At 42.6% G+C, this 142,880-nt stretch overlaps 8 protein-coding genes across 31 annotated transcripts in view; 6 read left to right on the top strand and 2 right to left on the bottom strand.

Moving 5' to 3' along the window:
* Nucleotides 1–8,923: 8,923 nt before the first annotated feature.
* mybpc2a (myosin binding protein Ca) lies at nucleotides 8,924–62,825 on the bottom strand. Of its 13 annotated transcripts, XM_042085795.1 has the most exons (55): nucleotides 62,720–62,794; nucleotides 53,346–53,363; nucleotides 52,807–52,839; nucleotides 52,330–52,341; nucleotides 52,221–52,241; nucleotides 50,293–50,313; nucleotides 50,144–50,164; nucleotides 49,900–49,920; nucleotides 49,728–49,748; nucleotides 49,056–49,076; nucleotides 48,283–48,303; nucleotides 48,102–48,122; nucleotides 47,792–47,812; nucleotides 47,579–47,599; nucleotides 47,431–47,451; nucleotides 46,294–46,314; nucleotides 46,090–46,110; nucleotides 45,941–45,961; nucleotides 45,750–45,770; nucleotides 45,591–45,611; nucleotides 45,448–45,474; nucleotides 45,307–45,327; nucleotides 44,683–44,703; nucleotides 44,142–44,162; nucleotides 43,571–43,591; nucleotides 40,509–40,523; nucleotides 39,468–39,551; nucleotides 38,429–38,577; nucleotides 34,564–34,681; nucleotides 34,329–34,380; nucleotides 33,851–33,868; nucleotides 30,843–30,899; nucleotides 30,426–30,443; nucleotides 29,719–29,885; nucleotides 28,834–28,966; nucleotides 28,558–28,682; nucleotides 28,106–28,211; nucleotides 27,698–27,861; nucleotides 27,492–27,506; nucleotides 25,194–25,359; nucleotides 24,858–24,964; nucleotides 24,721–24,750; nucleotides 24,467–24,609; nucleotides 24,099–24,258; nucleotides 23,752–23,856; nucleotides 23,058–23,246; nucleotides 22,428–22,562; nucleotides 21,869–22,036; nucleotides 21,600–21,688; nucleotides 20,924–21,116; nucleotides 19,028–19,167; nucleotides 18,719–18,878; nucleotides 12,142–12,278; nucleotides 9,544–9,730; nucleotides 8,924–9,435 (listed from the first exon to the last, which is right to left on the bottom strand). In XM_042085795.1, exons 1-55 carry the CDS (start codon nucleotides 62,739–62,741, stop codon nucleotides 9,401–9,403), a joined length of 3,897 nt encoding a protein of 1,298 aa, XP_041941729.1. In that variant the 5' UTR covers nucleotides 62,742–62,794; the 3' UTR covers nucleotides 8,924–9,400. The 13 variants fall into 13 exon arrangements, with proteins under 13 accessions (XP_041941729.1, XP_041941730.1, XP_041941731.1 ...); XM_042085796.1 differs by lacking the exon at nucleotides 53,346–53,363 and having other exon boundaries at nucleotides 62,720–62,825; XM_042085797.1 differs by lacking the exons at nucleotides 52,807–52,839; nucleotides 53,346–53,363 and having other exon boundaries at nucleotides 62,720–62,756.
* A 9,485-nt stretch (nucleotides 62,826–72,310) lies between these two features.
* emc10 (ER membrane protein complex subunit 10) lies at nucleotides 72,311–77,472 on the top strand. 3 transcript variants are annotated; one of them, XM_042087153.1, is made up of 8 exons: nucleotides 72,311–72,458; nucleotides 72,855–72,912; nucleotides 73,033–73,145; nucleotides 73,274–73,387; nucleotides 73,523–73,707; nucleotides 74,046–74,139; nucleotides 75,503–75,605; nucleotides 77,154–77,472. In XM_042087153.1, the coding sequence occupies exons 1-7, from the start codon at nucleotides 72,360–72,362 to the stop codon at nucleotides 75,587–75,589; spliced, it is 750 nt and encodes a 249-aa protein (XP_041943087.1). In that variant the 5' UTR covers nucleotides 72,311–72,359; the 3' UTR covers nucleotides 75,590–75,605; nucleotides 77,154–77,472. The 3 variants fall into 3 exon arrangements, with proteins under 3 accessions (XP_041943087.1, XP_041943086.1, XP_041943088.1); XM_042087152.1 differs by lacking the exon at nucleotides 75,503–75,605; XM_042087154.1 differs by lacking the exons at nucleotides 74,046–74,139; nucleotides 75,503–75,605 and having other exon boundaries at nucleotides 77,154–77,283.
* A 6,349-nt stretch (nucleotides 77,473–83,821) lies between these two features.
* On the top strand, nucleotides 83,822–94,425 carry zgc:195001 (uncharacterized protein LOC567531 homolog). Its single transcript, XM_042087155.1, has 5 exons — nucleotides 83,822–83,921; nucleotides 91,182–91,214; nucleotides 92,301–92,363; nucleotides 92,645–92,784; nucleotides 93,246–94,425. Exons 1-5 carry the CDS (start codon nucleotides 83,861–83,863, stop codon nucleotides 93,657–93,659), a joined length of 711 nt encoding a protein of 236 aa, XP_041943089.1. The 5' UTR covers nucleotides 83,822–83,860; the 3' UTR covers nucleotides 93,660–94,425.
* Nucleotides 90,525–109,181, bottom strand: akt1s1 (AKT1 substrate 1 (proline-rich)). Of its 3 annotated transcripts, XM_042087150.1 has the most exons (7): nucleotides 109,027–109,181; nucleotides 107,336–108,244; nucleotides 106,784–107,048; nucleotides 106,576–106,659; nucleotides 105,898–106,076; nucleotides 104,722–104,895; nucleotides 90,525–90,543 (listed from the first exon to the last, which is right to left on the bottom strand). In XM_042087150.1, exons 2-6 carry the CDS (start codon nucleotides 107,729–107,731, stop codon nucleotides 104,758–104,760), a joined length of 1,062 nt encoding a protein of 353 aa, XP_041943084.1. In that variant the 5' UTR covers nucleotides 107,732–108,244; nucleotides 109,027–109,181; the 3' UTR covers nucleotides 90,525–90,543; nucleotides 104,722–104,757. The 3 variants fall into 3 exon arrangements, with proteins under 3 accessions (XP_041943084.1, XP_041943083.1, XP_041943085.1); XM_042087149.1 differs by lacking the exon at nucleotides 90,525–90,543 and having other exon boundaries at nucleotides 103,631–104,895; XM_042087151.1 differs by lacking the exon at nucleotides 90,525–90,543 and having other exon boundaries at nucleotides 103,631–104,895; nucleotides 107,336–107,792; nucleotides 109,027–109,179.
* A 527-nt stretch (nucleotides 109,182–109,708) lies between these two features.
* tbc1d17 (TBC1 domain family, member 17) lies at nucleotides 109,709–118,598 on the top strand. Of its 3 annotated transcripts, none has more exons than XM_042087144.1 (17): nucleotides 109,709–109,829; nucleotides 110,553–110,648; nucleotides 110,793–110,870; nucleotides 111,060–111,177; nucleotides 111,553–111,739; nucleotides 111,915–111,975; nucleotides 112,697–112,861; nucleotides 113,119–113,244; nucleotides 113,536–113,639; nucleotides 113,767–113,861; nucleotides 113,966–114,082; nucleotides 114,509–114,609; nucleotides 115,888–115,987; nucleotides 116,184–116,281; nucleotides 116,388–116,504; nucleotides 116,634–116,720; nucleotides 117,052–118,598. In XM_042087144.1, exons 1-17 carry the CDS (start codon nucleotides 109,803–109,805, stop codon nucleotides 117,247–117,249), a joined length of 1,875 nt encoding a protein of 624 aa, XP_041943078.1. In that variant the 5' UTR covers nucleotides 109,709–109,802; the 3' UTR covers nucleotides 117,250–118,598. The 3 variants fall into 3 exon arrangements, with proteins under 3 accessions (XP_041943078.1, XP_041943075.1, XP_041943076.1); XM_042087141.1 differs by having other exon boundaries at nucleotides 111,915–112,023; XM_042087142.1 differs by lacking the exon at nucleotides 109,709–109,829 and adding an exon at nucleotides 110,231–110,269 and having other exon boundaries at nucleotides 111,915–112,023.
* A 3,400-nt stretch (nucleotides 118,599–121,998) lies between these two features.
* ccndx (cyclin Dx) lies at nucleotides 121,999–124,008 on the top strand. Its single transcript, XM_042087156.1, has 4 exons — nucleotides 121,999–122,387; nucleotides 122,703–122,918; nucleotides 123,086–123,406; nucleotides 123,644–124,008. Exons 1-4 carry the CDS (start codon nucleotides 122,172–122,174, stop codon nucleotides 123,797–123,799), a joined length of 909 nt encoding a protein of 302 aa, XP_041943090.1. The 5' UTR covers nucleotides 121,999–122,171; the 3' UTR covers nucleotides 123,800–124,008.
* A 550-nt stretch (nucleotides 124,009–124,558) lies between these two features.
* On the top strand, nucleotides 124,559–132,176 carry nucb1 (nucleobindin 1). Its single transcript, XM_042087148.1, has 13 exons — nucleotides 124,559–124,726; nucleotides 125,675–125,804; nucleotides 125,906–126,013; nucleotides 126,208–126,340; nucleotides 126,467–126,570; nucleotides 127,233–127,418; nucleotides 127,607–127,697; nucleotides 127,809–127,867; nucleotides 128,028–128,120; nucleotides 128,277–128,366; nucleotides 128,566–128,739; nucleotides 129,267–129,390; nucleotides 130,669–132,176. The coding sequence occupies exons 2-13, from the start codon at nucleotides 125,679–125,681 to the stop codon at nucleotides 130,755–130,757; spliced, it is 1,377 nt and encodes a 458-aa protein (XP_041943082.1). The 5' UTR covers nucleotides 124,559–124,726; nucleotides 125,675–125,678; the 3' UTR covers nucleotides 130,758–132,176.
* A 7,076-nt stretch (nucleotides 132,177–139,252) lies between these two features.
* ppfia3 (PTPRF interacting protein alpha 3) overlaps nucleotides 139,253–142,880 on the top strand; it is a 38,104-nt gene continuing 34,476 nt past the window's right edge. For 2 of the 6 annotated variants that reach the window (XM_042087136.1, XM_042087135.1), the window contains exons 1-2: nucleotides 139,259–139,516; nucleotides 142,250–142,880. The exon at nucleotides 142,250–142,880 is cut by the window's right edge. The gene's annotated coding sequence lies outside the window, so the exon portion shown is untranslated. Of the gene's footprint in view, nucleotides 139,517–141,713; nucleotides 141,732–142,249 lie in introns of those variants that run through there. The other 4 variants (XM_042087140.1, XM_042087139.1, XM_042087138.1 and 1 more) reach the window with 4 other exon arrangements.

The raw sequence follows: 142,880 nt of genomic DNA, 5'->3' as shown, positions 1-142,880 counted from the left end.
CTCAGATCACACGCATCATTCCTCCGTTTATCCTTTGCTTCTCTCATTTCTTTCTCCATTCTGAAGCCAGGCCGTCGTAACTATGACGACTGAGCAGCCCAAAATAGTCGGCTTTCAACCCCTGCTCTTTGGGTTGGTGTGTTTATTCTCTTATTCACACACACACATACGCACACACACACACACACACACACACACACACACACACACACTATCGCTCTATTGGTTGCTCTTCTGTTTCTCTCTCAGAGCCAGCAACACAGTTCACTGGGCTTCAGGATGTCTGGGTCTTGAGAAGCTCTCTCTCTCTCTCTCTGTCTCTCTTTCTTTCTCTGACTTCCTCTCTAAGCCTCATCATATGTTCTGTCTCTGGCTTCCTTTCTGTCTCACTTGTCTCTCTCTTTCACTCTATCACTCTTTGTCCCCCCCCCCCCCCCTCTCTCCCTGCAAAGATTCTGTTCAAATTTATTTTATTGGCAGCTTGCGTTACCATGGAAACATCTTGAAACCATGGCAACTATTTGAACTGAGCCAAGCACTCTTTCAAAACTGCAGCATTCATGTCCCCTCGCACTCTCCCTCCTCTTTCCCCCCCTTTCTGTCTTATTAGAGGACAGTGAGTATATGTGTCTGTATACACAAGTTCAGTTGGTGAGGACACATGTGTAAGACCCTGCACATGTATCTTAACATGTGCAGTATAATGTATTCATGTGTCATTGCATGCATGTGTGTGTGTGTGTATGTGTGTGCGTGCGTGTGCATGTGTGTGTGAAGTGTTTTAATCAGATGAAGCAAACATGCATGACATATTTAGCTTGCATGTCTCTCTCTCTCTCTCTCTCTCTTTCTAATCAGTGTTGTGATTCACTGACACAGCAGCACGTCTGTCCATCACCCTCAAGGTCCCCTCACATCAACCAGCCAATCCGCCTGATTCCAAGACACTCATGTAGAACATGCAGCTATCTCTCTCTCCCTCTCTCTCTTTCCATAAGCAGGAGACTGACAGACACATTTACCAACGCTCAAGCGCTTGCTCACATGGTCACAATACAGCACAGCAGCCTCCAAAAGTATTCAGGTATCCATTAATAGATGTGTTTATGTGTTTGCATCCATGTGCTCCTATGATGAAATCACATGTTGCCATGCAACAGATAGAAAAGAAAAAAGAACAACAGCAACACCGCTAGCCAAGCTTGGGGCTGACGGCCTTTTCTCTTCAATAGCCCATGGCCCCGGGGAAGCATCGACTACAACTGAGCTGGACAGAAGGAGATGAAGTTAGGAAGAGCGTGATTAAGAGGGAGAGAGAGAGAAGCAGGTTTTCTGGTACCATTGCAATTCCCTAGCCTCGTGAGACCATCCTGATCTCGCGAGCTTCAGATTTTCACACGCAGATCAGTCTGGCATATCTCAGATAGAGAAAAATTGGAGCTGTTCGCGAAACGATCGTCTAACCAGCGTTGGTTTTGAGGCGGGCTTAGGTGTGACGCAACGAGAAGCTACTGTTCAATCTAAACAACATGGCGACTTCCACGGATGAGATGAGCATAGCTATCGCTGAAGTTTTATCCGAATATTCGAGTATTCCTGGGGAAGCTAGGAGTCTCTGCAATGTAGCTGGAAGGAATGAAGGACACAGACATCCTCCACGGCCAATTCCAGTTAGTGTTTGGTAGCACTAAATCTTAGTTACTTAACGAGAAGGAATATGCGTTCTTCAGACGTGTACTGTAGCCTGAAAACTTGGTGGGGATTGTCGTTGATGAGGTTCATGTCACATACAAATGGTAAGTTTAAAAACGTTAACGTTAGCTACTTACCTAACTTGTATGTTAAAAGATGGCATTAGAGGAACGCTTCGTTGATCTGATTGGTTGATTTGGACCGTCTATCACTAACATAGGTGGTGATAGACAGATGGTTTATCCAATCAGCTAACCAGTATTTTCGCCCCTTCTCAAATTTTCTCCAACGGAAAGTTCCCAGATGGATATGCGGAGCAAATGCGAAGCAATCCATCTGGTGGAGTCAGGTTAGTAATTCCCACCAACCCTCCAGAATGGCACAGAGCACATCCTACGTGGTTGCTGTCGATTAGGTCCTTGTTTTATTTCACTTTGTCACTTAATCAGCACGATTACAGTAGGATGGATACAGTGTGTGCTGGAAAAGAAAAGAAAATCAAGCACTGACTTTGACAAGCTAATGTACGAAATGCTGGTCACTGTCCATTTATTGACCTGTGTTTTTTTTTTTTTTTTAAAGAGGTTTAGGAGTCAAATGAGTGTCTACACTCAGGCCTGTGGAGGAATCGGATTTAGAAACACCTGCAGCACCTCTGACCTGCCTGCTCATGCTGAATTCTGAGTCCCATGCATAATATATCAGGCCCATCTGGTGCGCTTCCAGTAGGGGGCGAGGAGAGAGCGATGGAGTGAGAGCCACGCTACATGATACAATGTGCTACCTCTCAGATTGTAATGGGAGCCGTCTGGATGGCAGAGCCTGCCCAGGGGTTTGATGAGGGCCCCGGGTGGGGGTTGGAGGGGATGGAGGTGGGGTATGGGGGTAGTGGGAGAGGGTTCAGAGGTGGCTACAGCGAGCCTGATGCCGGCTGCGGCACAACTCCAGCTGTGCCGGCGAGAAGAAGGACCCAAACGAGCGTGGGGCAGCAGCACAGGGGAACCTTTCCTCAGGGTTTAGAAACAGGCTGCACGTCAAAAGTTTCCTCTTCCTTTTTCTGATTCCTTTTTTTCTCACAAGTTTGGGATTTTTGTTCATTTTTTTTCTTTTGTTATAGGATCAAAAGTTGCCTTTGACTGTGTCGTTAGCAGAGGCTCTTGCATGGTGTACCAAAGCATCTTAGAAGAAACAGAGACACATAGATACAGACAAGTTTCTGTTCAACTGGCTCTTGTCTGCTTTGAAAAACTTATAAAATACAATATAAAAGACAATGTTGCAAAGTGTGAAATTTAATCTGTCCCACTTCAGATGCATGGGGTAGTAATCAATGTCTCCCAGCCGCTAAAATGCATTAGTGCACTTTGATTTTTTATCATTACAAATCTCATTCTGATCAAGTGAGGGAATTCTACCATCACGCCAGTTCATTTATGCAGCATTTGTTTTATAAAAGAAAGAAAAGATGAAAGGCAGAAAGCCACTGGGGAGACGGAAAGAGGGAGGCTGGGGAGACAACAGGGAGAAACGGCAAACTCCCAACATTTATTTCTTATTTACACTCCCACCCCCCCCCGACCCCCTCCTCCTCCCCCTTTCTTTCCTTACGCTGGAAGCTTATGTTGTTTCCTCCCCTTTTCCTCTGTCTTTGTCTTAAAATAAAAGCCCCCCCACACCCCTCACTTATCCCGCAGCAACTAAGCTGTAATGTAATTAGCGTAATTCTTTTAATTAAAGGACCGTGAGGCATTCCCACCACAGTCTGCAATAACAGATGAGTCTGCACACCTAAAACTGAAGTGTCACCCACAAATAGCCTAATGGACCAGTCAGCAGAGGGCTCTTAAAGACGGGTGAGTACCATCCAGCTAGAGGGACATGGTCATGTGACAGTGTGACTGCTGCTACCACCTTCACTGCCCGGAATGACTGTGGCACAAAGTTTGGAGAGGTGAGGGAAGAGAAGGTGGGCTGGAACCACTTACTTCCTGATGTGGTTGTTTTGCTGTGGTTGTAGTCTGGAGGCTGAGCTTGCAAATGAAACAAGCTCCACTTGTCCTAGCCATCTGTCTTACAGAGATGTACATTTAAAACAAATATTTTTAAAAAATATCTAAATGGTCCAAGTCTATGGTTTTCATCACGGATGACTGTCAATTAGTCTCTATTTTAGTACAGTATAAAAAATGAGTCATGCCATTTGTATCCATGTCCCCATGTGTTCCCCCATGTGATGTATGGTTACATCTTTGAGTGGTTTTCATACATACATGTTTTCAGGTCATAGCCAGGCTATCCCTATGTGTGTGTCACGTGATGCTTAAAGGCAGATTGGCCTTGTGGTTTTTTGCTTGTCCATTCAAGCATCTTCAGTTTACTCATTACATGGATGGTGAGCCCAGTAAGAGCTCAACCCTTTAATCAATGAATGCAATGACAGAAACGATAAGGCACACAGCGCCACAGAAGAGACGGTGTGTGTGTGTGTGTGTGTGTGTGTGTGTGTGTGTGTGTGTGTGTGTGTGTGTGTGTGTGTGTGTGTATGACAGGGTTGTGCACAAAATTGCAATTCTGTTTCCTGTTTGCTACCTTAATTAAAATGCAAGTGAAATTCAAGAATTGAATTGTAATTTAAGAGACAGTTTCAATTCAATTCTGGAATTTTGCACAAGCCTGGTGTGTGATAGAGAGAGAAAGTGTACACTGGACATGGGAATATTGTATTAAATGTGTGTATTTGGTGTGAGAGAAAGAGCAAGTGTACACTGGACATGGGAATATTGTATTAAATGTGTGTATGTGGTGTGAGAGAGAGAGAAGAGAGGGAACGAGTGAGGGGGGTTGGGGCAGTCTGTGTGTTCTAAATGAACTGTGGTTTGGTCATGAAGGCATGATGTGCTTGTGTTTCCTTGTTCTCTGTATCTCGTTTGGTTTCTATACTGTAATTACATGGATGAGACATCTTCACAGCTCCCTCTCTCCCCTTCTCTCTCTCTCTCTCTCTCTCTCTCTCTCTCTGAGTTCATGTATAATTACTTACATAATTATAGTTCTCTCTATCCTACTGCTACATAGTTCTGTCTCTGTCTAGTTCTTCTGAGCACTCTCTCTCTCTCTGTCAGTGTGACAAAGTAGAAATGCCACAGTCTGTTTTATTTTTACTCATAGTGTTAATGTGTGTTACCTCATCCCTAGCAAAGTAAACCATCACATGCACATTTTGTGTGTGTGTATGTGTGTGCGTGTGTGTGTTGTTCAAGTATACTTGTGTGCACGTGTCGCTTTGTAGGGTGGAGGTGTAGATGTCAACTCTGACTGTAATTTTTATGGCAAAGATTTCGCAATGACATCCCAGCAGGTACAATTAGTGTGATTGCTTAGCAACAGAATGACACTTTTTGAGGGAGACTGGGAAAATCACAGACAGTGGTGTCAATGAGACGAGTGCTCCTTTTTGCACCCACTGCTGTGACAAACTTTGTTGATTTCAAAGCTGTCCGTAGATGTGATGTGCCTTGATGCTTCTCCTGAACACACCTCTAGCCTATTTTACCCATGTTTCAAGCAACAATAGCTCTCGTGAGGAAGTCTGGTCCACAACTAGGGAGCTAAAACTACATCACAGGCATGCAAAACACCAACACTGGAAAAGTGGAAATGTTAAAAGGCTTGCTAGCATGCTGACTGGCTTCTTTTGGCAATATTGTGTTATGCTGTGAAAGCTTTTATTATATTTTTACCATGTCTGACTACAGAATGACAGGACTTTGTTTCCTGAAAGCCATGAATGTGGTGACTAAGAGAGACTAATATCAGCAGCGTTGGAAATGCACTATTGGCTGGCTAGTCCTTCACATTTATGATCAACACGATTTTGGAGATATTACTGTAAACAATGATTTTATTATATTATTATTTTGTTTATTGTTATTTTATTTCATTCATCTTTCTCCATTATTCTGTCAATGTAATGGTGAACGATTAACATATTAGGATTTTAGTTCCCCATACATTTGAGTGTTTTGGGTGTTTTGGTTCCAGGGGGACTGGTTTCCCCACCCGGACGGTTTTGAGAAGAAGTTGAGTTGGAAAGGAGGCTACTGTTTGTTTGCTTGTCTGACCTGGTTGTGAATAAGTTATAACCGAAGTGTAATCTGTCTTCGTCTTGCCCACATCTGAGAGACTGGAGAGAGTGAACTCTGCAAACCCACGAATTATCAGGTTACATTACCAAAGCTTGTTCTCTTTAAAAGCATATAAGTGGTGAAGTGTTGCGTACTGCTGCTTTTAGTATATCAGAGAAGAGCAACAAGGCCTTCACTCTTTGAGGTCTTTGAGTATCAATTATTTACAGTAGTTAAGTATGACAAGTAGCCCATTATAAAACATACTTAAAGAAGCCCTATGCAGGTCTGGTTATTCCTTCGCTGTTTCTGGGTTTTTGCCAGATTTGGGCTCGCATTTTTCACGACATAGCTCCCCCTGCAGCTTCGGTAGCAAGTGTTTGCTACGCTAAACCCCCAAGAAACCAAGCTAAACACATACAGGGCTCAAAAATGGTCAAGCAAACACATTGTTCAAGAGACTATCAAACCACATTACAAAAACTAAGTTCACCCAAGGGTAGGCTACTTACAATTTCAACAGCAACAAAGCCAAGTCGGCGTCCGTTTTGCAGTCTTCTTCGAAACTACAATCTGACTACATTTTGAGGCGCGATTGGATACTTCCACTGAGTCACATCCGGATTTATCTGGTCCGGGTTCAGAAAGTTGCATATTCGTTTTTTCCGTGGAGAAGCGATAGAGGGGGACGAAGCACCCACCAAACAACCCAGAAACTGTTGTAGAACCATCAGAACGACTGTCAACCTACATAATTAAGGTAATTTTTGCTAAAATTGTTGCATAGGGCTTCTTTAAGTACTGAAAGTAGAAGTACAACGTACTAGTAAAATCTTTCGAGGCCAGGTGGGACGACAACCCCTTCCCTTCATTGTGCTTTTAATGAAAATGAAAGCAGTCAGAACTTTGGATAGGCTAGGCTACACTTCATACACAATGTATTCGAAGCCTGATAAAGGTTGGGCCGCCATTAATTTTTCACTTCTGCTTCCTTTTATACTGGTCTATAATGAAGTTTATCATGTTTAGAAAGGCAGCTACATCACACTCCATAAACACGCTTTGAAAGCCTAAACAAAAGTGCTATTAAGAGCATGCAGTTAGAATTTGAATTTACTTCAGCCCCTTACAACTGCCTACGTAGGTCTTGGTGTGCTATGTCTTAGCTATATTTATAGGCCTTAACTCTGTCACTGTGTCTTTATTCATTGCTGTGTCCCTGTGGTGACATCAGGTCAGAAAATCAAATCTTGGGGTCGCAAATATCTCATGCTGAATGGAAACTGTGGCTTTTGTTTTCATTTGCACATTATTTTGGCCTACTTTCTACATAATGCTGCTAATGAAAATGTAGTAGAGTTAAAGTATACTGTACATTTCATTTGTAAATGTAGTGAAGTAAAAGTAAAAGTAGGAGGAAAAATAAAAACTCAAGTAAAGTACTTTCATACTTTTAAGTTACTTTACATCTCTGGTAACGTGTTAGCAAATGGAAACGCCCAAAATCAGCCCTCACTGAAATTCATGCAACTAAAAATATAAGTGCATACTGTAAGTTTGAGCTCTTTCTTTTGGAAGAGGGGCACTGGACAAAATAGGCATCTTACTGAGATCAAGGTGGCTGGATTCATATCAAAGTGTGATTTTCTATTCCCATTTCAATAGGCCTTCTGTTGTAATCTGTAACTGATATTTTCACACTGTTAATTCTCGTATGGTACAATGCAGTGTCTGAAACCATGCCACTAGTGTAGTTATGCCATGTATATGCATTAATTATTTTTAATGGGCTGATGCTTTATGACTACTATATCTAAGACCATATGCAAAACATGAAATCTATTTTATTTATGTTACACAGTATAGTAAAATAATGTTTCAATGAGAAATTATTGTGCCTCCTGTTTATAAACTGTTATGGGAAGATGCTATATTTTCACTAAGGTCATTATTGGTCTGATAGGCCTTGTGAGAGAGAACACACACTGATGGAGAAATTTGTATATCTGCACTGCACTGTCCTCTTAGTTACTTGGGATAAAAGCATCTGCTGAATGAATAAGTGTAATGTAAAACTAAGTGACTGCCATAAACCACCTTTTAGGAATGACAAATGCAATGTGTGCACAAATGACAGACAATAGACACAAAAAAGACATTCTGGGCTTATATACAGTAATCCTTAGAGTGTCTCTCTAGATACTTCCTACTGTTCCACTGGTCATTAATTTTCCTCTGGAAAGGCAATACTGTCTATTGCGCTTTAAATTAGATGGGAACCAATTACTCATCAAGTTACCCAGGTCAAACTGGCATGGATGAACAGTCAGCGCCTCTGATTGGATTTTCAGTCTTTTAAACTCATTAACACATCTGCACCCTCTGCTGGTCAAAGCTTACTGGTGGGTTCTCCTTTGACATCCGTTGCTAGTCTGCAAACACCCATCTGGATATATATTTCTGTGATTCTTTCAATGTGTCACTGTCAGAAGAAGGTACAACTCTAGATTTCCAACAGGAAGTCCCTTAGCTATATTCTCTTTTTCCATTAAAAGTTCAATGTTATTGTTGATAATTCCATATTAGTATAGGCCTACTATACAGGCTTTATGTCATTTTTCCTTCTGTATAGATTTCCTAATGGCCCATATGATGCAGACATCTGCTGACTTCTAACTTGTGGGCAGGCACATGTGAGACAAAAATTGAACTGACCCCTGACGTCTCCTCGTGATGGCTCCTGCTTTGAGCATGGGCACAACGGGTTTTATAGCCTAGTGCGCAAACCTTGAGCCGGTTCCCGCTGAGGCCTCTCCCGGTGGAGACGGTGCCGTGTTTGTTTTGCGGGTGTGTAAATTAGCGGTGATTCGTTTGCTCAGTAATGACGTGGGAGAGCCTAATTAGGCCAGTGTTGATGGGTGCGTTAATTAGTCTCTAGTGTCTTATGCTAATGAGACCTTGATTTGGTGTGCCCACCAAATCTCTGTCTCGCACACACACACAACACACACACACACACACACACACACACACACACACACCAATCTCTCTCTTTCTCTCTCTCTCACTCCCCCAGGAACGCACACAAATATAAAAAGGAAAAAGTATTATATAATCCAGAACAATTATTTTAATGCTGGATGGACTCATAGCAACCTGGGTTGAAAAGCCTTATAGCAGTTCATCCTGGCACCTTCTCCCAAAGCAACATAGACCATCAAATGCCATGCAATGCTAGCAGGCACTACACAGAAAACACAGATTTATTAACATTCATAAAAATGTCTAGGGAATCGCCAACAGAGCATTTTACAAGACGTGAAGATATGAATCATGCTTTATGAGTTCCTCAACATGCAATTCGCCAGGTCTCAGTACGTATGTATGAAGAATATTTCTCTAACACTAATAGCTGTCGTGACTATTGGCCATCTTCCACCTCCTATTTTGGGTTCATATGTTCTAAATCTATTGAAGAGAATAACAATGAGAGGGAAAATGTTGAAGAAAGGCATTTATTCTACTTTTAAAAGCTATGTTGTTCTTTGTCGTCTTTCCTGTGAACAATTTCTTCTTTTTTCCTTTCATTTCTTCTTTTCTTCGTCTTTTTCTGTTACCACTACAGGACATAATAAAGCAGTCGTTAGAAACAAACATATGTCAGCAATTTTTCTTGCCCGTCACAAAACAGAGGGGAATTTGGGCACTGCTGATTCTGGGACCATACCTCGGACTTCTAGCCTGCACTCCACCTCATCTTCTCCCAGGTCATTGATAGCTTTGCAGGTGTACTTCCCTCCATCAAAAAGGCCGGGCTTGCGGATGTTCAGAGTCAGAACTCCCTGGTTATTTTGCATGAGGAACTTTGGATCCTCACCGATAATCATCTTGTTCTTCATCCAGATGATCTTTGGCTGGTGAACACACACACACACACACACACACACACACACACACACACACACACACGCACACGCACACAAACAAACATACAGAGAGAGAGTGAGTACCCATATTTGGAAACCCTTATATGTGTACCATTATGGACATACCATATGTGTCTACCCTTTGCATTGTGTTACACTACACAAACTTCTTCCTGAAGTTTTATATAGGCCTATGTATTTGACACTGGTGTTCATGGATGTGTAGAGGCCTGGACACTGGACAGTGGCATAATAATATAATCCAGGCCTTTCTCCTTTGTCTCCTCAGTAGAACCGTTTGATGCCTGATGTTGTCTGAGGTTCTTTCCCAGATAATGTAGCACCAGCTGCTCCTGTCTATAGCCCTGCACTCCAAGGATCTATTCTGGCAGAAGCGTTTGATGGGGACCACGTACGCTCACATCCCCAAACATGGGGTGAGATCTGTCCGGTGCAACTGCCATGTGGTCTAGCCTTGGTGTGCTCATTACAGAATAAAGGTATCATTGATGGAAATGTTGCAGTAGCTGGATCTGCATGTAGTAATGAGTACAGAGATAGCCATGACTCTCTATATGGATCTTTGTGGTCAGGCCAAGTAAATGTTTTTTCTTTAATTTTTGCCTTTGGATATTATCAAATAGGATCTAATGGGATAATGCCTTATACGTTTTATTTTTATGGACATATCTTTTGAATTTAGATGCATTTTGGCATATGCTGGGGAAGATTAATTAGATTATCACTATTATTAAGCACATAAGCAGTGCTTTTCACCCTGGGCTGGTGTGGAAAGACATTAAAATACACATGCATGAGTGGTGAGTCCAAAGACTCTCCAACACTCCAAAATACTTAAACACAGATAACGCTTTTGTGTGGTAAAAATATATATATTAATTAGCCTAACTATCTAGGAACCGCAACGAGCTAAGGATATAGCCATTAAACATTCATGACAAATTTCATGGATATACTGTACCTATTTCAGTAATATCAGTATGTAATTGCTCTCTCAACCTTTTTTCAGAAAGGTTTTACCAGCAAATTCACCACGAGTAACAATAGCAGTATATCAAGTAAAATTGTATAAAATATTTCAAAATAATTCTGTTTATCATTGATGAACAGTAATGCCCTCTAAAAGTATTCTTTTGATCAATGATGGAGACTATTATTCTTTACTTCAGGCTTTAAAGCTTCCATTAATTATGGACATGAGCAGAGCAACATGTTCAGACATGTGGGGGCGGATACTTGAACTTCACCCCACACAGGGGAAAGTTTTGTTTTACCTGAACTTAATTCCCTCACCCTGGGTTAGAGGGTGGTGGGAAAAAAGAAACCCTGCCAAATAAACAAAACAGAGTTCAAGCATTTACAAATACAGTTATTTGAAGTGGCTACTGTTTTGTCTGGACCGTCTGAACTGAACTCTTGACCCTGTGAGGTTATGTAGAATGCTACTCATGTGCTTGGCTCTTCAAGCCATACACAAAACAAATGGGTTAGGAGAAAACAGCTCATTTTGAATGATAAAATGATACAATGTACAGTGGATGCGACTGTCATTGATGACATTGATGAGCTAGCTAAGGATGAGATTGCAGAAAGTTGTAATGAGAGGACTTTTGTCATTTGATCATGATTATGCCCCTAGAGTATAGCACTTTTTTTTCCCTTACCAACAGTACTCGGTGACCTAGAGAAACAGAGATCTATGTGAAAAATGGCCAAAAAGTACTCAGTTTCTATTATTGTAAGGGGTAATTGTGAGTTATTTTCAGAATTGAATCTGGCTCTAACTCATTTACACCATGCACTAACGACAGCATGTGACATTTCAGCACCATGGACAGTGTCAGCAAGCAAGCTGTTGCACTTCAACCAGAGACTTTCTAATGAGGAGACACAGCACTCAAATAATCCTCCATAGAAATGCATGGGGTTCGTTTGTAACGCCAATATGGCCGTCGTCTACACATATCCTGCCTCTTCCACCGCCAATCATGTGGTGTGTTGTGAATACATCGCGCCAATCGTGTGTTGTGATCTCGCAGTTCGGCCCAAAATAGATGGCCGATAAGTGCCCAAAAAGTGTTGCAATATGGCCGCCGAGTGGAGGGACTTGCCTAAAAGGACTTTGTTTCAATCGCCAAATAACATAACACTGGCTGAGTTGAAGAGATTCGGTGTTACCTTGTTTTTCCAAATGTGTCTTTTTCAGTCACGTTCAGAGTAAGACTCTCTAGCAATTCCTCCTTTTCCAATTAAAATTCCAATTCTTCATCATGGGGGGTGGAGCCAATACAATTCAAACTCCAAGTCATGCATTGAATTGAGTCCAACTCTAAAATTCTGAATTTTGCACAACCCTGACATGCCTACAGTATACTCACCTTAGGAAACCCTCGAACAGCACAGCTAATAGCGGCACTGTAGCCTGCAATGACACTCCTGTCCACCAGAGGTGTGGTAAACTTAGGAGAACGGCTCAAGTCCATGTCCTTGTAGGAAGGTGGTTTGTGTACTAGCCCTGAGAGAGAGAGTAAGAAGAAGATAAAGAGTTTGCTGAAACATCATATTATCTGAAATTTAAAAGTAATCTATATGCATACTTTAACACATCCTAATTAATTAATTATTTAATCAATGAACTTCAATTAATCAAACGTAAAGTTTTTATTAAACGTAGAACTGCATTTTATTGTTAATTCTGCAAAGTGTCATGAGCCCTCTCACTCCACCGGGTTACCACCTTAATTGGTTTCCATTATCTTCCACTCTGCTCACCACTCTCTCTACTCAGCCTAACTAGCTCCACCTGTCCCTGCTCTGCTCTGCTCTAATTACTCTGCCAGCTGCGCTGCATTACCCACTAACCTCTCCCAGTATTTAAAGCCCTGTCTTTCAGCTCTCCTTTGTCAGATCGTCTGCAAAGCTCACACCCGGAACCTGTTTGCTCGCGCTTCTGGCTCACTCTTGTTTTGTGACCCCGGACCTGCCTGAATCTTGGATACTCTTCTGCCCCAGAAAACCAGACCTGCTTTCTGCCTTGCTACTACGATTTTGGATTTCCCTTGAACTGTACTTCTGCCTTGTTTCATCCGCCCTGTTGTGTCTGTGTTCCCCCCCCAGGACTTTTCCCTTAAGTTTAATAAACTTTCTGGTGTGACGCAATTGTGGTCCTCTGGTCGTCTGTCTGAACCGTGACAGTACGATCTGACCATCATGGACTCAGCGCACACTTCCCCCGACATGGAAACCGACGAACCTGAGCAACCCACCGCCATGCAACGCCTGGAACACACTGAGAGAGGGCTAGCCCGCATGAGCGGCGACATCACCTCCCTGCTTCAGGTCGGCCACCAACAGCATCAGCAGTTCCAGCAGCACCAGCAGCAACTCGCCATGATCATCCAACTCCTCCCCAACCTTACCCCAGCCACTCCGCCCACCGGCCCAGTTCCAGGCAGTCTGCCCACCAGCCCTGCCCCTGAGTTACCTGCCCCGGTCATTGCAGCCGCTGCTCCGGAACCCAAGATTGGAGACCCCGAGCGGTTCAACGGCGATTCAACCCAGGTCCGGCCATTCCTGACTAGCTGCCGACTTCAGTTCTCCTTGCAGCCAAGGACCTTCGCCACGGAAGGGGCTAAAGTTGGGTATGCCATCACTCACCTGACGGGCCGAGCTCGACTCTGGGGAACAGCAGAGTTCGAACGTCAAACCCCCGCATGTGCAACCTTCAACCTGTTTGCTGAGGAGATGCTGAAGGTGTTTGACCTGGATTCACCAACCGCAGAGGCGTCTCGTGAACTGTTCAGTATTCGACAAGGCAGACGTACAGTCGCAGACCATTCCATCGACTTCCGAACCCTGGCAAGACGAAGTTCTTGGAACACACCATCGTTGGTGGACGCGTTCTTCCATAGCTTGGCCGACTATATCAAGGACGAGTTGGTCTCCCATGAACTGCCTTCCACTCTTGATGAAGCCATCGCACTGACTGTCCGGATCGACAGAAGGATACAGACCCGTCGTCGTGAGAGGGGGCGCCAAGGTCCACCAACTACCGGCATTCGGAGAGATCCGACGGGGCTCCTGTCATCTACTGCCACTCACCCAAGTCAGCTTGACCAGTCTGAGCCCATGGAGATTGGGCGAGCCTCTCTCACTCCTGCAGAGCGCCAGCGCCGCTTCACCTCAAACCTCTGCCTCTATTGTGGAGGTGATGGACATCGTGTGGTAACCTGCCCTTTTAAAAGCCGAAGCTCACCGGGCATAGGGGGAGTCCGGTTGAGCTCAATGACCATCCAGTCCTCCGACCGCAAACCCCTGCTGCAAGTTCACCTCCGCCTCTCTGACTCAACTCACACCCTGGCTGCTCTGGTGGATTCTGGCGCCGAAGCCAACATAATGGACATCAAACTGGCACGCCAACTGGGACTGGAGAACCACCGTTTGACACCTCCTATTCCTGCCCGGGCACTGGACGGACACTTACTCGGATCGGTCACTCATGTCACAGCCCCGGTCTCGATGGGTCTGTCCGGAAACCATCAAGAAACTATCCAGTTTCACCTGCTCCCCTCTCCAGGCCAACCCCTCATCCTGGGTTACCCATGGCTCCGCCGGCACAACCCTCAGCTCGACTGGGTGACCGGGGTGATCAGGGAGTGGGGGGAGGACTGCCACCGAACCTGCCTGCTTGCTGCCGCACTACCCCCTCGGCCAGTACCCACTAACTCCGCTCCTGACCTCTCCAATGTCCCAGAATGCTACCATGGTCTCAGAGAAGTGTTTAACAAAGCAAGAGCCACATCTCTGCCCCCTCACCGACCGTACGACTGTGCCATCGACCTCCTCCCTGGAACAGCCCCTCCAAAGGGCCGTCTTTATTCGTTGTCTGCTCCTGAAAGAAAGTCCATGGAGGACTACATCAACGACTCTCTGTCCGCAGGATTAATCCGTCCATCTTCATCTCCTGCTGGTGCTGGCTTCTTCTTTGTGGGGAAGAAGGACGGATCTCTTCGCCCCTGCATCGACTACAGGGGACTCAACGACATCACAGTGAAAAACCGTTACCCTCTGCCTCTGCTCACCTCTGCCTTTGAGTTGCTCCAGGGAGCCACTGTTTTTACCAAGTTGGATCTCAGAAACGCTTACCACCTAGTGCGGATCCGGGAGGGAGATGAATGGAAAACCGCATTCAATACACCAACAGGCCACTACGAGTATCTGGTTATGCCTTTTGGCCTCACCAATGCTCCTGCTGTGTTCCAGGCTCTAGTGAATGATGTGCTGCGGGACATGTTAAACAAGTTTGTCTTCGTTTACCTGGATGACATCTTAATCTACTCCAGAAACCTGTCTGAACACACCCGCCATGTCCAGCAAGTCCTTCATCGTCTCCTGGAGAATTCCCTCTACGCCAAGGCAGAGAAATGTGAGTTTCACGTCAAGACAGTGGCCTTCCTGGGGTACATAGTGGCAGAGGGAAGTATCCAAATGGATCCTGCCAAAATATCAGCAGTCACTTCATGGCCAGTTCCGGAGAACAGAAAGAAGCTGCAACAGTTTCTGGGGTTTGCTAACTTCTATAGAAAGTTTATCCGGAACTACAGTACCATTGCTGCCCCTCTCACTGCTCTAACCAGCACCAAGCAACCCTTCACCTGGACCCCAGCAGCCGACAAAGCCTTCAGTACCCTCAAGGTAAGGTTCACCTCCGCTCCCATCCTCCAGATGCCTGATGTGGACCGGCAATTCATTGTGGAGGTGGACGCCTCGGATGTGGGAGTTGGTGCTGTGATTTCTCAGTGGGCTGCGGAGGATAGGAAGCTACATCCCTGTGCCTTTTTCTCACGTCGGTTGTCCCCCTCTGAGTGCAATTACGACATAGGGAACCGAGAGCTGCTGGCTGTGAAGCTTGCCTTGGAGGAGTGGCGTCACTGGCTGGAGGGGTCCACCATTCCATTTCTCGTTTGGACCGATCATAAGAACTTGGAGTACATCCGCACGGCCAAACGGTTGAACTCCAGGCAGTCCCGCTGGGCCCTGTTCTTCACCAGGTTTAATTTCACTCTGTCATACCGGCCTGGATCACGCAACACCAAGCCAGACGCCCTCTCCCGTCAATTCCAGAAGGATGACACCCCCTCCAAGGATCCTGTGTCGATTCTGCCAAGTCCCTGCATCGTAGCAGCTCTGACCTGGGCTGTTGAGGAACAGGTGCTGGAAGCTCTCCGTAACCAGCCAGGTCCCAGCGCTTGCCCAGCTGACCGCCTGTTTGTCCCCGAAAACCTGAGGTCCCAGGTCATTCAGTGGGGACATGACTCCCGCCTAGCTTGTCACCCTGGCTCCACCCGCACTTACAACCTGCTCGCCCAGAGGTTCTGGTGGCCCTCTCTGAGAAGGGATGTACGGGAATTCGTCCAAGCCTGCCCCATCTGCAACCAACACAAGTCGTCCTGCCAGCCCCCAGCCGGATTGCTGCAGCCCCTGCCTGTGCCCAGACGTCCCTGGTCTCACATCGCCCTTGACTTTGTCACGGGGCTGCCCCCTTCAAGTGGCATGACCGTCATTCTGACCATAGTTGACCGATTCAGCAAGATGGCACACTTCGTTCCCCTCCCCAAGCTCCCAACCGCCAAGGAGACCGCCCAGGTGGTCCTGGAACACGTCTTCCGGATCCACGGACTGCCAAGGGATGTAGTTTCTGACCGTGGCCCACAATTCTCCTCCGCCTTTTGGAAGGAGTTCTGTCACCTGCTGGGAGCCACAGTCAGTCTGACTTCCGGATTCCATCCCCAATCCAATGGGCAGTCAGAGCGGGCAAATCAGGAGCTCGAGAAGGCACTGCGATGCATGACCTCACGCAACCCCCACTCCTGGTCGCAGCAATTGACATGGGTGGAGTACGCACACAATTCTCTGACCTGCTCTGCCATCGGTATGTCCCCCTTCCAATGTGTTTATGGATACCAGCCTCCTCTATTTGCCAGCCAGGAAGGGGAAGTTACTTGCCCATCTGCACTTGCTTTTGCCCGTCGATGTCGCCGCACCTGGTCACAGGCCCGAGCCACACTCCTCAGATCCGTTGCCAGCTACACTACCGGGGCCAACCGTCGGAGAATTCCTGCTCCCACCTACCATGTTGGTCAAAGGGTGTGGTTGTCATCGAAGAACCTGCCACTCAGGGTGGAGTCGCAAAAGCTGGCACCTCGGTTCCTTGGCCCATTCCCTATTGTAAGAGTGATTAGCCCAACTGCTGTCCGGCTCCAACTGCCTAATTCCATGAGGGTGCACCCCACTTTCCATGTGTCTAAGATTAAGCCCATTCATGAGAGTCCGCTGGTCCCTGCTGCGCCTTCTCCTCCTCCTCCACGGCTCGTCGATGGTGGTCTGGTTTACACCGTCCGCCGCCTGCTTCGGTCCAGACGGAGGGGTAGGGGTCTCCAGTACCTCATTGACTGGGAGGGCTATGGACCTGAGGAAAGGACCTGGGTCCCGGCTAGTCGGATTGTGGATCGGACTCTCATCACCGCCTTCCACCAACGGCATCCTGATCAACCTGCAATCCGTAGGGGCCGCCCCAGAGGGGTCCCTGACCGTCCTGCCCGCTCGGCTTCCTGTCCTGTGCCTGACCCTGTCTCGGGACCTGTCCCATCTCCCGACCACGACCCTCCGGCTTCCTCCGAGGATGAGGACGTTCACTCGGACCGTTCGGAGGAGTTCTAGCCCTCCTCCGGCTCCCCTCCTCCCGCCCGGCGTGGTGTTGCTCTTGGGACTTCTGGGGCCGTCCCTTGGGGGGGGGGTTCTGTCATGAGCCCTCTCACTCCACCGGGTTACCACCTTAATTGGTTTCCATTATCTTCCACTCTGCTCACCACTCTCTCTACTCAGCCTAACTAGCTCCACCTGTCCCTGCTCTGCTCTGCTCTAATTACTCTGCCAGCTGCGCTGCATTACCCACTAACCTCTCCCAGTATTTAAAGCCCTGTCTTTCAGCTCTCCTTTGTCAGATCGTCTGCAAAGCTCACACCCGGAACCTGTTTGCTCGCGCTTCTGGCTCACTCTTGTTTTGTGACCCCGGACCTGCCTGAATCTTGGATACTCTTCTGCCCCAGAAAACCAGACCTGCTTTCTGCCTTGCTACTACGATTTTGGATTTCCCTTGAACTGTACTTCTGCCTTGTTTCATCCGCCCTGTTGTGTCTGTGTTCCCCCCCCAGGACTTTTCCCTTAAGTTTAATAAACTTTCTGGTGTGACGCAATTGTGGTCCTCTGGTCGTCTGTCTGAACCGTGACACAAAGAGCAGGCACAATAACCCCATTTATATGTTGGTATCTGCCACCACACAAGAAACATGAACATCAGTTCCCACCAGGCCAGTAGAAAACTCATTGACATCAAGATGTAAGGTCTGAGGTCCATCTAATTCGCACATGTTACCGTGAGCCTTTGAAGGCAGAGTAATTGCACTGAACTCCAAAGTCAGTTGCACTCAGACTATCTCAGACTGAAGTCGGCAAGGGTTGACTCCACTTGTCTCAAATGTTGACATTTTAAATAGCCAATTAAACAAGAAGAGCAAGACAGGTACTGAGTCGCCATTTGCTAAAATTTCACTGAACCTCTCTACATTGGGCATTGCTTAGCCACTCCATCTCGTTATAAAGTGTGCAAATGCACTGCTTCTTGTTCTGGCTTGGACATCAGTTCTGAGATCCACTAAATCTCATCAGAAAGGACATCCTGGTAACAACTGATTATACTGTATGTGTCAGGGAGAAGGCACTGAATGTGCTCTCAGTAATTCTGCTATCTAGGTGCAGGTTATCATGTATACTTCACCCCAGCCACAAAGGCATTGTTTGTGAAAATATGCAAGGGTAGAGGTGGTTGTCAAGAAATTGTCATTGTCCATGATTTGGTTGTATGCACGCAGCTTTTTTTTATGCCAATGCCTTTACCTGTTTTGGCTATGACAGCCGTGTTCTTGCACATGCCAGCGTCATCACTCATGCCACAGATGTTCTCACTGAACACACGGAAGGTGTACTCATTCCCCATCACCAGGTCCGACACAGTGCAGCTGGGCCTGCGGTTGTGTTCATATACTGTGAACCACCCCTGAGAAGAGGAAGAGGGGATAAAGGTTCATGCCATCATTGTGTTGTTGTTGTTGGTGTTGTTGGTGTTGTCATAGTTGTCATAAAGTATGAGTTTTGAGAAGATGGGTCTTTAAACAATGTATGTAAATGTATGTCATGGCAACAGACCTTGGTCTTTAGGTCAGCTTTCTGGATGGTGTATCCGAGGATTTCACAGTTGCCAGTGTCTTTTGGTGGCTTCCACTCCAACGCAGCATTAAAGCCCCACACGTCAGTTACCATCACAGCCAAAGGAGGACCAGGCTTGTCTGTGTGTGTGTGTGTGTGTGTGTGTGTGTGTGTGTGTGTGTGTGTGTGTGTGTGTGTGTGTGTGTGTGTGTGTGTGTGTGTGAGAGAGAGAGAGAGAGAGAGAGAGAGAGAGAAAGAGAGAGAGAGAGAGAGAGAACGATGACAGGTCAGTTTACAGTGTAAGAGTAAGGGAAGAGAGCGACAGAGATGGGAACACACTGACAATTCCTGTCACGTCTACACAAGGCACAAAGACCAGGAGAGGAGGGGCTGATGCTAGGTGAATCATGAATGAAGGAGAAAAAAGGGGGAGGAAAGAGAGAGAGAGAGAGAGAGCAAGTGCATTAGAGTGGCTAAGTGACTCTAAAACCAGCATGAAAGAGTTGGAGGGCACGTGTGGCACATTAGTAATATGGAACAGAAAAGAATGTTCTTAAAAAGTGACTAGTAAGGGTTAATAGACAGGGAGAATAGCAGAGAGCAAAGAAAAATGAGAGGGTGATGTTCAGAGAGAGAAGAAGAGAGGTAGACAAAGAGAGAGGAAAAGCCAAAAGAGATAAAGAACAAAAGTGACCGACCATGAAAGAGATGGAGAGATGGGGCTGGCAAAAGGAAGAAGAATAAAGAATAAGCAAGATGGAGAGAAAGAGAAAGTTGGTGGTGGTGGGGTAGTGGATCTTGAAGGCAGTGCACATTTGGCATTAATCCCTTGCTGGCAGTGAGGATTGCAGCTCCCTCGCTTTGAGGGAAAATGTGTGTGTTGAGAAAGTGGAGTGTCTGTGTCTACATGTGAGTGTACTGTGTGTGTAAGTGTGCATGCATTTGTGTGTGAGTGTGTATCAGTGTTTGTGTGTGTGTGTGTGTGTGTGAGTGTGTATGTGTGTATCTGAATTTGTGTATGTGTGTGTGTGTTTGGTGTGGAGGGGGGTATGTGTGTGTGTGTGTGTATTTGTGTGTGTATGTGTGAGTGAGAGAGAGAGCCAGCTTCCTCTGAAGGGGTGCCGCTCCCCTCATTAGCTCCCCTCTCAGCATGAGGGTCCCCTAATCCGCCTCCTAATCCCACTCCGCACCCTTGCTAATCCCCACGGGACCCCACCCGGTAATCTCTCACGTGGCATGCTGACCCACAGCTGCCGCCAGATTAAACGGCACATCAGCCACCCGTGTGCACCCCCCTGTGCCCATCATGCAGGTAACTTTTACAACTTCCAGATTAAGGCAGCTGCAAAGCATGTGGTTGTGGAAGTGGGTGAGGGGCAAATAAAAGTTGGGATCACTGTACAGATTTACGTTGCCACTTGAAGGGATTCTAGAGATCAGTGAGGTTATTTGCTTCTGTGGGGGGTCAATCTGAGGGTGGGGTTAGGGTTAGTGAATGTTAAGACTAATCTGTCTCTGATGCCTCGCTGCAAAAGGTAAACAAGAGCTTCTTTCCAGGACACAATCATGTGAGCGAACACACACAAGAGTAAGACAAATGGGTAAATGCAAACAAATATACTTTCTGAAGAAAAAAAACTGCAAACATTCTGGCACTTTCTTTTTTTTTCTCTGCAGTGGCAGAACTAGTACTACAGTAGAAGATGAAAATGGGCCACACATTTCCTACTTATACTGTATGGAAGTTTACTTTGCTTAACTATTGAAGGTTTTACACCCCGCCAGAACCCAAACAACCTCTAAGAAACCCAACAGCTGTTGATTTGTTGTAGTGTGTTTGGGCAGAGTGAATTCGGCCTGAATATTGGCTTTAGAATAGTGGTCAGTGGCACTCACCCACGATCTGGATCTCCACAGTGGCTTTGTCCTCCATGTTTTCGATCTGCACAGTTAGTGTGTACTTCCCAGAGTGCTCCCTCTCAGCTGAGCGGATGAAGAGGATGGTGTCAAAGTCGCTCGTGCGCACATTCACTGATGACTCCAGGGGCTCGCCATCTTTTGTCCAGGTCACATTGGGTCTGGGTTTGCCCTATTCAGAGAGAGGGTATGGTCAGGATGTAAGACCATCAGCTATTTCTCTATGACAAAACATTTTTTGTACTGCTCTTCTACAGATGACATGTTAGGCCGGCTGCAGACTGCCTGCGTGGCGGCCGCGTTGCGTTTTCTATGTCTTTACACACCAGAAACCTGTCTGACGCTGCGCTGTCGCGGCCCCTCTGTCTATTAAAACATCTCTTCACTTTCTCTTTTGAATGGAAACACTTCCAACACACTTGCGTGTCGCGTGAAAAATAGGCGTCAGTCCTATTTCTAGCATGCATACGTTTTTGCCACGGCTCGAGCCGCACCTGAGACGCGTGTGTCATGCACGCAACCTCTACCTCTACTTGTTAACATGGGAGCCGGAATAAAAACGGACACGCCACGCAGCTGACATGCTCACGCCACGCAGGCAGTCTGCAGGAGCCCTTAGAGTGTGGATTGAGGTGTCAGGACTTTGCTGTCTCACCTGGAAGGGAATGACGAGATTAATCTTCTCGCCAACCGTCCTAATGAATTTGGTTCTGAGTTGCCGTGGGAGACGAATCTTAGGGCTCTCTGAAAACAGGACAGAAGTGTTCAGATAGAGGCCAAAATGTGATCTAAAAGATCTAAAAGTGGCCAGACAGAAAGCAATTAGGCTGACAATTTAGTCTACAAGCCATTAGATTAGAGAGTGTATGTAAGAGTGTGTGTGTATGTGTGTGTGTGTGAGTGTCTGTTGACCTCTACACTTACCCATGATCTCTCGGATAGTAACAGCTTGTTGCAGGGTTGCTGGAGGACTGCGTCCGGCCATGTTCACTGCAAAAACTCTGAATAAAAGCTTCTCACCCATAGGAAGATTCCTGACACGGTAACTGTTCTTTTCCACTGGCTGCTCATTGGCTTGCACCCACTCGGTTCCTGAGATGAAGAACCAGTGGTAACATGAGGTAGAGACAAGGTGTACCAATGGGTTCGGTTCAGATGAAAATGTTGAAATGAAGCTTTGAGTTTAATCACGTAGGCTGACAAACATTTGAGTTTTGGCAAATTGGAATTGTGGCTCATTTAAGCTGACTTTTAACCCCATACATTATGTCTGCTTTGGGTTCAGGTTCGGTAAGAAAGTTTGCTGGGTTTGTGTCAGGCTCCCACTTTCTCAGGCTCAGATCAGGTTCAGACAGAAATATGCAGTCGAAAGCAACCTCTATCACAGCATACGCTGACTTTTTATCACAAGGACACCCATACCAATATTCAGTCTTTCTAGTCCCCTTAAGATCTACATCTGTGTATTTAATCAGAGTCTTACCTCCCTCTTTGCACCATTCGATGATGTAGCCATCGATGCCTCCAGCCCCAAGTCTCTCGGGCGGGCGCCACTTCAGGGCACAGCTGGTGTCTGTGACATCATCCACCATGAGACGAGTGGGCTCACTTGTTGGTGCTTAAGGGCCAACAAAAACAAAAACAAAAGCAAAGGCAAGTCATGAGCTCACAGAAAGTTCTGAGGCACAAATTTGAATCCGAAACGCAAGCTACCCAAGGCTACCATGCTACAGAAACCAGATAGTCAGAACAGGTGGTAAAACCACTATTTTCTCATTTATTGATGTGACGCAGCACTAATTGGAAGGAATGCATGTACTGAGAACCTCCTCATCTGTGCGTTGACGCACCGGTGTTGTGTGACATTAAATTAGCAAGATATTTTTGCCATTTTCCAATGATTAAATTAGCATTAGTTCATGCAGGACGATATTACATGCATGGTGCGTGGCGTGTCATACAAATTGAAGCCCTTCAAGATCAAATCTGAGAATCTTTACACAACATTCAAGAGCTATTCAAGGGGGGACCACAACTTTTAGATCATGAGAATGACATCATGTGCATGAGTAAAGAGGGTAGAGAAATTCACATGCGTATAACTACTACCTACCTATTGGCATAAAAGGCTTAGAAGTAGCACTGGGCTGTGAGATGCCGATGCCATTGACAGCAAAAACTCTCATCTCATACATCTGGCCCTCAATCATCTTCTTGGCCTCGTAAGTAGTGGACTCGAAGATATCAAAGTTCAGCTTGGTCCATCTTTGGGAGCCCTTCTTCTTCCTCTCCATCAGATAGCCTAGAAGTTACATCATGAGCTTGCTTTGATGTGAAACACTATCACAGCCATGGTATTGAGTTTAAACCCCTACTGCTCTCTTACCCATTGCATACATTTGTACGGTACATTCTGACCTTGTTTTTGCACTAAAACAATTCAGATACAAATGTCTGTACACTGTAGAGCAGGGGACTTCAACCTTTTTCAGAGAGACACTGAGCACCCCCCCCCCCCCCCCCTAAAAAAAACCCCAAACCCAAAATGCACTTTTTACCTTATAATATCAATAATCTATGAATGTGTTAAATGCAGTACACTGCGGGGGCCCAGAGTGCTCGTCTCAAATCAGTGGAGGATTTAACAGCGGAGCCCAAACAGGCCGGGTCTCCTGTGATTTCCACGTCGAAGCAGAACTTGTTGCCGGCGACAACGATAAGCATGTTTTTGTTGACCGTATGCCCAGTGGTGTCCAGGTGGATTTTGGGTAGGTCTGTAAATGAATGTGTTACGTGTGAGACCTCACCTTTAATGGGTACTCCACCATCAAATTTAGGGGCGTTCCAGGTGATGGTAGCTGTGTCCTCTCCAACCCCAGTGCATTTGACATGTTCAGGGGGATCAGGCACATCTGCACATGTTAGTGACAGAAAGGAATCAGAGAGGACGAGAGGTGAAAAAAAGAGTGGAGTACATTTATCAGAGCCCTAAGCAAATAAACAGAAGGAAAAAGAAAAGTACAGAGAAACTGAGAAACTTCAGTGAGATGCATAAAGGAGATTAAAGAAAGGCCCGCTAAAGAACATTCATCATTTAGTGGAGCAGAGAGGAGAAAAGAGAGACAGAGCGGGGCAGGCTGAGCCTGTCACTCACCCACAATCTTAACGGTGAGTTCGGCCTTGTCCTCTCCAGCAGGATTGGTGACAGTGATGTTGTACTTCCCCTCATCGCTCCTCTCAGCCCCCTCAATGACAAAGCTGCTCAGATTCTTCCTGGTATCCACCCGCACACGACCCTCCGCTTCGGTGATCTCCTGAAACCGGGCGGAGACAGAATCACAATGAGAACACGGCCCGGAGTGCTCGTCTCAAATCAGTGGAGGATTTAACAGCGGAGCCCAAACACCCCGACAGGCCCAAATTTGCAAATGTGCCAGAGACTGGACTGTTTTTGCTCCATTCTGCTGCTCTGGTGGCTTTCAATTTGAACATTTATTTTAATGACTTCCCACAAGCCCTTACAGTGTCCCCCTTCATCCAGCACACAGTGGGGGCCGGGTCTCCTGTGATTTCCACGTCGAAGCGGAGCTTGTTGCCGGCGACAACGATAAGCATGTTCTTGTTGACCGTACTCCCAGTGGTGTCCAGGTGGATTTTGGGTGGGTCTGTAATGAAAAATTTAATAATTGAGTGAGATGAATGATTGGATTTGTGTATTGCACCAGAAGATGATGGATGCCATGTCATGTGCCAACTAGTGTTCTGTCAGTACCCACCCTGGCGGGGAACATAATCAATCTTGATTTCTATGAAAAACAAGAGAGACAAGGGAGCATTGTGAGCCTCAGTTTATCCAGTCACTCAATAGTCATCTTTAGTGCTTATAACTGTGAGCGATGTTCTATCTCCATACCCAAGAAGTTGAGTTTGGCAGAGAGTGAGAGAGCGTATCCATCTGGCACAAAGGTGTAATCTCCCGCATCCTCCGGCTTCACATCATCGATCGTCAGCTTGTGAAACCTGCGCCACAATCATCACCCGTTACCACGGCAACCAACAAACTCACACGACCTTGCGGTCACTTGGAAAAAAGCAAATTGTGCTCTCACGGACCCGTCTCCCTGGCAACGACATACTCAATAACCTGCATCCGCGGCTCTCCGGGATTACGTAAACAAAACAGCGTCAGCCCTGTGTACTCTTTACAGGAAATGTTTGTGAAGGGCCAGTGCAGCAGAGCACACTGTACCTTCCCACATGTGTCATCTTGAAGCGCTTGCTGGGCAGGACCTCCACACCATCTTTTAACCACTTGCCAGTCACTTTATCGTCGGACACCTCGCATTTGAACACGGCCTGTTCCGCTGCCTTCACCGTCAGGTCAGCAATGCTCTGGAGAACCTCCAGCTCCTTATCTGAAAGACAGAGGGGCCAAAACATACAGGCAGGGAGGCACAGCACACAAGGGTAGAGGCAAGTGTGGGTGAGGATGACCTGTGTTGGGCAGGTTATAGTGGAGAGAAAAAAAGAGTAATGTATACCATATTCGTACTAATATGATACATTGACATATTGCTTTCTGTCAGGATTGTCCCCAGGCTCTAGTTTGAGAAGTACAGTACAGTAGAATGGCAGATGGGAACTTGCAAGCCTCTAACATCACATAAAGCAGAGATTATAGTTGGCCAGTACAATTCAAAGTTGAGGAATATGCATTTCAGGCATAACTAATACGAGAGCGGCATATTCCTTTTAAATTAAAAGCTTCAGATATTGTTCAAATGTATTTCTTATGCACTGACTTTGTGAGGTCTGATGTAATATGCTGTTAAATTGATCTAACAATTACTCTTTCCCTTTTTCTTTTATCACTGACCTGGCCTTTATGAACTGTCAATGGAATTTTTACAAGGAATTGCTTCCCTAAAAGGCTTGTGAGATAAGCTGAATTATCTGCAGTAATGTAAGTCTATCATGAGCTGACCCTGGGTAGACCCATGGCTATCACACACAGGGAGCATGATATTAACTGGCCTTTTATCTGAGGCTGAAATGGACCACGGTGACTTGTGATTGATTTTATTCAAACATCTGCTTAAGAGGTAGAACATTGTTAGCACCTCAAGCATCAAGATTGCTCAGGAAGAAATTATAATATTGCATATGTCAAACTGGGTGAAACTAGGCATGGCAAGTTCATCCATTTCTGCCCTATGCTTCCAACCATTACAAGGGCCCTTTGAGCCTAGTTTAGATATAATGGTCATGATTAAAGGGACAGTCTTTATTTTTATTTTCAACTCAATCCATACATCTGTAGCATACGCTCGATTACTGCAGACAATATTTTGTATCACATTTCTTACATTAAGAATCTTTCATGGATATTTATGAATTTTCACCAAACGATATTTGGACAATGCAAGAAAATATCATTACTATTTAATCACAGTGCTGCTACTGTGTTGAAAACAGCACAGAGCCGGACAGTAACAGAGTACATTTACTTGAGTAGAGTACTTGAGTAAAATTTTGAGGGATCTGTACTTTACTCGAGTATCATTTTTGGGGAGTACTCATGACTTTACTCAAGTACATTTGAGAGGCAAATATTGTACTCTTTACTCCACTACATTTCTATCCATAACTGTGAGTACCCGTTACTTCTTCTAAAAAAAAAAAAAGGAAAAAAGAAAAATCGCGGAAACCCTCAATTTGTTGTTTCCCTCTCAAACGTGATTGGATTGTGCAGGCGCCACTGATTGGGATAGCCTATCAGCAATCACCTTCAGCTTTCCGCCAAAGTCAACTCCATTGTCAGATTTAGATAAGAGAAGAAACCATGGACGAAACAATGGATGAAGACGCAGCAGGTTACTGAATGCCGGGAATGTGCCAACCCGTGGCCCCACCTTGCCAGACTATTTCAATTTGTTGAAGTTCATGATAGTTTTCGCTTCAAGTGTTTCAATTACAAAATAGTATTTTGTATTTTAAATACATATTTTAAATACATGTATTAGAAATACTGCCTATCCCTGGCAACATGGTAAAAAGATGAAAATGTACATAAATGTAAGCACTGTGGCAGTAGTAATGCACTCTTGTACTCTTCAGTACTTGTACTTCAGTACTTTTACTTAAGTAGACATCTGACTGTTGTACTTTTACTTGTACTTGAGTAAAAATTAGCAAGGGGTATGTGTACTTTTACTCAAGTAATGAAGCTGTGTACTCTGTCCGCCTCTGAAACAGCATAATATTGTATGAACAAATTTGTTTTTTCACAGTAATCTATCTCTTGTACTTGCTACCATGGTCCCTCCCATTTCTTTTTGGCTTCCATTATAATTGTATACAGTATTATCCATCAAGAAATATGTCAAAATGATTGTGTGTTGTAATCGATAATATGTTATAGGATCAGCATAATGAGATTGAGTTGAAAATTATATATAATATTATATCAGTTAGGTATGACAAGTAATGTCATTTATAATATAATATGTTATATTACAGGTTTTAAAAAATCACAACTTCTACTAACTTTCTACACCCAACACTGAAAATGTGAAATTAAAGTGGGAAAGGGATAGGGAAAATAAGCTTAATACTTGCTGTATCACAAGTTGACAGTAAATATGTAAAACAAAAAAAAATGATATCCAGGATTTACACTGCAAAGACTGCTTACACATCGAACATATCAGTGATTTGGACCTGAAATGCCGTCTCACAGAGGAAGTACTGTACCTTCCACCTCCAGCTCTGCCTCAGAGTGGCCCCCATTAGTGAACACGATGAATGACCCCATGTCATCCTTAGTGGCCTCGTTGATGACGAGCGTGTGCTTCTTGCCATCTTTCTTCATGCGGTACCTGGTGAGGTCACGGGTTATCTCAATGCCATCCTTCATCCTAATGCAGACAGACAAAGGCAGAGAAGTGCTGAGGTGAGAAGAAAGCTGGACGGGGATGGATTGGACGGGGGCACAGGGGTTCAGGGGAGACAGAATGAAGGACACCATGGACCGACATACAGAAGCCACAGAGTCATGTGTTGACTATGTAAGACAGAAAGAGGTCACAAAAGAAAGATATCGCAAGAGGAGAGATACTTGTCCATTATGGTGACTTCTACCTGACTGATATGTTCTCTCACCATATGACATTGGCACCCTCTTCAGACACCTCAATCTCAAACTCCACCTTGTCTCCAACCACCACATGCATGTCATCCAGAGGCTTGGTGATGGTAACAGGAGGTTCTGAAAACATATAGACATACTGTATAGTATATGAACATATAGACATACTGTATAGTATATGAACATATAGACATGCACAATCATACACAAACTCTCCACTCTCCCACAAAGAGCACATTGTTATTGAAATACATCGATGGTGATGAGCCTTGGAAGAGGAACATGAGGGATCATGTTTACATTCACAGTAATGACAGTAATGAGCAAAGCCAGCAATGAAAAGAATGAAGGTGATTGCAGTGGTCCTGGTGATGATCATCAGGACGTTAGGTTTCAGTACAATATTTGTGATTAAAGTCAAGGAAATGAGGGTAGAAAAGATGATAGATTGTGTTGCCACCAGTACCCTTAACAAAGACTTCAGTGAAAGACTTCTCCTCTCCCACGACGCACTCATAGGCTGCATCATCTGAGAGGTTACATTTGTTGATGGTCAATTTTCTCAGGCTCCCCACACACTCAAACACATACCTAAGAAACAGTGAGAAACAGCAAAGAATGAGCACACACACACACACACACACACACACACACACACACTGAGAGAGAGTAACCAACATGCACACACACACACAAACTCAGATGAGTGCATATGTCAGCCACGAAACACACAAGGTCATACTTGGCAGAGGGCTTGATCTCGACTCCATTCTTCAGCCATTTCACTTGAGCATTGGGGTCAGCCATCTCAACAACAAGTTGAATTCTCTTGCCCTTTTGCACTGAGTAGGCATCATCCAGTTTCTTCAGGAATGCTGGAGAAAAACAAACACTGTATGTAAGGTATACTAGATAGTTTTGCACAGCAGAACACACATCAGTGGAAAATGGATCACACAGCAAATAAACATTTTACTATTGCACGCATTTGTGTATATTGACAATGAACTGCACCAACTCCTTACTTAGCAGTCCCTCCAGGATTTTGTATTTTCAAGTTTTTACCTCAATATTTTGGCAAAACATTTTCTGGATTATTTGCAATTGATCTTAAACATTTGCAATACAGTATCATAAAAATAAATTGAGAAGTACTGCAACAATTTCAGTTAATTCTGCCCACAATAATGACAACAAACACCCTGACTATGTCACCCTGACTGACATATGTCAACTGAATCGAAGAGTTGGAATTGCGTTGGATGCATAGCTTGAAATAGCTCTAGCACGTAACATAACGAAGCTTAATTGGATTGTAAGTGCTTCAGAATTATATAATAGACATGTATCTTGCATGTAATACTGATATGTATTCTGAGGCGTTCTGTGGGAAGTGTGGCAATATCTTTGACTCAAACACTATGTAACAATTTTATATAATGCTCACGAGAGCTGAAATAATACTGAACAATTTGGTGTTCCAGCACTGCAGCCCTCAGACCCTTTCCTTGCTTGAACACTCCTCAAAACCACACTTCACAATGTAGAGCAACATTAGAAAATAGAATAGAAAAACATTAATAACTTTATCTGGGTCATGGACTGAGATCGGAGAGTTGTCGCTCACCGTCGCTTTTCTTGGGCTCCACCCTCTTCATTTTTTTCAGCCTCTTCAGCATGCCCCTGAGGTCAGTGATGCCATACTCAAAGGCAATCTTCTCATAGTCGCAGGGCTTAGCTGCCGTCAAGATCGCCCACACATCCACTTCCTCCTTCTCTTCCACCTTCACCTCCCTGAGAGAATCAATGAGCGCGAGGAAGAGGAAGACAGAAAAAGATCAGTTCTCTTCCTATATATATATATATATATATATATATATAGAGTATAATCTAACATAAAACATGACACAGCTAATTTGGATTTTCCCGTGCTTCACAATTACACTCAATACAGTATAATCTATATACAGTATACAGTATACCGCATATTCTATATACTGTATATTCAAGGATATACATACAGTATATTCAAAGGATATATAGTATATTCAATATTCTATATAATGGAAGTTGCTTAACAGGTTTTCTGAAATGCATGAGCTGACAGAAAACTTGTTTAGAATGGGAGGTTAGATCATGAGATCTCCACATCAGATGCCCATCAGTCCACCTTCATGAACCATTCTCTTTCTCGCTCCTCTCCATATTTCTCCATTCACCGATTAAGCTCAGGGGTTGTATACCACACCGTGGCCCACACATAACTATAACACACTTGATACGACACAGCTGGATATGTGGATATGTGGATATGGGTTGTGTCTCTTATCTTACCCTCCTTTCTTGGGCTTCCTAAGTAAAGGGATATTGGTAAGTTTCATGTACACAATCTCTGTCATAAGAGCAATTGGCTTAAAAGGCAACAAGCTCACACTTGAATAATACCAACCAGTCCTGACAAAATTACAAATTATATTGTATCCCACATAATCTGCCCGCTAAGAACCTTATATGAAGTGATCCTCTGAAAATTCCTGAACTTGAACACTTTTTGCTAAACACTGACCTCTTGCTTAAGGGAACTACTATAATTAGCAATCACATTTCCCAGCAAATTATTCTTCCAGCACATCTCCTGTGAATTCTGTCTGGATCCCCAGTGATTGCAGATAAAGACAATGTTCAAGTGTTCAGGAATATTAGAGCAATACTATGTCATGGAGTCACAAAGACCAACACTGGCTCACTGACCTTTTCTTAAGCAAGGCACTGAAGTCCAAATCACCAGCATCTTCTCCTGCATCTCCCCTTTTTGTGTATAAGAGACAAAGGAGAGAGAGAAAGAAAGAAAGAAAGAAAGAAAGAAAGAGGAAGGGAACAAGAGAATAAGAGGACATAAAGCAAAAAGAACCCCCCAAGTGCATATGAAGCAACTGCATGGACATGGACAAAGTGCAACAGACCAGGGGAACACATACTTAAACTAAACACAAATTGTCACCATTTGGTTTCCTACGTCACTCTAATCATCATTTCCATACTTCACAAAGCTTACCAATTTCTGGAGATTATTTTTCCCATTGCTTGACTAGAGGGCAAGATGATGAGTAGCTACTCACCAGTGCTATTCTCAACCCAATCATTGTTTGCTCACTTCTACAAACACAGTATATGACTACAGTCTATACTGAACTTACCACCACACACTGACCCTACCACCACACACTGACCCAGCAGCGATTTAAGACATGGTCACACAAATAGGTCTGTGATGAATGTTGCCCTCCCACATGCCAGCAGGGCTAACATACACATAGACAGTGGGATAAACATGGGACATACAGTAAACATATAGAACCCATAAATGGCTATGGGCTATCAGATGCTAGCATATTTAAAATAAAATGTTGAATACAGTATGTTGAATATGAGTGTCTTGGTCTGACTTACTGTATGCAATATGTTTGGTAGCCTAACATACACTCTTGTAAAATGTGATTAATGCTTCCAATAGCAAGTTGTTTCATTACCTAAGGGAATCTAGTGGTCAGAATTGGAATACAGAAAATGCAGATGTGGGTTGGTGAATATATTCAGAATGAAATGTTGCTGGTAACTGGTAAAAAGTATTTGAATTCATACATTTCTGTCCTACATTTTAGCCAAAATAGCACAGGGAATATTGACAAATTAACTCATTTGTAATGGACATGTCATGTAATACTACTGTAATCATAGAAAAGACAGGCTCCATAGCATCTGATTTTTTATAATTGGGAAAGCTCATGTTTCTTTATGAGGAGGTCATTCAGAGTTATCTCATAAATTGGTGTTGATCATAGTCATCACGAGCAACACAATAGAATAATCATAGTTTCTAATAAGGGTGCCTGCGACTGTACTGGACCTAACATCAAACTTTAACAAATGCCAGCCATACCATACACGCAACCAACCATAAACCCATAAAGTCTTGTTCATTCCACTCATTGAACCCGGGGGCTCCAGATGTACATTTCCAAATATAAAAAGAAAACTTGTTGAGAATGGGAAGATAGATCATGAGATCTCCACATCAGATGCCCATCAGTCCACCTTCATGAACCATTCTCTTTCTCGCTCCTCTCCATATTTCTCCATTCACCGATTAAGCTCAGGGGTCATATACCACACCGTGGCCCACACATAACTATAACACACACGACAGCTGGATGTGGACATAGGCTGTCTTATATTACCCTGCTTTCTTGGATTTCCTAAGTAAAGGGAGGAGATGGCATTTAAAACGGACACCAGACAGTCCCAGAGATGTGACATCACTTCAGACGGTAGACAAGTAACAGCATGGTATCTACACCACTAAAACTACTTAGTACAACATGTGATATTCACTCAAGCCAACTCGCACTCTGTCAGATGACGAAGGGTACCTGACAGAGGCAAAGAGTAAGACTGAAACTCGAACAGACAGGCAGGCAAAGAGCGACTGCAGGGGCAGAGGAAGACCCAGATACAGGAAGTCAAAGTGGCACTCTCCTGGGGGAACACTGAGACGAAACGCACAGGATGCCCAAACATGCAGAAATGTACCTAATGTACCTTGGACATCTACACAACTGCATCTAAAAACACTGACACATCATGAGCAGACAAGAATCATGATTTCATTCTGGGTTGACTCCGATCCCACAGGGGGCCTTCACACACCTGGTGCAGAAATGGCCATAAGTAACATGTTGTAGGAAGCATGTCCTTTATGCCCTTTCCGTGGTCCAGTGAATATGCCATTGAACGAGGAAACTACTCTTTCTATAAAATATACAAATAAAGTATGTTCTGTATTGTGCACTGCACACATTTACAATATTTCAGATGACCTACATTTGATAATGTCATTACTACTAAACAGTATAAAAGAATCACTGTCTTTATGAGATGAAATTGTTTTTTTCTAGGATGGTGTGCATTTGTTTCAGTATGTGAACATGTACTGTATCTGTCAAGATCAGGTCTTTGTCACAATTATGGTCATGGTTATGGTATTGTACTACCAAACGACTTACATAATATGAACATTACAATAGCTAAAATTAATTAAACAATTTAAAAAGGTTGGTAAACCATTATCTCATGCTATGTGTATGTATAAAAACGTGTAGATTAGTAATCCATACTCATCTGACATGTCGGGTGTAGGGCATTTTCAGTATTAGGCTCCTATCTATTATATGAGAGAAAAATGGTTGATTACCCAGGAAGGGCACAAAGAGATAGGCCTACAGTATGAGAATCTGGACTTACCAGATTTCACATACTGTAGGCTACAGAGAATGTTTATGGACAGTCAAAGGTCAGGTCATGAGATCTCCACGACAGATACCCATAAAGCAAACCTTCATAAACCATTCTCTCACTCACTCATCTCTTTTTTCTCTCTCTCTCTCCCTCTCTCTCTCTCTATCTCTCATACATTTTCTGCACTGGCCAACAGGTTTGGACCCAGAATTCCCACCGAACACAAAGAAACACTTATTGAGAAATTTGAGAATGGAAGGTCAGATCATGAGCTCCACATGAGATAGAGACCCATAAGTCTACCTTTATACACCATTCTCTCCCTCGCCCCTGTCCTCCCCTCTCTCTTCACTGATTTAGCTCACAAATCACGGAGAGCACCCCACCCCACACTTAGACTATAACACACATGACACGACACAGCTGTATATGTGGACATAGTGCTGCTGTGTCTCTTATCTTACCCCTCTTTCTTGGGCTTCCTGAGCAGAAGGAGGAGATGGAGTTAAAACAGGGAACCAAACAGACTCTCAGATATGACATTTACACACACACAGTGCACATACAGAGGTTCAACACATACTGTACGTGTGATCTTTACTAGGAAGTTTACAATACAAACAACAGTGTTCAGCCATGCTCAGCAGTCATGTGTCAGAACAGGAACAAACAGTAACAGATGGATATGACGTTTGAAATCAAAGATATGCTCCCTTAAGCCTAAGCTACTAGAATACACAGATAAAAGCAAGTAGTAATATTTGCTTAAGGACAGGAAGAAAAAGTTATATGCAATATAGCAATAAATATCCAATACACTCAACAACCAATCACAGATATATTCATAAAGGGAGAGTTTGTGTCAAGACTAACATACCATCTCTAGACAAACACACACACACACACACACACACACACACACACACACACACACACACTTACGAACGCTTAAATGCCTCCAGAATGTTGGCCTGCTGCTGTGGCTCTTCCATGGCTGAAACAGGATGAAACAACAATAGATGAAACAACAACAAAAAAAAAGTCAAATAAGACACTCTGTCACTCAACATGAGACGATCTATTCAGTGAGACACATGACTGACTGACAGACAGCCATGATGTCATGCGGAGTGAATCTCGCTGAGTGAGTGAGTGCCGTGCTGACGCGCAAACTGACCTTCCACTGTGATCTCAAATGTGCAGCTGTCACACTTGTCTTTGGCGGTGACCTCACATCTGTATCCTCCTGCATCTGCGTCAACAACCTTTCTGATATTCATCTCGTATGTGTAGACCTGTGATGGACAGTGAGAAAAAGGGAGACTTAGAAAGTGTGAGAGGGTTTTAAGTGAATTTTTGTAGCGCTACACAACACTGCTTCTCTTTACAGTTCTCTTTACAACTCCCATGCTCACCCTTGGCCTTAGAGTGCCTGCTGGTTACTGCATGTCCCTCATATATTTGTTTGTGTACACTAACAGTATTCCCACTTGTTGTAGCATTCTGACTGAGAGGGGGACATAAACCATCAACCATACCCCAACTTCCTAGTTTTGCATGCAGTTAAAGGTCTGGCCTGGCTAATAGTCAGGGGGTCAAAACTGATATTAAAACTCTGTCGGACACTTTTTGGTACAAGCATACAACCTATCCAGTATTAATATTTAACCCCTTAACATGTGTTCTAGCCAGGTTGTCAGCTTAGAAAATGTTTTTTTGTCCATTTTAACACCATATTCTTATAAGTGGTAAAAGCGGATTTTTTTTTCCAAAGTGCTTTCATTTTCTTCCATGTTACCTACTGTAATTTTGGGCAAATGTGCAATATAATCCAATTTATGTGCAAGCATGATCATTAGGGTGGTTGTCAAGCTGATGTATGACTTTAAGCAATTTCAGGCCAATTTGTTGGTGTCCTGCTCAACATGACATACCAACACTAAATGTTGAATATCTCCACAACCACAAGGACCATTTACATAGAAATGGTATCAAATGAAAGCCAACACTCATGGGCTGTCTGCAGTGTCAGAATGGACATGTATTGTACAGTGTAAGAGAACAGAACTAGAACATGAAAAAAACAATCTTCACCTAAAGAGAACCAGTTCTCAAAGTGTATATCAGCTTGGAAACATAACATAGTATCCCAAAACCTCTATCAATCAGTACCCCTATCTATTGGAATGAGTCAAGCCAAGTTTAAAGCTTGTAGGGAGAGACAGTGCAATGCTGCACAAGTTGTAATTCTAGTGCTGCCTTTAATGTCAAGGCAGCAATGTAGAACTGTAGATGGTGGTCTATGGTGTTATTTGACTTCATTAATGTACCAGGTTGTAACACAAATTATATTTAATTGACATATCACTATAGTTATTAATTCCATCCTAACATAACTGCTCTCTCACTTCTTTAGGGTAAGGGGTTAGTAACTAGTTAGAAGTAATAACTAGTCTGGCTGATCCTAGCACTGATGCACTTTTCTAATTGTACTAGAGCTTTTTAAAATGGTCCTATAAATGTTGAGAGAATTGCTTTATAAAGCTTAAACTGTTAACCATGTTGTTAGTTGCTTTGGTTAAAAATGTGTCAGCCAAATGTAATGTAATGTAATAACTAATAGTCGTATGGCAAAGGTATGTTTTTCCCTTTCCAAGCAGTGACACTCAGGAAGGCAGCCAACAGAAGGCACCCAGGGACCATGTCCATGTGCTCAGTCTGAGTCCTGGTCAGGGACACAAAAGAAGAGTTTACCGTTTTGAGAATGAATACCTTCCCAATACAAAACATGCATGCATGCATCCAAGGGCATAATATAAATCTAATCTACAAAACAAGAAAAACAATATCATGCCAAATAATATGAAACAATGTAGTTGCATATAATGTGGCAAAACTCAATAATAATGATGTGAGTACCTGAGTATTCTTGCACCGAGCTGCACAGGCACATCCACATGCACCACTACAAAATATTCCACTTTTTTGACATCGACACTGCCTGGTACTGCACTGACTTCCACTTTCCTTGCATCCACATATCGTCAGCTCCAAGCACCTGGCCTGTACAGGTTCTTTGGTTAAAAGCTGGGGGACAAGCATTCCATCCTTCATGTGCCAATCACAACTGGTTGGTAAGGGCAACCACTGCACTATCTGCTATCTGCTTCAAGGAGTTCAGGTTTGCAGACAAACTTATAGTTTATAGGCCTGACCATCCTATTCATGAAATGTCTGTTAGCTAGCAAACTGACGGTTGTATGTGTTCACTGAACAAAGATTATGAAAATAAAACACAACTTTTCCATCTCAAATTTAATTTGAACAGATATTAGTGCTGAAACCGTTCAGAATTCTTCACTTTCTGCTGACGAAAAAACGAATGTCGGCCATGTTTTTTGGGCACGCGAGCAACATGTTTTTGTTGTTATGTAACAGGGTGTGAATAGCCCAGTTGTGTGGCCAAGGCTATTCGTACCAGGGGTACGAATAGACACTCCGATTATATTATGCCCTTGGATGCATGCATGCATGTTTTGTATTGGGAAGGTATTAATTATCAAAACAGTAAACTCTTCTTTTGTGTCCCTGACCAGGACTCAGACTGAGCACATGGACATGGTCCCTGGGTGCCTTCTGTTGTCTGCCTACCTGAGAGTCACTGCTTGGAAGGGGAAAAACATACCTTTGCCATACAATTATTATATAGTTATTACTACTAACTAGTTACTTACCCCTAACCCTAAAGAAGTGAGAGAGCAGTAATGTTAGGATGGAATTAATAACTATAGTGATATGTTAATTAAATATAATTTGTGTTACAACCTGGTACATTAATGAAGTAAAATAGCACCATAGACCACCATCTACAGTTCTACATTTCCGCCTTGACATTAAAGAATTATAACTTGTGCAGTATTGCACTATCTCTCCCTACAAGCTTTAAACTTGGCTTGACTCATTCCCATAGATAGGGGTACTGATTGATAGAGGTTTTGGGATACTATGTTATGTTTCCAAGCTGATATTCACTTTGAAAACTGGTTCTCTTTAGGCGGAGATTGTTTTTTTCATGTTCTAGTTCTGTTGTCTCTTACACTGTACAATACATGTCAATTCTGACACTTCTGCACACAGCCCATGAGTGTTGGCTTTCATTTGATACCTTTTTTATGTATATGGTCATTGTGGTTGTGGAGATATTCAACATTTATTGCTGGCATGTCGTGTTGAGCAGGAAACCAACAAATTGGCCTGAAATTGCTTGTACAAGTCACACAAAAAAAATTCAACTTGACAACCACCCTAATATCTTACCTATGGGTGTCTTCTACCTAAAAAAATAGGGTGACAGCTTGTACCAAAACATGTCCGCAAAAGTCTTAACGGAAGCCCTTTTCAGAATTGGCCCCCTGACTAAAAGCGATAGGCTGAGAGTCTTTGGGCTGAATGCCTGGCTAAAGTGATGGGAAAACAAATTATCCACCCTCTGCCCATTGTTACATTGCCAAACACATAATCAATTCTGTTCACGCATTAGCATTCTTGTGACAAGAATGAGAATGCAAGAATGTGCATGCAGTAGCATTCTTATTAACTCGCTAACTAGTTCATTCTCTATGCTAGCAAAAGTCTTATTCATTCAAGTTCAAGTTTACATGCCGAAAAACTGGAAAAAGTGCTGAACCTCATATACAGCCACCTGCAATAGTCAGGTTAGTGAATGCACGAGACTCATTAACGAAAATCGAATCGCATCACTGACTCTAAAACAAAATGAGACGGCTGAAGAGCAGGCTGCTCAAAAGTCAGAACTCCCATCCTGGGTCTGGTAAATCTTTTTTTGCCATCAAATGTCTGAAAATGTGTTTCACACGCTGTTATAAAATCCACAATTTTCCCAGGCTATTTTTGTTTAAAAACAAACAAAAAATACACTCCTAAGGAAAGGAAAGGAAAGGAAAGGAAAGGAGAGGTCAGAGTAGCCTTGACAGAGCTAACAGCTAACTCCCCACCATCCTATTAAAAACACAGGTACCCACCTTGGAATTCCGGTCATACGTCTCCTTAAATTGCAGGTGTTTGCCCGCCTTGCTGCCCAGGTCCATCCACTTTCCTTTCACCCACTTTATGTTTGGCTTCCTCAGCATGTTGGAGGAGTCCACCTTAGCCACGAGGGTGACATCCTTCCCTGTCATTAGCAGTCAATCATCCATACTCAGCCACTATCAGTTAATCAGCACAGTAAGCAAAGGTTATTGATTTATGATTTATTATGGGTCTGTGCAAGTGCAACCAGGCTGAGAGAGTGAAGTCAGGTTTCAGTGTAGCTGGATACACAACAACGGTGTGTAATGTTTTGGATTTTTTTGTTGCGATACATATACTGTATTTGATTAATTGTATTTTGCCTGTGCTAAAATTGATATTCAATAATGGTGCATTAAAAGCAAACTGTGAAGACAAAAAATGTACATATGCTATATCATTTATCTCATCAAATACATGTTTGTTATTCAAAATAAGATTATTTCACTACACTGGTTTTTCTGTTAAGCATAGTAGGTACTAGGTAATGTAGCATATTCGGACCAGTCAACTTGTCAGATCCATTAAACATTGTGGTGAACAGATTCCAAAACTGCTGCCCTGATTAAAAAACAATGCAACTAATCTCAGCTGGTATTCTGTCTATAATGGAATGGAATGGAATGAAAATTTGTGAAAGTAACTCCAAACTTTTGAACGGCAGTGTACATTCTATTTCATCAAACTGTTTTTGTAGAAATTATATTACTAAACCAAGTACTGAGGCAAGAGTGAGTATTTAGGTACTATGACACATTTCAACGAAAAGTTGAAGAGGTTTTGACTTCCTGTAATGATTTGTGATCATAGGTACCATAGCACCATAAACACTGTCAAAATACTACTAACATGTATTACCTATTAGTTAGTGAGTTCAGAGTTTAATGTAAACCATAATCACCAATCCTTTAAGATCTAAGGCCTCTGAGGGATTTTCCTGTAACCACATGGCTAACAAGACGATTCTCAGAACAGTTTAAAAAAAAGTTTTACCTTTAATTGCCGTGGTGTTCTCTGGCTTCAGAAGAAAGAGGCCTGTGACCTCTGACATCTGACGTTCCTCCCCTGGAACCTCTTCTGAGAACGCAAAAATAGAGACGGATAGAGAAAGAGAGAGAGAGAGGAAGAGAGAGTGAGAAGGGGTGAGACCACAGGCTAAGTGACCATTAGTTCAGCCAGTGGGCTGATGATAAACACAAACAGGACAAACAGGAAGCAGTGAGTGGACAGGGGGTAGATGGAAGAACAGAAAACTTTTTAACATGGGTTGGCGCTGGACTTTTTTAAGACCTTTTCTTTTCTCTTCGGCTACTCAGACAACAGCTGGGTTAGAAGGCTATCAGAGTTTAATAGGTATAGTGTGGTAAGCAACCTCTCCGAAGGCTCTGTCGTTTGGGCTGATAAGCACCCCTCATAAAATTATGGCTGTGTGTGTGAGAGAGTGTGAGCATTTTAAGCTCAGGAAATGATCCTATACAAACACTGACTTTCAGAGCCAAAGCCTCTAAGATACACACAATCCCTGCCTATGCGTGCATCCCCACCAAGCTTTCCAAAAACAGAGCTCCCAAATACCCCCACCTTTCCAATAGCCAATAGTTCCAATAGTATTTTGGCACCACTGACATTTGAACTTGCTCCATATTAGTCCAGATATAACTCCCCAAGGCCCCCTGCAGTCACCACTGCCTCTGCTGCTTCTCCCCTGCTTTGCTGGGTCACGCATCCATAGCAGGAGACAGTGAGTCAGAGAACAGAGTTTCCTCTGTACAGAGTTTGACTGTTTATCTTCTTAAGTTGAGGGTATAAAGTTGTACTAGTGAGTGAATGTTTTTTTTTTTTTAGTTAGTTTTTTAAAACAAATGATACACATTAGAGGTAATCTTTATTTGCTATATTTGCTTTTAGATTTTACTATATGATATGATATAGAGCTTGCTTGTTTATTATTTTTAGTTAATGAAGCGATAGGTATTACTCCATGTATTTGTCCTAGGCAAATACATCCTGTGCTACCGCATGCATTTGTCTTACCATCTTCAGGTAATTCTGTTCCAGGAAGAGAGAGAAAGAATGATAACAGAAAGTTACTAAACTCAGTAACCCTTAGACAATGAGGTAATTACGACGGAGTATTAGGGCCACACATGAAGAAAAAAAATATATTTTTGCCATGGCGAGATTAAACTCGACATGTTGACTTTAAAGTCGCCACGTCGACATTAAACTCGACATTTCGAGAATAAAGTTGAAATATCATATCTACTTTAATCTCGACGTGTCGACTTTGAAGTCGACATGCTGACATTAAACTCGCAATAGGCCCTACTGTTTAAACATAGCCTACACAGTTTAAGCTATGTAGCCTACACTAATATACAATATGTTAGATAAAAAATGGCTTCAAATTGGTGTTATTTCAGATAGATTGCTAGATTGCAGATATTCAGATAGATTGCGTCTTGTCTGTTAACTACTCATTGCCGTCATCGTGAAGTCTCGCGGTTATGGAAATACCATGCACTATGCCGTTTAGGCTAAATAGCTAGAAAAATATATGTATCAAATGATATAATGTTTCTATACAAAACTGTTATTTCACTCTGTTTTACGTGGTTAAGGCCACTGCACATCCAAATAACTGCTCTTCATGACCCACAAGCCGTCACTCTCCATAGGATAACATGGCAAAACTCATTTTTCTAAAACTGCTTTTCCATGTCTCACCTGCAATACGTAGGCCTATAGGAGGCTAGAAACACATAGCCTAAGCATATATACTATTTTGATCCCGTGAGAGAATATGTGTGCATGCACTTTATTTATGCACTTTGTGTGCATATGTGTGCATGTAGGCTACTAGCCTACATGGGGTGGTCAGGAGGATAGCTTCATTCGTCCCTCCATAGACATCCAGCAATAGGCTGTTTTGCATCCATTACAAACAAGCAACGTGAAAGTCTAGGATTGGGGAGAGCGCCTAGTATGCCTCTAGTGCATAAGCATGAAGTTGAACCTTTAGATGAAAAACAACTCTTTAATAATATGCCTACAATAAATAAACCGCTATGACGTTTAGGCTACTTTTGACCATCGCATTTATCGCCTGTAACTCCGTAATAAGGACCTAACAGCAAAGTATTTGGCTGAGCAACGTAGGTTAATATGTTCTGTTTTGTCCACATGATATAGGTCTATGTCTAATCATTGTTGCACTCGAACACTCTCTCTCCAAACTAACTTTATTCTCAAAATGTTGAGTTTAATGTCGACACGTCGAGATTAAAGTCGACATGATATTTCAACTTTATTCTCGAAATGTTGAGTTTAATGTCGACATGGCGACATTAAAGTCGATACGTCGAGATTAAAGTCGATATTACATTTCAACTTTATTCTCGAAATGTCGAGTTTAATGTTGACATGGTGACTTTAAAGTCGACATGTCGAGTTTAATCTCGAAGGAAAATATTTTTTCCTTCATGTGTGGCCCTAATACTCCGTCGGAGGTAATAGCCTAACATACACACACACATACACACATACACACACACACACACACACAAATCTTTAAACAACCATACACTCACTCATACCTACAGTACATGCTCATCCACACTCATATGCACTTCCCTCTTCTCCCAAATTGTTGGGTTTATTCTATTTTAGACTGTTTTAACACCTTACTTCATGTAAACACATGCTCAATATAGAATATGGTATGCAGATTTTGTATAACATACAGTATTTATTACATTATTATATGAATTAGGACAGATTCAACTATGTTGCAATTTAACCAATAATTAGTGTTTGATGTTACCCATTATTTGTTTCAGTATATGAGCATTAGTATCCATTTTTATTAGAGTTTGACATACTGTATATGCTAGAGAGGATGAATTGATAAACTTCAGTTGTTTTAAGAGACAAGCAAACTTTATCAAAATGCATAGGCAGTGGACCATGACAGGTAAAGGGGCAGAATGAGTCAGGCATGGTCATGCAGCCCCCGTGGAGCCAGGGTGATCCAACACTTCCAATATGTTTTATAGCCTCAGTTAACGAAATACAACATTCAAACACTGATTCTGAAACAGTTTTCCTCTTTGTTTTGTATAGACAGTGATAGGCCTGGACTTGAGGGAAAACTGGCACTGGATCAGTGCTTGGGGAGAAGCTGTCTCCCATTACCTGTGAACCAACCAGCACACATCCACATTGGAAACCCGCGACACTGAGAGACACGCTTCCAATGGCATGTCTCACCACAGGCAGTATACAGAGGAATAGGGAGAAACCCCTGAGGGAAAAACTACAAAGCTAAACTTGCTGTTTGGTCAATCCCCACAAAGTAACAGACACAAAACCTGTAGAGACATTACTGTATATGTCAGCGTTTTTCTTAGTGTAAACATACACACACATACACACAGAGACAAAATCATATTCAACGATATATACCTATGTGCTAACAGTATATATCAATTTTTCATTTGAAACATCAAGATGCTTATTTAAACTTGTTGTTTTAGAGACACCCTCTAATCAATCTAAATATCTACATCTCACCTTAACTTTGCTGAAAGGACATATATAAATTAAAGGAAAAACATTCTCTTCAAAATCTATATACAAAACTGAGCAAATTGTACAGCTGCAATAACAATAACTTATATTCTATTTTATACTATGATGTGTATTTGTACCAAAAAGGTATAGATGGTGGCCTGTGAATAGTCACCAACTCTCACCTTTCTACTAAAGCAACCAACTGACCTTACCAGTCATGCTATAGTGGCCTTGGCCAGAGCAATCCCATAGCTCATGAGTAACCAAGTGCATTATTTATTTGTTTGTTTGTTCGTTGCTTTGTTTTTCCAGTCAGAACCCCTGTTATGGACACAATAGACACAGAGAGGGTCCAGCAGGGACAGTGACTGAAGGACAGCACAGACACAGGTACGGAGCTGTACAAACACATAGCACGTGCACATAACCACAAACTACACGAGCCTTCACACAGCACTCGAGCCAGCTGAGAAAATGGGGTGGGGGAGTTTGGGGACGGTGTGAGTATTGTTTCTGTCTCTTACCATCTCTGCCCTCACTTTGCTCTGGGGTGAACAGAAACAATAGAGGAAGAGACGGTTAGAGGGACAGAGAGAGGTTAAGGCAACAGACCAATGAGACAGGCGACAGATGCCAGACAGCCGAGCTGAAAAAGAAGAAAAGTTTGTGGGAGGGACGGGGATGCTTATAAAGACACCTCTGTCAAGTATCACCTGTTGTGCTCTCGGGAACAATCATACTTTTTTAATTAAACAATATTTTTGTTATTAATATAATTAATAATTATATTAATATATATATATATTGACACATATTTTTACAACATGATTTTCTCATGCAATACAATGGAACAAATGAAAATGGATTAAGCTACTTGACAAAGGTATGGAGGGCATAGTGACAACAATACATTTACACTCACAAAGATAGCCTACACATAAACAACTGCATGCAGTCACATACAGTACAGCACATTTTTATATCCACTACATGACTGCATACAAAAGACAGTACAATACTAAAAATACACATATAAACACAGAAAACACACAGCACAAAATATCTCTTTTGCATTGTGCCCTGTGCGAGTCTCACCCTTTACAAGTGGTTTTGCCGCTGATTAAAAGAAGGGAAAAAGGGAGTTAGCTTTGGCTTGTTCACAACTACACATAACCCCTGAGAAGGAAAATCATCAACTCGTTCAAATCTTCAGTGGATACAGCAGCCATATATATTTAGAAAACCACACGGGTCCCAAATGTTTACCAAAACTGTAGCTATAGGTGTACACATAAATGTGTGACAATAATACACGTAAACACAGACACAGACACACACACAGACACACACACACACACACACACACACACACATACATCCTGAGTAAAACAGTGAGTCATAAATAGCCTGTAACCTCAGGAGGCTTTGCCACTATTGGGGGATGACATACTTAAGCATGTATTTATTATATATTCATATATATTTTGTATTATTTATAGATACAAAATACTCTCTCTCTCTCCGACTCTTATACAAGCACACATACACACATGCGCACCCACACACACACACACACACACACACACACACACACACACACACATAAACAAACAGTAAGTGAAGCGTTAAGGCTTACCCTCAGCAGCTGGTGTGGCCACTGTTAATAGAAACAGATTTGACTCATGCATAGAATTAAGCACAATTAGCATCATATTTAAATGCACAAAGAGAGGTTATAGTGGCAAGACGTTAGAAGCATGTCAATGTTTCCCCAAATGTGCTTTCTATATCCCCTGTTTATACAAATACTCAGTCTCCCACTCAAGTGCCACTACAAGTATGACTTGTCTTATGACTTATGATATATATACTTGCACACACACATGTCACAAGTATGACTTGTCTTATGACTTATGATATATATACTTGCACACACACACACCAGTCAACCCACACACCCCATTTTCTCTCACTCACGCACACGCACGCACGCACACACACCAGTCAACCCACACACCCCATTCTCCCTCACTCATTCACACGCACGCGCACACACACCAGTCAACCCACACACCCCATTCTCTCTCACTCACTCAAATGCACGCGCACGCACACAGACCAGTCAACCCACACACCCCATTCTCTCTCACTCACGCACACGCACGCGCACACACACACACACCAGTCAACCCACACACCTCATTCTCTCTCACTCACGCACACGCACGCACACACACATTATATATGGGAATATTCTTACCCTCTAGGGCTGGCAAAACTTCTGTCAGTGAAGATATATAAGTATAATTATAGATAGTACAACCAAAGCTGGCAGTTTTATGAAGTAAGTACAGAGGTACATAATAGGATATAAACCATCTTCAGACAGAAATGCCCTTACCATTTGAAACAGGCTGGGCCTCCGCCTCTATCAGTAAACATGGCATGATTACAGCAGGCAGTGAAGAGGGAGAGCATGGCATGTTATACAGCAAGCCAAAATAATGTTTCACTTCAATGGTTAAAGCATCAATAGGCTCTTACCTTTTAGAGCAGGCAGTGACTCTGTCAATAGAGTTGACAGAATTATAGATACAACCAAAAATGTCCATTGTTATCCTCATAACACTACTGTATGTAGTACACAATTGGTTGTATGTAGGTTATCTAGTAGTCTACATGTTTAAGCTGAAATGCCCTTACCAGTTGTAACAGGTTGGGTTTCTGTCAGTAAACATGGCAGGATTAGGCAGTATAGAAGGAGAGCATAGCATGTTATAAAGCAAACCAAAATAAAACAAAAATAAATTATACAAAAGTAATACTTTGAGGAAACACCTGAAAGTGGAACCACACTGTTACTAAATGTTACTAAAGCATTAAGGTGTGCTTACCCTCTACAGCAGGCAAAACCTCTGTCAGTAAAGATAACAGAATTATAGAGAGCACAACCAATGCTAACAGCTTTATGAAGCTACCTTCATAAGACCGTATGTTGGAAATAGCCTGTAGTAAGTGATATGAAGTCTATAAATGCCCTTACCACTTGTAACAGGCTGGGCTGCTGTCAGTAAACATGGCAGGATTAGACAATGTAGAGGGAGAGCAGGGCAGTTATACAGCAAGCCAAAATAAAACATAAATAAATTATAGATACAAGATGTCCCTTGTTATATCCTCATAATACTGTAGTATACAATTGGTTGTATGTAGGCTAACTAACATGTTTAATCAGCAATGCCCTTACCAGTTGTAACAGGCTGGGCTTCTGTCAGTAAACATGGCAGCATTAGGCAATATACAGTAGAAGGAGAGCATAGCATGTTATAAAGCAAACCAAAATAAAACAAAAAATAAATTATATTAAAGTAATACTTTGAGGAAACACCTGAAAGTGGAACCACACAACTCACAGGTCCAGATGTACGCTTTTGCGCCCACAGGCGTATTTCACAATGTGCGTGTAAAATCATGGCGAGGTACATGTATGTACAAACAGGCTGCACTGAGGTAAAAGTGCAGACTGCTTGTCGCGGGAGCTGAAAATGGCAAATTGCGCTTTTCTGTGTCATATGCATTCATGGGAGGGTCAAGGGAAAAGTGGGAGTTTACCTTAAAGAGATATGAGGGGAAGTGTGAAGAGCGCCTACAGTAATTATGTACTTCGTGGTATGTACAGAAACTGCCCGTGAAAACACATGTCTATTCTGCACCTAAATATTTCCGCCTTGTAAAAGCAGGTGTATCCAAATTCCAGTTAAATGTGTCAATAAGAGAACCTTTCAAAGACAACAGAATTGCTATTTAGAGCACCAGTTTTGAGTCTTTGTACTATATCAAAGCTTTCACGTCATCCACTTAAACTTTCCTACTTGCTAGATTTGACCAATCTTCCATAGCCTACGTGCACAAGTAGTTTGAGTAGAACTACTGATCTTCATTATCTCCCTGCTTGTTGACATCTCATCATGTATAGTATTATTTCATGATTGCTAAACGTTTGATTCTTTTTAATGTTGTCATCAGTTAACTTCATTCAACTGCGCTTGTATGTATGCCGTTCAGTTGTGGACATTCGTAAATTGCGGTAGGGGGGCGGAGAAATGCGCACATTTCCTGATAAAGTGAAAGTTTGATAAATACCACGTACACTTAGGTAGGCCTATCACAGCGTTCGTTATCTGTGGTTTGTCCATGGCACTGATAATGCTACGTTCGCAAATGTACATACATCTGGCCCACAGTCCCAGCATTTATCATGCTCTCTCTCTCTCTCTCTCACACACACACACACACACACACACACACACACACACACACACAAACACAAACACAAACACAAACACACACACATTACTACAGTAAAGCATTAAGGTGTGCTTACCCTCTACAGCAGGCAAAACCTCTGTCAGTAAAGATAACATAATTATAGAGAGCACAACCAACGCTAACAGCTTTATGAAGCTACCTTCAGACTATATGTTGGAAATAGTCTGTTGTAAGTAATATATGAAGTCTATAAATGCCCTTACCACTTGTAACAGGTTGGGCTGCTGTCAGTAAACATGGCAGGATTAGACAATGTAGAGGGAGAGCAGGGCAGTTATACAGCAAGCCAAAATAAAACAAAAATAAATTATTGGTACAATCAAAAATGTCCATTGTTATCCTCATACTACTTTAGGTAGTATAAAATTGGTTGTATGTAGGCTTCTAACTAGTAGTCTGTTTAATCATGCCCTTACCAGTTGTAACAGGTTGGGCTTCTGTCAGTAAACATGGCAGCATTAGGCAGTATAGAAGGAGAGCATAGCATGTTATAAAGCAAACAAAAATAAAACAAAAATAAATTATACAATAAGTAATACTTTGTGGAAACACCTGAAAGTGGAACCACACAACTCAGTCTCAGCATTTCTCATGCTCTCACAGGCGCACACACACACACACACACACACACACACACACACACACACACACACACACACACACACACACACACACAGACACACAAACACACACACACACGTTACTAAAGCATTAAGGTGTGCTTACCCTCTACAGCAGGCAAAACCTCTGTCAGTAAAGATAACAGAATTATAGAGAGCACAACCAACACTGACAGCTTTATGAAGCTACTTTCATAACACTGCATGTTGGAAATAGCCTGTAGTAAGTGATATAAGTTTATACAAATGCCCTTGTACAAATTGGTTATGCATTAAGAGGCTCTTACCCTGTACAGCAGACTGGGCTTCTGTTAATAGAGATGACAGAATCATAGAGAGCACAATGCAAAGCTGCCAGATTTATGAAGACATCTTCACAAAACAGTGTCTAGCACACAGTGGCCTTCTTTTCTTTAATTTTTACACATGCAAAAAAACCAGGCAAAAATTATTTCAAATATACACAGGATATATGTCAAATTCCATCTGTCCTGTGCAAATTTTCAATCGAAAGCAACAAAGTGCACTGAAAATGGTATCTTTCAGAAGAGCAAAGTAAGTCAATGGAACCTTTTCTTTGACAGCCATGCAGTCTTTGGACTCTATGCTGTCTTGAGTATCTCTCCACTTACATGACACAGGTCAGAGTCAAATATGTTAAGCTCTGGCCTTTAGATCTAACAAGTTATTTTGGGAACTGGTGATTGAGCGAGTAAATTAATCTGACGATGGAGGCAGGTATTAATCTACCATGCACCATTTGCTCTGAGCTCCTCTCATTACGGTGAGCAGCGTGTCATGTAGAAATTCACTCGTAACAGATCTCCCCCCTGTCTAAATCAACATCTTCAAATACCAGGGGTGAGAATTATGCAAACATATTGCCTGTTTACTGACACTGTTCTGTAGCATTTAGACAGAGGGCCGTGTTTATTTTAATCTTTCTCCTCATGTTCTCGCATATTCTCAAATTTAGCACAAGCTGGGCACCATTTCCCGCAGCCTATAATATGCTATACAAGAGGGTACACAAACATGTTGGAACAGGAATATGTCTTACCATTTGCAACAGGCTGGGCCTCTGTCAGTAAACAAGGCAGGGTTAGGTCGAGGAAGAGCACGGCATATTATACAGCAAGCAGAAAATATTACTTCACTTCCACAAATAATACACAAACCACTGAGTCTCTCTCTCCCCCTCCCTTAGTATCTCTCTCTCTCACGCTCTCTTCCCACTCTCTCTCTCTCTCTCTCTCTCACTCTCTCTCTCTGACATCCCCACCACCACCACCAGCCCGCTCTCTGTCTCATTCACACACAAAACTATATCTCACACACAACCAAAAATAAATTATAGTTTGAGTAAGCATTATGCATTATGGAAAACCATAAAATTGCATAACTAATATGCATACGTATTGACAAAGCAAATGGTTCCATTGAGTTTCAAGCATGAACAGGCACAAAAGCAGACTGTGACACAGCTATTGTATCACCAACCAACAGACAGACAGACAGACACACACACACACACACACACACACACACACTAAAACTTACATTCATTCATGCATATGAATATATACGCAGGATGACAGGGGGCATGTGGAAAACCACATTTGTGTAAAACTGTCAAGCGAAGAAAACTGACAAACATGAATGCTATCGCTACACAAAACATACATAGGACAGAAAGACAAATGTAAGCAATTATATGTGAAGAGGCTCTTACCCTCCACAGTGGGTTCAACCTCTGTCAGTAGAAATAATTATTATTAATAATTATTAATAGTATTATAGATAGAAAAGCTGACAGTTTTATGAAAATATCATAACACTGCATCCCATCAAAACAGACAAAGAAGTGCAACAGAGACTACATGTTTAAGCAGAAATGCCCTTACCAGTTGTAACAGGTTGGGCTTCTGTCAGTAAACATGGCAGGATTAGGCAATATAGAAGGAGAGCATAGCATGTTATAAAATAAACCAAATAAAAACCAAAATATATATTATAGAAAAGTAATATTTTGATGAAACACTTGGAACCACACAACACATGGAACCACACAACTTACACACACACACACACACACACACACACACACACACACATTTTTTTTGTGTTAAAGCATTAAAATGTTCTTACCCTCTACAGCAGGCAAAACTTCTGTCAGTAAATATAAAATAATTATAGAAAGAACAACCAATGCTAATAGCTTTATGAAGCTACCTTCATAAGACTATATGTTGGAAATAGCCTGTAGTAAGTGATATGAAGTCTATAAGTGCCCTTACCACTTGTAACAGGCTGGGCGGCTGTCAGTAAACATGGCAGGATTAGACAATGTAGAGGGAGAGCATAGCAGTTATACAGCAAGCCAAAATGATACTTCATTTTGAGAAAACACAATCCCTCCTTCTCTACCACACACACACACGCACACAAATCACACACAAAACACAGATACACACACACACACACATACACACACACACAGACACGCACACACAGACACGCACATATACACACACAGACACACCTGTGCACAAATATAAGTAATACCATTAAATACATAAAACATGCTCACTCTCTTAATCTGGCTAGTACACCATCAATTGAAATGTCAGAAAATACAATCATTGTAATATTTACTAAAAAGTCAACACCGAGATAGTGTTTCGACAACAGCAACACACACCCATCAAGAGAAGGATAAACCAGTGACAAAAATACACACACCTGCAGCAAAAACATATCTATTTTCCCCCCCATTTCTACTAAGTTACTAATTACGTAAGGGATAATGCCCGACGAGGTGTCCATTATCAGAAATAAATGGACAACGCGGAGGCGTCTGCTTCGCGTCGGGCGGTTGCTTCCATGAAGTCCATTTATTTCTGATAATGGACGCATCGAAGGGCATTATCCCGTTTATACCATGGTCACTTACGAAATAAATAAATATGAAATCAATTATTAATACTAAATGAGTTTTAGAGCTAAAAGCGTTAGTTTTTTCAGCTGTTTACAGTTGATTCCATTGTTACGAAGCCTGCCTCCAGGCTCAACCGTCGTCCTACTATCGTTGTTATAGTTACCATTCATAAGCATTGATATGGAACGGCAATTAAACTTTTTTTTACCAGATCTACTTCATAGGTGTAGTATATCACTTTTTAAACAACACCCTTTTCAACCTAGACCATGGTATAAAGTAAAATATTGTAACACCTCAGCTTAGCTCAGCACCATAAGACAGACACAGTTATGTCAAGAGCACAGCAGAACAGGCCTCGTATGGGGTCATGATAACTTGCTACAGCAGTCTGTGTCCAATTAGATAACAATTTGCTGGTGCCAGTATCCATTCATGCCATAAAATATAAAATGTAAGCTGCTGCTTCATTTTGTCATAATCTGTTGACCATTTGCAGCAAAGGAACTTTTATAGTTTTATAGAGACTGTTGTAAAGTAACTGCCAACTAACTTTAAAGTAGTTAGCAAAATTAGAATGTCACATTCAGTAGATTTTATAAAATTCATAGATGGTATTTGTCATCATAAATTATTCTTGCTGTCATGGGTGTTAAACAATAATAATAATAGTCAGTGTTATGATACAGGGTTAAAGTATTGCTGATGCAGGTTTCAGAAATGTATGTCATAATGCATACTTAGTAGTGTGTTGAGAATTTAAGAATCCCTTTAAAAACCCTTTCCTTAAAAAGCATTGATGTGAAAGTAGTTTATATACTGTATGTTGCGGACTTATTTCCTGGACAGAGATTGCTGGCCTCATGTTAGCTTTGTCCTGCAAATCCATAAAGCCCCATTATGCCCTGGCTGCCAAATCTCAAGGTTCCAGCACTAGATGTAGGTAATCTCTACCTGGGAAAATCAGTCCACAATGAGGAATCCAACAAAAGAAACATCCACATGCTTCATTTCAGATAACTCTTGCTCAGTGTAGCATGCACAATGACAGATGTAAAGTGTCCCAAACACATACATAAACATACAAAGACTATGAACAGTTGCAAACTGATGGAAGGGAAGGAGTCATGTTAAGATTGTAACTGACATGAAGTCTGAACAGTATTGAAAATAGTGCAGAAGTATAATGAAGTAGAGACCAGGAGTCATGCGCCATGGACACACTAACAGACAGGTGTATACCCACAGAAGATAAACTTCTGTGAAATGTCAGTTTAGAGACCTTACCATCATCCTCATCTGGACTCTCTGAGAGATGGAAATTCACATCTTACATTAGCATAGAGAGCAAAGCAGAGGGCAGTGAAAAAGCTGACATACCACCAAAAATACTCACCCTCTGGTTTACCTGGGAAAGAAAAACAGGAGACAATGGTTTACATTACTTGTGTGATTGTTCAGTGTCTTGTATTTATAGAATGTTTCTGGCAGTAGCCAGATGTATTGATTATGACAAATTTTTGAAAATATTATGAAAATTCCTAATGGTAGGAATGATCCCATTACTTTACATTCCATGTTTTGTCACACCACCTTCGCAATGCTGTCATAACATGAATGTCTGGAATTTTACATAATGACAAGTGAACTACAAGGTCCTTAAACATGAAAGGAACAACACTGTGTTTCATTCACAATGTTGGAATCTATAAATAAGAGACCTTGTGTCAAACATTGTTCATAAGAGCTCTCATCATTTCGTTGACATGGCAACTCTATTACATAACTGGAAGCTTCACTGAAGAGTGCTGCTATACAATATGTAATGTTCTGACCCAGTGTTGCTGGTACTGTGTGTTTTCTGTGAACTTACCAGCAGGAGGCGCTGGTTCTTTATTTTTATTGGCTGCAGAGACACAGAAACACATGGTCAGGACAATACTGTATGGCAGCTTTATTCAGCATCACTGATATAAAAAGACTAGACATAAAAACTAGAAGTAATGCAGACACCAATCTTTTTTCATATGCAAACATACAAATGATGATGTGTGTTTAGAGTGTGCAAACATATACAGAGTGTGCCTGTGTACATACAGATACACATTCATGTCCACAATCAAATAAGGTATAAATAATGCACTGAAGCATAGCAAATAATTTCCTTTCTAAAGTATGGGCCGAAAAAAAAAATCATTCATGTGAATTAATTCACGTCACAGGCTGAATGGATGTAATAAACATGTCCATGCAAAGTTTGATGTTTCATACGGACAAAGGTGATAAAGAAAAAAAATCACATTCAGGTGCAAACATCCTTTAGTACACATACTCTGTGCATATCAAGGCACACACCACTGTGGAAAGTTACATCACTCTCATTCCAGATTTGAATCCATGTGAAATCCTTACCCAACTCCTCAGAGTTTTCTAAAAAAAAATAGGAGTGCATGTGTATGATATTTGATGTTGGTTGCATGTTATGACTGATGCTTGAGCTTCATTGAATATGACTAGTATTATAAAATCAAGACTCGTCCTCTTTTAATACACAGTCAGTTCAAAACAATGGGAGATAATATTTGGTAATTTTCTAAACACATAATTAGACAGACACAGATACGACAAAGCATTATGTTAGTTGGAGTGAGCTGAAACCTATGGCTGAGACATACAAGTGAGATTCATTTTGCTCTTTGTATGTATGACTTGGATACAGAGTGCCTCATAAAATTGAAATACAAAACCAAGGATCCTCAAAGACATCCACAGTAAGACACGCTCTCATCAGTAAGTCTCAATTTGTCGTACGGGTTGTGGCCAGTCCACTCCATAGTCTGAATGCTCCACATTTGTAGGCTACATGGTCACTCTCTCCTTGGGGTCATTAGCAGGGTGCGGGTTTCAGCTTTGCAGTAGAGGGGAGGCACCACGGGGAGTCTCAGATCTGGACCCACTGGTTTGAAGTGTGAACGGGTTACCAGCTGAGCTCTCCGATCTGCCCCTTTGCCTTGTGTCAGACTCTTTCTTAATCCTCCCTCCATCTTCTGTTTCCTTTCTTCCTCCCTCCCTCCATCCTTCATCTCCATCTCCGACCATTCCTTCCACCAGGAGGTCTCGACCCCGGGTCCCTACTGTGTATAGGTTATAAGATCGCAGACTTGGCCTTGGACTTCAGGTCATATTGCAAGAGTGACCCCAGGGGGGCGGGGGGAGAGGGAGAGGGGGCACCATGCTGGCATACTGCAAGGTCCGACGCCTCTATTTTTGATAAGGTTTGTCTTTCAGACCACACTCTGTTAACGGGGATTTCAACGCCAGCAGGGTTTAGACCTGGCACCTCTCAAGGTCTCGAAGGTGGCGAGGCCATGAGATGCACCAGGTTGTAAATGCCTCGTCCGCCGTGGCCCCTCAGGTCTCGAGCCGTCCTCCTCACCCATATAAGGAGGGGGAAATGGGTCACTGGACTACAATAACGTCCTGACAGTGACGGAGTGTTGACAAACACTTGAGACTTCATGTGACAAGGGAGGTCGTTCTTGCGATGAGATTATCAATGAGGGGGGACAGAAGAATAGCTATGCCTGGTTGTGTGACATCAGGGTCATACACTCTGTACTAGCTTACATTGTCTCCCTCAGTTCGATGATCCAAGGTTATGGTAACAGAACAGACAGAGTAAGATGAGATCACCATGGCAACTACAGTCTGTCTGTTGACTATTTTTTTTTGTACCCTTTTCTTTCACCCCTTCCCTCTTCCACAAATGCCTCAATTCCCTCTTATTTTCGTCTCTCCAGACATTGTGTATGTCTTTTCCAGATGATGAGGAATAAAAATCCTCAGGCTTCCTGGCTCCATTTTAGCTCATTTGCTTGCAGAGATCTGATGTCCAAGTCAAAAAAACAATCTTCTTTAGGAAGTCCTGATTCAGCACTACTGCTGAAAAGTGAGTAAATCCCAGGAGATAATGTCTCCAAATTAGACCTGAGCTATTAAAAAAGCAGTGGGAGGGGGCAAAATGTGTGGGTGATTGTCCACCCCATGCTAACCCTCAGCCCTTGGATTTCATACTTCTGATCCCACCCCACCCTAAGGGACTCTCTGGTTACAACCTGTCAGCACTCTCTCTGTCATGAGGGCCTGGGACTCCGCCGCTTCTCCCAGCCAAAACACACACACACTCTCTCTCTCTCTCTCACTCACACACAAACACAAATATTCACTCAAACATATTCACACAGACACACACACACACACACACACACACGTAAGTACAGCGTTAAGTCAGACTGAAAGTGCTATAGACCCCTCAGAGGTCAGTGCTAATGCTAAAGACTAATAGAAAGAGAGGTCCACAGTCTATGTGTACCTAACCCTGCCCTTGGTGTTAGCATGCCCTCTTGCCTAGCCTTTTCTTTCATCTAGCCAGGGTCTCAGTTTATACACATGTTATTCATTTTACCTCCACAGCCAAATAACTTAGAAAGGAGGTCATTGGAACATGGTCTATTCATATATGGATGGCATCTTCCTGGTAAGTTCTGATCACAGGGTAGTAAGGTAAGCGTACAAACATTCCAGAATTCAAGCCAAACAGGAAGCAATCATTAAACCAAGTAAAACAACTAACACTTGTAGGGCTTTACTGTGAAATTCAGAGCAGCTGTAAATCATTCATGCAAAAGCCACCATTAATTTGAAGATGGTTAATAATGCAACTGCTTCCCCCCACATCATGCTCCAGAAATGAAATCTACCACAAGCCAATCAAGTCCAGGCCTGAAATAAACAGCATCAAATTTCAATGTTCTGGGTGTACAGTCATGAAAGTTTCATATCCTCCCAGGCTGAGCCAGCAGTACTGATGAGTTAACCCTTCAGCTAAATTAGGCTTGAAGAAGCATTTGACCGATGGAATTGGAGCTTTTAAGTCATTGCTGTACTTACGTCATGTCTAGGTTGTCACAAGGCTGGTGAATTCATGATAAGACACTGTAAATTTAATTTAAAAAGTACTTAGCGTTCACAGTGTTCACAATATAACGTTTGATGGGATAGAATAAACAACACTTTGACAAATTCTATCATTATTATTCTTTGATGGGAACTTGCTTGAAAATGTCACTGAAGTAGAAATGGACAAAGATTCTGCAAGAAATGAAGTGTAGCTAATCGTGCACCAAAATCTATTTTCAATTGAGTCAGGTGTCCTGATGACATCAGAAAGTCATCAAGTGATGAACGTATCCAAGACAAACGCAGAACTGAAAATCAAAATCCAATATATACATTAGACTAGAAATCATGTCAAATTCATATAACCCTCCGATGAAATTGTAAAATCCATAGCCATTACCCTGCTCTCATGCTTCCAAACTATTACACATACTCATTTCTCTCCAAATATACCCATATGAGTCATGTTATCCCCAGTCTCATCTCTATATATAGGCCAAGGATATGTCCATTTCTTCTTCCCATATTCACCCCAGCTTAGTCCAAACAGGGGAACTAGCATTGGGCCTCTGGCATAATAGCCACAGGCATAGCATGAATTTCACAGACTGTCATCTAGCTATTTCAGGAGCCACAAATGCATTCAGAGTATGGAGGAGCAATTAAAGAAGTACAATGCAAAGTATCAGTATAATTATCACTGTACGGCAGTAAAAGCCTGGCTCAGTAGGTTGCACACTGGGGATCGTTTAAAGGCACAGCCACGTTCTAATGGACTTTAACGTCTGCCCTCTCACATCTCATGCCCTTTCCCCAAATTTGCTGATGAGTCTAAACTGTTCCCCCCACACACTCACATGCACACACTCCCACTCTCACTCTCTCTCTTTCACACACACATTCTCATTCTCTCTCACATACACACTCACGTGCACACACTCTCTCTCTTATTTTCACCGGGTAACCTCTATGGAATGTTGAGGAATGTTCACTTAGGTAATCCCTCCTGACATTTACCCCCCTGGCACCCCTCAAACTCTCCATCAGTGCACCCGTCTTGCATTGAGCTAATCACCGCAGCATGCGTGGCTCTCAGCTGACCGAGTTACACATCAAAGAGAGCTCCCCTGCCATCCGAGGAAGCATCTGTCCTCCCTCACAGATGTCATCTATAATATGAGAGGGTTTGAGTCATAGACACACTAATGTGTGATTTCAGAGCATTTAAAATACCCCTGACTGTAAACCAACACTGACTCTCCATGTGTTAACTGGAGGAAGAAGGAAGCCCTGCGGCAGTTCTGTCTACTGTGCCCACGACTTTACATGTTTACCAACACCATAGTGTGTTAATGTTCTCTGGTGCAACACGGCACACCGGCAACAGGCGCACTCAGTCAGGTGACAAATAGTTTACTGTCAAACACATGCACAGACACAAAGGACAAAGAGAGAGGCCAGTGCTCCTGATGTCTAACAAGACAAAGAGTGGACAACTGCACTACTTCACACCCTTGGCTTTGGGTATTTAAAGAAGATGGATGAAATCTATATTTGGTGGGTTAACACGAAATGTCTAATTATTACAAGTATTGCTGTTAACAAGTGCTGACATCAAATGAACACATCTGCCCTGCTTTGAGTAAACACTGTGCAGAATTTCACAGACAAGAGTGAAACTCAAATCTTTTTTTGCAGTAATAGCAGAGGTAATGTCTTGATCACTTCCAGACACAGACAGACACACACACATACTGTTGACAGAGCTCTTTTCCATCAACGTTAAAGGAAATGCAATGGTGAAACAGGCCAAATATTAGTCGCTCACCCATTGCGGCTATATTTAATGCTGAGCGTGTGGGTGAAGATGGGTGGCATTGCTGGTATTTGGCCCTCGGCCATGCTCCTCTGGTCACCGTGGCCTGCTGGGGTTTCAGAGTTTTTATAGGAGCAATGGAGGGAGCGTTTGGCAGCGTGAGGGTACACTTAAGCTGCCTCTCTCGCCCAGTAACAATAATCAGTCGACCATATGACAACATGATTAATGATCTCATATAGGAACAGAGGGGGTTGCAAATCGGAGTCGTACAGTGGAGAGGGTGTTACATACTGTAGGACACAGTACTTTAGTTTTATTTGAGCTCTGCCTATGTGATATGCCATTGGAGCAGTGCTGAAATAATTTTCAAATAAGGTGGATGGGGGTTGCTCTCTGCTCAAGATGACTCGCTCCGTCGCTGACTTCAGCGCATCAAGTTAGCTCTTTGCATTTGCTATTTCAAGCGGTGATGTAGGTACAGCTGCTGTTGTTCTATTTAATGCTCACATTCGAAATCTTTTGTTGTTGAGCTGTTTACAGTTGTTGCTAGAGATATGACTTTCATATTGCTATCAGTGACACAGTCCTGTTTCAGAGCACAGTCCTGTTTCATAGTTAAGCTAGCAGGGGGTCTTCATCACCATATATTTGACTAGAGTGATTGAAAGGTAACAAAATATAGCTGTTTGGTGTCACTTAAACCTTTTTTTTTAACAAAACCTATGCCACCTTCTTTGGTTGAAGCGTAAATTGTAAGTAGTCATAAATCAAAAGGCTTAACTTCCATTTTAGCCTCTCTACTCATGCACACACAGTTGCTGTTGGGCAAATAACATGAAGCATTGACTGGATAGCTCATTAAGCTTGGGATGCAGAAAATATCTGCTCTAAAGCTCCTAAGCACACAATGAATTGTAGAGACTCAGCAAGCATCGGAAAATAATCTCTGTGGTTGAAACAATGTTTATAACATGTTTATAATAGCTTAATTAAAAGCCTAGAGGTCTTAGGCCAAGACTGATTTTCCTGGTCACAGTGTGGCGATTGTACATCTGTTTGCCATTCATCAAAGGCAATGATGCATGCCAGAGGAGGCATGATGAAGGAGTTGTTGTGAGGTAATGTTACCCCAACGCCCAAGGGTCATGAGACTCTGGTCTTCATCTTCCACAAGGCTGTCTGCTCATCCCATCCAAGGATATCTGGGGTTAGCCGCAGTAGAGATAGCCCAGGTCATGGAAGGTAAAGGGAATCAAGTCACTTTAAGAAGTGTTAATTTAATGCTTGTGTGTTGTAAAACGTGCATGTGTGTGTGTGTGTGTGTGTGTGTGCGTGCGTGCATGTGCACGTGTGTGCGCACGAGTGCGTGCTCACGCCTATGTGTATGTGTGTACAGTATGTGTGTGTTCATAATTATCCATAATTACCTTGTCTTTCACCACCTAGCAGGCTCATGGTGTTGCAGGGGTGATGATACATTAAACATTACTCTCTACTGACCCGTCCAAACGCTGACTCATTAAACTGGACGGCTATGACTTCCAGTCCTACTCTTCCAGAATCATAGTAAGGAAGATGATCTCTTAGTGGCTACCATGTGTGCTACCATGCCATCAGGACATCTCTAATGCAGGAGGCTACTCTGTGATCTCACGCTACTAAAGAATCAAAAAGGGTCTGAATAGACTGAATTCATATATATAATTTATATCTAAATGAGACATTTTTTGCGCCCTCCCCTTCCCCTACCTTCACCCTTTGCCCAAACCAAAAGTACCTTCTGTTTTTGTAAACAACTCCCTGTCCTGCGTTCACAGCCATCTGACATTTTAGTTGAAATCACTCCCTGAATAGACCAGTAGACCAGAGCCAAGTAATGGAAAATTGGAATAAGACCCAGAGAGATCTCCATTGCTGTAATCACATCTGATCTTTTAATCAGCCACCCTCCTCCAACCCCTCCAATTCTGGCAGCCCTGGCCACTATTTAAATGCCACCCCATGGTTTGGCTTGCAAAGCCATAGAAACAATCCTGTTGTTTAGCTCACCACAGTCCACTCAAACAACATAGCTGGTCTCAAAATCGAGGGGAAATGTCCATCTGTTACAGCAGACCACCTAGGGGGACATTCATGCGGTAAAGCCTAAATTCAGCTCCTTTTCAATGTAACATCAGCCACTGCTTGATGCCTGGTGTTGCCTCTTACGAGGCATACTCCATCCGCTTACTTGGGGCGGCGGTACTATTCTTGAGGCTGTTTATTAAGGAGGCGTGCTTTCTGAGGGCCACGGCAGTCCCTAGAGTGGTAGACAGACCTAATCACGGGAGTCTAACTCTAAACATGGGGAGGAGGGGGTGTTATATGAGATAGGGTGGAGAGAGGGCATTGAGACAGTGTGGGGGTGAGTGTAAAGGGTGAGATAGTGTGTGTGAAGGGGAATGTGTGTGTGTGTGTGTGTGTGTGTGTGTGTGTGTGTCTGTCTGAGGTGGTTGTTCTGTATGTGGGTGTGATCTGATATGTGTGATATGATGTCATGTGTTTTATTGAAAGAATCACTGATGAGTGGTGTGAATTCATGTGAACTCAAAAAGACATGACAAGACAAGAGGGTGAGAGGTAAATGAAATGAAATGAGAAAAAGTATAAGTATACTCTTTTGATCCCGGGAGGGAAATTTGGTCTCTGCATTTATTCCAATCTGTGAATTAGTGAAACACACTCAGCACACAGTGAACACACAGACAGCACACACTAATCCCGGCAACAACAGCGGCGCTCGGGGGCCCTTCAACCGTGCCTACTGGTCGGGGTTCGAACCGGCATACAAGTCCGAAGCGCTAACCAGTAGGCCACGGCTGCCCCTAAGTAGAGGGGATGTGTTCAGGTGATGAACTGCAGATCCAGAATCCAGACTGACAAAAGCTCTCAGCCAGCCCTCTGCCCCTCAGTTAGGATGGAAATGGCTGAGCAGGGACGGACATATTGAATTTGTTGCTGGATAATGTTATTGGAGTGTGCCACTAACAACGCTATACCAACAGGTCTATGGTCCTGATAAGAGCATCATTGCACTTTCTTGTTGACATCATTAACCCTTTGGAAAGGTCTTATTATTCTACCTCATATTGAAGCCCAAATGCAGCACAATTGCCTGCAGACGTGCACTGTACAATATTATACACATTATAAGACTTGGATAAAAAGAATGGAGAAGTAACATAGGTATACGTAGGTAGGACCAACCACAGTGACAAAAATACCTCTCCTAGAATTGAATCTTACACCAAGCTAAGCAAAGAATTGTGTGTTTGCAAAAACTTTTCCAGCCAAAGTCTAAAGGGAATCTAAATAGAACGACACAAGGACTATTTCTTCAGCCCAAACCAATCCTGTTGCCGCAGAAGCAATCGTTTGCTGGATGAACGCTTCTAAATGGAACTGCTGTGTGTTGATTCACATCAGTGAATTGTGGTTTAGCACTATTGAGTAAACTGGCAGTATCGCTATATGTGCTGATGTGTAGGGTTGAGAGGGTCTGAAAGAAAGGGCGAGAGCTGCCAGAGAGAGAGAGAGAGAGAGAGGTGAGAAGGGAAAGAAAAAGTGCAGCTTCTCACTGTCTCGTTGACACGGACTTCCATCGCCACTCATCTCTCTCATCCTCCCCCTGTGAAAAGTCTCCTCTCTGCTCTCTACTCTCACCACCCCTTCCTTCAGCCATTCTCCCCCTTGCGCCCGCCCTCGTCTCTGATGTCTGACTCTCGCGCGCTCTTTAAGTCAATCTCTCTCCAATTTCATGCCACCCGTAGATTTATAGTGCCATAAGGTCACAGCTGTAAAGTAGAGGGCTATATTTTATATCCCCAGTCAGACCACACAAACACTACAGCGCACATCTTCAATTTCTTCATCTGTATGTATGACAACCATTTATAAACATTTGCAGATGTCACAACCTCAAACTATTAAAAGTTATGCCTTCAGGCATAAGACACTCTTTCTGGTGTGTGCATGTGCATGCATTTGAGGATCCTTCAACTTGTCAACTTGTTGACTGGTCGACTATTACAATCACTAGTCAGAGCTGTAGGCAACAGTCAACTAGCTGTGGACAAAATGACTTCAGGCTAAATGGGTTAAATGGGCTATGTATGGAAGAACTTCACCGAAAATGAGACTTGTTCCACAGTGACATGTAAGTTGTGTACAGCTGTATTAAAGTACAATAACAACTATGGGTAACCATCTATGGTTACTATGTCTGCTATGGGTAACCATCTAAAGATTTAACACTGCTGCCAACAGCCAACACTAGCAGTAATGTTAGCAACAATACTGTGCTGTACATTACAACTGGTCGACAATTATTATGAAAAACTTGTCAACTAGTAAAATCAGTAGTCGTGAAAGTCCTAGTGTGCGTGCCTGGGGATGGCTGTATGTCTAATAAAGTGTTACTTTTAGTATCCTGTATCTGCAGGCACTTCCTGCATCCATATATTTTGCATCACTGACAGTGGTTGGCAGGTGTTAAGAGAAAGTTGACAGATCAGTTCAGCGATCTCTCTAAGCCAGAAGTCCAATGACACGCTTTCGCCACAGAGCCCACAACTCAGCCAAAAAAAGAGTGTTGATATTTTATGGTCACTCACACATGACTAAAACATTATCGATGACCCAAAGCTGATAAAAAATATGCCATATAACAAAACATTATACCTGCAAATAAACTCTTTTGTTCAAATCAGAAGGGACCAAGATTTACATGAAAAGAATAAAAACCCACATAAATCTTCACATCACCTGTGCACTCTTATATGACTTACTAAACACATATTGTAAACATTAATCAATAAATCATCATCAGTGAGCGACAAAGAATCTTTAAGCTATCAATGCATATTGAAAACAAAAGTAAAGCCACTTATAGACAAAGACAAAATATATTACAATGACTTTGACGGAATCAGATGGACAGGTCGATGTAAATGACATGAGAGATGCTCACCTGGCTTCTTCGGCTCCGGCATGGTTTAGTTTGCTCGTCTGTCACTTCCTTCACTCTATGGCCGCCCAGCTCTCGACGACTTTCTTTGTCTGTGAGTCTGTCTGCTTTCCCTCCTTTATGCCTTTTTAACCCCCCCACCCCCATTTCCTCCCCTGGCACTTAAGTCCCCTACCCACCCTCTGAGAGAGTTTAAGAGGGTGGGAGGGAGGGAGGGAGGGAGAGAGACAGTGGAAGGGCGACAAAATGAGCGTCACTTGAGACCTTGAGGGAATCCAAGTTCTGAAAGGAAAGACAGAACACTTGGTGAAGAGCAAAGAAGAGTGAGGACGGCTGGGCAGAGGAGTGAGAGAGTGAGAGAGTGAGAGAAGAGGAGGAGAGGAGGAGAGGAAAAAGGGGTGTCACACCATAACGAAGAGTGTGACCTGTGGGTAAACCTGCTAATTAGGCAGCTCGTTAGGCCGAGAGCTTGGACATTAACTAATTGACTGACATGCCGATTGACGTGTTGATTGACAGCCATTGGAAGACTGCATTGTAAGCCTATGGGGTGCTTGTCCCTTTAAGATGCATCAGATTTAGTATAGGAGGATTGGAGGAAGGGCCTTGCCAAACGTGCACCAAGCCCTTGACTTTGGTTTAATTGAACAGGAGAGCTTTTGATCCTTTTGTCCTACCACTTAATCAAGTGACACATTTTCCATGAGAGGTGAAGTCATTTTTTCCCTCCCTAAAGCTGTTAAACCTGATTTTCCAGACCTAAAATCCAAGCCTAAATCTGGTTGCAAAACAGTTATTTCTTAACTCAGACAGACATTAGAGTTAAATTGGACTTCATTAACTATGAAATCAGTAGGTGGTGTCTTCCATCCTCCATCCCCATGGGATGAGAATTTCAGGTTGTGGGGTTAATTCTCTCTCAGTAACCCAGATATTTGACCTCTGACCCCTAGTTTCTTAAAGGTCTTCTCAGCCATTGCATCTGCTCTCTAGAAATACTATGTGATGACATACGGAAATAATCACTTTTACTCTCTGATCATAAATAAATATGCTTTTTGAAAATACTATGAAAACTCTGTGACAGCTGGCATATCAGCAGTGAAGTTATGCTGTACACAAAACTGCAAGCTCCAAGCTGCTTCGGGGACAGATCTGTACCTTATTTTAATGCATATCCTACACCAAGATGTGCCCTTGACCGTGTATCAGTTAAAACTGGACCATGTGAGCCATGTCCCTGTTACTGCTCCTGAGAGTTTGACTCTGGCCACTTAGCCTGGCAATGTCCACGTAACCTTGCCATGCCAATAAACGCTCTTTTGAACTTTAATTTGGGCAAGAGAACTTAAGACAGAGAGACGGACAGAGATTGTGGACCGTGTTATTTATAGCTCATGCAACTTGAGATTCAGATGGCAAGAAAGGACCTGAGTGTGTGTGACTGTGTACGTGTGTGTGTGTGTGTGTGTGTGTCTGTGTCTGTGTGTGTGTGTGTATGAATGAGAGAGAGAGAGAGAGAGAGAGGGTGAGAAAGGGGGGGGGGGGGGGGGGTAGCCATGACAAGGATCTAACAATGGATGAGTATAATTCATGTGTATTAGAAGAGCTTTGCTGGAAGAAGAATAGACTTGAATGTAAAGAAGGTCATCAGGTATCCCGCCAGTAGAGCACAGCTGTGTACGAAAGGAGAGGAGATGGAACATGTATGGGCCAGTAGGGGACAAGGACAAGGGGCAGATGATGAAACTGAGGGCTAACTCACTGCCCACAAAGTCCTGAAGACAGAGCCGATGTCGAGAGGCCATGCACTCTGCACCCATGTTTCCGTTCTTCAAGTTGCTTTTGAGTGCTGACATTTCAGGCTGTTTTTGTAAAAGGCTTAAGTGTCCTTGTGTGGTGGATTTCGAAGTCATGTAGCGCCTTAACATGTTGACCTTCATTTCACATGCGTTCACGGACACCCATTGATGATGCCAACTATAGCTTTGAAAGACTGCGTGGGTGAGATATGCTCACAGTGGCGATGACAGATGAGAGTAATGGCATGTAGGCCTGCCAGTAAAAAGAGAAAGCTGATGGATATTACTTTCGCAGAAAATGTGTCGTTACCAGGGGTAACAAGGGTTCCCCTGTAAAGACAGAACACACACATTCCAAAAGAAACTAAATGTTTTAAAGAGATGTCCATGCTTCCATGCACCTGGTGTAGTGTGTATGTCTGTAGTACACATGGTACCCAGAGTGGTGTTCTGAGATGTCATCTCAGTCCTTTATGATAGCACCATCTAGTGGTCACATTGAACTTTTTTTCAAGAAGTGCATTTTGCGAGACATTTTGCCAAAATAGTTTATCAAAAGTATTGTTAATTATACAAGCTTAGTCTTAAAGCTAGCTGAAATGAGTATGACAAGTCTTACTTTTAAGAACATTTTAATGTGGTCAACCTCATTTTTTGACTGTATTTGTAAAAATGTCAAGGGGTGCAACCGAAAGTTTATAAAAATATATACTTTCCTTCTTTTTATACTTTTTTTGCAATACTTGAGAGTATCTACAATGCCTAACACATTATTATGTTGTAGTTGAGGTTTGCATTAACAATAAGATTATTATATTGTAGTGTCCAGGTATTTCATATTTTTAACATCCACTTCACATTTACACACATTAAAGTCAAAGTCAAAGTCAAAGTCTGCTTTATTGTCAATTTCTTCACATGTCAAGACATACAAAGAGATCGAAATTACGTTTCCCACTATCCCACGGTGGAGACAAGACATATTTTACCAATTAGGTCCACAGACAAACATAGCATTCAAGTAAACAATATAAAAAGTAAATAAGAAGGCACATACAATGAAGAAACTTCACTTCATTAACTTCACATTTAAAGATATAATAATGAATATAGCAGAATGAATAGCTATAGTATGTGCATCAGTTTCCAACCATTTATTTATTGGTTAAATTAATGATTGGTTGCACCACCTGACTATATAGTTGTGCTGTGCCACCTGACAAGGTTTATACAGAACATTGTATCATCCATAGAGTATGATATTTTGAACTGCTGGTCCTCCCAGCTAAACCTACCATAAATCATGACATCAACATCAAAATTGACTCCCTGTCTGTTGCGCCTACCAGGGCTGCAAGAAACTTAGGAGTCGTTCATGACAACCAACTAACCTTCTCCAATCATATTGCCTCGGTCGTGCCGTTTCGCACTTAATAACATACGGAAAATCAGGACTTACTTGACTCAAGATGCTACCCAACTCCTGGTACAGGCAATAGTCATCTCACGACTTGACTACTGTAACACCTGGTCTATAACCAACCCAAAAGGGCACATGTTCCCCCGCTGCTCATCCAGCTACACCTATGGCTGCTCGCATAAAATTCAAGTTTCTAACGCTTGCCTACAAAGTAGTCTACGGTTTTGCTCCCACTTACTTGAATGCCCTCATACAGGCATATGCTACCTGCAGACCATTGCGCTCCACAGATGAACGACGTCTAGCTCTGCCACCGGTACGCTCAGGCCAATCCAAACTTTTTTCATCTGTTGTTCCTCATTGGTGGAACTCACTAGTTCTTACTAGAGCAGGGACATCCCTCTCCATGTTCATCTACTGTACATCTACTCTTGTAGCACTACTTACAACTAGTCTTGCTGATCCTAGCACTTACCACCTGACTAGAACTGACTCTCAATTGTTTAAAAAACAGCACTCACTGATGCACTTATTCTTATTGGACTAGACCTTTTTTTTTTAATTGTCCTAGTTGTTGAGAAAATTGCTTTAAAACTGTTAACCATGTTGTTAGTTGCTTTGGTTAAAAATGTGTCAGCCAAATGTAATGTAATGTAATGTAATATTATCACAACCACAACATACACGCTGGATGATGATGGCTGGAGTTGTAAACAGACACACACTAAGACATATAACCCCCTAAAACCCTTTTTACTGGACCGTTCATGAAAAGGTGGTAAACTACTAGTGATGTGGGACGTTTACATAGCTTAAACTGTATGTTTCTTTTGTCCCACAGACCTGTTTAATTTGTCCCGACCAGAAGGGACGAATGAAACATAACGCATGTTTCACTCAAAATATTCCTGAAAGTTTTTTAACTGATTTTTCTTTACTTGGCAGTGGCATCGAACCTGGTTTCCAGCTCACTACTTTGTTTCACTTTGTGAAGAGAGTCTGGCTTCTCACAATGGGGAAATGTTTCCAGCATTGTAATGAGCGTAGACTTTGGTTAGGCAGGACCAATGATTTCACAGTTAACGCAATAATCAGGTATTCCTAACGTTACTTCCTACTTCGTCAAACCTTAACTGATAATAAACCTCATTGCCAGTCATGAAACAATGCATTTAGGCCTATCTTTGCTGTACATAAATGTACAACATTTTTCGACTGCTTTTTTTGTGCATGCAGGTGTTGCTACCAACATTTACCACAGCCACTTCTGATTTCACATCCTCTCTCGTTGCTGATTGGTTCAGCACCCTGGTGGCCAGTAGCAGTAGGAGCAAAAACTGTACTGTTGTTGTACTGCTGTACTGTTGGCACGCCTACTGTCTCCTATACTGTCCTGCGTCACTGGCTTACTGTCTCATACTGTCCCACGCCACTGGTTACTGTCCTGTGCCACTTGCCTACTGTCTCTTATACTGTTCCACGCCACTCGCCTACTGTTTTGTTCCACTCACCTACTGTCTTGTGCCACTTGCCTACTGTCCTGCAGCACTTGCCAACTAGGTTTAGAGTTAGGGTTGGTATAGTTGACAGGTAGCACAGTACAGTACGCAAGTGATATGAGTTACGAGACAATGCACAGGACAGTAGGCAAGTGGCATTTCAGATAAACAAATTTCCGGACAAAAAGTTTTAAATTATGTCAACAACTTTAGAACTATTGCTATTTGTAAATTCAGTGTATTAAATGAAATGCCACAATAATTATTCTGAATTTATAGTTTAAAATACCATATACTTTTCTGATTGTCAGTCGACGGTTGCACCGACTGACATTTTGGGGTTTTCAGGTGCCAAATTGATTGGGTTCAGACATTCAAAGTCAACAAAAACAATATTGGAAAAGACTTACAGCCGTTGATTTAGAAAGTAGCAGCCCTGATCACAAACCAAATACGTTACACCAATAAAGAGAGAGAGAGAAGAACCAAAATACTTCCCACTACAGTAAGAAATACTTACAACCCTGTATCCAATTTTCCAAAGCCACCACAGAGCAACACGCTGAGAGAAGTTGATATTTGTTGTAGAACATTGCCATCTGGTGGAGCACCACCCCATAGGCCCAATGCAGAAGCCCTGTCCTACGGTCTTGATATCCAAGCCTAGCTCACTTTGGGCGCTAATTTTGAATGACGACAAAGTTCAAAGTCTTCATTCTAAAAATGAGCAATTTGAAATACTAGGCAAGACCTTAAGGGCAAACATTGACGAGTAAGCTTAACAGGCCCATCCCAAATGACATATGATGATAGATCTTGCGAGAACTTTGCCTTTTGACAGACTTTGCATTTTGCCCGCCATTTAAATTAGGGCCCTTTGCGTGGTTACATTCCCCAACTCAAAGTGATTGGCTATTCACCTTATTCCGCCATGCTCATTTTAGAACGGCCAGTTACACAGTAGAAGAGGATGGAAAGGCTAACTTAGGAGGAAATGAAAAATGCCATCAGGAGGTCAGATGGCAAGATTGTACTTCGCCAACCTAGGCTATTCACCTCTACGGAGATGATACTGTATGTGGCAGTGGCCCCCGTATGGTATGGAGATATATTTTTGAAATGGACTGGCCATTCTCAGCACATATGTCAATACATAATTGTCATAACAAATTCTTATAAAGTGCTTTCTTTATTTTTACCAAAAACCCAATGCATTATCTGATCATTTACTGTCTAAAATGTTTAAAACACGTATTGCGGGGCCATATTACAGAAACTTATAACTCGCAATCCTATCTTACAGTATCTGTTTGGTAAGCATTCTAGCTATGTTTAGAAAGTCATTACAGAACAGCTGTTCTTAAGTCAGTGTTCTCCTAACTTCAGTTAAAGGAACACGCCACCCAATGTCAGTAGTAATATATGTTATTACCTTAACTTTCACGAGTTGAGTCATACCTCTTCCGTGTCTGTACTTGCACTCAAACGCTCTGGCGCGCGGCATGTGTTAGCATGTCGCTATGCTAGCAGGCTCAGATGTAGCCATAGAGCATTGGCAGAGCGAGGGGGTGGCTGGATTGATGAAAGGTCACTTACACCTGTAGGCTACATTGTATTTGGGAAAAGCAAAAGGTATCAGCATAATGTTATATATTTATTTATACATAAACAAAAACATCTCTGTCAGTTCCATGCCGTTTTCAACAGCTATCAAAAACAAAGGTCATTTTTGGATGGATGGATTTTTTGTGAATGTTTCTTCTTCTACATAAGATTTTAGTCATCTTTAGTTTATGTGATACTTTATTGTCAATGCACAAATTAAGTAACAGTAGTCTGAAACGTTATTGTTAATGCACAAATTAAGTAACAGTAGTCTGAAACGAAATGCTGTTTTACATCTAGTGGTGCAAATAACTGACATGTCCAAATGGGCCTTGATGAAATGCGTCGCTAGACTGTTCATACACATTTTAACGGGCCAAAGTTGAAGAGCTGTTGTCCGTTATTGTTCGTGCAGATATAGGCTGATTCATGTTCCCTTGCATTGTGTAACTGAGGTTCATGGCTAGTCTGGCTTTCACCAGACCAAGCTCAACCTTTTAAGAAATCAAAAAATAAATAGCGGGCAGATCAGGCTGGGTTCACCCTTACAGTATCAAGCGGACTTAAATTGCCATATCGTGGCGAAAAGTTGTAATAAAATTCACGCAGCTCAATGAGTCAAGAAAAGCGCGAATGAAGTAGCCACTTCTAAATGGGACTGTTTTTTACAGGTTTAAGGTGTGTTGCTAAAGAAGCCATAATGAAATGAAGGTGTCATTGTTTGGATACTTCACACACACGTGCTTTTTAATTTCACAGACTACAACTACCAAGCTGGAATCAAAGCACATCGATTCCCCTCTCACACCCTGCACGCACTTAAAACAAAATAAACAGACTTCTCAGTCTCACGCATGTATAGGCAAAACTGTATCAGACCGGTGTAACGTTGGTAAATCTTCCATTGCACAGAATGATTTTTGTAGCACGTGCAACAAATGACAGTCGAAAGATACAATTACAGTGCTGCTATCAATTTGCTTGGTATAACCGCATTTATAGTTTTCTACAAATGCAATCAATCAAATTGGCCTCCATCACTCAACCAACGCTAACGGTAACATTAGGTCCTTATTGATATTATAAGATTAACGTACCTGCAGTAAAAACCAAGCATGTCCGATAAACATCCTCAGATTTATTTCGGCTTCAAGAAGAAATGGGAATTACATTTCATGTGAACATCGTCCTATCCTTATTAGACATTCTCTGCGGTAAACTACAGTCCTTGTAGGAAGCGTCCATTGTTTTTCCAACCCACTTTTAACTTCCAACAAAATTACGTTTCACTGCAACGATGCGCCATCTAGTGGACAAACGACTACTTATCGCCAATACTGGAAATGCAGCCATGATGATGATGATGAATATTTATTTTGGCTTTCTTTTAATCCTACTGAATTTGTAATTATGTATCGGCCATTCTAATACCGATAGTATGTGAGTGCCTGTGTGTGTGTGCATGTGTATATGTGTGCACCGCCATCTACAGGCCAATGAGTGTACAGTCGTTCACTCGACTGTACACTCAGTGGCCCCCGAACGAATTTTTTCCGTAAAAGTCTAGTGGGGCTACATACCCACCAAATTTCATGTGCACCTGTGTTTCGGTGTCCCAGGTATCGTTGACCAAAAATTCAGGAAGTAGATGACGGGGGGAAAAAAAAAAAAAAAAAAAAAAAACTTTCACAATCATTATATGACCGCTTCGCTAGCGGCGGTCATAATTAACACCTAATTGTAGATCCTATCCACCGTTTGCAGCGAAGCGGAATTCTATGAAACAGGAAATCACTATAATACTTCTGCTTGTTATCACAACCCTTCACAATGCATGTTATAACCATGATTGTTCAAAGTTACCACTATACCTGCTACTTTGCTAAGTCAGCTCAAACTAACACAAGCAGGGCAGGTTGTCTCTATTTACGGAAATGACTGTGTGTGTGCCTCGGAGGGGGAGGGGGAGGCTGAGGGGTCGGCTTGGGACTCTGTGGTGGATAGGATCTACAATTAGGTGTTAATTAATATTACTACGCTAGGTCGAAGTACTCCCAAGTGCTATTGCGCCACACATTGTAGTTCTCCTGTTTATTCGCTTGGAAAATTGCCACATTTCATGTTGTGTGACCTTACACATTTTTATCAACTACTTGTGCAACTGTATTTAAGTAGGGAAAACATGTATGTTTTTGATTACTGCTATCTTCCTCCCTCTATGGCTACGTCTGAGCCCGCCAGCATAGCAACATGCTAACACATTCGCGCCGCGCGCCAGAGCGTTTGAGTGCACGTACCGACACGGGAGAGGTATGACTCAACTCGTGAAAGTTAAGGTAAGAACATATATTACTACTGACATTGGGTGGCGTGTTCCTTTAAGAAAGGTGTATTACAGTCTTATGTCACCAAAATCCCAAATAAATGTCCCTAACTTCCTAGGACGACCCATAACATATGCCAGTCATCTTGATAGAACTCTGCTATCTCAATGTAGCACAAGGTATAGTAGTAGTAGTAACTTTATTTGTCCCAGAAGGGCAATTATTTTGCAGAGGTAGCATGCAAGGTTACACACACACACACACGCTTCCACAAGATAAGTCAAAACACAGAATTAAAATAAGTCGAAGCACAGAATTAAAAATAATAAATAGAACAAGAAGCGTATGGGGCAGAGGGTTATCTCCGTGTCCTAGAGTTCAGTAACTGAACAGCAGATGGTATGAAGGAGTGTTTGTATCTGTTGATTCGGGCTAATGGATATTTAAAACGGGAACCAGAGGGTAAGATCTCAAATTCGCTGTGCAGAGGGTGGGTATAATTTACCAGGATGGATTCAGCCTTCTTAATTGCCTGTTCCTCATACAGCATTGACATACTTATCTGTTGGACACCAGTGACTCTACTACAAACCTTAATGACTTTAGAAATCTTGTGCTACGCCCCTAGGCCTTGGCCAGTAACAGGCGGTGTTACAGTAAAACGTTAGACTTAGGCTAAGTCACAGAAATTAATTCAGTCTGATAGGGAAGAGATAGCCTGAACAAAATATATGGGCGGGGGGGCAATATGTGCGTTTTCATAAAGTCTAAACTGTAATATGACCATTTATGACCATTAATCAAGTCATCAACACAGATAAGAGCCATAATACGGCTCTGCATCAACTGGTTCTACAGCTCCGACTAGAGGTTGTTTTCAGGTTTGCAAGAGCTTACGTCACGCATACGTACACACGCACATTTGTAGTTCTATATCTTCTACAGTAGTTTTTGTACTTGTACTTCACTTCTTCCTGCATTACGCCAAACAAAATGGCTTCATCCAGACCAACATACATTTCGTTGTCGATTCTGTCAACATTTATATTGCTGTTGTGGACAGAATTTGCAAGCTGCAATCTCGGTAGAAGAGTAAGTTATTATATGAATTCAGTTCCGTGATCGTGTAGAGATTTGTCTCGCACAGCTGGACAGCCAATGCTCATGTAGCGTTATTTTAGCTTCTACCGAGTCCTAGCTAAATTTAGCAACTCCGCTAACAGCATAAGCCGAGATATTTAAGAACGTTGCATTTTTTTATTCACTTTTTAAACGTTAAACGTATTAAAATGTCGTAATGTAGAAGTTATGAAACGTTAAGACTTGGTGTACATAACTGAGATAAGTCAAATAGTATCCTGTCAAAACAGCAATTCGTGCGGTCGCTGATGTAACGTACCTCTTGTAACGTTAGCTTGCACTTCTTGCTTAAGTGCTACACATTCTTGAATGATCCCTAAACGTATGCCAATATGTATTTTCCTATAGCCAAATGATGCTTTGGACACGGACTTCTCTGTACTCCTCGAGCATTCATTTGAAATAGGTGAGTCTGGCGAAGGCAGTGTCAACAAGAGCACATGTCGAAAAGAACATACAAATGTACAATTGTCATTGTACATTGTACATACATTGACATTGATGTGAGTCTGGTTCTCCCATTCAGATGATTTGCCAAGGTTTCGGCGGAGAGGCTCGCTGGAGTTGCGATCAGGGAGAGAGCCTGGCGTCACCATTTCTCAGAGTCAGCTATCAGAGGAGGACAGGAACATGCTGAAGGTGAGGGAAGGATGGATTGGTGGTCAAAGGTCACCGTGCATCTTCATGTTTTGCTGCTTTGTTTTATGCATTTTTCTGCCATTAGGGAAAAAATCACAATCACTCAAGCCTTTCTTTCTGTGGAGTAGGAAGTCGCTGCTGTGGATGGCCTCTACCGAATCCGAGTTCCCCGAGTGTCTTTGCAAGCAGACAGGCAAATAGAGAAGCAGACAGATGGCTACCTCACAGCTTTTGTGAGAGCGGTATGTGTTCTCTCTGACAACAACAAAAAAAGCCCCCTGTCTTTATTGTGTTACAATGTCTTTTTCATGATAGTATGTGGACATATTTTTTTTTAGTATATCTATCTATATATTTTTTTTATTTTTGTCTTTCAGTGTGCTATGGTGGAGTCACACCTGAGTGATGTCATCACTCTTCACACTGATGTCACTGGCTACCTTATTGGCGTTTCCATAGTGACCCTACCTGGGGCTTGTCGAGGAGTTGAGGTGGAGGACGAGGTTGATCTGGAGTCTTTTAACACCACACTGAGCGTCATGGGTCCTGTCAATGCTCCCCCGTAAGTCAGCCCAATTCCTGGACACCTCTAGACTGTATATAGACAAGTTATGCAAGACAAAGCCTACAACGAGTATTATATCTGTAATATCATTATACATTTAGTTATTTGACAAGTTTATGCTATATTTAAACCATTGTATCTGTGTTGACACTTGCACAGAGCGGAGAATGTAAGGTCTAGGTTTAACATTTTTTTCTACAAGAAATAGAGATTTTACCACCTGCTTTTCCTCCAAGCCTGGTCTGTTTAGCACTATGATTTGATTACTTGCACTAATTAGTACATATTGTTTGGTATGTGATTGGCTGGCTCCAACCCTTATCACACCCTTTCAGGCCAGAGACTGCTCTGTTTATTGAACGAATGGAGCAGGAAATGGAGAAGAAAGTCAAAAACCCACAAGAGCAGAAGTCCTTCTTTGCCAAATATGTAAGTGGGCATACAATTCAGTTACATTTGGAATAACACTATTGTTTGCATCATTGAGCAAGCATCGGTTCCATGCAGCCAATAAACAGTTTCAAATCAGTTTATTGGGAATAAACTGAATTTGCGTGTGTCTTGTAAATTCTGATTGAAATAAACTGAAAAAGGCCATATTCAGCTTACTAATAAACCGTTTGCACACCCTAGCATATGCCTCCCAGAAGGAACAGTGTTGTAGGCCTTCGCATGCTCAATTCACACAGAATTAGGATAAAATGAACCAATTGTCTCTTACACACTTTCCTAATCATGGCGAAACAATGCGCACACTTTTGGAAAGACGAGGAGACAAACTTATGTCTTGCAATCATGCAAATGTCATGGAGTTCATCGACGTGACAATGTTGTAATAGCGACTTGTTAAAAAAGATTTGTAAAAAACTTAATGAGGCTGGCTATCGACATACGCCTGAACAAGTGAAATACAGGTGGAAGACCCTGAAGACGCTGTATTAATCAACCAAAAGAGGGAATTCCACCAGCAGAGATTTACGTCATGACGTTGGGAGCCTATTTGTGGGCTGCGTCGCTGACTTATTTGGAATAATGTCGTTTGCTATGTAAAAAGGAATATGCTCAAAACGTGACATTCTACTTGCATGTAAACAGGTTAAACGGAATATTGACATAAATGGAATTTGGGCAATAAACTAATTCAAAACAGTTTATTCCTAGGCGTTGAAAACGTGCTCAATGACATTATTTACAACATACATTATTAGATTCATGCATTATTATTCAAGATTTACCAAAACTTCCTTCACAAGTTGTGCATGTTTTTTTTTTTTTTTTTGGGGGGGGATAATAGATAGGCTGATATAGTTAGCAAGTCTTCATCTCTTCCATCATTCATGAGGAATGTGTTGGCTTGTGTTGAGTGTTCTTGTTGATTCTGTTGTCCTCCAGTTTTTCTCCCTGTGTGGTCATCACTCTGTACCCGTCCGTTTCCTCTGCCCTGCCCTGCCCTGTGTCTGTCTTGTCTGCGACATGGCCTATTTAACCATTTTCTTTCAATGAGTTGGCTCAACCCTTTTCAGTCCACAACTTCAGTCCATCTAAGTTTGACACCCATCTCCTGTTAGAAGCGCATTCTCTCCTGTCTGTGCCCCTTTGAATTTTATAGATTGTGTTACAGATTTTGTGTAAACTCTGCGGTGCTGTGTCTTGACTGTGTTTTTCCCCCTTGCATCTATGGGTTATAGTGTGTTGTGTCTGTCTGTGCTAGACTGTGTTTGCTGAATGAGAGCTCTGACTGTGCCGTGCTGTGCTTTTTGTTGACTCTGTGCTGGTCTGTACTGTGTTCCAGTGGTATTTGATTCTGGGCGGTGCAGTGTTCCTCATGGCCACCAGTTCAGCACAGCCCCCAGCAGGGGGCGACAGAGAGCAGAGCTGATTCCCATTCATTTCAAGTACTGGTCTCACCTTGGCTCACTCCAGTTCCTCCTCACTCTCTCTGTGTCTATTACACTTATGCTCACAAATGTCCACGTGCCACCATACTCATCCAGTCACTGCGTGTTTGTGTGTGTGTGTGTGTGTGTGTGATTGTGGGCTTCAGTGAATGAGTGAGTGAGTAGCCGAGTAAGTGTCAGAACTGATTTCGTTGTTTGTTCTGCTTTGCTTGTCTGATTGTCGCCTGTTATAGTTCCTGTTCTCCTGGGTCATACTGTCATGCAGGACATTTTGGAGAAAATCATGCATATAACACCATAAAAATATCACGTGAACACAAAATTACCATAATACTCTTGACTTGACAGTTGTCAAGAGAGACTGGACATACTACTCTTGACAGTTTGACCCGGTGCCTGTTCTGTGTCTTTCACTCTTTTCCCCTCAGTCTCTCTCTCGCTCCCTCACTCCCTCTCTCACTCTCTTCCTCCTCTCTGTCTGGAGGGGCTGTGAGAGAGACTTTGGGGGAGGGGGGTCCATTCTGTTTGTAGTGGGAATCACCAATCAGTTAATGGTGCTATTAGCAACCTTGCTGCATCTAATCCCCAATCAGTGACACCCAGCGTGGGCCATCATCACACTAAGCCCTCTCTCAGACAGGCTGCGTGTGCCACTGCTTGGGGAGGTACCCATGTGTCATCCCAGGTGCCAGCCTGAAGCCACCGAGGGGAAGCATCCCAGTGAAGCCTGTTGACTTTTGAGATTAAAAAATATTTCTAGACAATAGTGCCAACTGTTGACATTTTGTTGTCTATCCATTTCAAAGAAGAGATATTTACATTGTTTTTCTTGCAACAGTGTACAGTACATACTGATGAGCGTCAGTGCAAATCCAAACATACCACTATGTCTGGTACAGCTATATATAGATACTCCGCTTTATGCAAGATTAATTGTCTCTGTAAAAATATAGCATATTTGACATTTCGCCAAAATATTTTTGGTATGGAACAGTGTCACCGATGTGGGGAAAACATTTCGGTATCAACACTTCAGAATGGTGATATGCTTCCTCGGGCGGTGGTCTGTACAAGAGAGCCCCAGCACTGCAGTTGGTGTTTGTTTTCTCTAGTGATGTGAATCTCTTAGTACACCTCAGGTTTGACACACAGGCTAGTAGATCAGGCTGGCTGATTAAACAAGCTAAAGGGCGCTTTCGGAATTTGATTGGTTATGTCACCAACTTGGGGGTACCTGGAGGATGTTGGGATCACCTATGATTGGATGACTTTACTGGATGACTCCAGTAATGACCAGCTATTGTAGCAGCAGCAGCAGTCTCTAGGGCTATCTCCCTCTGTCTCTCTCTTGGAGCAACCTGATCTAACCAGGACAACACTAAGGCATTGTACTGAAGCACACCTGATGACAAACTAGCAAAACTTTTCTTCCCCTCATCTTTTTCCAATCTCTCTTTTTTTTACTCACTCAACCAAACTTAATCTTTGTCTCTGTTCCTCTGACACTGTTTCTGTCTGTCTACCTCTCCACATCTCTCTCTCTAGTGGATGTACATTGTTCCCCTTGTCCTCTTCCTCATGATGTCCGGGGCACAAGACCAGTCTGGGGGCGGGGCTGGCGGTGGAGCAGCCAATGGAGGCGGCCGATGATCGCCATGCCGATGTGACATGCATGAGTGGATAACTTCCTGTTGTGTGTATAATGCTGAATGAATGGAAACTGATAACTAAATTATGTTCAACTAAATGTGCACTCACACAAATACATGACCATGAACTCCTGCTGAGATGTGAATTGTACTGCATTTTTATTACTGAAGTAAATGAAGAAAGAAATAAAACTCTTAGAGAATATGACCACTAATGTTGTGTATAATACATTTTTACCACAGTCTGTGCATTTACAGTCTATCTGGTCCATTCTCCCTCTGTATGTCTCCTGTGTGTTATCCTTCCCTCTCACTCAATGACAAACCACCATTGTGTCACATTGGACTGCCATGTGTACAACTGAAAACTACAGTGTGTTGCATAAGTTTTCACCCCCACCCCCCAACATGCATGAACACGTGTACACAAACTCACAAGTGAAGCAAACACACGCACACATACTGACTCGCATACAAGCATGAGCTGCAGGAGTAGGAGATGGAGAGAAATTGACAAGCGTAGTTTATTTTTGTAGAGAGAAGATGCAGAACTGAGCGGCAGTCCCATTTTGTACAGCCAAGTGGTACAGTATATCTATTTGCGAATACAGACGAGATTTTCAGATTTTACACAAATACTGGAAGACTTGATAATGTTAATTCCCTCTATTGAGAGACATTTGTAATGTCCTCAAGGTCTGTTAGTGGTAAAAAGTATTACCTTGGTTTTAAGATGAGGACAGTAATATTCTCTTATGTACACAATGTGATGCCCACATAAAAAGTGTCCACCATCTCAACTGTTTCCCTGTAGCCTATGCCTTAGTCTCAGGACTATGGGCAAGGTGATGATAGAGCAAGAGATTACTCTTCCTGTCATTGCTCAATTGTGTCACTGGCAGAATGTTCTGGACAACACGGTGTCCAGCATGGTGCCTCGGAATGTTCTATCTTTGTATGTTAGCGGTCAGTCAATCTCTCGGCTCATCTTGTCTGTCTTTGCAAGCTCAGTGGGCGGTTTGCTCTCGCCGCGTAACCCCTGATCTTAAGGGAAGCTCAGGCCAGCGCTGCCAGTGGACTGCCCGCTCTCTAAACCTCACCCACTGGGGCCGGGAGCTGAAAAAAAAAAACCACAGTCTTCCTCTCCACTATCCCTGTCACTTCCCTTTCTCCCGCAAATCTTTCGGTCTGCCTTTTCTGAAAACACGAGAAAGCAAGATGAGAGGAAACGACAACAGCTGAGGGGAACACACGAGAATGTGGGAAGAGTGGCAGGTTCATCAGTTAGTAAACGGATACAGAAGGGCAGGAGGAGATGGGGGGGGGGGGGGTAAAGGGGACAACAGCGCATGCATGAACATGATTGTGCAGACAGCTTTAGAGGTTTACTGTTGACTGTAACAGTAGCAACAACTTGGAACAGTGTCTGGCTCTGGTCTTTCTGCCGTATCCAGACCAGTTCAGGGCCAAGTGCTGTGCCGGGTTCTGTTGGTATGTTGGTACTTACTTCTTTCATGTGGTGCGGACACATCTCACTGGCTCAACTTCTCCAAAGCAGACCAAAGCCTTCCTGTTGCGGGGCTGTTTACCACTCACCGGGGGGTCCGGATTGGGCAACTTTCCCCCCTTTCTATGCAGAAAGGCCCTGTAAGAGGAGGCCTATCAACACTGAGCCTGACAAATGCCTCAGTACTGAGAAGCCAACAGAAACTGATACCGAAGGAGGGCCGCCTCCGACAAGAATTCTGCCTAATGCTACCATCACACACGAGGCCATGTGGCTGGATTAGGGTGCGAGAGAGAAGGTACTTTTGGAGGACCATCTGAATCATTAGTATGATGCAATCTGAAGAGATAAACTATGCGAGAAAGTGCACATTTCTCATTGGAGCAACATTCACTTAGGAACAAAATTATTCATACCCCTGACAAATATTGATTGTTGATTTTCTCTTGACCAATATGTTTGTTCTGACTGAAAATTACACTGTCACACTGCCAAAAGGTTGTAAGACAATGTGGGAGAAACTCTCTGTTAGTTTGACCAAAACAAACAGCCAAACACGGCAAGAAATGGTTAACAGAGAACAATATCAACATTTTAGAGTGGCCCAGCCAGAGTCCAGACCTCAATCGTCAAAAACGTGAGCATAAGGCCAGAGTGATGGCAAAAAGTCGTACCTGCCTCAAAACCCGGATTGCTGCTAAAAAGGTGCGGCCTTGAATCATTGTCGAGACATGGAGAGACTTGGTAGATTTTATAAGAACCATTTTGAGAGCTGCAAATAAAGATGTTTCCACTGGTTATTTAAAAGGGTATGAATAATTCTGGACATGGCATTTTTCATAAAAAAAAAAATAAAAAAGATGAAAAGGCTTATTTTTTGATTCCATGTTTCTACCACATTGTCTTACAACCTTTATCCGTGTGGCAGTGTCATCTCCAGTCAGAACAAACATATTGGTCAAGATAAAATCAACATTAAATCAATATTTGCCAGGGGTATGAATAATTTTGTTCCTAACAAGGTAGTGATGCAACTTTCATATTATGTATTCTACACTCACTGAGTGAGAAATGTATAAATAACTTCAGCATTCGGTTACTTGGGTGTTTTGTATAGCCACAGTTTTTTGTCCATGCAACGCAATCTTCAGATTGCTGGTCCCATCTCATAAACTTCTCATGCTTAGCCCTCTCCCCCATATTGCTGATACTTTTTAATTTCTATTTCAGCTGATCACATTTCTCGAAACAATTTGTGGAAACTACACCACACAGTGGATTACCTGCAAAGGCACATAACTTTCTCCAAATGCTTAGTTCATGCCTCAAAAGCAAATCTGCCAATCAACATAGCATCAGAATTAAAAGTTCCTGTGTCACTGTTATGAACAAGATGGTCAGAGAGGTGAGAGACATGATACTGTATACCTTTACAGTATTTGTAAAAGTATACTTATTTTACAGAGATTAAAATGGGCGTACAATTTAGTAAAATGAGCGCACTATTTAGTAAAACATGCACACAATTGAATGCATGTTTTCTGAATATACACAGAAACATCTTGCAATGACACCTCTGGGGTTCCGTATATATTCAAGAGACATCTGAGTTTAAAGTAAATGCAAGAAGCACAGTGCCATGAATGTACCCTGCATGAACTAATTCAATTGACATTGAAACATGTTGACTCTAGCCACCAACCCCTCTGCCATTCACCACGACAGATACAGTCTGTTCTCCTCATGACTTGAGAACCCAAGTATAGATTCCCCTCCCCTTGGCCCAGTGTTCATCTTGTCATCAATGGTCAATGGATGTCTGCCAGAAAAGACAGGACCACAGGACATCCACCACAACAGAGAGGTGGATGAAAGGCTGCACAGAGAGTCATAGAAGGGCAGGAGAAGTAGAGGAGAGAATGACAAATCGTGCAGCTCATAAACAGAGCAGTGCTGAAGACCAGGAAACTGGCTGAGAGAACATTAAAAGGAGACTAAGTCACACAACAGAAAGGACAGCCAATGGGAGGAGTAGGGGGAAAAATCATCGCAGACAAGAGCTGTGTGTGTGTGTGTGTGTGTGTGTGTGCGTGCGTGTGCGTGTGCGTGTGTGTGCATGTGCACGCGTGTGTGTGGTAAGTGTGCTCCCATAGATCTCTACCTCTGTTACTGTAACTCGGAGACCAACAGTGTTGCCATAACAGCAAGTGTCTATCAGGACCAGTGCCTCAGAAGCTTAGTGATTTCAGAGTATTCTGGGATGGCTATTTTACATTCCTGCTACTAGCAATGGGTGTCTCAACATTCTGCACTGGACAGGGCTTAGTTGCTGCTAAGATGATGATGCCTAATATTGACAGTGACCCCTCTGGCGCTTGTGTTCATTAGCTTGTGACTCGTCAGTAAGTGTAGTGTTATTTTGAGGTCTTGCACTCTGTACTTTATCAAATTCATGTTATTGTTTATTCAGGCATCAAGTCAAAGGTGTGAAATGATCCCCATCTTAGAAACAATCCATGCAGTTATTATTTGATACTGTGTCTTACTCTATCCATGGGCCAACTCTAAATATTGAAATAACATTACAAATATTGGCCCAAATATGATATCCACTTTGATCTGTCAGGTGAAATGTGAGCCCAGAACCAGGCAAGAAAAAGAGCTGAATGCTTGGGTATTACCCTTCTTTGGGTTTGTAAATCTGTGACCTTCTCACCTCAGCCAAAAGGGTCACTGTTAGGGGGCCTGCTGGAAATAATATGAATGCATATCACCCATTAACATTCAGCCTATTGTATTACTGTATCCATGTAACAGACATACACAGACGCAAGAAAACAAACACATACATACACACATTAATATTCACACACCAAAATATAAAACGTTGCAGAACAACATTAATGTTACAGTATTCATGAATTGCAGGAAGACAGTACAGTTTACAAAGCTTTTGATAACAGCCCAGAGGGAAGCATTTGAGCCATAAGGTAATACAGCATGTCATACACATGTGATATATATATTCCATATGATCACACGGATACATTTCAAAGCTGGTGCAGAAGGCTGACAGGTTCTGGGTTGTGGCACAGTCTGCTGACAGTACTAAAGCAGAGGGCTGTGAAATTTATTAGTGGTTGACAGTGCTGGACATATCTGGACTTCTGAAGGCCTGTGTTAAATACACAGATGCACCCCATTAAAATTCCCACTCTGTAATAATTTAAGGTAGCATGTCTCCAAAGAATGTAGACTAGGCAGGAACAAATACTAAGCAACTAAGGAAGCAGGTCACGATGATAATTGTCATTCCCCTTGTCCGTCCATCAGTTGTGTCTGTCTGTCTGTCTGTCTGTCTGATCTCACTAGTTTGTGTAGGTCTGTATACAGTGGCATTACTATCTTGAGGCAGCTTTGATGTGTACACAGGTCAATGCAGACACATGCCTTCCATTAATCTTTCATTTGAATCCATTCATCTTATGAATTCTTATGGATACATCATCTTATGGATACAGAAAAAAGTTCTTAAGTCTGTAAAGTTCATAGAGAAACCAGAAAAATATAACACCTCACCCTGTTTGAGCAAATGGTAATACACACTCATTGCATTGCTTTTTATGGTATTGTGTGTCACTTTACAGACTGCAGGTCCTCCAGTTAGTATAACTCAGTAGCCGTTTCACATTACCCTTCTACCTGGCCCTCTCTCTGTACTAGACATTAGCCTTCCCTGATATGCTTAGAAAGGAAACTTTCTATTATGAAACTTTCCCACAATATGACATTTTTAAATTTGCAACCATTTTAACACTTAAAAATGTTGCAGTTATACTAGCCACTAGAAAGACACAGACAAAATGTAAACTAGGCATAGATAGCAACCAAATAACAGCCACAAGTAGGCTATTTATCCTAACAATGAAACTAAAAATACTTTACAACCAGGGCAAAACACAAATGTAGGGCAAAACATGAAGCACATCAAACGGACGCTGAAGGACATACGGCTAAGTAAAGGCACAAAAAGGGACGGCATCCTCCAGGGCTGTTCCCTGTGACTGTGTCAGGGTGTGAGAGCAGCGTGATGGCATTACTGAAATGTGCTGAACCCCCTGCATCAGATGCACTTCGTGTTTTTCCCCCTCTATAACCTGCCCTGATTTGTCTTATTGGCAACATCAGCGATATAGGCCACACTCAAACACAGTGACCTACATTAAAATGATGACATGATTTATGTGACGAAAGATTTGATATCACAATTTCCATGTCTCGCATCAGTATACAGTTATTAAGTCCCTACAGTGGTTTAATTAAACCAACAGTACAATTACACCAACCAAAGTTGTGTCAAAAGGCTCTTTAGAAAAGATATTAAACAATGATCAAAGGCTAAAAATTATATTATAATAACCTAATATATTATAACAAATATTTATCATTATTACATATCTCTATCTATATATGCTATATTGTATGTATATAGTTTCTATCTCTATATTTTATATTTTATCTACATTGTTTTATGTACTATATAACTATAGTTATGTAGTAACTGTAAAGATAAATTGATAGTCAATGTTGTGCAATATATGCATATTTTACATTTATATTTGAAATGTATGTAATGTAAAATAGATAGACAGATATTTCATTGTCAATATCAATGCCAATGGTCAATAATTTCACCATTTCATAACCTCTACCACTGAAACATTTTGTTTTCATGGTGGACCAAATGTTGTGCCATTAGTCTTCTGCTTCTCATGCATGTGTGTGTGTCGTAACATAACTTAAACACTTGCCTCCAGGCTTGTCCATCCATTTCCTTTTGAAGGAACACTTAAGTTACCAGAGTCTCAGGTGACAGGATCAACCCCATGGTCACCATAACGTCACCCCCAACCCTCAAGTTCAACACCCCCCCCCCCCCCCCAAAAAAAAACGCCCCGATCCACCCACCCTTGACACACACATTCTTGCCCCAAAATCCTTGGCCCCCATCTTCCTCCCCCCACCTTTGTCCTAGGGCATAAGAGGGAGGCTGCAGAGAGGGCACAGCTCAGACTGTCTTCAGAGACACATCTCTCATGACCATGCCCAGCAACAACGGCAACATGAACGGCCTCATGGCCAAGCCCAAGAGACTAGGTAAGAACTCACCTGGGCAGCAGCACAGCCCTACTGCATGTGTGCTCTGCTCTAAGGCCTCTTCACTACATGTTACATTTGATTTGTGTGAAATGTGATGCTTGCTATTATAACAGACCGATACATCAAGAGAATCCATAAGGAATAAAAAATAATCAATTACTGAGCAGCTAATTTGCCTTTTAAATGACTATTGAGACACGAATGTATTGATTGCTTTGTTATTATACTGAATATACTGTAGCTTTCTGCTTAAAACGTCAGTGGGGCACCTAAAGTTTTTTTTTTTTAAAGGAACTGAGTGCGGTTATTTTTCTTTATATTCACTTCTTTACATGTAAGGATCCAGCACCCAGTGTATAATTGGTGTATAATATAGGTGTTGAGTGTGTTTTTTCCCATTTTTTTGTTATTATACTCCAAGAACTTCTACATATACAGTATATTATATCATTTTTATATATAATATAATATATAGCATAAAACTATGTTTATCATTTAAAATGTTAAATGAAATTACTTGAAATTGATATCTATTTGCTTATGAAATTAAGTAAGCTATTTTATAAATGTATTTAACTTAAAGGGAATTTATTTAGCAGTCTCATGCAATTTTCCAGCAATATCATATTACTAGAAAATGTACATCAAACCTTAAACCTTGTGGGCAGCCGTGGCCCACTGGTTAGCCGGTTCGAGCCCCAACCAGTGGGCCGCGGCTGAAGTGCCCTTGAGCAAGGCACCTAACCCCTCACTGCCGTTGAAGCAGGCAGCTCACTGCGCCGGGATTAGTGTGTGCTTCACCTCACTGTGTGTTCACTGTGTGCTGTTTGTGTTTCACTAATTCACCAATTGGGTTAAATGCAGAGACCAAATTTCCGTCACGGGATCAAAAAAGTATATATACTTATATATATATATATATATATACTTATACTCTGGGATGTTCTGTTCTCACATCACTTCTCACATTGATTTATGAGTGTAAAGTATAATGTGATAGTTCTGTATTACCAACAAAAAGGCAATTATTTGTTTGCTCAATCGTCACACTAGATATGAATTTCTTTGTCCTGATGGCTGAAATAAGATCATGATGAAGAGTGAGTGTGTGAGATAGTGGGTATGTGCAAGCATGGTCAATTCCTCTAAATCCCTACAAAACAGTCTCTTGAAACATTGGGATGCAAGTTACTATGTCGCCACCCTAGCACCACCTGAAATAGTGGTTGTGCAAATTCTACACATAGCTGATACCCACTACCATGTTTGTCAAGCTATATCCACAAGAACTGTCATATGACAGCCCGTTTCAGGGAGCAAGAGCTACCCAAGCTATGCAGGCAGCAGGAGCCGAGTGGGTCAAGCCCTCAGCAGAAGTGTGCATCTGAGCAGCACTCTGACTGATGGCATGGACCAAGGACACCTTGCATATTGACAGCATGTCTTTTTTTTACTCAGCCTTTCACTCGAGGCTATCTTTTCTTCATCTAAGAGAAAGAGGAGGAAGCTAGTGGGAATCTAATAATAGTCACAGGACTCTACATCTGATAAGTATTGCAGCTGCTGTGCTCTGTCCTACATCGTACATTATGGACCCTTTCAAGAGAGTTCCATTATCAGCATCATAGTTGGCCCCACAAGACTTCCTTTTTAACATTCCATATGTTATCTTAATGCAGAGGAAGTAGATTGGGGCCCAAATAGAACGTTCAAGCATTGTTTTTGTTTTTATTGTTGAAAGGGTCCATAGATAATCATTCAGTGATCACTTCCTCCCACAGCCTCTGTCATTGTCTGTTTATTTCTATGCACTATTTTTATTACGAAATGTTATGTAAAATAACCTGTAGACTATGTGACACAGCAACAAAATAATTCCATTAAAGACATGTCATGTTAATCAAAAAAATTGTACATCAAACAATTTAGACAATATATGACTTTCAGGAGAGTGAGAGTGAGGATGAGAGATGTTAGTGTTGGCTCGCAAAAATATTGACTTGAAAGTTGCATAAATGAATTTGATTAAATGAAAGTTGCATACTTTGATTGTAAAATTGAAGAAAAGGAACTAGTTCCACACCATGCCTAGTAAGCTGATCTCTGGGTGCCTTCATTTTTTCAGTCCATGGTCCTCTTCATTTCCCATATCTCCTAAAACATAAGGCGTAGTTCTTATCTGGGTCAATATTAAAGGTCTATTAAAGTACCAACTTGTCCATACGCATACGCTTAAGTTCTCAGTGCGATTTAGCTGGGAATCGCATTCAGCAAGTCAGTATGGAAAACTGGCCGCATGCTTTCCTCTACTCACAGACAGCAATTCTCTTTAACTAGTAGCCAGCTGACCTACACAACATTTACATTATGAGACTGTAATTCTGTAAATAGGTTTGATATAAAGACTTAAAGGCAGATGGCAGATGGACTGATAGGTGGATATACAAAAAGTCAGACATAGTGAAAAATTAGTGGATCGAATGAAGAATGATAGCATAATGAAATGATACATACTTACAGTAACAGATAGATAGATATGGTTTGATAGTCATGCATGCTGTAGTGAAAGGAGGAATATTTATTATGTGTTTAATGGGCGCTTCAGAGGCGGTTGGTATAAAGTTGCCTAGTGCTCATCATGTTCCTGTGGCTGTCATACGCCATGCCAAACATCTCTCTACATGTCACTCTGTGCCAGTACTCTGCTGCTCATTAATCATCTCAACGATCCACTGAACATTAAACCAACCCCTCCAGCCACAACCTGCCCCCACCTCCCTGGGAATGATCTGCCCATGTCTGACCTCTCTCTCTCTCTCTCTCTTCTGATTTTCTGTTTCTCTTCTCGTTCTCTCACTACATGTTGGTTTGCTTTTCCATCTCTTACAAAAACGATCGCCATCACGATCATCTCCTCCATTCGGCTTTACTGTCTCCTCCTGTCTTGAGTGTCATCATATTAGCTGGTGTCACTATGTCCTGGGGCAGTGGACGTGAATGTGGGTCTGAGTGCTGGGTCAGCCTGTTGTTTCGTTGTTGTTCTTTTGGCAGTGGCCTTAATGAGGTGCAAAAAGTTCCCGAGTAATTTTACTCCCTGGCTGTACTGTATTATTTATGGCCTTTTGATTCATCCATTTTGATAGTGAATTCTTAAATGACAGTTCTGGATCACCCACTGACCCTCTCTCAACTGCTAATAAGGTGATGGTGAAAATGATAGAGGTGGCAATCGCATTGGGCTACCACAGATGAACACATGCCCACACAGTTTATCTGCAAAGTTTGTCAGCCATAAAGTTATCATTGGCAGTCATTTTGTCCTCGTTGGCCATTTCTTTTGTAGGTCAGTTATCGTCCATATTTCAAGAGATTTCTCTAGGCTGACCTCTCAGACCTACGCAAACCAACTTGGGGGAGGGGGGGTCATTCTGTTTATTCAACTGTCGTCCCGTGGTGAGACGTGTCTCCAGCCGTCTCTGTGTCATGTAGACTCTCACAGCGTGAGCTTTTCCGACACTTCATTTCACAGACCAGGCAGATGATGCTTGATCTCTCTCCAGCCACATATATCTCTGTATCACCGGTATCAGTCTGGTACCAAGCCTACGAACACGATCCAGTCTGACTCGTGACTCTGCAGGACGTCTGCAGAAGAGGACAGGGTGGGGGGATGAGGAGAACTTAAGTATACCTCTCATCCTTACCCAAAACAAACCGCTTCTTTTTCCATGAAGTCAGGTTGAGCTCTGCGACCCAGGGCAAGTGCCAGAGAGTCCCTGGTGTCAACAGCACGGCTGTGATCGAGATATAAGAGGGAGACTGATGATCAGATTGTGCGACATTGAGACATCCTGTCCCATAATTTGGGGACATGGAGAGGACCCCTGAAGGGTATAATTAGACATTCTATGCTTGGCTGCAGTGCAGCTGAAACTGGCCCAACTGGACCACTCTTCACTGAGCTCTCCCCTTTTTAAATGCTCGATGCAAATTTTATGTTATGATAAATGACTCCCTTTCACTGATTGTATAGCTTTGCCCTTGTAGCATAGTCCCCCTTCATTTTCTCACACTGTCCAGCATTCTCTGAAGCGCATCGTCAGTCCCCCACCAGCCCCCATCTTTGGTGTTTTTCTTTATGTCTCTATTTCTCCAATACCCCATTAATCTTAACAAGTATCTGTATATCTGTGTGAGGTGGGTGTATGTGTGAGGCTTTGTATCTGATCCAGCTGTAAGCACAGGGGATTTCAGAGGGAGAGGGAGCTTATCCTGGGATAATGTGTGTGCAGAGACACATACTCACACCCTCCACTCTCCTCTCATACCCTATATTCAGGACCATGTCTCACTCACACAGCACATAAAGACGTAGCCTCGCATTGATACCAAGGTGACTCCAAAGAGGCTGTGAATGGGCTAATAGATGATTAGACTGACTGATTCTGTTGTTTTGACTTGGAGGATCATGTCACAAAACAATTCACATTGCCAACCTCCTCCCAATCTGATATATCTGGACAATAGCATGGGTTTAATGACAATGGTAATGATAAAAGGATCTTTAATGCCACTCTCTTAACAGAGGACATGCTAACATGTTGTATTAAAGAATACTATCAAATCAAACCGTTGTATTAAAGAATACTATCAAATCAAACCAACAGTTCAATATCATGCCGTTTTGCATAATGACAGAGAGCTTCTCTCTCCGTATCCACCAAACCAGTCTTACTGATTTTCATCTAGATTTTCATTCTCATTTTCAATATTTGTGATTGTTACCTTTCCTCCACTCTGGCTCTCCCTCTCTCACCATCATTCCCTTTTAAGTTCTTATATGGAAGAACTGTGAAGGGTAGATTAAAAAGAAGGAATGACTGATGACCTGACCTGTCAGCAATAATCCTATAGCCAACTCTTCCATTTACTGTACTTAGACTGACACCCTCAACTCTCCCTCCTATCTCTCCCTCTCTCCATTCTCTCCTGTTCTCCATGACCTTATGTCACTATTCCAGGTACAGATGGTAGGAGTCCAGACTCGGAGTCTAAAATCTCTTGCGTAACCTGACTCCAAGCCTGAGCCAAGTCTGGTAATTGTGCCACATTCTCTGTGCATTATCTAATTTACTTAGTATTAGTGAATGCTTTGTGATGGCTCAGTGGTGTAATGAACTGCAGCACTGTAATTTAGCAGGGGTGTAATGTGCGTGACTGAGCCCTGATCATTATCTTCTTGATAAGATGAGATAGATGAGTAAATAGCGATTGTGTGCTAAACGCTGAGCAGTGGCTCTGGTACGCTGCCTGGGGATTGTCTGTCTGATTTTGGCAGAGGGACAGCGAGTGAGACAGTGAGTCAGGTTTGCATGCCATGGGGGCGGGGGAGAGTGGGCCCTGAACCCGAAATACTGATCCCTGATGATCAGCTGATTATCCATCCCATCTTTTCTCTCATCACTGTTGCAGGACACAGGGGTCTGATTACACCCCCCCCCCCTCCACCCCCATTCCCAGTAGCCCATCAGTACGTCCCCAGCCCCCTGCCAGCCCCCTCTGGGACAGCTGCAAGGACTCAGTGTTCCCTCGCCACAGCCGCAACACTGAAAGAGCTGACTGCCATGTCTGTGCAGTGACATTGGCAGCAAAGCGGTGATCAATGATGGACAGACAATCCAGTCCACACACACACACACACACACACACACACACACACACACAGCCCTCTCTCATCCACCATACCAACTCCAAAGGGGCCCCTTACATATGTCACTGATACCGCAACTCCCAGTGAAGTAGGGACTGTCATGAAGCAGGAGAAGAGTGAGTGTGTGATGACCCTCGAAAGTCGCCACAGTGAGGCCCGATCAAGTGACAGCCTGCAGGAGCACGCACCATGGCCATCTGATCCGACGTGAAAGAACCTAAAGAAAGATGAAATATTGGGGGAGTGCGTTCTCTCTCTCTCTCTCTCTCTCTCTCTCTTTCTGTTTCCTCACGCAGTACATCACTTACTCACTAACTCCACATTGAAAGTGGGGGCCACAGGTCAGGACCCTAAAAATCATTCATTCCCAACATGGTGCAAGTCTGTGTGTCTGACTATTTCACTACGAGACATCTTCTTAGGTGGCCAGAAATGATTCTTTGATGTTTGCAGGCTAGAGGATGGTTCAGGCGCTGAGGACCTATGTAAGGCAAAGCACACAACTAAATTAGGATATAAGCAGGTGGGCCTGAAGCCAGGTTAAAGGCATCAGGGGGTAACAGTGAAACTCTGGGGAACTCACAGAATTATTCACATTCGTTTACAAAAACAACAACAATTTAAGGGTGGTGAGGGTCTTCATGGTTCAGGTTTGAGAGCAGGTGGAATGCAAATCCAAACAAGAACAGGTGACACAAGGACAATCGAGAGAGATTGAAAAGGGAACAATAAAAAAGGGCTCAGTGGGGACAAACACCGCAGGAGCTGACGCTCAGGTTTGACAGAACCTCACACATGGAAGACTGTAACTGCAGGTGGTGACAGACGACTAGTGTTTTCCAAGAAGTTGTATGAGGTGCAACAGTTACACACAAAGACACACAGACACACACACACACACACACACACACACACACACACACACACTAAGAACAGGGATAAAATCTAAAGCTTGAGGGCTGACAAATGCAAACATGCCACGGTGAATAACAGTGGCAGACACCACGTGTATTCTTAGAATCCGATGTCAGTGCTTGTGATGTGTGTGAGTGGTGAATGTAAGTTTAGGACTGGTATGTCTTTCCCTGGTAACCTTAACTGCCTGTGGCATGGGTAAACTACATGAATCAGAGCTAACGAGTCTGAAGCATGGCAGCCATTCTGAACTGACACACACTCTGCTACTGAGAGGGAGAGATGGCAGCTGAAGGACTGAGACCTCGACAGAGATAAAGAGTCACTGAAAGAGGAGCAGAAGAAAACAGAAATGGCAAACTTACGCAGAATATTTCCAAGAATAAAGTTAAGACCAAAACAGAACGGGGAAAATCACTACACTATTATCTAATCCGTTGTGAACAGACGTGTAAAACTATCCTATGAATGTGTTTCATCATGCATACATTGTAAATAAAGCAATCTGAATCTGAAAAGCAATTCTAAAATAATGTCTTCCTTGTAGGAAAGGGACCACTGTATGAAGTCATGTCTTTACTGGAGCAATGTGGATAAATTAACTCTTTCTACTGTTTCTCCTCTCTCTGCAGGAATAGGAGGATCAAAGGGAGCTGTACCAGTAGGTAATGTCTATTTGTTTTTATATCAGAACTAATGGAAAAGTCATAACAGACATTATACCTTGCGAATGGGTGGCTTTTAATAAAGTTGTGAAAGAAACACATCACCAAGCCCAGTTTCATACCCAGCCAGTGACAAACACAGAACCATTTGTTACAACATGAAATATTGTGCCTATTTTTTGTCTTGAAATGCCTTTCGAACTGCAGCCTCGACATTATTCAAGCTTATTAAGTATCAATCTACAAAGATTGCAAGAACTGTAATTAAAATATAAATGGCCAACAAATAAGCAAGCACACAAATAAAAAAGTAAGTAAACAAATAAATAAATAAATGTAATGTTTCTATATGAAAATATACACTTAGAGCAATGCTGACAAATCATGATCAGCCCCTCTTCACAAAGATTTATAAATGAAATGGCATTAAGTGTCACTATGCTGATCTGACTTCCACAAAACCTGATTACTAGCTGTAAAGTAGTAGCAATAGTAGCCTAGTTACTGCTTTAATGGTAATGCCACTCCTTCACCTATAAACATTAGCATGCAAGTGGCCTTGGCTATTTATTCTCCAGGTCTATATCTGCACTGAAACTTAACCACATGCTAATAACATGACTAAATACCATTTTATGAGTCGTAAATATTTGGGGGCTTACATTTTACTTTCAAACAGACCAGCAGAAACAACTGGCCACCCACTTGGTGAAGGAAAGTACTGGCATGAGATCGCAAATGTGTAGCTCGGTCTGATAATATGTCGAGAGTTGTGATAATGACATGATAATCACTACAGTGATTGGCCCCTGAAGGTTAGCTCTGGGGCAGTACATAAGCACCACCCATTTGTAGAGCTAAACACCTAAAAGGTGCCCCCCACCCAACCTCCATTCCCTCTCTCACCCAGTTCCTGCTGGTGTTGGCAGGAGGGATTAAAACCACAATATAGTCACATGAAGCAGCACACCTACCCCCCAAACTGGCTCCACTGACCACTGTGCAGAGACTTGAATGACCTCTCTTATTCACCCTGTTTCTGTTTCCTCTCTCTCTCTCTCTGTCCTCTCTGTCTCTCCATCACAGAGAAGCCGCCAGCGTATGAGCCCAACATCCCTGAACCCAAGACGAGAGCTGACTTGCTGAAATGTACGGAACACTATGCCGCTCTTTAACACTTGAGGGGCCCTGTGTTTGATGCTAAATCCCTTTTGCTGAGGCCCCATATGTGCATGACTTTGCTCTGGACACTCTAGACCATAGAACGAGCAACAACAATGTGAGCTCATATTGCAATGGCAATACCAGGCTGTTCATCAAAGAGCACTGACCTGGCCTCTACTCTCTTAATCAATCCCTCTTTCCCTCTGTCTGTCTCTCTTTGTCACTCGCTCCAACTTCCTGCTCCTGTTCTTCATGCTCTTAAACAGACTGGGTGCCAGTGTCGCTGGATGAAAGAACGGCTCAAAAAATGCTGTGGATTTCCGAGGGAGGCCAAAAGGTGTCCCGCATGGCCGACGAGATGTGCCCTTACCTGGACAGACCAGAGAGATACGAGCACTCCCCCCAGGTGGGCTGCTCTAACATTTGACACAGAAGAAACTTCTGTCATGAGACAGACATTACAATCTAAAAGTTGTCATGATAGTTAGTATACTAGCGATACAGTAGTGTCATGTGAACATTAGACAGTTAAAATGTTTCAGGCAAAGATTTATACGCATAGGCTGATACAGACAGACTCTAAAAGTCTACTCAACAACTACCAATAAAGGTAGCATGATACTTTATTGTATATTAATAGTTGTGATAGCTAATGGCAGGATATATCCTATTCTATAATAGAGAAAAATATAGAATAGGATATCTTTATTGTCAGGGGGTGGAAATTTGTCTTTGGCTCACCAAGAAACATTACAACAACATACACTTATGACAAGGTTATGTCATACTTACAAGACAGGTTTTTTCTCCCTGTACAACCTTCCACTCCCTCACTCTTGTCTACCTCCCCTCTTCCCCTGCCCACAGGTGCTGTGCAAAGAGGGCATCCAGGGCTGGCGTGGCTACTGGGAGGTGGAGTACGACGGCTGGGTGGTGGTGGGTGCGGCGCTTGAGAGCAGTGGCCGCAAAGCCAAGGACGGCCCCTGCGGCCTGGGCGAGAACGAGGCGTCGTGGGGCGCGGGCTGGGCCGGCTCCTGCTACCACGTGTGGCACAACGGCGACAACGTGGTGATCCAGGGCAACTTCAGCAACACAATGGGCATCTACGTGGACCAGCCGGCGGGCATAATCATGTTCTTCCTGGTGGAGCCCAGTGCGGAAGCGGAGGGCCACAAGGAGGTTCAACTGCTGCACAAGTTCAAGTCCACCTTCAGTGAGAAGGTGTTCCCAGGCTTCTGGGTGGGGAGGCAGTCCTACTGCTGGATCTCCAAGAAAGACTAGGAGGAGGATAGGGAGGAGGGAAAGGGAGGAAAAGTAGAGCAAGCTAGAGTTGGAGGATATGGGAATGGAGTAACATGAGGAGAGCATGTTTTTTTGTTCAAAGATACAATAGGCAGCCTTTCCTCCTACTGGCATTGAAGTTAAAAGCCACAATGAACTAGGTAACATTTTTTGTGAAGAAATGGTTTCCATAAATTACCTGTGTAGTTCAACCAGTTCTACAAATACCAGATGCTGAAACATGCCAGACAGAAATTCAAAGTCTTTGATTTTTTCTTCTTGTTCTTGATGCACAATGCACATTGCTACCTATTGCCCCTTTAAACATTAGCGTGGTAGTGGGTGACATAGTTAAGCAGGATCTTTTAAAGGGAAGAATGATAAGGGTATGGTTAGAGAGGATTTCTTACTTATCTCATTCATGTTTCAGTTATTCATGTCCAGAAAATCTATCAGTCACTTTGCTGCACTTGCTATCCATATATATTTTTTTAAATGTAGGGAGTGAATGTCAGTAAAATAACTTAAAATCGCATTTATGATAGAATGCCATGTGTAGAATTTCTAGTGACAAGTTATTGTCAATGTTACTTGATACGTAGCAATACATTGCTAGGTAGTAATTGTAATTGTATCTATAGTAAGACTTTTAATTTTAAGTTATGGATGATTTTGAGACTGGGGCCTATATTTCTTTTATATCCCATGTCTGAATATGTTGTTGTATCAGTGAAATCTTACTGAATAAATACATTGTGTTAAATGATTCATTTGAATGATTAATTAACAAATTAACACACACACACACACACACACAAACAAAGGGGTTTTGTCCTGCTGTCCCTATGTCAGTGGTGTGGTTCTCAAACTTTTTCTGTCATTCCCCCACTTTGGAGGTGGGGAATTTTCAAACCCCACCTGATTTCGCATTTTGGTTCCACGTTACATTTCCCATCTTGGTCCGCTGGATCAAGATGTTATTTTAATTCATATGTCGGTCTGTTTATGACATTTATGTTTGCGTGTGACTGTTTTGTTTTGAATTTATGAATAAAGGCATTATTACAGATAGGCACAAAAAACAAATTCCCTTCTGTTCCTCGCACCCCACCTGTCATGTCTCTATTCCCCAGTGGGGACCGCCCTACACTTTGAGAACCACTGCCCTATGTGATACAAATAAGAGCTGTGATCAATTCACCTGATTTAAAGGTAGGCCTAATCATTTGGTGGTAGGGCACCTTCTAGAGAAGCGTTTCTCAAACTGTGACCCACTACTGGGTCGCGGAGACATGCCAGGTGGGGCGCGAACTGACGTGAAAAACAGGAGTTTTTTTATTTATTTATATATATCTGTAGCCTGGGCCCGGGTAGAACCCGATGCGCAATGGACGCACTGTGTTATTCACAGGGAAGCGCTCGTGTCAAGGCAGCTTAGTTAGTCCCGACTTACATGAGATTTTGAACGTTGTTGTGAGAGTGGTGAATTTCATCAAAACCCGGCCCTTAAAAGCGCGTCTATTCTCCGCACTTTGCAAAGAGATGGTAGCTGACCAAAACAAGGCCGTAGCCATGATGTCAACATTGGGGGGGACCAAATCTGTGGTGCGGTGTGAATTTCAATAACAGAATTTCAATTCACATTTCCTGCCATGCAAAAATATTATTAAAATCACAAACAAGTCATTAGTTAAGTCTCTCAATTAGGATATACCAAACTTTTGACGGACATAGGCACGGATGGATTATGAACCTCTGGGCATAGATGCAAAAAAAAACCTCCCCTGTTAAGATAGGGGCGCCCGGGGGCATACTTCCCCGGAAGACTTAAAAAAAAATGACCCTTTATATTATGACGACTTGTGAGTTTTGTGGAAATAGAAGAGAAGGGCGGAGAAGCAACTTCACACAGTCTCAGGCTTCAGGGCCCCCTGAGCTCTTGGGCCCAGTAGGTCCATTCAATAATCCATCCCTGGATATAGACCTGTTGTATGACTCCATTTGTCTCCAAAATGTATATTTTAAAAGAAAATACAAACTAGAGTATCTTTGATAACCTCTATATTACACTGAATGTTTACTCATAGGTTTGGACCTATAGCCCAATAATATTTTGTATTTTGATTTTATTATTATTATTATTATTATTCTGTCTGACTCACCTCAAGTTATGCATTATAGGCTGGTTTAAATTACGTTTTGTGTTAACATGTAGAAACACAGCCTTTATTTGGTGACTGGAGGTGGAAATTCCTTTGGTTATTGTCCGCGATTCACATTAACTGTAGGCTATCACCGCCATTGTAAAAGTTTTTTCAACTTTTGTGCTGTCGCCACATTTGAGTGCTACGTTTTGCCTGCGTGGATGCGCGATTGAGCGCGAATCTAAATGTAACATGCAAGATGCAAACGATAAACGCCTCAAACGATAAACGCAAAACCTCCAGGACAAACCACTCACAGTGTAGGCTACTCTCTCTGAAACCATCAACAGGTCACTAATTTGTGCATTATTTACGTTTGATTGTATTTCAGATGGCGGGACTTGTTGGTTTCCTGTAAGCCTATAGCGTTTTTTTCTTTCTTTATTTTTCTATGTCCGAATATTGGGGGGGGGGGGGGGGGGCATTTTGGTCACGTCTGAATAAGTCTATGGTGACTACGGCCCTGGACCAAAAGGCTGCACTGTTTCACAGCGAGGCAAGGTGGCTTTTCCGAGGTAAAGTGCTGTCGCGCGTGTTTGAGCTCCGAGTCGCCTCTTCTTGGAGGAAGAGCGAATGTTTGAATCTGCAAGCACGTTCACTAATGAACATTTCTTGACGAAGCTGGCCTATCTTAGCGATATATTTGATATATCTTAGCGATATATTTGAGTTAAATGTCCAGTTACAAGGCAAAGACAAGCACCTACCTCACCTAGCAAATAAGATTAGGGGAGACCGGGGCTGGTTGTCTCACGGGTTGGTTGTCACATTGCTTATTCCAGGCACACTAGGTGGCGCTGTGGTAAAATTTTGATATCAAACTGTTACCCTTTGATAGCTTACTCATTTGCACTAGGAATTTTGCTGAGCAGACACACAACATTGAGGTGAGGAGACAAATTTTAAATTTCATGGGTCAGAGTAAATTTTCATGTTCATGTGTTGTTTTTGTATTGAGAGCTTGTAGAATATTAGTAGCCTAATTCAAAAACAAAACACTCATTAAAAAGCCAAAGGTAGTAGCTTTATTTTGAGTCATATTTTAGCTACCAAGTTAAAGCCATGTGGCAGCTAGGTTAACATCTTTGTCAAGAGGTCAGTTGGGGATGGTTGTCACATAGCTCGTGTGATTGGTTGTCACATGTGTTTGTTGTCACTGTGACAAGTTGTCACTGTGTTTGCAACTTTGTTTGCAACTTACATGATAATAAAGAGGTTTTAGCACTGAAAATGATTTCATTTTATTTCTCAACACAGTAGACAATTCAAGTAACTGATCACCTCCTTTAATCCCATTGTTTAAACATAAGGGGCATTGATGACAACTATCATAGGGGTGGTATTCATATTACAACTTATTTGCAGTTTATAGCTTAAAAAACTAAAAAGTTACACATTATTTTTTAAGATCCCATTTTATCACTGAAATCCCATTGGGACAACCAACCCCATACCCTGTGACAACCAACCCCGTGATGGGGTTGATTGTCACATTGTGTCAGAGTGTCTTTGATGGTTAATTGCTCCCTGTTACAATACATTCTAAAATTAAAAAAGTATACACATTTAAAGCCAAGACCCCAAGCGTTCATTTAATGTAGGAATTACTGCTGAAAGAGTTTTTGAAGATGAGCAATTCATGCATGAGTAAAAATTGTGACAACCAACCCCGGTCTCCCCTACTGCATTCACCAAAAAAAAACTTGAGTATGGTACAGGCGCCTCGATCGCGACAGTATTATGCCTTTGAGATTTCTGAGCGAAATCACTGAAACGTCTGATTGGGAGGCACTCTTGTGATCCCATGTATTAAACAGTAGGCCTACATCACATCCCTGCAAAGTTTATTTCAAAAATATTTCCCAACCAGCAGTGCTCAGTATGACTGGATTATGGATCCATTTAATGCAGCATGTTGGTATTTCATTGAATATATTGTACAATGCTGTAAAATGGCCTATGCTTCCTAATATGTTGCTGGAAAACAGAAATATGTGTGTTATGTATTTATTTATTATTATATCTGCAGCACCAGCTGATTTTAGCTCTGTTGAAGAGGATATATTTAGAACTTGTCATTATTTCAATAAATTTGACAATTTTAAGCTTGACCTACCACTTTCTTAGAGCGATGAGGGACAGGTGGGGCTCGAGAATGCCCCCTTGATCAAAGTGGGGAATGAAAGAAAAAGTTTGAGAACCACTGGCCTACAGTAACGAAGTATTTGTACTTCGTTACATTCCACCACTGATAATGGCAGGTCTATCAATGGCTTCAGTTTGGAAAATACGATTCTAGCTTAATCTCTGTACTTCTACTTCTTGTAGGCCTACTGTTATTAGACACCTTTTTTACAACAGAATGTTTAATATCGAGTTAGCTTTTGCAAAGGGGCATGACACAAAAACAGGTCTGACCCTGGTCTGGTTGTATCTAATTGATCCTGTAGAAAACAAATAGCATTTTTTTGCTTTGTGCAGCACTATCTATGTCTTCATGTATTTCAGTAACCTGAGCTCTCGCCAGATGAATTTCGGAAATTCATCCATCTGGCGAGAGTCAGGTTAGTATTTCAGAGAACACAGGAAAACCTACAGTACACATTCTGGTATGGCTAATTACATATCTGATGTTTTACAGTGTAGATATATTTTAATGGATATCACCACTGACATCCAACCTATAATAACACAGAGGTCCCTTAACCCCACTCAAAAAGTGCTCTATAGTTCTTTAGACATTTTAATTTCAACTATGTAATGTTATTTGTTTTATTATGTTGCAGGGCAAGAACCGTGCAGTCATACAGGTTTAGAGCCCCGCCCCCTACCCCCCTCCCCCTCCCCCAAAAAAGGGTCATTTAGACATTTCCATTCCATTATAGACAGAATACCAGCTGATATAAATTGCATTCGGGCAGCAGTTTTCAGATTACATTATGTGCTTACATAATTGCAAAAAGGGTTCTCCAATGTTTTCTCAGTTAGCCTTTTAAAATCATATCTGATTAGTAAACAGAATGTGCCTTTGGAACATTGGATGAATGGCAATGTAGGTATTGCTTTAAAGATCAGCCATTTCTTTCTACAACAGTCGAGAACCTTTTTGCAATTGTAAGCACATAATGTAATCTGAAAACGGCTACCCTGATAACAAAAACAAAACTAATCTCGGTTGGTATTCTGTTCATAATGGAGTGGAATGGGAATTTCTAAGTGCCCACAAACCGGTAGTGTACATTTAGTTATATTCCCTTGTTTCACATACTTTCAGAGACTAATATTAGGGAAAACGGGTGCAGTATCACTAAGTCACACCTCACTATTTTAACTCATCCCCACCTGTGGCATATTTTCCGTAGAAACAAAACAGACTTCAACTTGGATTATGTTAAAACCTTAATTGCCATTATTGTGCAAGTGCATACAGACATAAGCAATATGGCAGTAGAATTTTAAACTTACAGTTTTGGCTAAATCATGAGACAAGTCTTCAGTAAAAGCCCTCATAACAAGCTTGAACAAATGAACTCAGACAACTTAAATTTCAAATACACTTTAATATATGCATTTAACACATAGGAATAGAGAGACTGAGAAGTTAGAAAAGAAAAGCTTGAGTAGAGCAGCGGTCCCCAACCACCGGGCCGCAGGACATTCCTAACCGGGCCGTAGCCTACGACATGAGTTTAAAAAAAAATGCATGCAAACTAAACTAAATTTAATTTGCAATAATGTCACGTTTTTACATGGCATAGGCCTATATGCAGTTGTTTGATTGCACGCATGTTTGCATTTTGCAAGGTCTATTTTCTTACGTCTGTCTGTCCCGCCTTCAACACTTTTACATATTGCCTTCAGCGCTGCGCAGCCTCAGGTCAGCTCACTTCACTTGATCAGTTCTTGGCAAACGGTAGTGTCACACGAAGTTAGCTAAACTGCTAGAATGAGCAACAAAAAACAAGCATCTTTAGTAGGTCACTGGCCAGAGTGTTTGAGTTGCGAAAAAAAGTCACCGTTAGCTGCACATTTTAGTGATGAGGACTGGGTGTCAAAACTCGCTTACCTGTGTGACATATTCGGGTTGCTTAATGACCTCAACCTGTCACTCCAGGGGAGAATGACGACTGTCTTTATACTGGCAGATAAAGTCGCTGCATTTAAAGCCAAGCTTGATTTGTAGGGACGACGAGTGGACCGGGGTGTATTTGATATGTTCCAAAATGTAGTGGGGGTTTTGGGAGAGACTGAGGCAGGGCCCTTTCTCTCGCAGCTGGTGCGCAATCACCTTGTTGCGCTCTCAAATGAGTTTGAGCGTTACTTCCCATCCTTCAAAGATTCACGGCAAACCAATGAGTGGGTCCGCAACCCATTTGTCAATATCCCGAAGTCCTAACTTGTCAGCGCAGGAGGAAGAGCAGTTGATCGAAATTGCAAATGACGGTGGTCTTAAGAGTGTGTATAAGGAAACCTCTCTGGCGGGTTTTTGGATCAAAACCAAAGCAGAATATCCCGAGATAGCCGTAAAAGCGCTGAAAACGTTTCCCACCACGTATGTATGCGAGGCCGGGTTTTCGGCAATGACTGCAACTAGACAAATTGCGCAATCGACTGGACATTTCAAACACACTGAGGGTGTCACTGTCTTTCATCACCCCCACATGAAAGCATTCTTGTTGCAGGGAAACAAGCAGGGCTCCCACTGATTATATTTGTAATGCACGTTTAGTTCCCATGTTTTGTTCCCATATTTTGTTAAGCATGTTCACACTTATAGATGTAGCTTCAAGTTGTTCAATATTCATAGTTCATATTGTTCAATTTTCACTTCTTCAAGTTCACGTTTTTCACAAGAGATCGTTACCTTCACTGTTCATACATAACTGGAGCTAGTTATTTTCAAGTAATGCATGCACAACACATATGGAACATGGAACCCCCAACCACCCCCCCCCGCCGGTCCGTGAAAGAAAAAAAATAGGAATCAAACCGGTCCATGGTACATAAAAGGTTGGGGACCCCTGGAGTAGAGCATCTGTTTTGGGGTGCTGTTGAAAAAGATACTGATAGTAGTTATAATAAGTGGTAATAAGTGGTTCATTGATTCTGTGGAAGCTTGACAGCTGTAGAAGGTGCAACAGTAGTTAAAAGGGGAGCCTTCACAGCCATTAAAGGGTGGTAGTAGCCTCCAAACAGGGGATGCACCCACTGTTGATTCTGTGAAGGAAGCTCAGCAGCTGCTTCTGTAGTTGGCGCTTTTGTAGTTGGTGCTTCTGTAGTTGGCTCTTCTGTAGTTGGCGCAACAGTAGTTTGAGGGGGAGTCTTCACAGGGATTAAAGGGTGGTAGTAGCCTCCAAAAAGGGGATGCATCCACTGTTGCTGCGGTTGATTCTGTGGAGGAAGCTCGGCAGCTGTAGAAGGTGCGTCTGTAGTGCAAGGGTCTGCTGTTAGTCCAACAGTCTGTAGTGCAAGGGTCTGTTGTTGGTCCAACAGTAGTAGCTTCTGTTGTTGCCGCTTCTGTGGTTGGTGCAACAGTAGTTTGAGGGGGAGTCTTCACAGGGATTAAAGGGTGGTAGTAGCCTCCAAAGAGGGGATGCATCCACTGTTGATTCTGTGGAGGAAGCTCAGCAGCTGTGGCAGGTGCTTCCGTAGTTGGTGCTTCTGTAGTTGGTGCAACAGTAGTTTGAGGGGGAGTCTTCACAGTGATTAAAGGGTGGTAGTAGCCTCCAAAGAGGGGATGCATCCACTGTTGATTCTGTGGAGAAAGCTCAGCAGCTGTGGCAGGTGTTTCTGTAGTTGGCACTTTTGTAGTTGGTACTTCTGTAGTTGGTGCTTCTGTAGTTTGAGGGGGAGTCTTCACAGGGATTAAAGGGTGGTAGTAGCCTCCAAAGAGGGGATGCAACTATGGTTGATTCTGTGAAGGAAGCTCAGCAGCTGTAGAAGGTGCTTCGGTAGTTGGAGCTGGAGTAGTGGATAAAACTAGAGAGGCTTGGTCTGAGCTTGATACAGGGCAAGAGAGGGTTACTGGATTGCCGTGCCATAACATCTGCAGGAAGTGGCTATTGCCCTGGAGGAAGATATAAAATAATGCAGTCATACACCAAGCTCAACCAAACTGAAACTTGTCCCACATGAATTGCAATGCTAAATTGCTTGAGGTCCTTTTGCTCAACGTCATGAATTCTTCTGGTTTAAGAGCATTACATATACAACCAGTAGCCTATGGCCACTCCTATGCTCACATGCACGCATATCTGTTTGCAAGGGACCAAATGGTAGGTAATTGTTACCATGTTCACCATTAGACCCAATATGGGACACACACACACATTACACCAAGATAATGAAATATTGTGCCTCCACCTTTGTGGCGAGTTGATTGGACTCCACCCAGGAAAGCTTAACTGTACATTCAAGCTACTGAAATCAATTCATGAAATGTATGCCAACAAAAAAGCCTGAATAGAGGGCAACAGAATACTAAAACAGGATACATCAAGAGACTACTGTTAAATGAGCTTGTTCCATGCAGACAATGCTAAAACTTTATCCAACATTACCTTATTAACATAATTATATTATTAATTATATGTTAATTATATGGTTCTCATTTTCAGAGCGCCTTAACACCTTGTGGGAATATACAAAGATTTTTTTTTATATTGTTTCCTTCACTCTCTCTCCATGATCCCTTCTTTTTAAAGACACAAATTTGACTTGTCTTATGCAAATCTTTCTTATTTTCCACCCTGAACACTGTGTTTGTAAAAAGGGATCATGGAGAATAAAGAAAAAATATTTTAAAAAATCTTTGTATATTCCCACAAGGTGTTTGGGTGCTCTGAAAATGAGAACCAAAATTATTTTTCAGACTTGTGAGGTCTGCTGTTCAGACCCTGAAGGGATTTCTTTTCTATTCATTGCTTTTTGTGAGTGTTTCTACTTATCTCAGTAAGGGAAATAAATCAAGAGCCTATGTTGAGTACAAATATGTCTTATGAAGGCCTAAACAGAGCCCAGCCAAAAACTCCAATAAAACTTTGATCAACAGCTATGACCATGCAGGATCATCCAGACCAAACGTGACAATTGAGCCTCCTACGTGGTTTAGTTCTTGTGCTTTGGGCTTGTGAACTTGTGCCGAACAAAATCAACACCCCCCTCCCCCTGTAAAACTGGCTGTATCTTGAAAAGTATTGATCTTACATAAAAGTAATTTTACAGTGTGTCTCCTGGGTAACATAGGTACACCTGGTAATTTTTTCAGAATTTTTTGAGACCTTAGTGCGTGGGCCCTGGTTGAATTGACGTGGAATGACCCATTACAAGTTTTTGAGATTTTATGTTTATATATACAAATTAGGCATTTATTCATAAAATGTACCATAATTTGCATATATTACAAAACACACAATCTGAAATTTGGATGAAGCCAGATTAAAAATGTATCGTTTCATTCTTGGCTATATTGACTGGCCTATACTGGTCTTGAAATTTTACAGTATCTAACATGCAATACACAGAACTACCAGCAGAGGGCTCTTTACATTTATTTACACCTGACAACAGAATTTCTAAAAAGTAGGCTAAGTATATTAGAAAAAGAACAATGTTACTTTTTGCCATCGAATAACAAAGAGGGGCTCCACACAAACCCTTACTTCTTTTGTAACCACGTTGTTGCATTTTGCCTGTTTTGGAGAAACAAAACTGTCGGCAGGACGGGACCAAATGAGCGTATTCAAACCAAAACATAACACATGGAAATTCAAGAATGACTGGTTTATTCAAAACACATGGGTATAACACACCGAACAGTTTGGAATAATGCAGATGGACTGCACTTCAATTTGAAATTCGTAGTGTTATTGATAATCACCAATGTCCACCGAAATCTTTTATAGTCATGGTTTTATTATAATTACAAATTATCATTGCTTTTTTATGTCACAGAATCATACAATTCTGTCTGCTAACTAACTGTGCTGGTCAATCACTCGGTTAAAAATTATGTTAACAAAGCTGCTTTGTATCCCTGGGCCAGGCCTCAGCTTTTTAAATATCAAAAAGCTCCTTTGAGGGGGAGCAGCCTACAATCACATTTTGATTTACCCTTGAACTATGTGGGTCAGCAAAGCCCTTCTCTCTTGGTTTCCGAAATGGAGCTCAGCCACTGAAAAAAAAGCACTGATCCACAATCTGTATTGTCTGCGTCACGTCAAAACACAAATCTTTTAAACATGTGTGTGTGTCTGTGCGCATATGTGTGTGTCTGTGTGTGTGTGTGTGTGTGTGTGTGGATGTGTGTTCATGTGCGTGCTGGTGTGAGAATTCAAATGTGTTTCGTGCAGCACCATACATAAAGCCCCGCGCTTTGCCTCTAGGCCTAGGCCGTGTATCATGGTGGTTAGTGTTGCATTAATGCAGCGTCGGTTTGTGTTTTTTTTTTTTCTTCTTTTTTTTGTCACAGTGTGTAGTGTGTGAGCGGTCACATTAGTGTCATAGCCTGCATGCAGGGGCCTGCAGTGTTTAGTTAGTGGTATACTGGTGTATGTTCTCTTGGTTAGTGTTTATGTGGTTTAAGTATGTCACAGCTTCCCACCTCTCCATCCAGGTGGCATCGTCCACCAGTAAGCACTAATTTCATATTTTCAGCCTGTCTTGTCTTGTCTTATCTCTTCCTTCTCCTCTTTAAACTCCTGACATCGCTCTTTAAAAACACTCGCTCATTCTTCTCCACTCCCATAAACACAAACCTCCGTGCATTGCTCTTGTCCAGTCACACTTGCTTTCTCGCTCTCTCTCTCTCTCTCATCTATCCATCATCATCTCACACACACTCAGACACAGACACACAGACACACACACACACACACACACAACCACTGGGTTTCTCAGTGTTTGAGAGAGAAGTCGCCAGTGTTGAGGCGAGGACGGGGCAGTGCTCCAAACATCTCTGTGCCGTCGGTTGCCCCTGGAGCCAGTAGTGCCTTCATACTGGCAGCAATATGGTCTAGGTCAGCACAACCAGCCTGGAGAGAAAGAGAGAGTATATTTAGAGTTTATATTCTGATGCTGGTCAGCACAACCAGCCTGGAGAGAAAGAGAGAGTATATTTAGAGTTTATATTCTAATGCTGGTCATCATTTTTAGACCTTGTCTAGTTATGCATGCTAATGTAAAAGCCTGTAGGTTTCTTCATTGTATGAAGAATCTGAACACCTCTTAATTCTGAGAATCTGAGCAACGTCATATCTGTATGTATTTCAGTGATATACAAACAATGCTCTTGGTACAATAGAAATACAACATACAGCAGTGGTTTTCAAATGGGGGTACACGTGGGGGGTACGTGAAGGCACTTCAGGGGGTACGTGAGATTTTAAAATATACATATATTTAAAAAGTAGAATCCATGCAAAAATACTTTAAAACCAATTATTTAATAAATATTACATATTATTTATAGTTCAAGAGAGAACACTACAAATGAGTGTTTTGTATATTTATGGAGTTTTAAATGGTTCATTTTATAGTTTTAATGGTTATATGGTCACTGTTTTCACTACATTAGTTTAAAATCATTTGCAATACATTTAGTCATGGAGTATTAACATTTAAAATGTTCCAAATAGTTTTTTTCCAAATGTTTGAATTTTGTATGTGTTTAATAAAGTTTAATAAATTAGACAATGATGGCACAGTGCTCCGTTTTAAGTATTTCTTTCTCAACTAAAAATGCTTTGCGCTGGTTAGGGGGTACTTGGCTGAAAATATATTTCACAGGGGGTACATCACTGAAAAAAGGTTGAGAACCACTGACATACAGCACTGGAAAAAATGAAGAGACCACTGCACATTTTTCTGATGTCCTCCTACGGTTGCTGAGTGACAATGGAATGAGTTGACGGTCATATTCAAAGTTAAAAGACCACTGCAAATTTGAATATGACCGCCAACTCATTGTTTATGTTTAACCGTAACCATTAAATGACACTAATGTGGTTCAGTACATGCGTGTTGAGGGGACTCACTCGTTCACCGCTGTGGTTCTCCCCTGGGGCTGCCCTGCTGCCCCTGCAGCCCCACACAGGCACCGAGACTGGGAGCGAGCGGGCCAGAGCCATGGGGTGGGGAGGGGGCCGAGACGCCATCAGGCCGTGGCCCACAGGCATGCACCGGGAGGGAGGGGGCGCCTCTTCACTTAGAGACCCTGAACCACAATAGTGGACACATAGTTAGAGAATACCACAAGAATAGGAATAGTTAGAGAATACCACAAGAATAGGAACACACACACACACACACCTTTACAGTTCCCTTAATACCATTAGAGTACAGAGCTAGGTTTGCTACAATTAATCGATTAATCAATTAGTTGCCAACTATTTTGGTCATTGGTTGGAGTCATTTTTTCAAGGGAAATACCTCAAACTTGAATATGTTTAGCTTACTTACTCTTCTATGACAGTGAACTAAATATATTTGCAGTGTGGACAAGGCATTTTGAGGACACAATCCTGGGCTCTGTGAAACACTAATCCAGATTCTTCAACACATTGTATCGATCAAACAACTAATTGATTAATCAATTTTAAAAAATTGACAGATTAACTGAATACAAACATTTACAGCCCTACTTTGCAATAAAACAATATGCTGAATAGGGGAATACAAACTCAGTCTTGAGAAATGCAGAGAGATATACTCACCATCAGTGCTTTCCTCCTCACCATCTGACTCAAAGAATGGCTCACAATCCCTGGACAGAGAATCCTCATCCATGGAGAACACTCCTAAGGGACAAAAACAGTGAGCACAAACAAGACAGTGAGTGAATAAAAAAAAAAAGGTAGAATGAGGAGGGAGGATGGGAAATCATCCGACTGTAAGACTGCTAAGATGGTCACCGGGACTGACCTGCAGATTCGTTCAAATTCCGTCCCCTTCCTTCCATGTCATCTTCTTCCTCATCCTCCTCCCCCTCTTCCTCCAGGTCCACAATTCCGGCTATCTCTCTTTCTCTTTCTGCCTCCTCCAGTCCCACCCTCTCTCTCTCCCTCTCTCCATTTCCATGCTGAGGCCCAGTCTGACCAACGACGGCTCCCGAGCTGTAGATTGACGGGTAGCTCTGCGAATAGAGCCGTGTGTTGGGGCTGACTGTTCCCACGCCGCTGTCCCCAGTCTGGAAAGAAGACTGCCATTTACTCTACACCTGTACACTCTCTATCCACAAATGAAGATCTTTGGTCACTTCTCAGTGTGTTTCTTTCAGCTGTGCTGACAAGCAAGTCTGACAGGCCAGGCTATTGTGAAATATGAGCTGGAAGACATTAAGCTGCAATTCAGATGAATGTGAACATTTCAAAGCAATCACTGCACAATTGGTGCATTACTCATCTAAAAATGACATCTGAATCCCAGTGAAAGGATCCTAGTTCTTACACGCCATGTCTGGCATGGTTGACTCACCGTTCTTGATCCTGTGTCAGAGATGTCCACACCCAGTTTTGCCCTGCTGTCTCCAGCGGACAGATGCGTGTGCCGCTGCGCCGTCAGCAGCGAGGTGGAGTGCAGCACGGCAATGTCGTCCATGTACCGCCGCGAGGCCTCGGCCAGTGCACCCTGACCCCACACGTGGTAGGAGAAGTCCCACCTCCTGCTGGTCGGGGCCAGGCCTCCAGTGCCCAGCTTCCTGGTGCCGTCCCCCTCCACCACACTCGGGTGGAACTTCTTGTAGGCGGTCAGGATGGCTAGGTCGCAGCCCGACTTCTGGCTGTAGGCCTCTGCTGCAGCCAGGAGCGCCAGCCAGCTCTCCTTGTGATTGTCGGGGATCTCGGGGTTGGAGCATTGGGTCATAGAGGCCATGGTGGACGTGAGAGGCAGCCAGTGGCTCTGAGGTGTTCACTCGTTCTGTCAGTGGTGAGGGCTTTAAAGGAATGTGTGGCAATGTTTAATTGGTCGGCTGGTGACTCACAGTGTATGGTGTCCTATGCAACAGAATTATAATGTCTGGGAACTTCCAAAGAATGTCTATCTGTAGGTGCCACTGACAATATCTTGCGATGTTGGTAAGCTACTGTAAAATGAACTGCTAGGTTAAATGACTGACTGACTGTTTGAATTGCCTTATGTAGGTGAATACTAACTTGTGGTGAGAGCTGAGAGCTTAGAGCTAAGATAATACTGCTTTGTCTTGAATGCCAAGTGGTCAGCTTACTTAAACGTAGGTTTTTCTTTGGTTATGGGAGTGACAACCTTTAAGGACACCACAACTACAGTAGGCACGGAGTGGCTGGTGGTGGATATGTTGAGCTAAGTGTGTCTACGTGCACGAGAGTACTAGGGGAGAGACGGGAGGATGTCACTTGCGGATGTTACCTGGGAACGAAAGGAAAATCACAAAATTCAGAGCGAAAAGGGAACTCGTCTTCAAGCAACCAGACAAAAATAGTGCCAGTCCATCATGCCAATAGCTAACGTCACAGCTTAGGAAGATGATTAACGTTACGCACATCTGAACAGCGTTTGATGATGAGATTATGTCTTTAGTCGTCTGTTTATCATTGCAAGAAAGCAACAGATATATTACCATGACGTGATATTGACAATCTGTGCGCTAGAATCTAATGTTGTGATTTGGCTTACTGCGTACCAGCAATCTGGCGCGGCCAACCTTGCATTCTATAAACAGAGTATTTATGGATACTGGGACGACACATATGCCTCACGTCACCTTCTCCTGCGAACGCTGTTACTCTATTACCACCAGGCCTTTCAACCTACACCCTCCACTCCTCCTAGCTGGCGTTTTTTGTACACAACTTGAGCTGCCAACGCCGACTACGTGACACTGTTTTGTCTGTTTGTGCTGTTTTCACAATGTCAGCATTGCTATTGTGAATGCCAATTGGGTCCTGTTCATAAGGGTACACGGTTGTTTGCTTACATTACATGCATGCTTCGGTCGTTTACATGTGAGTGTGCGTAAGAACGCCAGCTTGTTAGCCAAGCTAACCTTAGCTTAGCTGTTAACAGTGATGCCCCCCCAACCCCCAACCCCCAACCTACCCTACCAGCTCATTTTACACCAGTTATTTCACGTCGCCCAACAACACGGTAACATAGATATTAGATAATGCACAGAATATCTCTTTACTTACACATTCAGGTTCCTCCTATGACTGTCACACACTTCCTACGATCTCCAACTTAATTTCTTTATCCCTCTTTGTCTATCTCTCCCTCTCTTCATGCAGCTCTCCCCTAGACTCCGACGTCGCTGCGTGCATGGCGCTGTTTACAGTCTTCCCCCACGCACGTAGACCGCGTGACTTAACGGGCTCGTTCACGTCTACTAAAAGCTGTGAAATGTACCAAACATTTCAGTGTAGGCTACTGCTAAACAGGTTTTTCTGAATTTTTGAAATGTCATTTACTGTGACCAGTAGTACTTCATATACCTGTCAGAATTTGATGTTGGGCGGGAGAGTACAAGGCCAGTGTTCCATCATGATTTGAGCTTGAACGCACACGCAGGGGCCTTTGGTTAAAGGCAATTTCCGCTGTTATTAGACAAATCCACTTTATGTGCAGAGTAGGCCTAGAGATTGCATAATCAATACATGCGCGTTCCTGTGATCACTCTTTCGCGGGCGCCATAGAACAATCAAAATATGTTTTGAACCAAGTCACGTAAATTGTGGCAATAATTAAAATATATAATTTAGATTCATTATACGGCAACATTCATGAAACAAAAAAGAGTATACTATTTTTCGCACGTGAGTTGAGAGTTTGGCAAGGAATGCGCAGTTTGCCCAATAAGATTGGTTTGAGGAATAAATGCGTCACATAAGGCGGGGCCAAACTGAAAGTCGGAAGTATCGTTTGACGTTCTTGACGTTGCGTTGTTTTGAAGTGTTCCATCGACGGAAGAATGGAGTCAAAGCCAGGCAGTCACAAGGTAAACTCTCGTATGATTCCTGAAGTCATCAAATCTATTATAATTTAAATAATGAACTGTCATATCATCACTCATAGTATTTTATAAAGATACAAACACATAGATAGCCAATTTAATAGCGACAAGGTATATTTGTAGCTGGCTAGTTAACGTTAGCTGATAAGCTAGCGAGTTATCTTGGCTCAGGCGAAGCGTTGTTATTGTCCGCTAACGCTACCCTTATCTCAACCTTATCGTGTTAATTGTAATTATTTCGGTTGACGTAATGTCACGAGTCCCGATGCAAAAGTCCCGTTATCCCGTGATGTTGACACGTCAGTAATTTTAAACACCTGTTTTAGTGCATGTTGGCTGAAGACACTGGAGTGACGATAATTAGCAAACGCTAAGACCTCGACCTGTTTCTAACACGGACTATGGGTTTGGTCCCCTTTTCAAAGGTGCAAGTCCAGATAAATTCAAGATGAACGTCTTTCGAGGTTGACGTTTGTTTCACAAGTCTCACATACAGCATATTCAATTTAGTTACAGTTGTTGATGCCTCTTGTCATCGATAGGATTATGGATCGGACATTCATTTAGTGATGACGACTGCTGCTTTTGGGGGGGTCTGGTCTTGCTGACATGCTTATGTCTACAATGCGGACATCTTCGAATACAAATACATTTGTTGTTTGGGTTGACGGGTTGTCAATATATTAATTGTCAATATATGCTTTCCAGCTAATATTTGAAAAAGAAGGGGTGTATCTTCACACCAACACCAAAAGGAACAACCAGGACACTACTATTCCTGGATTCATACGCATTGTGGAACGGGTAGGAATCACTCTGAAAACCAAAGCATAAATGTCTATTTTTACACTTAAGTTCTGTTTTACCTACAATCTTACCATGTGACATAATTCAACCCAGACTCATTAACCATTTCAAGCTTTTGTCTCTTTAACTGGGTTGTTGTAGGATGGAGAGACTACTCTGGAATGGAGCCCACTGGAGGACCAAGGAAAAAGCACCCCGGCAGTTATGTACACTAAAAAGGTCAGGAGGGTGTGAGTTAGCATGCATCCCCTATTGCAAGTCATAAGGCCAGCGCCCACTGGCAGCGTCTGACACACGTCGACACCCAGATTTATAAAATTGTTCTATATCTTGAGCATCAAATCCATAGACGTGAATGTCGCCACCAGCGACCTTTACTAATCTTTTTTCTCTTTGCTTTTTTGTCAGGAGGAAAATGGAGGTGAAGAAGAGACAAACTTTGATCCTGGATATGAACCTGACTGGGCTGTTATCAGTACAGTGAAGCGAGAGCATGACCATGAACGTGCTCCAGTACGAGAGACAGGTATTGTATAAAGGACAAAAGTATCATTGTTGCAGTGATCTGAACTGAGGGAACGGAAACTATCATAGAATGCTTAGAATAAGTGGTCTTTGTTACTTCGCCAACAGATGTGTAATAATCATTCTCAGGAATTGAAATTAGTTATTAGCTATAAGATAGTCAATAATGTTATTGTCAAATTCAAAGCACTCATTCAAAGCATTTAACACAAAGGTGTTATGTCAAGCAGGCAAACAATAATCAACTGAATGCTCTCACACGTTCATTCCCAGTGTGTTCTAAGAGTTTTGATGGCCATAAATAGCACTGCCCTGTTTTATGAGCACTGATGCAAGTCTCAGTGGTTGTTAGTAAAAGACTCCTCTCTCTTCATAGGTCACTGGGGCGCTTTCTCTCTCCCTCTGTCCGAGCTGTACTCGCTGCGGCGGGCTCGCTTTGCGCTCGGCCGTAACTTCATGGTGGTGACCAGCAGGGGGGGCCACCCACTGCCTGCGCTGCACTTTCACAGAGGGGGCACCCAGGAGCTGCTGCGAGCCCTGCGCCACCACATCAGCCTAATCCCGTGAGTTCCTGGCCAAGCCTCCGGGCCTTTGCACGCAGCCAAACACATAAACACACACACACACACACACACACACACACACACACACACACTCCAGTTTCTGCCCCTGACTCTTTGGCTCTCACTCTGTTTAGTTTATAGCTGCCTCTCTGTTTCTTGCCCATGTGCTATGCAGGTCTCCCGTGGATGGACGGCTCTATCTGGCCTACCCCAAAGACTCCAGTGCTGCCTCACAGGCAGGTGATGAACAACTGTTGGATGAAAACAGTCCTGATATTGTGTCGGTATGTTAGTGTGTAGTGGGTTGGGTGTGTGGACATGATTTGTGTGTGTGCTTGCTTGTTTTTGTTGTATAACACTGACTGTGTGTTTTGATGTTTTGTTTATCTATTTGTTTGTTGATGTTTTGTTTATCTATTTGTTTGTTAATTTATTTAACAAACCTTATGTCATCCTTACACCAGAAGACTTTGAAAAAATTTGGAAAAGATTTTTGAAAAACTACAGTCTCAGACCCTCTCACATCTAAAAACAAGTCATAGAGTCACAGACTATACTACTAGACAGATATAGAGTTGATAGGTCATGTGGAATAGCTGACTAATCATTTATAAGTAGGCTGTCGTCTACTTTGCCCCTTCCTGTTTGGTGTTAGAGAGAGCTCACTAATGGTTTTGAAATGTTTATGTTCACGTCACTATTGGCATGAGCCACGACTAAAAGACTTGCAATAATATCAAACATGTTATGTTCTAATATCAAACATGTTTGATATTGTCGTAACGCCAAGACTAGAAAAAGACTGACTTGGACTGACTTAAAACCGCTATGATTGGCACCATACACTAAATGATCTAAATCGCTCGAAAATCATATGGTGTAAGGCCGGCATTACTTGCTTGCTTACTTACTTACTCACTTACTCACTCACTCTCTTGTGTGTGCATTTCTCTGCAGAGGTTCATGCAGGACCCCTATGCGACCACCCTGGGGGGTTTCTCCAAGGTCACCAACTTCTTCAGGGGGGCCCTGCGACCCCCGGACTCGGCCATGAGGTCTGCTCATGGTTCTCACTCCCTTCATGCCGCTGACGACGAGCCGGGATTTGAACTCATCACCCCCGTAAGTGAGGGATAGTGGGGGAGGTGTGAAAGGGAAGGACTTCCTATGAGCTGTTTGGTAGTGGTGGGGGGGTTTCTAGGAAAGAGGAAGAGCAAGTCTCGTGATCTAGTCGTGGCTGTTTCCCATGACTCGGATCATTACTGTGATGACGTGATAGCTGCAGGACTTGAACTTTCTCCCTCCTCTCTGTGTCTGTATGTCTGTTTCAGTGACTCATTGTCTCTCTCTCTTATGCTTGCTTTCACTCTCTTTTAAAGGGTGCTGAGCTTGGGCCCAGACCAGACGTCATGAGGGGACCACCTCTGGACAACTGGGAGGAGTTTCTTGACCCAGAAGGGCGTGTCATAGATCCTGACCGAGTTAAACAGCTGGTTTTCAGAGGGGTAGGTTCAGAATGGGACAATTGAATGTTTTAAACAGCCTAATCATTGTCTTTATTCATCATGAGTCCCACACAAAGTAGCCTAATTATCCACCTTTAAGGGATTTATTGTACAGAATACAGTTCAAAATACAGTTTGAAGCACGAGAGAGTAGATCTATAATGGATGTTTGTTGAAACGTGATTTTTCCCTCATGGATATATCCTGCCCTATGTAATGTGCAACTGTTGTTGTAGTTCATGATTTGCGCTTCCACCACACAAATGATCATTGGATGATTCTCTTACACAGGGTATCACTCCATCCCTGCGGAAGGAAGTATGGAAGTTTCTGCTGGGATTCTATCCTTGGAAAAGCACTGCCAAAGAAAGGGAAGATATTGTCAGAGTAAAGACGTGAGTCTCATTGTATTTTGCATCCTATTATCAGTCGTCTTGTTCCTCTTCCTCTTTTTTTTGTTCACAAAATGTATTTGCTATTGTAGTTTGGTTTGTCTCTCTAACTCACCGCCACCATTTTCAGAGATGAATATTTCAGGATGAAGGTTCAGTGGAAGTCAGTCAGCGAAGAACAGGAAATGAGGAACTCCCTGCTCAGGGGTTATCGCAGCCTCATAGGTCCGTTCTGCTGTCTGTTATGCATCCCTTTATTTTCTATTTGTTGGTTTATGCTGGGAATTGTAGTCAAATGTCTGATTTTCTTGTGTTTGTTATTCATTCAGAGCGGGATGTGAATAGGACAGACAGGCACAACACATTCTTCTCTGGGAATGACAACCCAGGCCTGGTATTGCTTCATGATGTCCTCATGACCTACTGCATGTACAACTTTGATCTGGGTATGCCTTCTGCAGTACATTCATGTCACCACTAGATGACAGTCTTTTAGATTTTATAACATCCACCACCAGATGACGGTGTTCTAGAGTTTAACCATCCACCACCATGAACTGGTTGAAGCAGATACACACAAGATTGAGCTCAGATAACATTGAGGTAACATTACAAACATAACATACGATTGAGATAACCTAGGTTATGTTACATATGTATTATGTATCACAAGCTGTTTGTACACGTTAGCAGTATAGGTGGATAGTAATGTTACTTGTCAAACATACTAAAAGGGTAGTACAACACATCTCAATTAGGGTTTTTTCTTGTGTATATTTTTTTAAAGTTAAATGCTTTTTGGAGAGTGCGTAGCACTTCCTCATGACGTCTGCTTACTCCTCCTCTTTCTGTCTGGCCCGTCCTGTCTGCAGGTTATGTCCAGGGCATGAGTGACCTCCTGTCTCCTCTCCTCTTTGTGACTCAGAATGAGGTGGAGTCTTTCTGGTGTCTGACGGGTTTCATGGACATGGTGGTCAGTACTCCTGCAGACATTAGCTCTATTCACCTGCATTATCTGTTGCCATAGAAAAAAAACTAATGTATTATATATAATGTATTATATATAATAATTATAATATAATGTATAATATACAGGGTTCCTACACAGTATGGAAAACCTGGAAAAGTATGGAATTTGATTTTAGTAATTTTCAGGTCTGGATAAGTATGGAAAAAAGAAACAAGGGTATGGAGAAATATTTGTGTTTCCAGACTATTGCATCTACAGTTCTAATCACTTCACTCAGGTCATAATGAACCATTCCTACTGTTGTGTAGCTTAACTGTCAGTCCACATCATCAAGATACAATTGAATGGGGGTCCTCAGAAAAATAATCTCTCCCACAAGGGGACCCTGGTACCAAAACCAAATCGAGAACCCCTGTTTTATGCAAGTGCCCTACACCATTGTGCACTGGTATGTTTGCGTAGCTCTGCTATTTTCGGCTAAAACACTGGTAGACTTTTTTGATTTTGTAAAAGATACCAAGACATGTATACTGCATTATCTGATAAACTGTTATTGCAAACAAATAATATTGTTTATGGTGATTTCTGAGGCCTCTGGCTCTGCCAGCAGTGCACTAGTCTCCAACATATGTAGGCTATGCTTGTATCTACAGAGAACTAAAAATGTGAGTGCACCTTCCAACACAGCACTTCCCCCCCAAAAAAGTATCCAAGGCCTACCAAGTTAATAATAAACATTATTATACAGCTCTTCACAATGCTAGTAGAACACTCCATTGACAATGTCTAGAATATGGACAGAAAAATGTACCGAGAAGTTTGAAAATCTGAGTATGGAATTTTGAAATGGAAAATGTGTAGGAACCCTGAATATATTATAATCGAATGTATTATATATAATGTTTTGTATATATGTACTTTGTGTGTGTGTGTGTGTGTGTACACTGCACATTTTTATAATGTCATCCTATGGTTGCTGATCGACATTTGAATGAGTTGATGGTCATATTTAAATTTGCAGTGGTCTCGTAATTTTGAATATGACTGTCAACTCATTCGAATGTCACTCAGCAACCGTAGGATGACATCAGAAAAATGTGCAGTGGTCTCTTCATTTTTTCCAGAGCTGTATGTGTGTGTGTGAACATTAAAGAATCATAGAAATACACAATCAAGTCACTCTCCTCTCTCTCTCTCTCTCTCTCTCTCTCTCTCTCTCTCTCTCTCTCTCTCTCTCTCTCTCTCTCTCTCTCTCTCTCTCTCTCTCTCCCTTTCCTTTAGCACCATAACTTTGAGGAATCTCAGGAGGCGATGAAGCATCAGCTCCTGCAGCTCAGTTTGCTCCTCAGAGCACTGGACCCAGAGCTCTGTGACTATCTAGGTAATCAATCAGTCCAGTCAGCCAATCAGCTGACCAGCCCACTCTTTCTGTGACCAAAGGCCAACTGCTACACCAGTAGACGTTGGAACTGTGACATCTCTATGTCTAGTCTCTTCGGAGCGCTGAGAGGTGTTTCATGCTCACTTTTCTCCTCTGGTCCTCTCTCTCTCCTTCACCTCCTCGCACAATCACACAGATTCCCAAGACAGCGGCTCGCTCTGTTTCTGTTTCCGATGGCTGCTCATCTGGTTCAAGAGAGAGTTCTCCTTCGAGGACATTCTGTCTCTGTGGGAGGTGAGACACTGTCTAGACGTGAAACCATGCTGACATAAAGACTTGACATATAGTGACTCTTGAACTTGCTGGAATCTTTTTATAAATATGTTACCCTGTCCTCTAGGTGATGTGGACCCGTCTGCCATGCTCCAACTTCCACCTGCTGATGGCCTGTTCCATTCTGGAGTCGCAGAAGGGGGAGTTGATTGGCTCCAATCACGACTTCAACACTATCCTCAAGGTATGTGTGGACCTGCTGGTGTGAGCATGTTTTATTAGCAGTAAACTGATGTTAATTTAATTGGTGTGTGTGTGTCTTTGTGTATGTCTGGGCGTGTGTTTGTGTGTGTGTCTGCGTATGTGATTACAGCACATCAATGAGCTGTCCATGAAACTGGATCTCCACTCGGTGCTTTGTGGTGCTGAGGCCATTTACCTGCAGCTGGCCGGCTGTAAGGTGAGACATGCACTGGACACGCGTCACCGCCCGACATGGGTCACATCTGAAGGATTTTAACCCCTTTGTCTGTATGTATCCTGCCTGGTGTCTTATTTTCTTCTCTTGGCCCTTTTGTCTGTCTGTCTCCTTCCTTTCTTTCTTTCTCTCTCTCTCTCTCTCTCTCTCTCTCTCTCTCTCTCTCTCTCTCTCTCTCTCTCTCTCTCTCTCTCTCTCTCTCTCTCTCTCTCTCTCTCTCTCTTCTCTCTCCCTCTCTCTCTCTCTCTCTCTCTCTCTCTCTCTCTCTCTCTCTCTCTCTCTCTCTCTCTCTCTCTCTCTCTCTCTCTCTCAGGAGCTCCCAATTAAAGTACTGGAGGTGTTGGACCTGTACGTTCCCCCCAGGCAAGTCGACAGCACCAGTTGTGACTCCGTGTCACAAAGCCATGAGACAGACTACCTTCTCAACCAATCAGAGGGTGGAGCTACTGCGGCAGGCAGCCAACCAGGCAGCTGCACAGTATCACCTCCCCCTCCCCCTACATACCCCTAACTCTGAGGACTGTTGGACAGTAGTAGAGAGTATTTTATAAAGAATTGAAGTGTTTTGGATGACTCATGAAAGACTATACTGTTTGTGTATAAGAGCTTAAAAAACTATAAATACTTGGCTACACTTTATCCTAATGGTGTATTAATGACTCAATAGTTGAATCATTTTTCATATTTATATGGATGTGGATTGGCGCTGTCTATTCCTGATGAAGGAATTTTTACACTAACTGTTGTTATATGAAAAGGAACTCTAGAATAAGAGGGATGTGTGCAATAAACCAGCCTCTGCTTAACCAAATGCACGGGCAGGCACCAGAAGGGATTTATAACTGAACTTATAACTGAATATATTACTGTAGCATCAAGATATGACCACCATTTAAATGTCAATAATTTTCACTTCCTGGTTATTAATACACTGTGAGATTAAGTGTAGTGCGATGGTTGTTTTGGAAGATCCGCTGCAAATGGATGAACAGAGAAGGCCACTTACAGTATGTGAAGTCGGTGTAGCACAGAAGGATGCTTGTCCTCTCTGTGTATATGTTCTCTTTGTGGAAGGTGTCTGTAATACTATGCTGTGCTACAAATCCATAGTAACCTTAAGATATGTATCAGCATATATTGCAATAGTGTTTCTCACCTGTCATGCCTATTTGTTCTCTCCCTTTTTGACCTTGGTTTGTGAGTGGCAAAATGCAAAACTTTGTCTGTGTTCCTGTTTGTATTCGCTGTGTCCTCTTTGGACGGGCATTGTGGTGGCATTGTGAAGTTGGAGAGAGGGAGTGCAGTTGTAGTCGGAGAAGAAACATCTATGTTTGTTTTGCCGTCTTAGTACGCTTTGTATATCATCTGTTTAAGAAGATTGCTAATATGTGCTTTTTCATGTCTTCATTAGTCTATATATTGTTTGCATACAACTCTGTAAAAATGTTTTCAGGCCTTTTTTAATGTGCAGGACGTTTAAGTGTCTGTCGCCTAGATTGGGAAATGAGATGAATGACGCTTTTTGCTCACTGACAGCCTGATGTTGTGACCTGCTTGATGCTATTACAGCCCAGTGCAAATGCTGCATGCGTTACCATTTTTTTTCCTTTTATAAACCATAATATCATGACATATTTACCATTTATTTAAACAATAAATAACTGCCAGTTAACTCCGATTTGGTTCTACTTTTTTTTTTTTTTGTTATTCTCAAGCAATTTGAAATTCTTAAAGGGGCAAGCAAAACTGTCCAATAAGAACAAAAAAAGGATTTTTTAAATAAAGAATGGGGACCTGTTTGCTGTATGTGTATTACACCATGAATGGTCAAATTAATCAATAAAAAAAAATTCTCATGAATGATCTATTTAATGTCATTAGTGCATGTCCGCATTACTGACTGCAGTCTTTATGTTAATCCTTCAGAAATGTGAAATATCCACAGTAGTTTTCTGCTTTAAGAAATCTTGCATTGTTTTTAGATCCACTACATGTTTAATTCTTTACACTGTACTGTTTTACTTTTTTATGGGCCACCAGAATGAGAAAGTCTGATGCATGAAGTGTATTTTTGGAACTACTGCTGTCCCTTAATTTCATGAAAGTACAGACTCGCTCAACGTTTACTCACTACACATGTATTTGAGGTTTGAGGTTCAGTGGCTGTATCAACATTCCACATATTCAACACTCTTCAGACATAAAAGTTTTTCAGCACTGAAAGACTGAAGAGGTGCTTTCTCTTTCTTTGCATGAAGGGTGTCAGTCACCACTACCTCTCTGAACTCAAGAGAGCGCAGCCACTTAGTCTGGGTGTTAAGTGAGTGAACTTACGCACCCCGGTCCCCTGTCCGTCACCCACTGTAAACACCCTCCCTCTCTCTCCTCTAGTGCTGTCCATCCCTCTCTCTCTCTCTCTCTCTCTCTTTCTCTCTCTCAGCAGGTGTCTGAGTGGGGTGAAAGGCATGGTGAATGGGGTCACTGTTCTCCACTGTCCCGGCAAATGAGGTGGAAAATGAGGGGCGGGGATCCACGCCCCTCTCTCATGACTCTGGTGCTGCTCTTTCTGTTGTCTCTCTCTCCATCTCTTTTCTCTCCCTCTCTCTCTCGCTGTCCTCTCTTTCACTCTCACTCTCTCCCTACCCCTCCCTCGCCTTTCACACCGTGTTTGTTTGAATACAGCTGGGACATATGAATTTAGCACGGCACTTAAACAACCTGCCTGACAGTCTGTCACTTGTCCTCCTATAAGTGTGTGCGTGTGTGTCCCGCATCATTCCCCACATACGTTCTGCTGACCTGACCTCAGCTGTCTCCACGAAACCAAGTGAGAAAAAAAACGTAATGAATTTTTCATTCGAGCCCAATCTGTTTTCAGTGTGCCTCAAATGAGGTTTTAATGACCAAACGCAGCCTGATAAGCTTTTGGGTGTCAGAGTGCAATTAGTTCATGTCTCTCAAATACCAAAGCATGTACAGTTTTTCAGAGTACATTCTAGACAGCATCACTGTAGAATGGCAACGTGGTGCAAAATGTTTATCAAAATATGATTGCATATCGAATTGCATGTTGACAAAATAAAAAATGACCTTTTTGTCATGGTTCATCCTCGATCTTTGCTACACTCTACAGGCAATTAGGTAACTTGTCAACTCCTAAATCTGTTCTAGTATATAGAACTGACTAATCAGCTTATAAAGGTCAACAAGGTTATTCAAAAACCAGTGGCTGTTGACAGATGTTATTGCACAGTTGATGTCATTGTTGTGATCTAGACCATGACAGCATGACGACTGGTCACTGATTAAGGATAAGGATATATACTTTTTTGATCCCGTGAGGGAAATTTGGTCTCTGCATTTAACCCAATCGGTGAATTAGTGAAACACAAACAGCACACAGTGAGGTGAAGCACACACTAATCCCGGCGCAGTGAGCTGCCTGCTACAACGGCGGCGCTCGGGGAGCAGTGAGGGGTTAGGTGCCTTGCTCAAGGGCACTTCAGCCACGGCCGGCTGGTCGGGGCTCGAAACGGCAACCCTCCGGTTACAAGTCCAGAGTGCTAACCAGTGGGCCACGGCTGCCACAGGTGCATATAAAATTATAACAAGAGAAGAAAATGTAATGCTTAAACCTAAACTTTTCAAACTTCTACCTATCATATCAAATAATAAACTAAAACAGAGCCCTACATTTTTCCTTCAAAAATCATTTTTGAAAACTCCATCATTACTTATACTATCCAGGGTATAGTCTTGTGGCTGTGCAAGTGTACGTGTACACATATTGTGTCTATGCATCTGAAGTTGTGCTTTATGAAAACATCCTCTCAGTGTATGTGTTTGTGCATTTATGCAGAGTCTGTGTGTGTTAGGCTATTCATGCATTTTCTTTTTAAATGTGTTTGTTGTGTTTACGTGCCCTCTACATGTGCCTGCCGCCTCACCCCTAACTCTCACCTCACCCAACCCCCAACTACTGAGCAGAAGGCAGCGCCTCTGGTGTCTGACACTGATTTGTAAAAGGGAGACAATACGGCTCATTGACCTGGCCGTCTCCACTGTCTGCTGCACATACCACGGCCGGCCCTCCCCTCTGGTGGCACGGCCCTTTAAACAGGAGCAGCAGATTGCCACAGGCTCGGCCAGGAGGCCCCGGGGGACGCCCCCCCCCCCACCCCCCCTCCCCACACACACACACACTCAACCCACCCCCCCCCCCCCCCCCGACGGCAGGCCGATCAGGTTGCATTGACAATGAGATTCTGCACAGGGGAGGGAGGGGACGTTCTCCTTGCGCGAGGGAGCCACGTGAGCTAGTGTGATTTTTTTCGGGAGCCAAAACAAAAGTTACACACTCCTGCCTGGAGGAGATGCATGGGAGGGGGGTGGGGGATTGTCTGACCAGTTGTTTTTGGTGATTTGCCCCATGAGGTTTCTTAGTGGGTCTGTTTTTAAAAGTGTGCAACAGTTGGCATTCTACTACACTGTGTATTTTGTAAAATGATCTACAAAAATCTCTTATTTAAGACTGTGGGTTGTGGACAAAAATAATTCAGGATTTGTTTAACCAAATATTATTAGAATTGAACACAGATTTCATTTGATTTAAAACACATTACCAAAACATAAAACAACACATCTGCCTAATAAGAGATCAGATGGAAACCTGGAGGAGTCCAAAAATAACATGTTTGGGCAACTAACCAAAAAGTGACAAATTGATGGCATATGTATTCATTTCAGAAGGATTCCCATTGTCAACAGCCCTTTACGGCCCAATTGCTATTCATTCTCATTGTCAGAGTTTGAAGATGACCTTTTTCTCTCCTCGCCCCTTTCTTTTCTCTTTCACTGTCGGAGACAAGCTGTTGCCTCGTCCCTCCGGGCTACTCCCTCTCTTGTCTGCATCCCTCTCTCTCCTCCCCTCCTTCACTCTCTGCCTCTCTCTCTCCTCTCTCCACCTGTTGAGCCCATTGTTTAGCGGGCAGCATTGTTGAGCTTTTATTATTTTACTCTTCTCACTTTACACACCCCTCTCCGTCATCTATCCATCCATCCATCCATCCCTCTCTCTTTCGTCACTACTTCACTTTTGTTCAACTGAGCAGTAGTATAAATAGTTGCAGGCTAGAGGAAGAGCGCAGGATTCACAGGAGAAGAGGAGAGAGAGGCGCACACCCACACATGCACACACACACACACACAGGTACATACTTATTCACTTACTCAAAAACTTAACACCACTCTCTTTGGAAAACAACATCTCAAACAGCAACTAATTCAATCCTGCAACGCAAGTCTCCGGTCAGGCATTTTTATTTTTACCTAACCAACACCAGCAAGGACCTTACCAACTCACCCACACTGACATTCTCTTTGAACTGGGACTTAACTTTTTCTGACTCACAAAGCGGCGGCGGAGGCGACAGCATGTCAGTGTCACTGTGGTGCCTGGAGGAAGAGCAGACTCCAGCGGGCCAGACTCCAGCAGTCCTGCGGGCCCCGTGGGACCCCCACGCCTCGGGCCAGAGGGTGATCCAGAGGCTGCTGCAGGCGGAGACCAGGTACCTGCCCTCAGCCCTCTATACCGCACTCATCCAGAGAGAGCCTGAGCGCAGAGAGGAGCTCACCAAATGGGCCATGGAGGTAAAAGCAGCTCTGTTTATTATTATGTTATGTAATTATATATTATTACACATATGTATATATATATATTCTCATGATTCCCAGAAGATTTTCAGTGTTGTTCAGTGTTGTTCAGTTTTTCTCTCTCTGATTTTGATTTGTTAACTCTTCGAGTCACTCATAGGACTCATAAGAATACTTCAGTGACATGCACTGATTTGCTGCTTAAATGGTTTTGTTTTGGATTAACCCCAGTTGTGTTAGGCAAGTTTACAGTATAGTGGAATATACTGTACAGATTTATAACCCTCCATTGTCCTCATCCCTCTCTGGCAGGTTTGCTCTGAGTGTGGCTGTGATGAGGCCGTGTTCCCTCTCTCCGTCTCTCTACTGGACCTCTTCCTGTCCGCTTCTCTGGCCCTGCCTGTCTCACCCTTCTGTCTGACGGCCACCTGCGTTCTGCTAGCCTCCAAACTGACCGAAAGTGACACGGTCACGGCCGACGCACTCTGTGCCTCTGCGGAGTACGAGTTCATGCCCTCGCACTTGCGGGTGAGTGGCTGCTTACTAATGCAGCTCTCTCTCTCTCTCTCTCTCTCTCTCTCTCTCTCTCTCTCTCTCTCACTCATACACAAACACACACACACACACACACACACACACATACAGAAGTATTTGTTGGGAATACTGGTGGTCATGTAAACTTCTGTATACCACAGGAGATGGAACGTATTGTCCTGGCAACACTCAGGTGGGACATCGCTGCGGTAACCCCTCAGGACTTCATGCCACACTTCCTCTCCTCACTTGGTGAGCAGAGAGATGGGGCCCCGGATTCAGGGGATTTTCTGACCACACTGCGGCGCCACAGCGACACACTGGTTGCCATGTGTGTGTGTGACTCCCGTTTCTTGGGAAGCCCTCCCTCACTGGTGGCCGCGGCTGCTGTGAACTCTGCCCTCAGAGGTCTGACCACAGAGAGTCCAGACCAGCTTGGTTACATGGCCGCAACACTAGCTGCACTTTGTCAGACTGACTTGGTAAGTAGCTTCCAGTAGCCTAATTGTCAATTTGTCACAGATCAGACACTAAAGGTAGCCAAATAAATCATAACTTTATTTGTATCATAGCTGTCACATACTGCATATCATTAATCTATGCGATAGATGTGTTGCATGAAACGGAGATATCAAATTAACCATGCATACAGACAAACAAGCAACGAAGATGGTTGAACAAGCATTTGCCTTACAACTTTCCTCTCTTTTACGATACAGGCAGTATTGCAGTACTACAGTGATGTGATAGAGGGCGCTCTCCAAGAGCGCCTGCGAAACCGTGGCCGTCGGGGAGAGACAAAAGGTGAAGAGGACGAAGAGGTCGAGGACGAAAGAGCAAGCACCCCGACAGACCTGCGAGAGATCGATTTTTAATCCGGGAAGACTCATCAAGCAGCAGAAAAATATGCGTATCCATCTCCACGTCCACATCTTTAATGATCAGTGAAACTGATGTAAATTTAAATTAACGTCACATTTGGACTGCTAGCCTCAATGTTGACTTGTCCTGTTATAATTGTTATTTATGTGCTTATAATTTATTACATTTTATTCGTTTGAGTGTTTTCTTTGTGCCATATTTATTGTTTTTCTTGCACTGCCTACCTGTTTTGATTTATTTGTGTTTACATTGTGATATTTAATTGTTTATCATTCCTTATTTATTATTTAAACATGTATTTATTCTTTGTTATTTTAAAATGCGCAAATATATTTATTTTATTCATTCAGGATAACAAATGGTGTGTTTGATGTAAAGTAATCTATTTTTCCAGAATAAAGTGTTTATAATCGAAAAGTGTTCTTTTTTTTTTTTTTTCCCCAACTCAGTTTTATTGAAATAAAGTGAAGTAAAAAGGTATATTAACACAGATAGGCTACCCACAATAGTGAAAAGAAGTGTTCTTTGAACGACGTTATGCACACCACGTGACTTCATAAGCACATCGCCAGAGAAATGTCTAATAAGGGACATCGCCTAGCCTAGTCTGGGATCTAGGTTTTGGAAGGTTGTTCTTTTAGTTTTGGATTTAGAAAAACAATTCTATCATCATCATCACACCTCATCGCCAAAGCATTTATTCATTGGCTTTTATTATGAAAAAGATATTTAGGTCCGTCGCGCACTGAATACGTCAAAAGGAGGCGCAAGCAAGTTGTGTTGTTGGAACCTCAGTGGATGGAAGGTATCGTGTGAGACATACGCACATCCTTAGTTTTACGAACAGGTCTTATTTTAACGTTGAAATCAGTAGCATATTCTTATAAATATCACGGACTACACAACAGGATAATCACACAGTAAGTAAGCATGATGGTATGACGCATGTTCAATTCAAATTGCCACCCCCTCAAATGTCATTTTGATAGTCGCGGCTGAATTGCACAGAGCCTGCCACTTGTCATCTGCTGCCTCAGTTGTCAAACTAGGAACGCGTGCGTGTGTGTGTGTGTGTGTGTGTGTGTGTGTGTGTGTGTGTGTGTGTGTGTGTGTGTGTGTGTGTGTGTGTGTGTGTGTGTGTGTGTGTGTGTGTGTCCTCTGCGAATACTTGACTCACTACTTTGTGGTTTGTTATCGATCGCTTTCCGAGGCAAGAGGCCGTCTCTGGTTGTAGCATCAGTTTGATATTTGGGGTTGGCTTCTAAGTTGTTGACTGAAACATAACCTTGGTCGTGTTTGCTTAGACTTAGTCTTAGCCCCTAACAGGATGCTCCCGTCATAAAATAGGCTACCATTAGGCTACAATGCAGATTTAAGGCAAGCAAAGATGCTTCCAAGGCTTGTCAAGTGAATTGCTATTTAAAAATTTAAAACCGAGTAGGCCTATAAAGATGTCAAAGTCAAAGTCAAAGTCAGCTTTATTGTCAATTTCTTCACATGTTCCAGACATACAAAGAGATCGAAATTACGTTTCTCACTATCCCACGGTGAATACAAGACATATTTTACCAATTTAAGTCCACAGACAAACATAACATTCAAGTAAACAAAAAAGTAAGTAAATAAGAGGGCACATATAATGAAAAAATAAGAGCAGCAAAATTTGGTTGAAATTGTGCATAGACAGTCAATAAAATACTAGTGCAAAGTCAGGCCAATAAAAGCCTGACAATAAAAGATGACCGTACTGACTGAAGAAAGAATAGCCCATTTATGTTTTAGTATTCAAATGTGATGGAGGTCCTGTAGGTTTTGACCCTTGAAAGAAAAGTACTTGTTTGTACTTAAGCCACTTGTTTGTACTTAAGGAGTATGATGACTCCTCACTGGCTGCTGCTGCTGTCCCTCTCGCTGGGGGTGATGGCGGTGCCTATTGACCGCAACCCTAACCAGCAGGAGGTCCATCCCCCTAAGGAAGAGATACCAGAGGAAAATGCGGTAGGTGGCTCTCGACCTCATACCACACTGTGTACCTCAGCATACTGATGTGTTTGTGGTGTCACACATGTTATGAATGACTGATCTCTTCATTTGTACAGGACACAGGGCTGTATTATGACCGGTATCTGAGGGAGGTCATTGAGGTGTTGGAGACAGATCCTCACTTCAGAGAGAAACTGCAGACAGCCAACACTGAAGACATTAAAGTATGGGCTCTCCAGCCTCCCTCACCCCCATCTTGACTCTGTCCCATTTTCTCCTTCTTCTGCCTCATTTTATAAACTTTTCCTTGCTTTGTTTCTTTGTCACACTAAAAATGCTTGTCGTATTGTTCAGGTTTTATTCAGCCTGTGTGTGTTACCCTTTGCTCACTCTTTGATGGTCTTTTTGATAATGCCAGAGTGGGCGTCTGAGTAAAGAACTGGACCTGGTGGGCCACCATGTGAGGACCAGGCTGGATGAACTGAAGAGGCAGGAAGTTTCCCGCCTAAGAATGCTGCTTAAAGCCAAAATGGACAGCACCAACACACAGAGTATGTGTCTGCAATCTGTCTGTCTGTCTACCTGTGGGTGGGTGGGTGGGTGGGTGTGTGTGGGTGTGTAGAAAGAAAATTCCCATAAAGGGATTAATTGATTTTTCTGACCCTGTTTCTAATCAGGTGTGCAAATGGATCATGCCTCACTTCTAAAACAGTTTGAACACTTGGACCCTCACAACCAGAATACATTTGAGGCCAAGGACCTGGAGCTTCTCATCGCTACGGTATGTAAAGAACAGCTACTCATTTCTTTGAAGAGCAAGTTGTTTGGGAAGATATGGTTCCGGATCATAGTGCTAGTGCAGGGGTGTCAAACATAAGGCCCGGGGGCCAGATCAGGCCCGCCAGCAGATTTCATACGGCCCCCAAGATGTTCTGGGTAGGAAGGGGAAATTTGAAAAAAAAAAAGATAGTCTTCAACAATGCGTAATAAGCAATATCTCTATGATGCCTTGATTAAACCTAGCACAACATGGAAGTAGGTTATTTCAAGAGAGAAATAGCGTTAGTAGCACATGATTTGTACTTGTTTGCTTATAAGTGGATATGGAAAAGGAGTATATCAAACAACACTCATACCCATGCAGAAAAATGATAATGACCTTGACAATGACGGCCCTCACGAGGTCTCATTTCAACAAATCTGGCCCACTAGCTAATATGAATGACACCCCAGTGCTAGTGGGATTATTCATTTGCACTGCTGAACATGTGTGATGAGGATCATCCCTAGCATTCCATTCCCTAACTTCTTGGAAGTACTGCAAATGAGTGGTGGCCATCTAAACATCTTTTAGTATATAATTTAGTTATTAAATTAATATTTTAGTAATTAAATTCTAGGTCTTTAGCAAACATATGTCTTGAATATTTGTCTTTGTGGCAGGCCACCAAGGACCTGGAGAACTACGACGTGGAGCGTCACGAGGAGTTCAAGCGTTATGAGATGCTGAAGGAGCATGAGAGGAGGGAGTATCTGAAGGGCTTGGACCAGGAGAAGAGGGAGAAGGAGGAGAAGAGGTTGGAGGAGATGAAGGAGAAACACAGACAGCACCCCAAAGTCAACGCCCCGGTACGAGGGACAAACAATTTACATCAATGCTTATACAGAAGACTATGAGAACTATGACCTCCTTACTTGTGTAAACATTGCTTTGTTTAGTCAAGTTTAGTTTCTATTTGTTTTTTTTGCCCCTCCTTCTTTGTTCTGTTCATTTGTATTCTACCTCATGTTTGATGACTTTAATCCCCCTCTTTCAGGGTAGTGTTGCTCAATTGCGGGAAGTATGGGAGGAAACGGACGGTCTGGATCCACAAGAGTTTAATCCCAAGACCTTCTTCAAACTGCACGGTGCGTTTCTCTGCTGTTCCACACTCCTAAAGACCTCGTCAGTCACATTTCCTAAACTTCCTTTTTACCTTGAGGTTGGCTGAGTATCTGTTTCTGTTCCTCCCTGATCAGACACCAATGGAGATGGCCTGTTGGATGAGCAAGAGCTTGAGGCTCTCTTCACCAAAGAGGTAAGCGAGGATCTAGTCTCCAGTTCAATTGTTTTTCAGGTTCTCTTCAAGTCTCTGAACTTGGTGCAGTCATTATTACATGTAGTATGAGTTGAGGATCCCCACTTATTTGACTTTTATTAATATACTTTTCATGCTTACGCATTGTGTGTCTTTTCAGCTGGAGAAGGTGTATGACCCAAAGAATGAGGAAGATGACATGATGGAGATGGAGGAGGAGAGGCTACGAATGAGAGAGCATGTGATGAAAAATGTAAAGAAAAATGTCTCTGACACACACACACACACACACACATGCACAAAATCCCCATCTCTCTCTTTCATCTACAGACACAACCAAACACACACATTTTGCCGGTCCTGAATCAGTCTGCTCCATCGTTTCATGCTGTCTTCCATAATACTACAGGTGGACCTCAATCATGACCGTGTGGTCAGTCTGGAGGAGTTTCTGAAGTCGACAGAGAAGAAGGAATTTAGCAACCCTAAGGAGTGGGAGGTGAGGAAGCGGTCAGGATGGCTTCTTCATCTTTGCTGTTGTGTGGTTGATTACTTTTAAAATATTCTGCATTTAAACAAAGAGTAAAACACACCAAAAAGCTGCCTACCACTGGTAACAAAACGTATGGAACAAAACAGAAATAGCTTCTTCCCTGTCTTCTTCCCTGACCACTCCTGCTTGTGTTTGTGCCTATCAGACGCTGGACGACACCAAGCCCGTGTACACTGAGGAGGAGCTCCAGCGCTTCGAGGCTGAGCTCCGGGACAAGGAGGCCGAGCTGGGCAGGAAGGCTGAGAGTCTGAGGCAGGAGCAGGAACTGCTGAAGGAGAGGGGCAAAGCACTGGAGGCCCAGAAGAGGGAGTACCAGCAGGTAGCGCTGGACCTGGGTCAAGGCCTCCCTAGAATCCATATACACACCAGTCCAGTCCAGTTTCCCCTGACCAATGTGGATAGTGTAATTTGAAGCCATATTAAGAGTGGGGATAAACGGTCTCCTGAACTCTACAAGAACAGAATTTGTATGGCTGTATGCAGAGGCTGCATTTAGGCTGCATATTTGCATCTTGTGTTTTGTGATTGATCTACTACTCTCCAAGACGTCTGTTAATGATGTTTTACTCAGTTTTGCTAATAGATTTCTTCTATAGCATAATTTGATCATAACAACACAGCGGATGAGATCTCATAAAGCATGGTTTCATTTGCTGTTGCCATGGAGACACGTAAGGATACAGTTGCCTCTCCTGTCCTCATTATAGAAATTCTAATAATGGCAACTGTGTGTGAATGCCACCATGTTAAAGTCTAAGCACATATCAAGCAGAATCTGTTAAGAACTGGCCTGCAGTCTTAAAACAGGATTCATGTTTGTTTGTTTTTTCATTTTTGTTTTTACAGGCCGTTAAGGACATGGCTCAGAGACAGAAACAGCAACAGGAGACGAAGGAGCAACCCCCGTCTGGTCCTAACGGGGAGCTACAGTTTCAGCAGGGACTAAAGAACCTCCAGCAGGATGGGCCAGGTGATGACTGATGGGGAACCAGTATAGACTAGAGTGGGTGGAGAGGGTGCTCCTGGACCTCAGTTGGCAGAGCAGGGTTCTAATGGATTCTATCCACCAATCATGCTGTTGTAGACAGATGCCCTAACAACAGTAGGATCATGCCCAGGAAGCAAACATGCTGATAAAATGTGTATTTTGGCAGCTCTTTGAGTCATATTGGGCAAAGGGGACTCCAAAATGAATGAGTTGAGATTGATAGAATCAGTTGTAAATGGCCAATAGTGTTGATCTGTGTCAAATCTAATGAGGTGTGTTGCTGCACCGTCCAGATTTTGTTCAAATATGATCTACATCATGAATGGGTCCCAAGACCAAGTCCTGTGAATTATTTCTGTTCAAATGTCTTCATATTTTTATCAATCCTTGATATTGTTTCAGTTTTATAGTCTGAAAAACGTTTTATCTAGGAAGCAATGTTTGGGCATTGCTATCTTGAAAAGTATTACTCATAGCCAGTTCAAACTTTGTAGGTTGGAAGACAAACATGTTCTCGGTGTGACTGAACCATTGTATGGCATGCTCATGGATTTTCTGCAAGGGCTTAGATTTGGAAAAAGTACAAAAAGAGACATTAAGGGTATTATAAGCTCATTTTGTACACATTCAATCATTATGTGCTTTCTTAAATACAATATTTTATTGAAGATGTGCCAATATTTGAGTTATCCACATATAATGGTTGTGAAGATGTTCAGGATAAAACAAGGTAGGTTGTGTTTTTTGGTCATTTTCAACTAGGAACATGACAATCTATGTGGAAGTAGCTCAGTGTATTGACATTTAGTGTACAACGTACCAATGTCTATGGTACAACATTGATACCTTGTACATTAAATGTCCATGATGATTAGATGCAGTTCCTCAGGAACAAGAACAAAGAAGCAGAGGTATAACAAGATATGGCCTAGTTTGTCCTTAATCTTCATGTGCATATGCTGAGGATACTTTAAATATTGGCATTTGAAGGAATCCGTGGGAATCTGCACATGAGACCGTATGGAACAGGTATTTCACTAAACCATGCTTTACTAACGCTCTACGCTGAAGGCAATGAAGGGAATTTACCAGATGAAGGTCTAAGACTGAAACGTTGTGTAATTTTAAATAAAAATTAATTGCTTGTGGAATGGTCAGTGTGCGGGACTCCTACGCACCTGCCCGACAAAAGAGGGGTGCAAAAAGCCTTCCTACGTTACACTGAAGGCATAAAATGTTGTTATTTGTCTGTTTTTCCAGTTGGGAAAGTGCCTGTTGAGAACGAGCCAGAGGTCCATAACAATCTCCAAGCCGAGCCGCCACAGAACCTGCCGCGGCACACGTCTTAACGCCGGGCCCATCAGAATCAGAATTAGAATCCGCTCCTTACTGCACATCCGGTATCTCAACAAGAGGGCCCAGCACACGGTCCTAAAGCCCCACCTCTTCAGTCTCCCTCTCCCCACACCATGCCTAATATACTGGCTGCTGCTTTTCCCACATGTCACATGATGTCCAACAGGTTGTAGCTGCTCATGCTTGACCCATAATGTGTCTGTAGCATAAAACATAAAGCTCCCTGCACTTATTTTGGGTTGGGTCTTACCTGCATTTGTTTTGGGTGAGCTATTCAAATGACGTAATACCTCAACACAGTGTCTTATGGGTGTCAGCGTCTGCATGACATAACAGCTTACAGTGTGTGTGTGTGTGTGGTTTGATGCCCCGCCCCCCTTCCCCCATACCATCTTCTGTTCCTCTTGCTATCGGTTAGCATAGGCTACTTTGGCCTTATGGTCTGCATGATGTAGCACTACCTGCACATTCCCCAAAAGGCATTTGTGGGCAAACTGTCTCTTTACTGACTGCTGTGAGTACAGTGGCTTGAGCTGTTTAGCAGTTTAATCACAATGTCCTTGAGATTTCCTTTGCTATGTGTTGAATGTACTGTAAAGGCATTTTTTTTTTTATCATAAACTGTGTGTGTGAGTGTGTGGAGGTTTAAGATTTACAAGAGGATATATACAAAATACTTTTAGTTAAGTGACTTAAGCATGTTATTTTGTTCACATGCTTCTTTTAGTTGTGTGCCTGTTTTTTGATTTGTAGTGAAATGGGCCTGTCTGCAAAGGAGTGAACTAACTTACGGAAACTTTTGAAACAATCAGGAGATGTGGCGATAGGTTTCAAATAGCCAACCAGGTGAAATAACAAAATAAAAAAAAAATTACTTTCAGCAATAAAACAAAATAAATGCATAGTCAGTCTTGGGTTTATTTGGCCCATATGGTCTGCTGTCAACAGTAAACAGTTAATTGTTCTGTTAGTTTTTGTATTACCCAGAAGGCTTCTGGTGGGATTTGAAATTCTTTGAATGTATTGGAGCTTGCAGTGCTAGATCCAAGCATAGTGTTTCCTCATGGGAAATATACATTATCCATTTGAAGCCCAACCAACAGGATTTGAGCCTGGTATTGTTCAGCCTATCACCCATTTGTCCTGATGATTTCATTAGTTTTTTTTCCCTGTACTGTTTATTTTGAGTTTTTTTTTTATTGTCATGGCTCCAAGCATAAGGTAAACAGTGAAATGTCAATGGCATTAAGGTTGTGAGACAAATGCCATTTTCTTTAAGCCTGGGATTTTCGCTGAGCAGACATCCAGATATCTGACAAGTGGTAGCAGTGCTTTTTAAATCCACCTCAATGGAGAGTTCTTGTCCTGTGGTTTATTTGTAAAGTATAATAAAGATCTCTAATGGGATACAATGTGGCGTGGTCTGGTGCTTATTCACTTCTAGGTGAAAGTGTGAGCAGCTTGCTTTTGTTGGAGTACCGCACTGCCTGCCTTGACTTGCCTATTCACGTGTGAATGTACACGTTTTCCGGTGCACTGTGCACATACCTCTTCTCACAACTGCAGGATGACCTTTGACCTGTCTGCTCAAAGGGTAAATATTTGGAATGTTCTGGGCTTAATTCCCATGTGTGCATTTTAAAATAATTGACTTTTCTGTCCACGCCTTGCATCCTAGGTGTTGCCACCTTCTTTTGAGTTGTCTCTTCTCCTTTTTGTGGTAATGGCCATCTGTGCCGTAGTGTGAGCATTTGCTCACACTTGTTCTCATGATGCACATTCCAGTGCATTTGACTGACACATTCTCTCTGACCCTCGAAACCCCCGTGACTCCACCTCTCCGGGTGTGAGCCCAGCTGTCACCTGTCAGCCTCTCTAGTGATGCTGACACTGTGTTTGTGTGTGTCTGTGTGTGAGTATACAGGTTTCTTTTGATCAGTTTGCTGCTGAATTTTCCATTTTGAACCAAATCCACCATGAAGATGCACCAATCAAAACTATGTGTGCGAGAAAATGCGATATCAATGCGATATTTTGCAGGAAACATTAAAAAGAAAGGCACATGTACAGAATGAAACAAAAACCTGTGTCGTTGCAGATGGATGGAATATATACTAAAGTGGAGATAATTCACTGTGGAAAGGCCTTGGTTTGGTGAAGAGGATGCAGTGGAGTGTGTGAAAAGGATGACTGTCTAAATCCTTCACGTGGCTGTGTGGGCTCGATGATGAATCATCCGCTCTTTGTAGTGTGTGTGTGTGTGTGTGTTAGAGAGAGAGAGTGTGTCTGCTCTTGAATTGTAGCTGACCCTCCCAACTGCGCTTATCCTACATGCCTGCATCCGTCTGTTTGCTCTGACTCTGTCTGGCTGTTTGATGGGTTTCTGTTGTCTTTGTCTTTAGTGTGTCATGTTGGTTCCTTCTCTGGAGGTGTTCAGCACATATTCAGGGTTAAAATGCTGTCCATAGATCAATAAATCTCATCAGGTTTGTGTGTGTGTGTGTGTCACAATGTGCTCATGTGTGAGGGACAGCTCCACTGTATTCTGTGAGAATATCATCCTATGCATAAACTATATAACCTTCTGCCAACGCAGCAGCATTTGGCTTCAAACTGGATGAACACAATTCACAGTGGCATTTCAGTAAGGATTCAACTCTGCCCTTTGGTCATCGGATGACACTGTACTCTTCTGCACAGTGTATGCTGTATTCATTCTTTGTATTCTCAAGAATATGTTCATCACTGCCACTTGGTTTCCCAAACGCATGCTCAGAGTGCATTGTGCAACATCATCACTATCCCAATTAAAAGACTGAAAGGGGCTGAAATTAGGGCATGCTGCAATACACGTTTGAGACACCAGAGTGCGCCATTGGCAGCAAAATCTGGCGTCAGCAAAATATCAGCGTGCCATCACGATTCCACTGCTGTGTGCAGAGGTGTCTTGCACGCTTCATCTCGTGCAACTTACACAACAAACTGTCACCCACCCTACTTGGATGTAACAACCCAAAACACGCTTTTGCAGCACAAAGTTTTAATACACCTCATACTTCCCATGCTAATAAAGGCATAAATAAAACATCCATTTGCAAGCGCTGTTTGGGGTTCTGAATTGTAGGTCAACTCACAGTGATTTAGGAGGACTTTGCAGATCTACTGCTGCTGAGAGTCATGTGTCCTTCTGTCATCCCTCAAATCTCAGTAATAGCCTAAATAATGTTATTCTCATTCATTCATTGTGTGTGTGTGTGTGTACTTGAATTTTGTGTCACAAATCTCACACATGTCATTTTGCTGTGGGCAGGTTCACTGATTGCGCTGAAGCCATGCCCCAATCAAGGTAAAGTTGTTCTCTAAACCAGCTGATTATAATTAGCACAGGGTTTTTGGGGGTCTAGGGTTTGTAGGTTGAGATAATTAAGTTCTATTATTTTGAGCCTGATATAAGTTTATGAAAATGTATGCTTTCTTGTTTTTCATTCCTACCTTTCATCTGTAGGCTAAATGACTTTGGGTGGGTACACATGCCTTTTTTATGGCGGGTTTTGTATGCACGTCATTAGGATAACACCTCTGAGGGGGTGTTCCCATTTATATAATGTTTCTACCGTGCAAAATGTTATTTCACTATGTTTATACATGGGTTAGGTCACTGCACATCCAATAAGTGCCCTTAACGACCCACAGCTCATCAGTCTCCATAGGTTAACATGGCAAAACTCGATCCCCTCAAGATCTTTCTTAAACTGCTTTTCCATGTCCCACCCCCTTAAATTGTAATATAAACAGACATCATGGACAGGGCAAGTGAAACTGAAAAAAACAGAGACGTTTAAGTAGTGATTTTTCTTGAAAAATCAACATTAAATACAATAGAACAATATTTAGTTATTTTTATAACTGAATGTAAGAACATTCCAGATACAGTGATGACCTCATAAGAGGGAGTCCAGCAAAGTTGAGCATAGGGGAAAATGGGTTTTAACTGCATTTTCTTTTACACTGATAAGGCCAAAAATTACCTTTATGACATACCAGTGGTTCATAAGCATGAGCCTGACTGGCAGGGACAAAGTAAAGACAAATATACAAAATGTAGGTAAATCATGGCCATCAGTGAGAAATTGATTAGGGGTGTGAGTAGGATTGGATCACTATATTAGTATGTATCATGGCTTCAAAATGGCAGTTGTGTCATTTTCCATCACATAGGCTTTCATATACAACAAGTTAAGTAGAATCTGTAAGCACATTAATAGTCTGTCTATAGCTAACAGTTGATATGGATATATAAAGAGCAAATGTGTGGTAGCCCATATACAATGGTTTTATAGACAGGTCTCTAAAGCAGGAAGCATTATGCCCATGGTTGGCTGAACACAGACTAATGAGTTGCTCACTGATTCTACTTAGTGTACACTATAATGGCCTATATGTGATGGCAAGTGACACAACTGGCATTTTCAAACATAGCTACTTACCCATATCCTCTTCATCACATTTTAAGATCAATAATGGTTGCCAGTAAAGAAAAAATGTATCAGGATGTTTTTATGTCAGGCAGGTAGTAGCATGACATACTGGAATGAAGTAATGTTTTTGGCCTCATCAGTGTAAAAAACCTACTGTATGATCCCTTATCCCATGTGTTTTAAAGGTGCGATTTGTAGGATTGTTACCGAACGTTCTGTAGGCCAAAATCAAAACACTGGTGAACGTTCTCAAGACTACCAGACGCGAGCCTCTTCTGGGTTGCCAGATGTAATGAAGACTTAGCTAACGTTAGTTGATCTGCAGCTGCTTTAACGTTTCTCCAACCATGACCCAGCTACACATTACGGAAACAGTGAAAACAAAAAATACCTCTCTAACCAATGTAACATATTTAGCTGAAGTTAACGATACAGATGAAGTTTAGCCTAACTTGTTGTGGAGAAATATGGCCAGCTCTGCGTCAGACTTGATATTCTTCGTTTGACGAAGACGTCACCATCTCAGGAAGCTCCTCCGATGTCTAATTTTTTTTCATGGGTTTTACGGGTTAGAGTAATGTTGTCAAATAAGCCATTACTTAATTCATTGTGTTTCCTTACTCTCTGACAACATATGGTGATAATTTTGGAATGGTTACAGTTTATTTTCCATTATTTCCTACATACTGGACCTTTAATTGACCAACTTTGCTGGACTCCCTCTTATGAGGTCATCATTGTGTCTGGAATGTTTCCTGGAATGTTCATAAATTCAGTTATAAAAATAACTGCAAATATTGTTCTATTGTATTTAAAGTTGATTTTTCAAGAAAAATCACTACTCACTACTATCTTGCTTCATGTCCCTTTATTTGTCAAAAATGTTTTTTAACCTGACATATACACTGCAGTTGGCAAGATTTTTTTGATCATATTCACTGAAACCGACACTATGCTCCGACAGAACAACATAAATCAGCCGTTTTTAGAAAAAACCCTGCACTTCTACCTCCACCTAGAGCCTGTTATTTGTTTTGCAAAAATCCACAGCTCCCAGTTCTACTGGTCCAATCAGAGCAGGGCTGTGTAAAATCTGACTGTCAATCACAGTCAGGTGCATGTCTGGTGCGCACTGAAACTCGATGCTTCTTGGTGGTAGTGGGGGAGGGGCATGAGAGTTGTAAACATTCAAAATTTTGGCTAAGTCCCCTCAATCTGTCAGACTTGCTAACTGCAGCTTTAACATGAGCTGTATTCATGTGTAGTATAGGCCTACATTCAGGTGAATTGCAACAGAAAGTGATGTATCAAATTTGCGTAGCAGACGTTGCTGCCATTGCACAAGGCTGTTCACCATCCATTTGGGTCGGGACCAGAGCAGAGTGCGTTTTGCATGCCGTCAATTCTTGTTAATCATATACTCTGACAGTAGTATATTTTGCTTACACAGTCAGTGGATTTTTAAGAGACGGCGCGGCTGTGAATGCAGGTTTAACAGTGGGTTTGGCTTATGAGTTGGACCAATCGTGTAGCCATAGGTCACTAAGGGTTCCTATGCAAAGGGAAAAGACCCTGCCCTGAGGTATAGCTGAAAGAGTTATAGGAACTGCAGTCAGAGGAACCCCAAATCTGTCCTGTCCGAACACGAGAAAAAAAGGGTTCTAGGAACGTTATGTTCTAGGAACTACAAAAATTCCTCTTAACAAAAGGGACTTATGTTAAGTAGGGAACTCATCGCAACAAGTGCCCCTTTTTAGGGCCACCCAAAAACAAAGTAAAAAAGTGATGATGTCCTGTTTAGTCATCTCACACAATGCACAGTTTTTGCTCATGTTTTCAGCAATAGTTCTCTATAACCTTCAAAGTGTTTCCAAGTAAATCTATGATTTTGGTTTACATGATCTTTAAAAACAAGGATGTGAAGGAAAAGGGACAATGTTGTTAATTCAACTCACTGAGGATATGCTCCCTTTATGACCTCTGCCAATGACCTCTCCCTGACCCCTCATTTGAGCAGAGAAATACGTTTTTTTTTTTTTTTTTAACTCATTTTTCAAGCTTCTCACTTGATTCTTTGCCACAGAGAGCTCAATAGAGTACAATGGGAGTGTGGTCCAAGTGCACTAAGAACAAAAGAACAAAGGCAGACCAGTCGGTGATGCATCCATATGAAGCCATACTGTACCAGGCAAAACCCCTCCATGGTGGCTGTCTACGGGCCACACGCTTGTCCCCAGAATGCCCGACTAAAAACGTGTCCCTCTCCCACTCTCCAGCTGGAATGGCTGGGTGAGTCTGGTCTGTTTGCCATTGTTGCTATGGTGAAGAGATACTGCATGTGGCCGGTTGGGGATGCCTGAATTTAGGTGACATTAGCTAACTGCTTGGGCTACCTGCTGTGGAAACTATATCTGAGAGAGACCGCTCAAAATGCTATGTTCCTGTTGTACCATATAATACAATTGTTTGGTCCAGTTGTCCAAATCAAGATATAGTTCTTTTTTACTTTTTTTAATGTCATTGATAAGGATAAGGATCTCTGAGTACCCTGGCACTCCAAACCACTGCTCTCCAGTGGTATCTGTGGATTAACTGATTTTGAAACCATAAGGGGAATTTTCTTGAACAGAATAATCCAGTGAAATGCCTTGACTGAGAGGAGGGGGTGCACCATTCTAAAAATAGAAGCTAGAGGCACACACAGGTGTTTTTTCGTCTTGGTCAGTATTTGCATGTGGATTTCCAGTTAACTCATTCAGCCACTGACTCCAGTGAGTTGGTGTTTAAAATATGATATTTACACAAGGTAAGTCCTATAAAACACTGATCAGAGGCTGAACAGGATTCCCTCAAAGAAACAGATATTCTCATTTCCATGATATCTGCAGTCAGAGGAATTCTCCATAGCTGTTTCCCCTGCAATCACAGCTCCACATAAGCACCAAGGGCTGAGGAGAGTGTGCAGTGACAGGACAACTACATCTTTCTTGGAATACTGAAGCACCTGACTCAATCTGACCTTGTGATGTGTAGTGTGGTATTTGATGAGACTTACATGAGCAGCCTATCACTGTTTCTTTATACGACTCTTCTTGTACATATAGATGACATCACCTTCTAAAAACACATTACGTCATCCCTTTCGGGACACTTCGCACAGCCCCACCCGATTTTTCTCTATATCACCAGATGATTTCTATTGGCGTTCATCGGTGTGGCAACCCGCCCTCGCTGGATTTGGATTGGTAGGAATGACACCAACGTCTGTTTTGTTATTGGCTTAATAGCTATATGTTTGTATGTGTCCCACCTTTGAACGAGGATGTCCAAGTAAAGAGGGGTAGCGGGTAATTTGGTTTCTCCAGGCACATCAAATACGTCATTGAAACTCTCTCTATTTATCTCTCTCTCTTTCTCTCTGTCTGTCTCTGAGATGCAAAGTTATTATGTAAAACGAAACAAAGATATTTTAACAGCACAGTGTGACATGATTTAGGCCGCTATTAAGAGAAGCACACTAGATTACACCTGTCCATTTCCTAACATTGATTGACATTACTTATGTATTACCACAATGCTGTTTATCAAATATGACCTCGTCATTTTGGGGGATGTGTGTGAACTGATCAGATGGACGTTTGTATTCACTTGAAGCCTACATAACAGTTGCAGACAGTGACAATCCAGGATACAGCAGTTTATGGCCCTATACAGTGTGTAGTCTGAAAGGCCTGTTCGTTAAAATGAGACACACTATCTAAACCACCATGCGTTCTTAGAGACGGGGTAATGCCTGTGCAATGATCTTGCGGATTGAATTTAGCAATTTTAAGATATGCAGTAGTGATATACATTTGGCAACCCCGTATTCGCAGCTATCACTGTGTCTTTATACTGAAGATTGTGGGTATGTGTGTGTGCAGGCATAATTTAGCCTAGTCAATGCAAGAGTGCAAGCATGTGTGCGCGGCCGCGTGCGCGCGAGAACTGAGAATGTTTCTTTAAGACCCAACACCTTTTCATCCAAAAGAGGGAGGCAGAGAAAGAGAGAGGGAGGGAGAGAGAAAGAGAGAGGAGAGAGAGACGGGGGTTGTCTATGGTGATGTGTAACGTTGCTCTCGCTCAGTGCCGTCGTTTACATGTGTGAGGGAGAGGGGAAGGGGGAGGCTGACAACCGGGATTCAGCGGCTGTTCCAGCACCGAAAAATCAGGCACTCCGCTGATGGGGTCAGCAGGGATATGATGTCGTGTTCCTTCATTCGACGATGACAAGGGTGAGAAGACAATAGCCCGTTATAGACGTTTATCAATTGCACGAATTATTGTGAAATCACTGGGTGTGTAAGTGTGTATATGATAGCCCAGCTGTGTATGTGAAGAGGGGGATGGATGGATGGATGGGGCAGAGGGAGGGGGCGAGGTGGATGGATGAAAGAAAATTTAGAGTAAACCTGTTATGTTGTGTCGTGCATTAATTGTTAGGTGCGTCTACTTGGATAACGAACGGTAATTTTCGACTGTATGTCTGTGCATGTATATTTGCAGAAACACCGGGACGTATATCATGGGGGTGGGGGTGAAGGGGTGGGGGTGATAGCAAACGGGAAGGGATAGCCTACGTCAACATACAGGCATTTAATTTCCTATTTATGCGATTAACAAAAGGACCCTTTTTACTTAGCCCAATCTATCGCATCCTTTCATTATTTACTGTTTTCGGACCGATTTTCCCTTTTGCATTCAATATGCAGACGCATCTTTCTCAATGGTAGGCTATCCTCGATTTCCACCCCCATAAGATGATTAAACACGTCGACAGCTGCATCCGATGCTCTCCTCTTTTAAATGTCTAGGCTGCAGGTTATAGCTGCTGCTGGTTTTTTCTACATACATGGTTAGGTTCTAGTCGGCGTTGGTCTGCCCAGTGTGTCTGCTACTCGATGAGGTCTCGGCATACAGAATGTGATGGCTGGATGAGCGTAACCCTCCATAGCTCTCATTTCCGTGTATCATGCGCATCCATTATTAGCATTATGACTAATAGTCTCGATGTACACGCATCATATTGTTATGTCCATCTAGCGACAAATATGGCATTATTCCGAAGCATCAGGGAGAAATGTCAGTGTGGTGCCTTTGCTAGGGGCAGATTTCCCCTCAGTGTTAGATGGTAATTGTGTCGGAACAGAATTTGAGATAGGTGTGTGCGTATATGTGTCACAGAGGGGGAAAAAAAGATTGGAGTGGGGTGTTGACTCGGTGCGAATGACATTTCTTCATACAATCGTGTTGGTGGGCATATTCGGCAATACAATGGGCGCGCTTTCCACAGTATCCTTAATATTCAAGTCAGTAGGTATAATAGACGATTTTTGGCCTGCTCGGAAAACAGCTGCCTACCTCTGTCTCCGTGCTATCGATTCTAACGAAGCGTTTACTGTCCAAATCCATTGTAAGGGTGGACTCTCGCTCTCTCCCTTTCTCCACACTCCCTTTGGTAATTGATCAGCGGCGCACCTAACAGTGGCTAAGATTCTATTGCAGCGTTCATACTATTTTGCCTTGTCGTTTAGGCTATTCAAGAATTCGTGTGTGATTAATGCCTTGACATAACGCCACACCTGGTCTGTCAATAAATTTGACATCTGTCAAAATGCGTAAAGTCTTTCTGGATATTATCCAGGCATTAACATATCCCGCCGTCTGTAGGCTATTTATTGCGCTTGTATAAAGTGGTCATGGTAGCCTATGCCTTTTGGTATCACTGGCAGGTGTGATGGCCCACCTTTGGGATAATGCCATATTTATGCATTAGACTCTTGTGATCCTTATCCAGAAGCCATTCTAATATGAGTTGGTTAAAAAATACACCACCTGAATTCACAATTTTAGTTACCATCATTTATATAGTGGGTTGTCCACTTTACCTCCACTGGTCTGTCACCACTGACCTAAAAACAAAGTGCAGGCAGCAGTGACAGCAAAGTGCAGCTCTCTGGCCAGTAGCAGAAGTGTGCTAGCCGGCCACTGTTGTTCATTCTCATCTCAATGGCACCAGAGGAAAAGACATAAAGGATGGCAGGAAAAACAGGCCATGGCGACGCACTGGGATGGAACCATTGTTTGGGTTTCTGATCCTCTCTGTTGTGGCGTGGCATGCCTTTTGTGCAGTGTCAGGTGTCTGTGAGGTGTGCTTTGCTCTGGATTTTAATGGTCTGATGAGAATGAAGTTGCTGATCGGAACAGGACAGAAATGTCATGGATGTGTAATCATATGGTGTACACTAGAGATACCACATCAACCTGTGGTGTTTATGTGCTGTCTGTGATTGTTTTTGCTTAAGATAATATGCATACCTTGATTTAATAGCACTAGTTATTCATTTAGTAACAAAACCTTTACAAACCGAGGATCTTTTATAGTGGTATGTCACTGACATTGAGATGGAACACATTCTTGTCTGCTCTATGGTTTTGTCAAGTGTTGTGGTAGGTTTATGCAATATTTTTTGCTGTATGAAATATCCCCTTTTGTCCAATATCTGGCCATCAAATAGCTTGTTCTTTTGCCAATAGATGTTAGTACCTGATATTCTTTTGCCAATCGATGTTAGTACCTACCTTACCTTATATTAGTACCTTACAGAACTTCTTAGTATAGAGCTATCATTCTTAGATGAGTTCACATTCAATACCTGCAGAGTTTGTGAGGTTTGCAGTTGCATGTAAGCTCTCAGTTGCATGTAAGTATGTTGATGATATGAACCTGTGATGGATTATGATGAGGAGACAAATTAGACCACTAAGTTTTTTAAATCTCAATAGATACAAATGCAAGAATAGTTCCCTGTCATTTCTGTTGATGAGTTCAGGACATGTAATTAAAATACTAAAGTGGTCTCTTTAATCCAACAGAACAGATACTCTTAATGATCACTGCTATGCTCTGGTGTTGTAACTCTTTCTCTTTCATCTCTCTTCCTCTTTGTTCTGTCTCTGCTCAACAGTTCTGTCATAAAACCTTCGGAGGCTCAATCTGAGATGGTCCAAGGGCCTCGTTAATGCCCGCCCTCCCCTGTGTCCCTCCCCCTTTCGAACCCTTTGACACACCCTTCTCCCTTCAACCCCACCCAACTGTTCCCACCGCGCCACCTATAGCTTCTCCCCCCAACCACCTACAACCACCCAAACATCCTGGCCGCACAAACCTCAGTCTTTTCTGCCTCTCTTTTTTTTTCATTCGTTCTACGGGGATAGTTCCCAGGAGAGCCGGCCGAGTTCAACTAGTGCACGGCAAATTCTGAACCAGGTGACCATAAGACGTTTGTGGCACACAGAAAATGCACTCTCGACGATCCAAGACAAACCAGTAAAGAGAGGCACTTACATGCACAGGCGGGACCTGCTTTGGGCTCAAGCAGAAGGTAGACAAATCTAAGGAGCCACAGTCACAGACTAGAAAGTAGTACCAGCGAGCCTACAATCTGCATTTGGAGGTTCTCCGTAAAGGAACAGCACAGGAGGTCAAGATCTGCGCTCTCCCAGGACCCCAGGAAGGGAGACCAGCGTGGACCATAGAGGCACGTCTGAGAGACGGGTCACAGGCAGAGACGGAAAGACTGGGCAAAGCTGGGAACG

This window comes from Alosa sapidissima, chromosome 3 (genome assembly GCF_018492685.1).
Source record: "Alosa sapidissima isolate fAloSap1 chromosome 3, fAloSap1.pri, whole genome shotgun sequence".
Classification (NCBI taxonomy): Eukaryota; Metazoa; Chordata; class Actinopteri; order Clupeiformes; family Clupeidae; genus Alosa; species Alosa sapidissima.
Note: the sequence above shows the minus strand (reverse complement) of the source record. Positions and strands in the feature narration are given on the sequence as shown.

Excerpts from the sequence above, each read along its gene's own strand:
- mybpc2a (XM_042085795.1), bottom strand. The coding sequence starts at position 62,741 with ATGCCGGAGCCGAAGAAGCCAG. Across the intron at positions 28,967-29,718 it reads GGAGCCCAAGAAAAGCGACG|CATTCCTGAAGAAACTGGAT; the intron begins GTGAGCGACAAC and ends GTTTTTCTCCAG. Across the intron at positions 21,689-21,868 it reads TACTATCCGAGAGATCATGG|AGAGCCCTAAGATTCGTCTC; the intron begins GTAAGTGTAGAG and ends TCCTGTTTTCAG.
- emc10 (XM_042087152.1), top strand. The coding sequence starts at position 72,360 with ATGGCTTCATCCAGACCAACATACATTTCGTTGTCGATTCTGTCAACA. Across the intron at positions 72,459-72,854 it reads GCTGCAATCTCGGTAGAAGA|CCAAATGATGCTTTGGACAC; the intron begins GTAAGTTATTAT and ends ATTTTCCTATAG. Across the intron at positions 73,388-73,522 it reads TCACAGCTTTTGTGAGAGCG|TGTGCTATGGTGGAGTCACA; the intron begins GTATGTGTTCTC and ends TTTGTCTTTCAG.
- zgc:195001 (XM_042087155.1), top strand. The coding sequence starts at position 83,861 with ATGACCATGCCCAGCAACAACGGCAACATGAACGGCCTCATGGCCAAG. Across the intron at positions 92,364-92,644 it reads GAGAGCTGACTTGCTGAAAT|ACTGGGTGCCAGTGTCGCTG; the intron begins GTACGGAACACT and ends GCTCTTAAACAG. Across the intron at positions 92,785-93,245 it reads GATACGAGCACTCCCCCCAG|GTGCTGTGCAAAGAGGGCAT; the intron begins GTGGGCTGCTCT and ends CCCTGCCCACAG.
- akt1s1 (XM_042087150.1), bottom strand. The coding sequence starts at position 107,731 with ATGGCCTCTATGACCCAATGCTCCAACCCCGAGATCCCCGACAATCAC. Across the intron at positions 106,660-106,783 it reads GAATTTGAACGAATCTGCAG|GAGTGTTCTCCATGGATGAG; the intron begins GTCAGTCCCGGT and ends TTTGTCCCTTAG. Across the intron at positions 106,077-106,575 it reads TGAGGAGGAAAGCACTGATG|GGTCTCTAAGTGAAGAGGCG; the intron begins GTGAGTATATCT and ends ATTGTGGTTCAG.
- tbc1d17 (XM_042087141.1), top strand. The coding sequence starts at position 109,803 with ATGGAGTCAAAGCCAGGCAGTCACAAG. Across the intron at positions 111,178-111,552 it reads TGCTCCAGTACGAGAGACAG|GTCACTGGGGCGCTTTCTCT; the intron begins GTATTGTATAAA and ends CTCTCTTCATAG. Across the intron at positions 113,245-113,535 it reads AACAGCTGGTTTTCAGAGGG|GGTATCACTCCATCCCTGCG; the intron begins GTAGGTTCAGAA and ends TCTCTTACACAG.
- ccndx (XM_042087156.1), top strand. The coding sequence starts at position 122,172 with ATGTCAGTGTCACTGTGGTGCCTGGAGGAAGAGCAGACTCCAGCGGGC. Across the intron at positions 122,388-122,702 it reads TCACCAAATGGGCCATGGAG|GTTTGCTCTGAGTGTGGCTG; the intron begins GTAAAAGCAGCT and ends CCTCTCTGGCAG. Across the intron at positions 122,919-123,085 it reads TCATGCCCTCGCACTTGCGG|GAGATGGAACGTATTGTCCT; the intron begins GTGAGTGGCTGC and ends TGTATACCACAG.
- nucb1 (XM_042087148.1), top strand. The coding sequence starts at position 125,679 with ATGATGACTCCTCACTGGCTGCTGCTGCTGTCCCTCTCGCTGGGGGTG. Across the intron at positions 128,367-128,565 it reads GCAACCCTAAGGAGTGGGAG|ACGCTGGACGACACCAAGCC; the intron begins GTGAGGAAGCGG and ends TGTGCCTATCAG. Across the intron at positions 128,740-129,266 it reads AGAAGAGGGAGTACCAGCAG|GCCGTTAAGGACATGGCTCA; the intron begins GTAGCGCTGGAC and ends TTGTTTTTACAG.